Source organism: Rana temporaria, chromosome 8 (assembly GCF_905171775.1).
Source record: "Rana temporaria chromosome 8, aRanTem1.1, whole genome shotgun sequence".
Taxonomy (NCBI): Eukaryota; Metazoa; Chordata; class Amphibia; order Anura; family Ranidae; genus Rana; species Rana temporaria.
In genome coordinates, this window is record NC_053496.1 from 118,560,215 (window position 1) to 118,703,911 (window position 143,697).

Sequence of the window (143,697 nt, forward strand, 5' to 3'; positions counted from 1 at the left end):
ACTTCTTCATATTTAGCTTCCTTATGTATTTCCGGATTCCAATATAAGTGTCAAATTTGTTAAAATTTTTGACTGGTGCATGTTTTAATCCCCTATCGAGCACTGCTAGTTCTTCATGGGTAAGTGGAATAGAGCTCAAATTTACCACGTTCTCTCCTCGTCTGTCCTTTTTCTTTTGTTTTCCCTTTCCAGCTCTGTTTCCCCTTTTGGTTCTGGACTTGGTCTTGACCCTGTTTCTTGTGTCCGTTTCCTGGGGGAGCGTGGGGGTTCTTGTGGGTATCTTCGAGGGGAGAGGTCCCTCCTCTCCCTGTCTAAAAAAGGACGTGGTGGTGCATACTGTGGGTAATCATAATAATGACGTGTATCTTCCTGGTATTGTTCCTGATATTGTCTTAGTGGTTCATATCTATTATGGATAACTAATGGGGCCCGATTCGGTGCTCCATAGTATTCAACTGCTTGTGGAGGTCCTCTAGGGTAGTTGACATATTGGTCATAATTTTGTATGGGTTCTCTACTGTATCCTCCATATTGTTCATAACTTGGAGGCGGAGGTCCTCTGTTGTCCCTCGGGTTTCTTTCATTATTATATGTGTTATTTTGTTGACCATTATTATATGGTTTCTTGTATTGCTTTTTATTGGGTTCCTTCCATTGTTTTTTGGGGGTATGGGACCCATATTGTCCATGATTGTGTTCTTCATATTGTAATCTAGTATTTTCCCGATTGGGTTCCTGTTCTTCCCATCTGGGAGGGGCCCGTGTTTGGGACATCGTGGGATCTTGTATTGTAACCTCCCATGCTGGTGAAGATTGAGTAGAGCTGGGTTGTATTGGCTCTGTTTTTTGTTGCCATTTAAAGACATGTCCGGCTTTATAGTCCGCCACGTCCCTTTGAAACTTTTTTATTTTCCGTTGTTGGACCTCCAGGTCTTTTGATACCAAGTCTTTATTTAGTGTCGTGGCTAATTTCTGAAAGTCACTGGATTCCTTATACCGATCAAGTTTCAATTTTATTTCTTCAATTTGTTGTTGGACTATGCAGATTTTTTTCTGTTTCCTTTTCAATAAAAATTTGACCCCTTCTACACTTCTGTTGTTGAAGAATTCATACCATTCATCTAACGATTCTTTATCATCCAGTCCATCGTTCAGTGGTATATCCCATCTAATTCTCCTAGGGGCCATATTGTCCTTAATGTATTGATCGAAGGTATGTAAATCCCACCAAAGGGATACCTTCTCCATTTAGTGTCCCAGTTTCCTAGTTAAGCTCTCTAGGTCAGTGTTATGTGATTTATTATGTGATTTAAACACCTCTTCTAAGTTAACATTCCTGTTCTCTACAAACGAAAAAAACGTCCATAGTGGCTGCAATAGTAGTGAGTGGGAGTGTGAAACCAAAAGTAGAGAATCTATTGCGCTACTGCGAGTAATAAAATGTGAACCAAGTGTGAATTAATACATACAAAATTATATATATTAGTACTAAAGCTGCTATATCTATAGGAGCACAAAACCGCTGATAAGTAAATAGTAAAAAATGATAAGCGCTAAAGTTAAGGTGAAATAAATATGTATAATGGCTAAAAAGCCAACACAATGTGCACTAACAAGTGATGGGTGGGCTCAACAGTCCAAACCGTGGAGATGGGCTCCCCACAGGTGATAGAAAGTGACACTGAGCAAAAAATAAATTCCATCTGCTCCATTTGACCATTCACCCATAGACTCTCTATTGCATCATTATATTATTATTTATATTATTTATTAATATATTTATTTTTTGCTCAGTGTCACTTTTTATCACCTGTGGGGAGGCCACCTCCACGGGTTTGGACTGTTGAGCCCACCCCATCACTTGTTAGTGCACATTGTGTTGGCTTTTTAGCCATTATACATATTTATTTCACCTTAACTTTAGCGCTTATCATTTTTTACTATTTACTTATCAGCGGTTTTGTGCACCTATAGATATAGCAGCTTTAGTACTAATATATATAATTTTGTATGTATTAATTCACACTTGGTTCACATTTTAGTACTCGCAGTAGCGCAATAGATTCTCAACTTTTGGTATCAATCTGTGCATTTTGAACTGTTTCTAAATAATCTCAGAATACAGATTACAGAACCAATTCTCATATACATTTTTCAAGAGTCATTTGTGTATAGGATTTGTGCATATTTTGAAGCTGGGACTGTGAATATAGGACCCCAAGTAGCAACCTCCATTATTAATTTAAACAAATATAACTAATTTCGCCTTATGGACTGACAACATAGTATACACACGGGTATAGATAGAAGTGCTCCTCTTTTTCTCTCTGGTAAAACCATTATATATATATATATATATATATATATATATATATATATATATATATATACACACATACACATATACATATACACATACACACACACACAGCCTTGCGAAAGTATTCGGCCTCCTTGAACTTTGCGACCGTTTGCCACATTTCAGGCTTCAAACAAAGATATAAAACTGTAATTTTTTTTTGAAGAATCAACAACAAGTGGGACACAATCATGAAATGGAACAAAATTTCTTGGATATTTCAAACTTAAAAAGAAAAAAAAAAAAAAATGAAAAATTGGGCGTGCAAAATTATTCAGCCCCTTTACTTTCAGTGCAGCAAACTCTCTCCAGAAGTTCAGTGAGGATCTATTGTTGACCTAAATGACTAATGATGATAGATAGAATCCACCTGTGTGTAATCAAGTCTCCATATAAACGCACCTGCACTGTGATAGTCTCAGAGGTCCGTTTAAAGCGCAGAGAGCATCATGAAGAACAAGGAACACACCAGGCAGGTCCGAGATACTGTTGTGGAGAAGTTTAAAGCCGGATTTGGATACAAAAAGAATTCCCAAGCTTTAAACATCCCAAGGAGCGCTGTGCAAGCGATAATATTGAAATGGAAGGAGTATCAGACCACTGCAAATCTACGAAGACCTGGCCGTCCCTCTAAACTTTCAGCTCATACAAGGAGAAGAATGATCAGAGATGCAGCCAAGAGGCCCATGATCACTCTGGATGAACTGCAGAGATCTACAGCTGAGGTGGGAGACTCTGTCCATAGGACAACAATCAGTCGTATACTGCACAAATCTGCCCTTTATGGAAGAGTGGCAAGAAGAAAGACATTTCTTAAAGATATCCATAAAAAGTGTTGTTTAAAGTTTGCCACAAGCCACCTGGGAGACACACCAAACATGTGGAAGAAGGTGCTCTGGTCAGATGAAACCAAAATCAAACTTTTTGGCAACAATGCAAAACGTTATGTTTGGCGTAAAAGCAACACAGCTCATCGCCCTAAACACACCATCCCCACTGTCAAACATGGTGATGGCAGCATCATGGTTTGGGCAAAATCTACAATGGAATGGTTCACAAATAAACATATCCAGGTGTTAGAATGGCCAAGTCAAAGTCCAGACCTGAATCCAATCGAGAATCTGTGGAAAGAACTGAAAACTGCTGTTCACAAACGCTCTCCATCCAACCTCACTGAGCTTGAGCTGTTTTGCAAGGAGGAATGGGCAAAAATTTCAGTCTCTCGATGTGCAAAACTGATAGAGACATACCCCAAGCGACTTACAGCTGTAATCGCAGCAAAAGGTGGCGCTACAAAGTATTAACTTAAGGGAGCTGAATAATTTTGCACGCCCAATTTTTCATTTTTTTTTTTTTTTTAAGTTTGAAATATCCAATACATTTTGTTCCACTTCATGATTGTGTACCACTTGTTGATTCTTCAAAAAAAATTACAGTTTTAAATATTTATGTTTGAAGCCTGAAATGTGGCAAAAGGTCGCAAAGTTCAAGGGGGCACTGTATATATATATAAAAAAACATACTGGTCTTTATATTCATATACCTAAAATTGAAACTTGTATATGAACTTGAATGTAAGTTTAAACAGAGGGTATTAGCGGAATGTCCACACGCCGTCGTGCAGCTAAGCAACCATCAGGTGGTGGGAAAGGTCAGGTAAACGGGCTTAGAGCCTATTTAACTGTACAGAACATGGACCAAGGTAGTACAATAAAAAGGATATCGGTGCAAGAGGGAATGAAGCAGGGTTCCCCTGACCCAAAAGGTGGAGTGAAAGTGGCAGGGCGGGACCCCCTAGTCCATGGACGCGGAGGGGGGGGACTAGGGAGAGGAAATACAACACCCGGCCGAGGGCAATCCCCTTTAAACTCAAAGCAAAATAGTAGGATACCTGGAGCAGATTCTGGAGGTACAGGAGGGGTCATTAGGCTTAGTGACCGGGGGGTGGTTACCCCAGAAAAGGAGCAAGTAGGGGAGAGTCTGACCTCCGGAGAAGATGAAAGTACCCTTGGAGGAAGGACAAATATAAAATTGAATAGGGATTTTGAATCAATTAATGGAGGTGCTACAGGGGTAACATCGATAAAGAAAATGCAGCCTACTAATCCCCAGGAAGAAGGCCACAATATGGATGTCACCACAGAAATAACTAGTGGGCAAACGGAGTTGAGAGTGGACTGGGAATTAAGAGAACATATAAAGGCATTACCAACAAAGAATGATATAAGGCCTCGTACGCACGATAGGTTAACCAGAGGACAACGGTCTGAAGGACCGTTGTCTTAGGTTAATTGATGAAGCTGACTGATGGTCCGTCACGCCTACACACCATAGGTTAAATAACCGATCGTGTCAGAACGCGGTGACGTAAAACACAACGACGTGCTTAAAAAAACGAAGTTCAATGCTTCCAAGCATGCGTCGACTTGATTCTGAGCATGCGCTGGTTTTTAACCGATGGTTTTGCATACCAACGATCGGTTTTGACCTATCGGTTAGCAATCCATCAGTTACATTTTAAAGCAAGTTTGCTTTTTTTTAACCGAAGGTTAAATAACCTATGGGCCCACACACGATCGGTTTTGACCGATGAAAACGGTCCGTCAGACCGTTGTCCTCTGGTTAACCTATCATGTGTACGAGGCCTAATGTTACTCATAAGCGCTGTAGAGTTATCCTGTAAACAGGCGGTGGAAGAGATTAGAGAAGAAGTGGGAGCTTTGGGACACAGAGTGGAAGAATGGGAGATGGACCAAGAGAACACTAGACAGGCTGTGGTTGATATTCAAGATATGACAAAAAAAACATGAAGAAGTGTTGAATTCTATGCTGGATCAAATGGACAATTGTGAAAATCGAGAGCATAGGCAAAATATACGTATCAGGGGTCTACCTGAGATAGAGCAACGGAATGAACTTCAATCATTAGTTAGTAGGCTATTTCGGTCAATTCTGGGATCATCTGCACCAGAAAAGATTGAAATAGATAGAGTACACCGCACGCTCTCTCGCCCCTTCCCAGGCCTCCCGTTCTCCCCCCCCCTGGTTGGGGGGGGGGGCGGGGATGGTTGGAGGGGGGAGTATAGTAGGCAGGGACTAGGAAGATGGCAGATAGAATGAAGATTATATCTTACAATGCAAGAGGTCTTTGTTCAGGTTGCAAGCGGCGCCGTCTCTGGCACGAACTGCGTCGTTTGGGGGTGGAAATTGTTCTTTTGCAGGAGACGCACTTTGTGGCAGGGTCGATCCCCTGTATGCCCCTTTCCATACACAATCAGTGGTTTCATGCTCCCTCACCCATTTCTGGGGCAAGAGTAGTAACAATGGCAATACACAAGCAATGCCCTTTAATACCTATAGAAATACAAAAGGACCTGGAAGGTCTTTGTTAAAGGGAAGATTCAGGGCCAGTGCTATACTATAGCAACGATTTATGCTCAAATAGTCAAACTGTTGCGTTTCTAATTAGAACCCTAGAGAGGTTGGAGAAATTTAGAGAAGGTCTGTTAATCTTGGGGGGAGATTTAAATATTACCATGGACCCAAGTTTAGATAGCTCCTCTGGGAAAACTTTTTTTGTCACAAACGGCGCATTCGTTCTTTACATTTGGTGGACAGTTGGAGGGTGTTACATGAGCAGGACAGAGATTATAGTTATTTCTCCAAAACGCATAATATGTATTCAAGGATCGATATGTTGATGATTGACCAATATTATTTGAGTCTGGTGGACTATGCGACTATTGAGTCAATCACCATATCGGATCATGCCCCAATAAGTTTGGGGGTGAGACCAGTTTTGGTCGGGAGTAGGGAAAGAACCTGGAGATTAAATGAAGCGATACTGTACGATAAGCAAAATGTAGAATCCCTGTCTGGCATATTGGCCTCATATTTTGAGATTAATATGTCAGAAGGGGTGTCGGACCAAGTGGTTTGGGAGGCCCACAAGGCGGTAATGAGAGGGAGTTAATCTCAATGGGATTGCGTATTAAAAAAGAGAAAGACAGAAGGAATTGGTTGCACTTTTAGAGGAGATACATAAAATAGAGGTTAAACATAAAGCCCATTTAAAGCCAGGAGATGCGCAAAACAGAGAAGCTACGGGCAGATCTTAAACAGCTCATGGATCGAAAAGTTCAAAATAATAACAGATATTTTGCCCATTGCTTTTATGAGCAGGGAAATAGGAGTGGGAGGTTAATGGCCAGCCAATTAAAAGAAACAGCAGGAGGCACGCCATGTACACATAATAAAGACAGGGAATAAACAGATAGTAGACTCCCAAGCAATAGCAGCTGATATCCATCAGTTTTATTCATCTTTATATAACATAGACCCAGTTTTGGGGGGGTAGACAGGGGGGGACAGGAGGATAGGATCCGGAAATATCTGGAAGCTTCGGGGCTGCAAGCGATACCAACAGCAGCCCTGGAGGAAATGGAAAAACCCATCTCCATAGAGGAGCTAGGGAGAGTGATATCAGTCGCAACGCAGGGTAAAAGCCCGGGACCGGACGGTTTTACTAATATGTACTACAAAAAGTTTGCTTCTATACTCCTGACCCCCCTCTGTAGATATCTCAGCTCTGTTTCGATTTTCAATCCATTGCCACCAGAGGCCTTAATGGCATATGTGACTGTCCTCCCGAAAGCGGGGAAGGACCCTCAGTGCTGTTCCAGTTACAGGCCCATCTCCCTCTTGAACTCCGACGTTAAGTTCCTATCTAAAATTCTAGCTTTGAGGCTACAAGATCACATTGTTAAATTGATTCATCCAGATCAAACGGGATTCACGAAAGGCCGAGAGGCCAGAGATAATACAAAGGGGCCCTTCATGTATTACATTGAATGCATAAAGGCCCAAATCGAACTCCGGCGTTGGTCATCTCAATGGATGCTGAGAAAGCTTTTGATAGGGTAGGATGGGGATTTATGGTCGGAGTTCTAGGGGAGATGGGCCTGAGGGAAAGAATGATGGGATGGGTGATGGCATTGTATGCAGATCCCAGAGCAAGGGTCAAATTTAATGGTAGATTATCAGACTATTTCGAAATAAGGAATGGGACTAGGCAGGGGTGCCCACTGTCCCCATTATTGTTTGCTATGGTATTGGAACCATTTTTGTGTATGATTAGAGGGAATAGGGGGATTAAAGGGATAGTTATAGGATCAATGGAACATAAGATATCCGCATATGCGGACGATCTATTTCTATATCTTTCCTCGCCTCAAGAGTCTCTGACGGAATTGATGAGAGAGATAGACAGGTTTGGTTGTATCTCTAATTTTAAAATAAATATAGAGAAATCGGTGTTGATGCCGAATCAGGTGCCCTTGGGGATGAGGGAAAAGCTGCAAAGATCCTTTCCCTTTGTGTGGCGTTTGGACTCTATATTTTATCTGGGAACACATATAGCCCCAGATGTCAAACGCCTATACGAGTTAAATTATGTACCCCTGCTCTCATCAATAATAAGGGACTTACAGAAATGGAGAAGCCATACATTGACGTGGTTTTGGAGAGTAAGTGCCCTTAAAATGAGTGTAATTCCAAGGCTTATCTATGTCCTGTACGCTATGCCTATAACTCTCCCACAAATATTTTTCAAACAAATAAGGAAAGTTTTCAGGACTTTTGTCTGGGGGGATAAACATCCCAGGCTGGCATATGATATCTTTAGAAGATCAAAGAGGGAAGGGGGGGGGGGTAGGTCTCCCAGATATGGCACTTTATTATAGAGCCATGGCCCTGGTCCGTATTATGAATTGGCGGCACGATTCGAAGGGTAAATTATGGGTATCCCTGGAGAAAACATTGGCAGGAAGGGACTTGGTGGGAGCACCTTGGGTCCCGACCGCTTATAGGGGGTTGTCGGAATATGTTTCACCATTAACTATAACAACATTATCCATTTGGGACAGAATGAATAAGACAGGAAAGTTTGCTCCTCCAATATCGCCTATAACTCCTTTGGAGGGGTTCCTTCCCCAGGGGAAGAGAAGGGAAGTTTAGAGGGTTGGGGGGGGGGGAATTGTGCAGGGGTGGCCCCACAAGGGAAATTGCTCTCCTTGGGGGATTTGGTTCAAAAGCTGGGGGAGGTATCAATGATGGATTGGAAATACCGGCAGCTGACAGACCTGTTTAATAAATGGAAACATCATATTAGATCAGTAAACTCTATTTTTGAGGAATGGTGTGTTAACCCTTTGGAACCAGGCCATATGTTATCCCGGATGCATAGATTGGTCTAGAGTGCTCAAAATAAGACAACTCAATACTATATCCGTGAATGGGAGAGGGAGTTTGGCCACAATTTTACAGCAGAGCAAATGAAGAGGTTGATGGAAACAACACACCATTCCTCAATAAGCTCTTATATACAAGAGATGTCCTATAAGTTTTTGACTAGATGGTACCATACACAGACTCGTTTGGCCCAGATTTACCCATCGATGGAGGCCAATTGTTGAAGGGGGTGTAACCAAAGAGGTTAATTTCTTCATATATGGTGGCAGTGTCCCAAGATTAAGATATTTTGGGATGAGATATCCCCTTAGATAAAAAAATTGACATTAAAACCTATCGAGCAATCTCCATTACACTTCCTGTTTCATGGGATGCCATCATCTATTAAGTTTTATAAAAGAAGTGTTACACCACACCTGTTAAATGCAGCAAAGGCACTGATACCTATATATTGGAAGAGTCCCTAACATAATGGAATGGAAAAGGGAGGTAGAGAGGATAATGGAAGCAGAGAGATGGGAGGTAGAGAGGATAATGGAAGCAGAGAGATGGGTACATACGATGTATGGGCGGGATGGGTATATTATTCTCCTGAAATAGGGATGGACTAGCCTGGGGCTGTGAGGCCCAGGGGGGTGGGTGGGGAGGGGAGGGAGAGACTGTCTGTATTGTTTTTTTTCTCCCCCCATGGGGGCACCAGAGAGAGAGGATTAAGTGTACAGAAAGAGAAAAGGGACTTCGGTCCCCCTTCCCCCCTTTTATTTTCTCTTCGTTTTGTCTTACATTTTTTCACAACACTAATTTTTCTGGATAACTTGCACAGTAGAGAGGGATAATTAATTAAACTAGTTAACACTTTATGAAGAACACTGAGGGTTGGAGGGAAGGGGAAAGAAAAGAGGGGGAAGAAGTTCTTCCCTTTTTTTTTTTTTTTTGCCCCTCTTTAAAGATTTTGGTTGGATGGGGCCATAAGAATGGGAAGTGGGGTTTTAAAGAGATGTCAAAGTCACGAAACAAAGAACTATTAAGTTCTTTCTTTTTTACAGGGTGTTTTTAAGCCCCTCCTTTTTGTGTGGTATGGGGTCATAAGGTGGTGGGATTTAAAGAGTTACTAAGGGTCACGAAATGGGTAGCTTTTAAGTCTCCCTTCTTCAAAAGGAGATTAAAGTCTGATAAATGTTTTCTTCTTTTTTTCTTTCCTCCCTCTCTTTTTCCTTTTCTTCCTCTTTTCTCCCTCTCCCTCCTGTAGATGGTGGGTTGATTTAGGGGGAGAGGAGAGGGGAGGGGAGAAAGGGGGAGGGAGGGGGAAGTGAGAGGAACACAACACATCGAGGGTGCTCCTGAGGAGGGGGGGGGGGTAGTTTACATGATATTGGCCTAATGTATTTTTATGTATTGTGTTTTTTTTTTTCTGTCATTACTGCATTTGTTTTTTCTGTATGTGTTGTAATTTGTTATAATAAAGAAAATAAGCAATTATAAAAAAAAATGTGTTGAAGGGCGGAATCAAGCTAATTTCTTTCCTGCAAGAAATTTGCTCCAACTAATGCTGGCCTTAGTTTTCATGCTATAGTCAGCTCTGTGTATAAGTAAACTTGAAACTCATTGATTACTAAAAGCAACACATCACATGGTTTCCAACTGCGTCTCATTTGTATGGATTGATCCTCTTTTGGAATACTCTCTCAGTTCTTATTTCTTTCCCAGTTGTTCCTTTTTTAGTTCTGATCTTTAGACCCTATAAAAAAAATATTGTTGATATGAAATGGAGAAAGGTTTTGTATACAGTGTGAACACAATATAGTTTGATGACCTCCCCAGTTCCTGGGACAAGGTGCTGGTCTGTGGGAGGGGGGGGGGGGATTTGCTGCTTAGCTGTATGCTGAGAAAAGATTAAAGGGGTTGTAAAGGTAAAAAAAAACAAAAAAAAACTAAATAGCTTCCTTTACCTTAGTGCAGTCCTCCTTCACTTACCTCATCCTTTGATTTTGCTTTTAAATGTCCTTATTTCTTCTGAGAAATCCTCACTTCCTGTTCTTCTGCCTGTAACTCCACACAGTAATGCGAGGCTTTCTCCCTGGTGTGGAGTGTCGTGCTCGCCCCCTCCCTTGAGGGGGCGAGCAGGAGAATCAGGACGCTCTCTACCTTGCAGATAGAGAAAGGAGCTGTGTGTTAGTGGGCATCCTCACTCTCCTGCTCGCCCTCCCCCTTCAAGGGAGGGGGCGAGCATGACACTCCACACCAGGGAGAAAGCCTTGCATTACTGTGTGGATTTACAGACAGAAGAACAGGAAGTGAGGATTTCTCAGAAGAAATAAGGACATTTAAAAGCAAAATCGAAGGACGAGGTAAGTGAAGGAGGACTGCACTAAGGTAAAGAAAGCTATTAAGGGATTTATTTTTTACCTTTACAACCCCTTTAAGGGATCTGATTTGAAGTAATACGAGTAAGGTTCCAGGGGGAAGGAGGATATTAAATATACCAATAGAGTATAGTATACAGTATTATGGAATAATATGTAGTAGATAGTGATGGATATAAGATGTATGATGTTCATCATGAAATGTATCTTGCTTTCTTGTTTCAAAATAAAATAAAGATTAAAGTGGAAAAAAAGAACAAAAACAAATATTGTTGATGTGTCAGGAAGTGAGGGGAAATCTTTTTAATGCAGGACTGCATAGCAGTAAAAATTAAATAGGAGCTCTTTTCCTACCACATTCAATCCAAACCCCCCCCAAAAAAAGGTTTGGCTGGACCTACATTTTAAGTGAATACTAAATAAAGAATCTACAAAAACGAATCAATGTACTGTATTTTGTGTCCTGGCTATCCAAACACAGACATGTGACAGTGTGAACACACATTAGGTTACTTAACATGACCCAGAGATAGATGTCACAATGAGAACCCAAGGTAAAGTCACAATTGCTTTCAGAGGTCAATGTGCTAAATATTTCCAGGTTCTATGAGGTAATACAAATCTTTTTGAAGGTACAAGTGCAGCATATTAACTAAAGTATTGAAATGTCACTCCAGGCAAACTGCTAAATTTAGAGTTGAAATACTGTACAACTCTTTGATGTGCTTTATCTTCTAGCTCTAATTCTGTTGAGTTTGTCTTGAGGCTCATATACTTCTGCCATTCTGTACAGTCACAAAGACCATTCTACATTCCCGATTTAGCTTTTCTGCTTTCTGTGTCACCTAGTCATTGGACAGTGGTGATGATATCATTATATTGTTCAAAGAGCAATCTGAGGGGGAAAAAAAAGTAAAAAAAAAAGCTGTACAGCGTCTCCCCACAGGAATGTAGTCCCAAGGGAGGGGGCGAGCACACTGACTAACCCCCAGCCAGAATGGTTCAGATGATGGTGGAAAGCTTAATGAGGAGGAACAGGAAGTGAGAAATTCAGACAAAGAAAAAAAAACATTTAGAAGGGAAATCGAAGGAAAAAGGTAAGTGAACCAACAATGCACTAGCTTAAAGGAATCCATTTAGAAAATAAAAAAAAAACCTTTACAACCCTTTTAAGTAATAAAATACTGTACTCAGAGTGATATGCCAAAAGAGAAAATTTAATTAACACAAAGGGCTCAATTCACTAAAGGTCACGTGACCACATAATGCATGCAATAATTAAAATGTAAATTCACTATTGTTTGTATGCAGTATTTAGCACAAACACCAAAAACACTTGTTAAATAGCACATAAAAAAGCATTAAAGTCAATTTACAGAAGGAAAGAAAAATAAATAAATAAATAAATAAATGCAGTTATTAGGTACTGGTCCAAGCTTGCGATAAATATGGCAATGGTCAGACCCCCCTCCAAGTGATTGGTTTAAAAAATAGGCTGGAAAGTGCAAGCTGTAGCAGATGTCAGCTGGAATTTACGCAGGAATGGTCTCTGAATGCTGGCAGATGGCATAGCAAAGAGGATGGAGCCCTGTGAATCAAGTCTTCTGGAATTCAAAGCAATGCAGAAGAGGAGGAGGAACAGGAGGAGGAGAAGATCTCAAGTGGTCCCTTTAAAGGAAAGAAGCTTTAAACAGCGCACACTGCTGGATCAGTTTACGACTGCTGATACCCTGCAAAAGTTCAGGTTATGCTAGAAACCTATCATGGAGCTTTATACCCCACTCATAGGGTACCTTGAACTCTCAATGCAGAGAAGCCATGCCATACTAGCCATGACTAAATTGTTGGCTGCCTTACACTTTCTTGGAAAAGCAACATACCAGATGCTTGCAATAACTTACCGCACTGTTTCATGCAGTATTTAAGGCTTACTTCGGAAAGATAACGCATGCAAGATTTTAAAGGAGTTGTAAAGGAAAAAATGTTTTGGGCTAAACTTAATGTCTGCTAGGTACACAGACAGAATAATGTATTTTCTCTTTAAAATCAAATGAATACCTGTGGAAATCCTGCATGTATATCAGCCTCCGGCGTTCCAGTCTCATTGCTGTGCTTTACTTCCTGCTTTACGGCGCTCGTTCATGTAAGCAACGTAGTAATAGAACTACATTTCCCAGTATGCATTGCGGTATTGAGCATTCGCAGTGCATTTTTTGGTTAACCACTTAACGCCGCATGCCTATTTACGTCCACAGAATGGCACGTACAGGCAGATGGGCGTATATATATACGTCCCTGCCTTCTAGCGGGTGGGGGGTCCAATTGGGACCCCCTCCGCTGCGTGCGGCAAGCGGCTTACCTCGGGGAGCGATCTGGGACGACGGCGCGGCTATTCGCTTATAGCCGCTCCGTCGCGATCGCTCCCCGGAGCTGAAGAACGGGGAGAGCCGTATGTAAACACGGCTTCCCCGTGCTTCACTGTGGCGGCGTATCGATCGAGTGATCCCTTTTATAGGGAGACTCGATCGATGACGTCAGTCCTACAGCCACACCCCCCTACAGTTGTAAACACACACTAGGTGAACCCTAGCTCCTACAGCGCCCCCTGTGGTTAACTCCCAAACTGCAACTGTCATTTTCACAATAAACAATGCAATTTAAATACATTTTTTGCTGTGAAAATGACAATGGTCCCAAAAATGTGTCAAAATTGTCCGAAGTGTCCGCCATAATGTCGCAGTCACGAAAAAAATCGCTGATCGCCGCCAATAGTAGTAAAAAAAATAATAATTAATAAAAATGCAATAAAACTATCCCCTATGTTGTAAACGCTATAAATTTTGCGCAAACCAAATCGATAAACACTTATTGCGATTTTTTTTACCAAAAATAGGTAGAAGAATACGTATCGGCCTAAACTGTGGAAAAAAACATTTTTTATATATTTTTTGGGGGGATATTTATTATAGCAAAAAGTAAAAAATATTGAATTTTTTTCAAAATTGTCGCTCTATTTTTGTTTATAGCGCAAAAAATAAAAACCGCAGAGGTGATCAAATACCACCAAAAGAAAGCTCTATTTGTGGGGAAAAAAGGACGACAATTTTGTTTGGGAGCCACGTCGCACGACCGCGCAATTGTCTGTTAAAGCGACGCAGTGCCGAATCGCAAAACCTGGCCTGGGCATTTAGCTGCCTAAAGGTCCGGGGCTTAAGTGGTTAAAAAACGGCATAAGAACCTACAAAGGTGATTTACATATACCGCCCACTAGATTTGTATTCATTGTTTACAAATACGCTCACCCAGCCATTCCAGCCTCCATAGCTTAGGAATTCTTCACACAGAAAGGGGGTGGAGTCCAGGTGGGGCAGTGAAGCTTAGTAAATGAAACTAAGCCAAGGGAGGCGGTGCTGGGGCATCATAGACACGCCCACTAATACACACCTCCTTGCAGTCTCTCAAACGTAGAGAGTGTCCTGCCGCTCTGCTGTAGTTCCAAGGAGGGGGCGAGCATGTCACTACGCACAAGCAGTAAAGCCTCCCTTCACTGTGTGTAGTTAGAATTAGACAACCAGGAAGTGAAGATAACAGAGAACAAATAGAGACATTTATAAGCAAAAACTAAGCATGAGGAAGTTAAAGGAGCAATGTCTTAATGTAAAAGAAGCCGATTATGCAAAGAAAAAAAATCCTTTACAACCTCTTTAAGGAGAGTTTCTTCCCGAATTGTACAGCTTTTCTTTTTTTTTCGGAACATTGTACATTATTTTACCACATACTCCAATTCAGTCAAATATTGCTTAGTGAATTGTGCCCAATGTTTGCAAAAGAGAAAAGTGAACTACATACACCCCCCATGTATAGTGGAAGGCCACAGAGATTAACATTTTCCTAAAAGACACCTTTGGCCAGAGGTGGCACTGCCAGAAAAAAAATATATAAAATAAAGTCATACTCTGTGCACTTTGTTTGGATCAAAATATGACATTCTGGAACTGGCATTGATAGGTGCTGTCTTTGGAGGGTTTTCTAGAAATATTGCACAACCTGCACAGGCTGCAACAAAAGCAATATTTGTGGCCTATTGTAAAAAAAAAAAAATTACTACCAAAAATACATTGAAAAGAGTTGAAAATTCCTGGTTGAAGAGGGTGCACAAAAGCCTAGAGGACGTTCTCCCTTTCACCCTATACTTACCCTGGTTTCTTTGTGAAATAATGTTTTAATTATTTCTGGCACCGTATACACAGATTCAGCAATCTTTAACTGGTGCATGTCAGTTCAGGGAAGTCTACTTGATTCAGCTGCATTAGCTGATCACTGGGTGTGTAATGGGAAATGCCAATTCATATCAAGATAAGGCATGTATTTAGGGAGTTGGCTTCCTTGGAACAGGTTAGCCATTTTGATGTTCAAACACCATTCATGGTAGAATGAACACCTCCCAGATAGTCTATAATACACTTGCATTGCCAGAACACAATCATAAAGAAGGCCATCTCCTAAGCTAAATTGCAGTAAATTGTGTTGTAAATAGCAGTAAAAAAAAAAACTTTATTAAACAAATTTCTGCATGAAAACATGGTTCAGGGTTCCAGGTTACCATTGAAGTAAAGGCATACTTACTAGCCTATCATACCCTTCAATAGTCAAATACATAAAAATGTTTTGCTAAATTCTCAGGCTAGTAAATTAATAGCTATGTTTTGGTTAATGTAACGACGCCAGAGTATGAAAGGGGTTAAAAGTAATTTAGGACATTCCATTCCCGAACACAAAGGCAGCTACCAAACACTCCAACGACCCGAACAAGAAACCCATACAAATAATTCTTCCCCCAAGTACGAGACGAGGCTCTGTGTTGAGGGTCAAACAGGAATGAGACTTTATTGAAAAGAATACAAGTCTTATATACAGTAAAAAGCTCATATTACTCTAAAGATACACCTGTGACCAGATACCTAATTAACATGAGCTCATTAACTAAGCAGCCTGGTCATTGTTATGATAAATCAGGCTTTCACTACAGGTCAGACTTGTCACCGAGCTTCACATAGTAGATGATACATTATCATAAGTTAAAACACAGGACTCCTTCATACAATTGCAGGGTTAATTAGCCCAGACAACAATGGCTGAAAGAGAAGCCATACTAGACTCATTTACATTATAACAGACAGACAGGTGGCTGGAGTTGACATCAGCACTTCCTAACAGTATGAATCAGTAAGTCTTTCTAATATGGCATATACAGGGTTCCCAGAGTCTGTGTGTTTTTGGGGGACATGAACTTTAATCCAAAGTAACATTACTTCACAGTCCCCAGGCATACTCCTCGAAAAGAGTATTGTTCCCTTAAAATCCATGGTCTATGATTGAAATGCAAGAGGCTAGCATTCAGTCCTCTCCAAAAGCCTCTGTCCCGGCTAGGTCGATCACAGTCAACTACTTCAATACTGGACACTTTTACCCCCTTCCTGCCCAGGCCAATGTTCAGCTTTCAGTGCTGTCACACTTTGAATGACAATTGCACAGTTATTTAACCATGTACCCATATGACATTTTTATAATTTTTTTTTTACACAAATAGAGCTTTTTTTTGGTAGTATTTAATCACCACTGGGTTTTTTACTAAGTAAACAAGAAAAAACGATCACATCAATCACATAGCACTGGAAGCGCTCATCTGTCATCGGCTGTGTCCAGTGGAGACAGCAGGTGACAGCTCGCGCCAGAGCCCATGGGGAGCACACGAGGCACAAAGACATTCCAAATATGGGAGGAGGAGGAGGAAAAGCAATTTCAGGGTGAAGTTCTGCTTTAAGTAGTCTCTCACAAAGAGTTGCGGATTGTAACTAATAACACATTCTCCCACTCTATAAGGCTTTTGTTCTGGCCGCATCTTAGTATGCCGTCCAGTTCTGGGCACCAGTCCTCAGGAAGGATGTACTGGATTATAAATGAACACAAATATTAACCAAATCACAGAAACCTATGTGAACAAGTTAACAGGAGAGTAGACACCTGACACTATATCTTATGTGTCAGATTTCTCCCTTCTGCCTCCTCAACTCACAGGCCAGTAAAACCTCTACAGTGTGAAAAAAAAAAACAGTATAAACAATAGTACATTCAATATGAAACTGGGTGGTACTCCTGCGCTGTGATGGATGGATATGGGGACAACGAAGTGGCTAGGGAAGGGGGTATAAAGTTAGGGGTGGGCACTGCAGCAAACAAAAAGGAGGCCTTTCCAATGAAGGACACAAAAAGGAATGCAAAAGTGGTGAGTGTCTGCGCTGTGATTAAACTAATGGAGGATGAACGGGCAACAGTGGAGGTGGGGGGAAGGGGGGGGTGTTGGAATGGGGAACGAAGCGTGTAAAATGCAACAAAGAATGACCTAACAAATGGATAACCTAAAAAATTGGATCACTCTGGTCCGTGCTGAGCTGAGTGATAAAACGCAAAATCAAGCAACAAATGTGTAAAATTGTGCAATATATCTGATATACTCCAAACAGCTTTGGAATAGACCGTGGAGAGTGGAAGCTCAATGCAGTGAAAAAAAGTGCAAACGCAATTAAGTGAAAAAGTGACTAAGAAGGACGATGGGTGGAATACCAAAGTCCAATAGTTGAAAGAGTGCAACCCAATACACAGGTCATGCAACCCACACCATTAGGTGAAATAAGGGCTTACCTCCTCGTTATCACTCACATATAGACTGGCTTGCTAGTACTTCAGCCTCTTGTTGGTTAAATATCCTCTTGTCAGATCACAGTATTTTCACCATACATGTAGAGGAAAGAAATATATATATATATATTGTAGCAAGGGCTTCCTGCCACTCAAGAAGGAGGGGGGAAGGCTTTCTTCAAAGATGTAATGGGTAAGTATAAACTTGCACAACTCACACTGTGTGTAAGGATAAGGTGCCTGTCTCCACGAGCGCCGAGCTCGTATCCTGATCTTCTCACTGTCAGCACTCAGCTCCTCGGATGTCCATGTAAGCGGCCGCTCATATCCGAGTAGGGAGCAGAGAGGGGAGAGGAGAAGGAAGAAAGGAGGGGCGTATCGCGTGGAGAGTGCAGTAAAAAAAACTTTTAATGAACCAGTAAAAGATAAATAAAAAACTCACATTGAGCGGTATCAAAACGGTCGCATCTCCTACGAGCACCGCGCTCGTCTGCCGTCCGTTAGGTGTTGCTCCCAAACAATGCTCTAGTGTCCCGACGCGTGTTCGTCACATCACGTGACTTCATCAGGGGATGATTACTAGAGTCTGTGTTGTCCTTAAATATGGTCTGGACAATTGAGGATAGCGGCGGCCATTTTGCTGAAGTCCACATATACTTCTAGCAAGTGCCGAATCTGCGCCATCTTACCTGTGTCTTCCAAGCCTGTCTCATACTGTAAGACGGGATGAATAGACATCAAAGCCCGTGCAGGCATGAGCGACACAGTTCCCCCATGTCCAGAACCATCAAAAAGGGAATATACAAAAGGACATAAAATACATGAGAAAATTTATATATAAAAAAAGGGGATTTATGGGCATACACAGAATAAATGGGTTGAGTGGGCATACAGCAACATGTCAGTGGGTTGAGTGGGCATAGAAGGGGAAAAAAACAGTATAAACAATAGTACATTCAATAGAATGGCTCCTTTTAGCAGTTCAATGCAATTAATTCAAATGACGGAGAAAGGATGATATAAAAGGGTAAAAGGGTATTTCTTGAAATCCAGATATCTTCAGCTAGCCTCATTATGTTGTAAATCCAAGATGGCAAAGTGTAGCAAATTTGGCAAAGCTTTGATTCTTCCTGGTAGTATTATAATTTCCTTCCTTTATGATCCTAAAGGTGTCATCTGATATGGCATCAATAATGTGGACTGAGCATAGGTATCTGCTTGATGTGTCCATTATAGCATAGGATTTAACTTCTATGGTACTATAAGTACCACCAGCAGAACTGTGTGAGTGATGGTTAACAGCAGTGTCCTTAACTACAACATGGGCTATGCCCGCTCACCACTCTGGATGGATTTGGCAACGATGCAGATGATGAGAAGATTCTAGCCGGAACTCTCTCTGTATCTTGGCTCTGGATAATGGGGTCCGCCGCGCCACACTGCAGCCCACGGGAATCTGAATTGCAGGCACCTCTGGATGACCTGGAACACCCTCCGATCCATTGCACTGAAGAAGTGATGCTGTCCGCAGAGATCCCTCTGGGTATAGCTGTCCGGCTGCCGGCTGTGTAGGCCATGAATCATCATCAACTCACTGTCACACAGATCTCCTGCTGGCAGAGTCAAAATGGCGTCCAGAGAGGCTGATCTAGGCCATGCCAGACATGTTTTATCCTTTCCCAGAAGTCTGTTCTGCTCACTCAGCATTCTGTTCTTTGTAGTTCAGAAAAGTCCTGCTGACACAGTCACTTCAGCATTCCAAACTACTCATCCCATGATGCTTTGCTCTACATCCTCACACCGTTAAAGGGAAATTAACACAGAGTGCAGCAAACACTAGAGGAAGCCAACCCTATGTTAAAAACACAGAAAATGTCTCTAGATTATAGGCATAATAGCCGGCTCTGGCTACATCAATTTCATTAAAATTATTATTATTATTTTTTTATAAAAAGAAATTATCTGAATTTTGTTAGGAATTATTTCAAATACCTCATTCAGCATAGTTGAATCTACGTAGGATTGGCTGGCCATGCATATCACTGGCTTGTCACTTCTACATTAATAGCTTACTTACACTTATGTGACATTCATTAAGAAGAGGCCTCAAGCTGGTTGTTAATTCTGCCTACTTTACATCCCCTGAAACTGTTAAGTAGAAACAGATGATGTTGTACAAATACAAGTACTATGTTTATCAAGGCAGACATGATTGTTGGCAGACTCCTGAAAGAAAATGTGGGATTACAAAAATATAGAAAATAAGGCTGATAGCGATTAGCTTAATAGAAGGAATATTTATATGGAAACATGTTTTGGAGTAAGTTAAATGTAGGAAATAGACCTCTCAGTAACTTTACAAATCTACGATAATAAATCCCTGACATATTAAAATGTGATGACAATTCCCAAAGCAGATCCTACCTTAAAAATAACCCCATTGAAGTCCATGGGGAGCTAATGTGCAGGCAAGGATAGCAGAGAGAACATCCAAGCTAGCAGGATGTAAATACTGCAGGAAGCCAAGGCTGCAAGAATTCGGTGCATATGCGGCAGGGGCGTGGAAGGGTGAGCTAGTTTAAGGGTAAGAATATGTTAAAAGAAATTATACTTATTCTCTTTGGCACACCTCAACCTTAACAAGCCCACCTTACCCCTCTACAGCTGTACTATATAGCTACCAAGTTCTTCCAGTTGAAAAAATATTGCTGTGGCTTGCAACGCAGGAGACAGCCCTATAGAAGTCAGTGTAGTTCTACTGTACAAAGGCCAACCATGGGAAAAGGATCCAGGCCAGCAGGATGTAAACAGTAGGTCAAGGCTTCAAGAACTCAGTAAGTATGAAGCTGTAGAATGGGTATTAGTTAAAGGGTCACTAAAGGAATTTTTTTTTTTAGCTAAATAGCTTCCTTTACCTTACTCCAGTCCTGGTTTCATGTCCTCATTGTTCGTTTTTGCTTTGATGTTGCTGTAATTCCTCTCTGTTCTGGACACTTCCTGGTTGTCTGTTTCCTGATCACCTCAGTACTGGGAGCTTTCTCACTGTGGTCACTAATAAAGGAGGTGTGATTACTGTGTGTCTAAAACCCCTCAGCACCAATCCAGTTTCGTTTTACAAACCATCACTGCCCTCTATTGGCTCCCTGGCTCTGTACATCAGAGAGACGGTAAACAGCAAAAACAAAACTAGAACTCTAGGTACATTATATGATTGATTTTTATCTATTTTTAACCTTTTTTAAAAGGAATCAGTTAACTATTATGTCTCTATACCCTGTAAACAGTCATTTCAGCAAAAAAAAAATGTTTTCCTTTACAACTCCCTTAAGGTCAGAGGGAAAAAGAGCAGAAGTATACTTTGAAAGTAAGTGTAGGGACCCTGCCCTAAGCAGGAGTTTCCCCATTCTAAATTTAGCACTGTTGGGCTGTAGCTATCCTAGGCCTGAACTGCTAATTCTGACATTTGAGGAGTTTCCCCTGTCTTTAGGTTATTGTTTGTTTCTGCCGGACATTGGGGAGTGTCAATAGCGTAAGAAGATCCAATAGCCAGAGCTATGAATATTTTTTTCTCCCTAGCCAACCACTAAGAAGTGTATTGCCAATTGTGCATGCTGGGAGATAGGTATACATATTTGGGGGAATTTTCCCAGTTATTTACTTGCCTCTAGGCTTTGCCTAGGAAAGAGGTGTTTTCAGATGTATTTTTAACCTCTCAGCCTTGCTGCCTGACAAGGACATGTGTTTCAAGAAGAAAGGCCTGAATGCAGGGCCTGTAAGCTTGCATTGCCTTCCTGGAGGGACTACCTGGAGTTATACATCTACTGGAGGGACTACCCCAGATGAGTGAAGCTGCAACTTGAAATAAAGCACCAAGCAAGAACTCTGCAGGAAATGTGTCCAGAGAAGTTGGTAGGACATGGCAGAAAGTCTAGTGGCTTATCCAAGGGGTACATGTGCTGCAACTTCTCTACAGTTAGAAGAATACAGAGCGCCTGTCTGGCTTAAAGGTTCTTTTCTGTTTTGACTGTAATGGTGTAGTTCTTTATGAATATCCTGCACCCTGATCCCTCACTTCCATGTTTTTTCAGATTAAACAAACTGTTAACCCATTGAAAAGTGACTGCCATCTAATGCTTCACACTCCACAAATAGTGAAGTGAAATATCAGATCGCTGGGGGTCTCCAACAGCCTCTAGGGTCAGAGGAGGTGCTATGACGTATTTGCCGGCGTATAAGACGACCCCCTAATTTTCCAGCTAAAATTTGGGTTTTGGGATATACTCGCTGTATAAGACGACCTGTGCTGTTCGGTGATAGGCGGAACACTCAGCGCCTATTACAGATGTCCTCTCGTCCGAAGCCGAGGATGAGAAGACATCCGTGATAGGTGGAACGCCGAACAGAGGCTCTGCTGGGAAACTGAGTGTTCTGCCTATCACGGAACAGCACAAGGAGGAGGCGCGGCTTTTGAATAACGGATGCCCGAATACCGGCGTATAAGAGTTTTGAGGCAAGTTTTTAAGTACAAAAGGTCATCTTATCAGTGGCGGTTCATCCATAGAGGGCGCCCGAGCGCCGCCCCCTCTGGCTCTTGCACCGCCACTGAAATACACAAGATTCATGCATTGCATGAATCTATGTATTTTCGCCGCTGCCGCCCACTATTCAGATGGCCGGATGGTGAGCGCCGGCCACCTAAAGAACGGCAGCTGGTTGAGTGCCTTTCAGAGCCAGCAGAGTGCGTTCCTTGGATAAAACTGACAGGTGTCTCAGCCAATCAGGTTCACCGGTTCTGGTTACTGGTAACCTGATTGGCTGAAGCGTCATCGAGGGCGGGAGAAGACATTGAGGGACGTGGAAGGAGAATGGCTGACCCTCAGAAAGGTAAGTGCCGGGCGGGGAGGGGCATTTTTCAGAGCACAGCAGCGACAATGGACACAGTGGCATCAATGGGCACAGTGGCGACAATTAAAGGGCACAGTGGCATCAATGGGCACAGTGGCGACTAGACATGTGCACAGCAAAAATTTTCGTTTATTTCTGTTTCGTTTCTGTTCGTTTATCGTGATTCGTAACGAGTCGTAATTTCGTAAGACGTTAGTTATCGTATTCGTACTCTTTAGTATTTTCGTAACACTCTTTTTTCCGTTTCCGTTTTTTTCTGTTAGTTTATTTTTCGTTGAATCGAGATTCGTATTTTCGTTATATTTTGTATTCTGCCGCGTTCGTATTTTTAAAATGATTTTATTCGTTCCTTCGTTTTTACGTTAGTTTAATTTTCGTTGTTTTGTTATTCGTATTTACATTATATTTTCCATCATGCCGCATTCGTATTTTCGTAAAGAAATATATTTTCGTTGCTTTATGATCATTCGTATTTTCATGTCTAATTTCCTTTGATTGTAAAAACGTACTTTTGTAGATTTTATTGCATTCGTAATTCTGTTAGAATACATTTTACGTTTATTCGACACACTACTCGTCGTAATTTTGTAATTCGGATTTTACTGTGATTGACTTGACTGTCTTAGTTAGCACACACACCCTGTCTAGAATAAAGTCTGACGTAGAAGAAAACTAAAATATGTCAGATATTACAAATACAAATCTAGAAATTAGATGCACTACAGTCTAACACAGAAAAAGACACAATGAGCCAGGAGGTAATGAGAAAGAAGCTCATTGGGGGAAGGAACAAACCTCTTCAGAGGAAAGGGACAGCGCTCAGTGGCTATTGGTCAATGTCCAGAAATATTTCAGTACCAACGAAAGCTAATTTACATTATTTTGTATTTTCGTTGTTTTCATTTCAGTTTTCCGAAGATTCGTAATTTATTTTTCGTTAGTTTTGATTTTCGTTTTATAGTCTTTGTTCGGCATTTCGTTTTCTTTTCGGTCTTCGAATATTAGTAAGTTTGCATTTTCGTTCATTTTGTTTTTCGTAATTTTTTTTTTTTTTTGGGTTCGGTATTTTCGTTGTTTCTATGTTTTCGTTTCTTTCATCTTTCGTATCTTCGTTGTTTTTCATATTCGTTATTTTGAAAATATCGTTATTCGTTATCAATTTGCGCTAAACCATTCGTTCATTCGTATGTTAACGAATCAACTAAAATAACGAAAATTGACGGAAAACGTATTCGTAACTTAAAAAATTGCACATGCCTAGTGGCGACAGTGGCAACAATTAAAGGGCACAGTGGCATCAATTGGCACATTAGCGACAATTAAAGGGCACAGTGGCGACAATTGGCACAGTGGCGACAATTAAAGGGCACAGTGGCGACAATTGATGGCACAGTGGCTGCGTTTGATGGCATGGCACAGTGGTGACAATTGATGGCACAGTGGCTGTGTTTGATGGCATGGCACAGTGACTGCGTTTGATGGTATAGTGGTGACAATTGATGGCACAGTGGCTGCGTTTGATGGCATGGCACAGTGGGGACAATTGATGGACACAGTGACTGCATTTGATGGGCACAGTGAGGCTGCAATGTTTTTTTTTTGTTTGTTTTTCTTTGCGCCCCCCCCCCCCAAAAAAAAAAAAAACTGAGCACCAGCCACCACTGCGTCTTATACGCCGGAAATTACGGTATATGTACTGTGTAAGGTTGGGAGAGTTGTAAGTAGTATATGTATGTTATGTGCAAAGATACACACACCCTTTAAGTTATTTACCATAGCTGTAAATGTACTATAAAAGCTATTTTGTGATCTCATTTGAAATTGTCATTCATAATTTCTTATTTGGCAATGGTGAAACAGGCATTTTTCAAGACACAAATTAATGACAAACTCAATAACCTTGTCGTTTGTAAGTTACATATTCCTGTTGTGATTTACAGCATATGTAAATGTTATGCCATAGAGAGATAGCAGTACATGTTTTCAATAGTTTACTTGTGTTTGTCTGTTGATGCCAATATGCCCTGGGATATTGTACAGAACACGAGTACAAATCACTATCAGATTTCCCTGCATTACAACAAGCATAGCATTTTACTTTTAAATTATTCTATTCTGTTTTAAAAGGCACGATTTGGACCTGCACTGGAGACCCAGTGGCAGATTGCTGGGGCTACTGCTGCTTCATGGAATTCATCATTGATATTGTCCATATGGAGGTGGGGAGAAGGGGGAAGGAGTGTTTCTGCTCTATTCAAACACTTACTACACAGTTCCTTCCAGAAGAAAGTGGCAAGGACTATGTAAAAGGTGCAATTACAGCATTCAGACCACATCCATGCAGGTCTCCTTATTGCTGGAATCTGCCTGTTCCAATATGTTTTATTTTTTGCATTTGCTTCTATGTGGATGTCGAAACACATTAGGAATTGAGGTTTTTTTTATTGTAAGTTATCTTTTACCTATTGTATATTATGCACATTAACATTGTGTTGCTATTGGCCCTAATGGTGTGATTTTTGTTTAGTTCTTATATCATACACAAATCAGCTATGTCGATCCTCAGACACTGAAGTCTTATTCATAGAACATCAAGGATATCAGATACTGTATATAGCTGGATTTGTGCTTTGTATATCAACAGTTAAAGGACCACTGGCATGTTTATGATTATGTGCATAGTCTTTGAATTTTATTAGATGATTTATTTTTTACATTCCAGTACTGTGTTTTCCATAACTCTTTTACTGTAAAGAACCCATTCTTAACTAATGGAAATAGATTTTTGATGCTGCTTGCTCTTTGAAAAGTCATCATTTGAATAAAAAAAAAAAAAAAAAAGTAAATTTGTAACATTATACAGGTTTAATTATATTAAAAAATGTAACCACTTCAAACACATATTTTTAAACTAAACTAACCTGGTGCTGCTAAGCCTGTTAATCATTTCCAAAGCCTTTTCTAACTTCCTTTTGCTCAAAACATTTTTAATTTAACTTCCTATGGTGCCCTTAAAGGGGTTGTAAAGGTTTGTTTTTTATTTTCTAAATATGTTCCTTTAAGCTAGTGCATTGTTGGTTCACTTACCTTTTCCTTCGATTTCCCTTCTAAATGTTTTTTAACCTGTACAACCCCTTTAATGGGTGCAACAGGAACTGGGCATGTTTGTCATCTTTTTCTAGATCAGTCTGCGATATGTTTCACACCCACAACATCATTAATGAATATATAGAAAAAATAGGTATATGTCCTGTTGCCCCCTTTTACCATACTGCCATCAGAGCCGAACTATTAGGCTAGGTTCACACCTTTGCTTTTCATTTTGCATGCATTTATTAATGCATGTTGGTGCATATTTTGCACACGTGTTAATGCAGATTTTTTTTATTGCTTTTTCATGCATCATGTTGGCAAATTATATACTATTTAGGCTTGTTACGAGAGGCTGAACACACATGAAAACTCATGTAAAACATGCATTACCATAGACTTCTCTGGGCCTTACCTACTCAGACTGCAGACATGCTACAAGTATTGTTGGAGACTGGAATCCTGCTGCAGGATAGGACTGCTGAAGATCACCACTATCACAGCCCATTTGCGAATCTGTTGTTCCACTTCTTTGATCTGCAATGGGCCACACAGCAAATACCAAATGGCCACAGGTTGGATGCCAAGGCTATATTCTTTGTTAGAGTCTGTAAATGAACAAACCAAAATATAGGACATACCTGTTGATTTAAATAGAGCAAACAATATTTAGTAGCCTTTTCCTAAATAGAGAATACCAGGAAAACCTCCATGTACTATGATTGCAGAGGTCTCTAGCCATTGTGTAAACCCCAGGGAGTTTTCACAAGAAAAAAACTTTAAGGAAAACTTTAAGGCATCACTATTACAGTAATGCTGGCCATACACAGTTCGAATTTCGAAAATTGTATGTAAAAATTTTTTGTACGAATTTCGCACCATTGGTGGGCTGAAGCAATAGCCTATTTTCGTGTGGCAATCAAATTTAAGGAATCGGACATGTTGGAAATTTTTGGAAAAACTAACGATTTTCTAATCAATGATGGGAGAATCATGCGAGAAATGCAATAGAAAAAAATGTGCATGTGCAAGAAATGAAAATTCCCGGAGAGAAAAGAAGATTCCCAGACACGAAAATTCTTTTCTTGGTCGGCCGAATTACGAAAGTCAATGGTAGCGTCATCGGATCACAAAAAACTCTGATTTTGAAAAGAAAATTTGTTCGAAATTCGATGTATGTCAGGGGTGTCAAACTGGCAGCCCTCCAGCTGTTGCAAAACTACCATGAGTCCCATGAGGCATTGCAAGGCTTATGCCCCGTACACACCATCACTTTATGTGATTAAAAAAAACGACATTTTCTGTGAAGTAAAAAATGACGTTTTTGAAACTTCAATTTTCAAAGACGAAGTTGCCTACACACCAGCAAAGCGAGGTTACATTCCACCACGTTTTTCCATTGAAGCTCGCTTCATAAGTAGCTTCTGGGCATGCGCGGGTGAAAAAACGGCGTTTTAAACGACGTTTTTTGCTACACACGGTCAATTTCTGTGAAGTAAAAGTTGACGTTTTGAAAAACGACACATAAAATTGAAGCATGCTTCAATTTTTTTTGGTCGTTTTTTAGAAGACATAAAACGTTTTCCCCCACACACGGTCAATTAAAGTGACGCTTTTAAAAACGTCATTTTTTTTCATCACATAAAGTGATGGTGTGTACGGGGCATAACAGTTACAAGCATGACTCCCACAGGCAGAGACATGATGCGACTTGTAGTTTCGGAACAGCTGGAGGGCCGCCAGTTTGACACCCCTGGTGTATGGCCTGCTTAAGTCTGAACTCAAAGTTCTTAAAGGGAACATCTAGAACCAATTATGGAGTTAAAAGGGGTTGTAAAGGAAAAAACTTTTTTTCATAATAAGCATCCTTTACCTGCAGACATTCCTCTTTGCACTTCCTCATTGTTCGTTTTTGCTCAGAAGTTGCTCTATTTCTTCTCTGTTCTGTTCACTTCCCGCTTGTTTGATTGTTACTCACCACCTTGATGGGAGGCTTTACTGCGGTGGTCAGTGACATGCTCGCCCCCTCCTGGGAACTCATCTGTGTGGCAGGACGCTCTCTACGTGTTAGAGACTTCAAGGAGGTGTGAATTACTGGGCGTGCTGCAATGCATACAGGGAAATGTAGTTCTTACATGAACGAGCGCCGCAAACCAGGAAATGAATGAGAGAACAGAAACTAGAACGCCGGAGGTGATATAGATGAAGGAACTTAATAGGTATTTACTCGTTTTTTAACAGAATCATTACACTATTCTGTCTACCTTGCAGACATTAATTTTAGGCAATTTTTTTCCCCTTTACAACTCCTTTAATTGTGCCTAAGCTTTAACGTGAACACAGTGGCTGCTTTTTAAAATTCCTCCTGAAAAATAGCAGTGCACTTCATATGCCTAGGCACCAGTGTTGTAACTAACGGCGTTTAAATAAACGCTGTTGGGTAACGATGGGCCTACTGAGGGTAACGAGTAATCTATCAGATTACTTTTTCCCTCTCTGCAACGCCGTTCCCATTACTGGGCGGCGTATTCGAAATTACTTAGAGCGCGCAGGGGGGGCAGTCCGAGCAGACTCTGCCTCCTCCCGTGACGCTGCTTGTGACTCCCGGACCACCTGACCAGCTGACGCGGCCGCATCGAAACGTCACTCCATACACTCCCAGCCACTCTTACCCGATAGTTGACGGTGAAAAGGGTGTGGGACCTGGCACAGCAGGAAGACGGGACCTCCGGTATGGTCTCAAGGCGGGACGGATGGAACCGGCGGAACAGTGGCGTTGGAGCCCGCCGAGGAGATCATGACAGTCGGCGATGGAGAGGCACAGGTACACCCGCACAGTACACGGGACACACAGACCCAGGAGGTGGGGATAGAGTCAGAGCAAGATATCATATCAGGCAGCTTAGCAGGCTTAACCAGGCTCTCCCCACAAAGGATGACATGCCTGGGCAGTTGGGCACTGTGGGCAGGTGGAGTTGATAATTAATTGTACACAGTGGCGTCTCCAGCTTTCATATTTAGGGGGGGCACATGGGGGGACAGGGAAAAAAGTAGGGGGGCCAACTATAAAATGCAATTATATATATATATATACATATAAAATCTCCTGGGGCCCTTTACTACGATCCCACAACGGGCCCTTTTACATGTTCTGTCGTGAGCTCCCTTCCTACTATACTGGGGTCCCCCAGGGTGGCAGAAAACAAGAGATATATGTCACCAGCACACCAAGAAAATATAAGGGTCCAAAGCAGTGGGATAACTTTCAGGGTTGCAAAGGTTGTCTTGCCACCGGGGCCTGGTGTTCTGCCACTGTGGGGTTCCCCAGCTGTCCTGTCCCTGCTATTGACAGCGCTGGTCTGGCGTCTGTCTCCTTGGCAGGGGCGGCAGTCTATTAGGACCTAGAGCTGGTGACATTATGGGTGCATGGAGGGGAAGGCTGGCACTATTGGTTATAGAGAGCTGAGCCCCCAGCTGGTCACCTAGCAGCAGTAATGCTGTATAACCTTCTCTGTTGACATGCTGATCGGGATGTGATCCAGGTAATACTCCCAGTCAGATCTAATAAACACAAGATTTATTAGCATCAAGAGTACAACAACATATATATATATATATATATATATAATCAATAGTAAGTTCCGCAGCCATGTGGGCTCTATGCCTGTAAAGGGTGGGCTTTGATCAATAAAATCTCTGATATTTAACACTAGGATTTGACTAAGAGCATCACCTGGATTGCATCACGATCAGCATGTCAGAGAAGCGCCACTGCTGCTAAGCAACCTGCAGGGAGCTCAACTGTCTACAACCAATAGAGATGGGCTCGGGTGTGTTTGAAATCCCACATGCCCGATCCCGCCAGGAAGCCAACACTCCACAGTGCTAATCACAGGCAGTGAGACATTTCCTGATCTGTGCAGCTGCGGACCGGGAAATATCTCACTGCCTGTGATTAGCGCTGTGCAGTGTGGGCTTCCTGGCATGTGGAATTTTGAACATGCCCAGCCCATCTCTAACAACAAATTGTGCTGGCCCTCCTGTACATCAGCCCCATAAAGTAACCAGCTCTGGGTTCCAATGTCCTGCCGCCGCTGCCATGGAGACAGAGACCAGCGCTGTGAATAGCCGGGACAGGACAGTAACTCTGGTTGGTCCAGCACTGGTCCACACTGGGACGATTCCCCCATCCACCTATAATGTGTAGATGGGGAAATTGGATCATTTTTTTTTTTTTTTTTTTATTCAACCTAATAGTTGAATGAAAAAAAGTGATCAATGTATGGGCTGCCTAAGAGCTAAGACCAGCCATAGACAGTTTAAATCTCAGCTGGTTCAGCAGGAACTGGCTGAGATTTGAACCATTAATGAGCAGATTCTCTTATGATTATCACCAGTGGTTGCTGTATAGAATACAATTGCTGGGCAGGAGGGATATTGAATGAATGAATGAAAAACTTATATAGCGCGGCACATGCGAACTGAATCGCCTCTGGGCGCTTGATGTTTCGTGTCTCATGACATCAAAAGAGCAGTTTTAATCTGTCTTTTGAAAGTCAGGTGGTTTTCCTCCAACCGAATGCTGGTTGGTAAAGCGTTCCATAGTCTAGGACCCTGAAAAGCAAACCTTCTTTCTCCTTTGGACTTGTATTTGGTTTTTGGTACCCTGACCAGATTTTGGTCGGTGGATCGCAGAACGCGATTAGAATTGTGAGGTTCTATCTTGTCGCAAAGATATTGCAGAGCCTTCCCATGGATGCACTTATGTGTCAGACAGAGTGCTTTAAATACAATTCTGTCTTTTACTGGCAACCAGTGAAGAGTTCTCAGTGAAGGTGAGATTGATTCCCATGGTTTTTTCCCAGTCACCAGTCTGGCGGCCGTATTCTGTACGACTTGCAGACAAGCGATTTGGTACTTTGGGAGCCCGAGGTACAGGGCATTTGCATAGTCCAGTCTGGAATTCACGATTGTTCCCACCACGACTGCTACGTCTTCTTTGGGGATAAATGGAATAAGTCTGCGTAGTAGGCGCAACAAATGGTGCGATCCGCTGACTACTGACCCTATTTGTGCGTCCATTGTCATGAAGGTGTCAAAAATGACTCCTAGACTTTTGACTTTGGAGCTAGGGGTGATGCTTTGGCCCAGAATGGGCGGCAGTGTCCAGGTTGTTACCAGTTGACTCTTTCAGCTGGCGTGAAACATAAGAAGTTCTGTTTTGGAACTGTTGAGTTTAAGATAACTCTTAGTCATCCAGTTTTTTATCGAAGAGAGACATTTCTCTAAACTGAGATGATGATCCTTTTTATTGCAGATGCGAAAATACAATTGCGTATCATCTGCATAAGAGTGATAAAGTAGTTCTTGGCTACTGATAATATCAAAGAGAGGGCGAAGATAGATGTTGAACAGTACCGGTGACAGGGGGGATCCTTGGGGGACTCCACATGGCACCGTGCATTTTTCCGACGTGCCAGCACAGCACTGTTTGTGTTGATGGGGGAATCATGCAAGTTTCTTTCCTGCAATCTGTGGATGTAGGAAAAAAATTTGCATTGTATATTACCTGCCTAACTGAAAGTGAAAGTGTAACAGAATGGCCCGTGACACCCAGAGACTTTTGAAGGATGGGGTTTACTCCTGTGCCAGCGTCACTATGCCCTTTTGGGCATAGGGTGACTGAGAAATGATAATTATAAATTACAGGAGATGGGACATTACTGATAATTCATGTATTGCAGGATATCTTGAAATATTATAAGTTGTTAAAGTCTGACTCCGACAGGTCAATAGAGTGTTTTCATTCAATGTGGGGACACATGCTTTTGAGGTGTTAATTGAGTCTGCTCCTAGACATTCCTTTGTGTGATGCTAATACTGTTTTGTGTCCATTGTGCTAATTAGGTCTGCTCCTAAGACCTGTTCATTGTGTATGCTAATGACACTGTTAAGATGTGGAATGTGACTTGTCAAGCTGTAGTAATTAACCCCTCTAAATGCGGAGCCAGACCATCTGGGTAATAAGTAGTAATTAACTCATCGGAATGTTATTATCTAAAAGAATGTGTATGAAGCCCCCCATTGTGTGATGTGTGGGTGGAGTGTGTCTTTGTCCCTGTGATTAACTGTAACATGCTTGTACTGTATATAACAAAGCTAAGTTACCATTAAAGGATTCATTCATTCATTTTGGAGCCAGTACCAGAGCTTGTTTTGTCTCGTTTATTCTGGGAAATGAAATGGGTCGTGTCTGATGTCTGTCGGACTGTCGGATAACCTGTCGTGGGGCGATGGATTGGAATATCGTAAACGGTGGTGACCGTTACAGAAAGTAAATTGTGAATGTCTTGAAAGAACAGGAGAGGGGGAGGGAGACAGATGGGGGAGAGAAGGGATAGAGATAATGCAGTTCAGTGATTACAGTGTACTGCAGTCTGCAGTGCACACACATACCCACGGTCCAGGCTAGAATCTCAAGCATCATTCACACACATGCTGCTGATTTTCATATTTCCTGAACACACATCCCCTCTCTTCAGATACAGCATACCAAGATAGTGTGGGTGGGACTGAAAGGAGAAGGAGGAGGAGCTTTATTCCTCCCTGCTCGTATGTGAGGAGAGTGGGGGGGGGGAGGTGGCTAGACTCGCTGGGCTGTAGCTTGCAGTCACCACTCTCGGAATTTACAGGCTGGTTCTCCTGTCCTAAGGACGGGAGAAATCAGTCTGTTTTTTCAGTAACTGAGATGAAGGCTTGGGCCCCCCTCCCCCACAGTGCTCATGGAGTCCTTTCTGCAACTCGCTCTTCTCCGTGCCAATGAGGATGCAGGGAAAGGAGCAGATCGGGCGGCTGTGGTTGTGTGAACGCTCGCATTATGCAGTGTCAGCGAGCAGAGGGAGGGGGGAGGAATGCCCTGCAGAGCTGACTGGGGACGCTCTCCCTCTCAGGAGAGACTGTTTGGGGGGGCACATGGTGGGGCACAGCATAATGTTGGGGGGGTCAGGCCCCCCCCCCTAGAGACGCCTCTGATTGTACACAGTATTGCATTTGCTGGGCCTGCCTGGGCATGTGGAGCGGTCCGTTGGAGTGTCTCCACCGGACCGCTCCACATGCCCAGCAAATGCAATACTGTGTACAATTATTAATATCATTATCACACTCCACCTGCCCAGGCAGCAATACTGTACAATATAGATTCAGTGTGCACTGCAGCAGTGTCACTCACACTGCACACTGAATCTATATTGTACAGTATTGCTGGGCACTGGAGTGTGATGATGATATTAATAATTGTACACAGTATTGCATTTGCTGGGCCTGCCTGGGCATGTGGAGCGGAGGTGGAGTCATGTGATTGCATTGTACAATATAAAAAAAAAAAGTCAGTTACTTTGCTGAGTAACTAGTTACTTTGCCAATGAAGTAACTAAGTCACTAACTTTTTCGGCCTAGTAATTTGTAACTGTAACTAATTACTTTTTTAAAGGAAGATGAACAACACTGCTAGGCACTCTTCCACCTTCAGCCTCTTCTCTGTAAAACTGCAGTGTGAGCATCTGTGCCTCTGACATCTCCTGAACCCATATAGAAACGAAAGCCTGGTACGCACGATGAGGTTATCAGACAAATGATCGTCCGTTTTTTTTTTTTTTTTGCATGGTAGTCTCCGTATTAAAAATTAAGAGGTTACTAAAGTTAAAGCGTTCACCCGAAAAAAAAATTTAACATTAGATTGAGGCTCATTTTGGGAAGCAGAATCGGGTGTTTTTTTTTAAATCGAAGCATTACTTACCGTTTTAGAGATAGATTTTCTCTGCCGCTTCCGGGTATGGTCTTCGGGACTGGGCGTTCCTATTTGATTGACAGGCTTCCGACGGCTCTATACTGCGCCTGCGCACCGACGTTCGGCTACTTTCGGAAAATCGTGACGCGATGGATGTGACAGTCGGAAGCCTGTCGGAAGCCTGTCAATCAAATAGGAACGCCCAGTCCCGCAGCCCATACCCGGAAGCGGCGGACAATATCGCTCTCTAAAACGGTAAGTACTGCTTAGATTTAAAAAAAAACCACCCGATTCTGCTGCCCAAAATGAGCCTCAATCTAATGTTAAAAATTGAGTTTTTGGGTGAACCTCCACTTTAAGAAAATTTGCGCTCAGTTCTAGGTCTTCCTGATCTAGACTGAGGCTGCTCCTACCTCTGATACATGGGTTCTGTGCGATGTGCCGCATTTGGGATTTTCTTATTTTCTTCCCTGACATTTACGGAGCTGAGATGAGCCCATTCCCTGCTTTCCCACCCCTAGAGACTGACAGCGGATTTGGACCTACAAGGGCCTTAAAGTGAATGTAAACCCAATTCATTTAATTTGAGCTGGGCACATATATCTGAAGGGTTTTGTTATCTCTCTTCAAAGAGCTAAGTCCCATAGTTCTCTCCTGAACGTTCCTACGTTATCAGCCAGATAACTCCTGATAGATTAGCAGGGAGCTGGTCCTGTTACAAAACACCTCTGAGAGTCTCTGCCTATGTGGAGAGGGGGCATGTACCTTTCCTCCAATCAGCAAATTTAGCCATCTTGACTGTATGCCCAGACATCACACTGTGTTAAACAGAAAGAGAACATTTCCTAACATGAGCTGAACTTTCTAAGCAGTATATAAATGTAAAGACTGCAGATATCGATGTAAAACTTATGTAGGGAGATTTGTTTCACCTCAGTGTATTATCTGAGGCTGTTCACTTCACTGGGTGTAGAGTGGGTTTACATTCACTTTAAGTGTCACCCTTATGCCTTTTCTAGTCTCACAAGACTTAGAGTAAAATTTGGTGATAATAATATTGTGTTATTCACTGTTCTCCTTGCTGGAGAGAAAACCGTATCCAAAGATCTGCAGTGGAAGCATCTCCATGCTTCTGCTTCAATCATTCTGTGGGCCTGTTTTTCTTCCCCCTCACCTGCTGCTTCTTAACCACTTGAGAAAGTAAACCCTGATGGGTTCTACTTCCTCTTTGTTTCCCTGAAAAGGTAAAGCATAATGGGCTACTATGCATCCCATAGTAGCCCATTATGTGTTACTTACCTGAAAACGAAGCCTGCGATGTTACTTCCAAGAAGCCTCTTACACGAAGCGTCCATCTTCCTTTTGGGTATCGCGGCTCCTGGGCTGTGATTGGCATGCGTATGGGAGAGGCCAGTCATGGCACAATCTCCTTTAGAAAGGGCGCACTTGCCGTTTCTAAAGGTTTCTAAAGTGCGCCATAGACATCGGCGTCTGTCTCATTCGTAAATATATCCTAAACCGGGGAGGTTTGGGAGATATTTCGAGAACCTACAGGTAAGCCTTAATCTAGGCTTACCTGTAGGTAAAAATGGTTGTAACGGGTTTAGAAACCACTTTAAGGACCATGCCTATTCTGACACTTTGTTTACATGTAAAAATCTGTATTTTTTTGCTAGAAAAGAACCCCCAAACATTATTTTAACAGAGGCACTAGAAAATAAAATGGCGGTTCTCACAATTTGTTTTGTCACACAGTATTTGCATAGCAGTTTTTCAGAAATTTTACACTTTAATGAATAATAAAAAATAAATAAACTCAATATATAACCCACTTTTTTTTTGTAAAACATGAAAGATGATGTAAACAGTAACCCAACATGTCATGCTTCTAAAATTGCACACGCTTGTAGAATGGAGCCCAACTACAGTACTTAAAACTCTCCATAGGCATCGCTTTAATTTTTTTACAGGTTACCAGTTTATGTTGAGTGATGTGAACACTGTGGGCGTGACTTCACCACTGCACGTGAGCCAGGGGGGGTGGGGGCGCTTTACATTTTTCTATTATAAGTTCAATTTTTGCTCTCATCTGTCCAGAGCACCTATTTCCACACGTTTGCTGTGTCTCCCACATGGCTTCTCATAAACTGCAAATAGGACTTCTTATTGCTTTCTTACAACAATGGCTTTCTTCTTTGCCCGATTTGTGGACTGCACGACTGTTGCAAAGATTCTCTCTCTCGGTTCTTCTTAAACTTAGATCAATTCTAGTGCTGACCAGGAGGCAATACACATTAAATCTGTATCTAAGGTCTATATTTACTTTATAAATGGGTAGGCAAGGAGGCTATTGGTGGCATACAATGGTTTGGCCTTGTGCTTTGGGGAAGAAAAAAAACAGCAGACAAGTAAGTATGTACTGATCACACTGGTGTCTGTATTGAAAATACAGTATATCAGAGCCAAAGACAAATTCTGTACCATGCTGGTAGCAACATGTAAAAATAAGTAGCAAAGCACTTGGTGAGAGCAGTGGGCAAAACACTGGAGCCATTATACTTTCTGTTAGTCATCTATGCTTGGTAGAAGCCTATCAGAACCCATTGGAATCATTATTTCATTATGAAGGTGCAATGCTGCCATCTAATGGGGTAAAAAAGGAAGCGATTTCTCTCATGAGAGAGGCTTGTGTGTTGGAACTAAGCTATAAAAATGTAGAGCAGGAGTAATGAATTAAAATTCAAGGAGGTCGGATCACTAAAATGTTCTTCCAGCCGAAGGTCTGAATCACAAGTCTGTGCCATGAAAGATTGTACGCATCTACTTTCCTTTTTTTGGCGTTTTTACTACCATTTCCTTTACACACTCTGGTAATCCTCTGTAACTGTGCAAGTCCCCAATAGTGTTCCCCCCTACATCAGGTACCCCGACCAGAGTAATTCATTACATTGGTTGCCCACACAAATCAGTTGCCACTGTCAGGGTATTCCCTTATATACTCGCGCATACGCAGTAGGGAACCAAGTTGTGAAGCCGCGCCGTCACATGGGCGGCACGACCAATCAGAACCTGCATAGCCCGTCCTGTCACCGTGAGTGAAGAGGAGAGAAAGCCACTGGGATTTCAAATCCTGATTGGTAAAGCAACGATACAATCTATCAGAACGGGAGATTGCCGGCTTCAGATACTAAGGGACCGGGTGCATTGGGAAGGGGCTCTAGTGTCACCTTACAGATTTTCTGTAAAGGTGAACTTACATTTTAAGATAGAGATAAGAGATAAACAGCACTATAGCAAACTGACAATCAGCATTCTGATCCTTTTCAATGTCTTCTGCAGCCTTCAATCCCACAAAGCAGACATAGAAGGCACCAGATGTAGGCTTTAGACCAGGGATGCCAAACCTTTTGAAGAGCAAGGGCCACTTAAGCGATTTGGTAACTGGTCATGGGCCACAATGAGCGAAATCGGCAGATGGCAGGCATTGGCGGCTAGTGCTGAATTTTTTTGGGGGGACACAAAACAAAAATAGCAGCCTCACTGTGCCCATCAAACGCAGCTACTGTGCCCATCAATTGTCGCCACTGTGCCATGCCATCAAACACAGCCACTGTGCCATCAATTGTCACACTGTGCCATGCCACCAAACGCAGCCACTGTGCCATCAATTGTCGCCACTGTGCCATGCCATCAAACGCAGCCACTGTGCCCATTAATTGCTGCCCCTCTCGACACCTACCTTTCTCGAGTCAGCCATCCTCACTCCACTGTCCCTTGATGTCTTCTCCCGCCCTTGATGACGCTTCAGCCAATCAGGTTACCGGTAACCAGACCCGGTGAACCTGATTGGCTGAGATGCGTGTCAGTGTTAACCAGGGAACGCACACCCCCTGTGTTCCCTGATTAACGTTTTGGATGCTGATTACAGCCCTCAGGCTCTGATAGACACTTCCAAAGCCAATCAACTGCTGTTATTCAGATGGCCGGCGCTCACCAAGGGGCCAGCCATCTGAATAGTGGGCAGCAGCGGCGACAATGCATGAATCTATGTATTGTTTCAGTGGCAGTGCAGGAGAGAGGGCTGCCACTGATGGCAGGTCTATGTTCACTCTGCATATGCAGAGCTGACACGGACACAGCCCACTCTACTCTATAGAGCCCACTTTACTCTTTTTTAGTGGATCGGATTGGAGGCAGGCGGGTGTAAATGGACACAATTCCATTTACATCTGCCACTCCTTAGAGGTGATTGGAGGGTCCGATTAGGTCAGACTGATCATCTGCAAGGACCCAAAGACTGATTTCACACTGATGCGGTGTAGGACAGTGCACCTGTGGCTTTCCTGCAGGTTAGCTGCACTTTGCCATAGACTCCCATTATTTCCCGCAGGTGTGGTGCACTTTCAGAAAGCGCACCAAATCCCCAAGTACAAACAGAAATCTATGGCTCAGTGCAGGTAAGCCGCAGGTATAATCCGCTGCACCTGCAGATCAGTTTAAAGCAGCCCAGTAACCACTGCAGAACAGATATGCCCATATATACACTGATTTTAGTAATAAACAGACCTTTAACCACTTAAGCCCCGGACCAAAATGCTGCCTAAAGACCCAAGGGGTTTTTACAGTTCGGGACTGCATCGCTTTAACAGACAATTGCGCGGTCGTGCGACGTGGCTCCCAAACAAAATTGGCGTCTTTTTTCCCCCACAAATAGAGCTTTCTTTTGGTGGTATTTGATCACCTCTGCGGTTTTTATTTTTTGCGCTATAAACAAAAATAGAGCGACAATTTTGAAAAAAATGCTATATTTTTTACTTTTTGCTATAATAAATATCCCCCAAAAACATATATAACATTTTTTTTCCCTCAGTTTAGTCCGATACGTATTCTTCTACCTATTTTTGGTAAAAAAAAAATCGCAATAATCGTTTATCGGTTGGTTTGCGCAAAATTTATAGTGTTTACAAAATAGGGGATAGTTTTTTTATTTTTTTTTACTACTAATGGCGGCGATCAGCGATTTTTTTCGTGACTGCGACATTATGGCGGACACTTCGGACAATTTTTACACATTTTTGGGACAATTGTCATTTTCACAGCAAAAAATGCATTTAAATTGCATTCTTTATTGTGAAAATGACAGTTGCAGTTTGGGAGTTAACCACAGGGGGCGCTGTAGGAGTTAGGGTTTACTTTGTGTGTGTTTACTAGTGTAGGGGGGTGTGGCTGTAGGAATGACGTCATCGATCGTGTCTTCCCTATAAAGGGAATGACGCGATCGATGCGCCGACACAGTGAAGCACGGGGAAGCCGTGTTTACACACGGCTCTCCCCGTTCTTCAGCTCCGGGGAGCGATCGCGACGGAGCGGCTATAAACGAATAGCCGCGCCGTCGTCCCGGATCGCTCCTGAAGCCACGGGGACCGCCGCATGTACGGGGGGGGGGTCCCGATCGGACCCCCGACCCACGTCAAGCAGGGCACGTATATATACGTTGATGTGCCTGCCTGTGCCATTCTGCTGATGTATATGTACATGAGGCGGTCCTTAAGTGGTTAATAACAGTCTTCTATTCAGGTATCACCGGCTGTTGCTGTCCCAGGCAGAATGCATTTGTTATCACTCTGCCTGTGACAGGAGTCAGTGCTATACAGGAAGCATTGGCTTTTGCAGCTCTACTCTGCTTGCTTCCTCTACCACCGACTTAATTCACAACATTGATGCGCTGAGATGGCAGGTCAGGAACCCATGTTCTGGGCTTACCAACCCACCATCCCAAAGCAGGAGGTCGCGGGCCATTGGTTGGGCACCCCTGCTTTAGAAAGCGATCTCCTGTCAACCACCCACTCACGGTTTTCTTATGCTGTGAAGATAGTGACATATTTACATACTCCAGCTGGTTCTGCCACACTCCCTACTTCCTCCTACTCCGACCTCTCCTCTCCAGACACACCACAGACTGCTTGTTGATGTTTAGGAGAAGGACTAAGCACAGCGTTGACACTCCACTAGATCAAAGAAGAAGGCTCAACACAGCACTCCACTGTGACTTGTAGCGATATCAAAGTATAGTGTCCAGTCCGGTTAGATAATTGATATCTTAGATATTATATGAGAACACATTTTAATTAACTTCCAATAACAAAGTCCAAATTCCACAGATGATACAAAATCCAACAGAATAATTCAAAGTCTCATCTTAGAGAATATATATTCTGATCACTTCCAGACCAACATATATTCATGCAGAGAATACATAGGAAAAATATTCTCTGAGTGACAAGACTGAACTCCCAGATTATATTCCCTATTCACTGAATAACTGAGCAATTTCATTGGCCCCCTTTGATCTACATCCTGTCTTTCAGAGGGACAGGTAAATGACCCCAGCCGGAGTCACTAATTAGTATGCATCCTTGCATACTAATAAGCTCCCCCTAATAAGTAATTCGATTATATGTGGCCTGAGTAATGGTTTGATGTGTAAAATAGACTTCATCCTGTCTCTTTGCATATTGACAATCGACAAGCCTCTTTTGAAGTGTAACATGTAATTGCAGGTTTGAAATCTGGCCTGGTCAATTTTGGACATTGTATGTGTATATATTTATTTATATATATATATATATATATATATATATATATATATATATATATATATATATATATATATATATATATACACACACATATATATACACATATACATACACACACACACACACTTATTTTACAACATCCCACATAAATCGGCCAACATATTACAACATGACTGTCTCACTGTCACAGGCTGCAGGTTCAGGCTTGCCTTACTCACAACTTCGGCTCCTTGGCACTCTGACTCTTATAGCTCTCATAGCTTCTCACACTTATTGGATAAGCCACAGCAGCCGTTGTGTCTCTGTATGCCACCAAACAGGGAAGACTTTACACTGGCGGCCTCTCGGTCCAGACAGGAAAGTCGTTCAGTCCGTATTCGGACCGCGGGCCGCCATTTAATGATGGCGGATGTAGAGTATACTAAAGTCATAATCATTTGTATGTTGGGTTTTCAACAAGCTAATTAATAATAAAGATATCTATGTGGGAACTTGGCTTTCTTAATGCTGGTGGATTACCGCATGGTTACTGACTGACCTCCTAGTAGATTAAGGTTGCATCAACTTGTTAAATCTGACTAAGGTCCATTTCTGATAAACAAATCCACTAAGCAAAGTCCAACTGTTTGGAAAACAATTAGCCCAGAGAGACCGCACCATCCTATACATTTATTGGACCTATCCAATGCTTAGTAGATTTTGGGCCGCACTCTGCTAGATAACATGTTGAAATGTCTCAATTTCAAACTCCTCACCTTCATTAAAACCCAACACAAACTGTTTTCATTGATGGAAAAACAATCTACACAATTCACAAATATGAAAGATATGGACTTCTCCATCAACGAAAAATTTCAGCGGAATAGAAATTGCAAATGAGCATTAATAGATCACACTGTTAGCTGGTGATATCCTTATACACATCTCCTAACATTACATTTCTACCTTATTTAGCACCCCTTCAGCCTTTGCAAGCCTCTCAGAACTTAATGTTAATGAAGCTAAATCTAAGGCCCTAAACTTGGCTCAACAGCACCAGCTTCTCTACCAAGTTAATTTGAACTAAAGCTTTACTTGGCTTATGAGCATAACATACACCTCACCCCACCCCCTTTGATTCACTATACAAAGTACACTTTTCCTTTGAAACACTCAGACGCCTTTTTTTTTTTTTCTCTAGACTCCTCACCGCCTGACATATCCTTTCTATATCATGGTACCAGCAGTATCCATGCAATGAAAATTCAATTAAACACCTGAACACAGGACGAAATTGGGCTTAAATTTGGTGGTCATTTGGTAGGGGAAATGTCCTGTTTGTTTTTTTTTATCAAAGAAAAACTAAAATTTACAATTTAAAAACGCCAATTTTTTATGCAAAACAATTGTACCGCTTTGAGTCGCAAACATCTGACATAATCATACTGCCAGGGTGGTTAAAAGCTCCACCATCTTCCACAGGTCTTATTTTTTTTGCTATATTAAGCTGAGGCACCCAGCCAGCACTAGTACCTCCCTGCATACTGTAGTTGGCTCCACCTCTCTCACTTGCGGGGAGATCATCCAGTGGTGATGTTGGCATTTGCACTGCACCCCGTGTACCTTCACATGAGCTCCACCAAGTTCCAGATGAAAAAAAGCCTATAAAATATATATATATATATATATATATATATATATATATATATATATATATATATATATATATATATATATATATATATAAAAAAGAAAAATCTAATTTAACTGTATATTTACTGCTATTTCCATAACCTAGATCTTAAATTTGGAGGTAAACGTTTCTGTAAATGTCCTTCCAGAAGTATCTTTAAATCCAATAAAGTGCATCCGTTATAAGAGCCGTCTCTTTTGGCCATGGCTTTATACCCGTAGTAGGGTCCAGAAACAATAGTGCACATTTAGTTTTTTTAGGTAAAAACACTGAGATTAATACTAAATAAAAAATGTAACCCAGAATACCTCAATTCAACTGTGTGTGTTCCTAGAGAGCAGCCGTCCGTTCTCAAGTCGGCACAAGACTCACGCATGCGCAGTAGAAAACGGGCAGTGAAGCAGTAACCCATGCCGGTTCCCTTAGTGTGAATGTCGACACGGGACCTGCACCGATCGAGGGATCAGCATCGGGGGGAGGGGGGGGGGCGGGCGAGTAGGACAGGCAAGTGTCCTTATTAAAAGTCAGCAGCTACACTGTTAGTAGCTGCCGACTTAAAAAAATAAATAATCGGGAGGAAAGAAGTGAAAGAGGAGATATGATTGAAACCTTTAAATACATGAAGTGGGTGAATAAGGTTCAGGAAGGAGGTCTTTTCAATATGAAACCAAATTCAAGAACACAGGGACATGACCTCAAACTGGAGGAAAGTTCAAAACGAATCTTAGAAAGTATTTTACTGAACGGGTGGTTGATGATTGAAATAAACTACCAACAGAGGTAGTGAGACAGTCAACAGTAAACAGCTCCAGCCCAAGTTCACACAAGTTCAGACATTGCATGTGATTCGCACCCACACCACAGGTGCAGATCACTTGCGATGTCTGTGCAATGCGAGTTCAGCCATACATTTGTATGGCTGAACTCTAATTGGATTCGCACAAAAATAAAAATTCACAGACCCTTTATTTCACCCGCACTGGAATCGGATCTCATGGGCGTTCTCACCCATGCAATCAGATTCCTGTGCGAGTTCACAGTTTGCACTGCAGTCTGTGAACCGATTTGGGGGTGTCATCAACATTGTATTGACACCCGCAGCAGTTCGCAGAAGGCAGTGTGAACTGCCCGCGGGAGAGCTGCGATGTGGGAATCGGCGCTGTAATTGAGTGGATTCCGCATGGCACAAGTGTGAACCTAGGCTCAAACATGCTTGGGAAATTTTTTAATATTTAAATATAAATCTATAATCAAACACCGTTAATGAAAAAAAAAATGGAGCAGACTAGATGGACTATTCAGTCTTTTTCTGCCGTCACTTTTCTATGTTTCTGACGTTATACAAAAAAAGGTGAAGTTCTAAAATGAGCACCGTGTCACCCTAGGCATGCCCAGTAAGCCCAATCTGCTCAGAACCCCAGAGACCAGCGAGATCGCCAAGAGCAGACCACAGCGGTACCTGATCAATGGGGATAAATTTACATGTATCCATCGGAACCCCGTCATCAATACCTGGAGGGGGGGAACTAGAAGCTAGCCAGGGTGAAAGGAGGACCTACCAGGGGGCAGGAGGCACCAAGGTCAGTAATACTCATTATTCCTGCAGATGAGAGAGAACATTGCAGGGAGCAAAATCTTACATGCCCAGCTTTGCCAACTTCATAAGAGGATATCTCCCCACTAAGGTGGTCCTTCAGAGTCACACTGGTGCAGATGCCTCTGCCCTGTAGCGGTTCCGCACTCTGCAAATAACTAAACACACTACAAGGTGGGCATCTAACAAAGCATCCAGTGCCCTAAACAACTTTACAGGCCAGCCCTGCGCCTTCTCATGCGGGGTGGAGGTATGGCCCCCTGAAGCGTTTGCCGTGGGGACCAATCTGCAAACTGCACAAGATGCTGCTGTGGCCCACAATGCAGCAAGGAATATTGATAAGAAATTCAGTAAGTGACACTTATAATTAAAGTACCTTCAGCAGAGAGGAAATATCCAACACCAAAAGAATTGGGGATTGGTGTGAGTGGGAGGGGATATATGGGGGTCCTCAAAGCTTTATTTTTTTTTTACCAGTGTCCAATCACCTGCAAGTACCCAACTAGTACCCAACTATGACCCAGTCATCTCTGAATCTGCCTGTGTCCTGTACAAACAAGAAATTTCACTGTAAATGTATATGTGGGTTAACAGTTCTGAGAAAGGAAATCATGTATGTTAAAGGCCAACTCTACCTTTCCTACAATTTTGCACCCATATTTAGGTTTTAACATGCAACATGTGTCAAGCCACTTGTAGTGATCAATGGAACACAAGCACAGTGCTCATCACACTTGTAGCCAATTGACACTTCCTGCAGCCCTTAACAGCAAAAATACATATACTGTATAAAAAGCAGCCAATGTTTTAAAAGACTGCAAAGTGTTGCTTGGTGGTCAATGTACACTACACTAACATTTTACACGTGAGCCTCTAAACTACAACAGCCTCATATGATGATTCAGAGGCCCCAGGTGGTCCTCACTGCTACCAGCTTATTTTGGGAAACTGAAAATCAGTCTCAGATTTCACTTGCAGTGCTGCCTGCTCTGGAATGTAATTCATCTGAAAACATAAAAGGCAATCTATGAGCTCCTGTGCTGCGCTTTAACCATTTGAAGACCAAGCCTTTTATAACACTTGTTTACAAGTTAAAATCTGTATTTTTTGTTAGGAAATTACTTATAACCCCCAAATATATATATATATATATATATATATATTTATTAGTTGAGACCCTATGGAATAAAATCTCAATCGTTGCAATTTTTTTATGTTGCACAGTATTTGCACGTTTTTTCAAAGAAAATTTTTCGGGAAAAAAATATTACAACTTAGTAAAAAAAAAAAAAAAAAAATTATGTATATACGTACATACATATATTATAAATATATCACACACAGAAATACTGGGCACTTCCCCCCTTCCTGCCCAGACCAATTTTCAGCTTTCAGTGCTGTTGCATTTTGAATGACAATTTCGCAGTCATGCAACACTGTACCCAAACAAATTTTTTTTATCTCCCCCCTACAAATAGAGCTTTCTTTTGGTGGTATTTGATCACCACTGTGGTTATGTTTTGCACTACAAATAACAAAAAAAGGCAGACAATTTTGAAAAGAACGTTTTTTCTTTGTTATAAAACTTTGTAAATAAGTACGTTTTCTCCTTCACTGATGAGGCAGTACTGATTGGCACTGGTGAGGTGGCACTGAGGCACTTATCGGCACCGAGTGCCATCCCTATTTGACATTGATTGGCATCACTGGTGGTCCTAGGTGAGCATCCTCGGGGGGGGGGAGGGGGGCTGCACGGATAATCAGCAGACACCCCCCCCCCCGTCAGGAGAGCAGCCGATCGGCTCTCCTCTACTCACATCTGTCAGTGCGAGGAGGAAAAGTCGATAAACGTCTCTTCCTATTCACAGTGATCAGCTGTGATTGGACACAGCTGATCACGTGGGGAAAAGCCTCCATCAGAGGCCCTTTACCAAGATCGGAGATGCAGTGTGTCAGAGTGACACCATCAATCGCTGCCTGCCCCCTTGTTATCCTGTTGGCGCCCAGTCAGGATAACCACCACTTTCCGACCATCATATGGCAGGAGGAAAGTGGTTAAATATGAGAATATGTTGCGCTCAAAAACCTCAGTCAATAAAAAATAAAAGGTTTGAGCGCAACATATTTTCTTATTTATCGTCTTGTTTTGTTTATATCTCACAATATTTGTTGCAGCCGTTTTACTTTCATGTAATAAAAAATATATACCCCAATTTATTTTTTTTAAATATGAAAGGATGTTACGCCGAGTAAATAGAAACCCATTATATCACACTTTAAAACTGCACACGCTCGTGGAATGGTGACAAACTACGGTACTTAAAAGCCTGTATAAAAAAAGACCATTTCATTTTTTAAAGGTTACCTATTTAGAGTTAAAAATTAGGTTTACCACTAGAAATTATTGCTCTTGCTCCAACGTTCGCGGCGATACCTCACGTGTGATGCGAACACCGTTTAATGTGTGTGCGACTTGTGCAAGTGTTCGTTTCTGCATGCATTACCTTTAAAAGCAAAATAGGATAAAAAAAAAAAAATGCTATCTTTTGCCAAAAAAAAATCAAATAAAATTGGTTACTTCCACCCTGGACCAGAAGTGATGTCATGACGTCACTCTGGTCCTCCAAGGCGATAGAGGCAATCTAGTTTATTGCCCGTGACCAGCTGGCCGCACCGTTGTATAGTTTCTTGGGTGCGCTGGTGTAAACGTTAAGCACGAGAAAAGCCGGCAAGCGACGGGGGGGGTTCACATTCCCTGCCGCAGCTTCTGAAAGCGATCCATCGGTTTATGAGCCACTCGGAGTGCTTTCATGAAAAATCAAGCTGCCGGCTGAAAAAAAAAAAAAAAGAAGAAAAGAAACAGGGGGTTATGGATGATAAATTCAGCCATAACCCAATAACCCTGATAAACCACTTGCAAACCGCAATGTATATACAAACATTGTCGGCCTTACCAATTAATGTAAATATAAATATTGGGACAAGGTTCTACTATTAAGCTTGCAGAGACTTGGGAGTGGCAGGTAAAATCCATCCAAAAGAAGACTGTCCTAGAGCACCAAGGGGTGGCGAACAAAAAAACAAGGGCAGTTTCAAACTTTATACCAGGTTAAACACAAGAAAATTCAAAACGTACACTAGATTACAATACGAGACTCTAGATTTGGTACCAAAATAATTATTTTATTGTTTTGCTTTTTTAAGTCCAAAAGTATCATTTGCATATAAATATCCTTCCCACTGTAGAGATGTCATTGAACAATATAAAATGGTGGTGCACATCAGAAACTGAAGAAAGTAGTGGTGTAGTTATATTAAGGCAGGTAATTCTCTTCACATACCCGCTAGGCAGAAACACTATTGGCACAGCACAAGCGTTATTTTCTGAACCTTCTTTTAACAAAAATGTAGTGAAAATAAAATAAAAACATGACATATCTGAATTCCTAAAGCTGAACTCCAGGCAAATATTAGGCTCTGTTCACACCTAGGCGTTTTGTTTTCAGGCAGAAAATTACACGATTTTGTACAAGTCAAAAAGGTCACCAATGTAAAAAAGCAGAAAACTCCTGTAATCTGCCAAAAAAGAAGCTCCTGTACTTTTGTGTTTCGGGCGTTTTTTTTTTCTTCAGATGACAAAACGCTCAGATGTGAACAGGGGCTGTTGAAATTAATGGGATTTGTCTTGTTGGGCATTTTTAGAGCTGAGGCTTACACCCAATGACGTTCTCAAACGGTGCTCTTTGAGAACGTCATTTGTGATGAAACTGGTCAGGGCGGTGCTACGTATCGACATCCCCACACGACCCCGGAAGCACGGGCGTTCGATTTTACTTCAGCGTTGCCGGCTGTCTTAAATGTTTTACTTTATTTGTCCCGTTTTACTGTATCGTTTTTTCGGTGTGATACGTAATAAATGATCCACCTTTTAAGAGGTAATGCACATTGTTGCCTTTATTTTTATTATCCCTCACATTGCCTACGGCTTTGCCCGATTTTGGAGTGATCAGTACTACCGGACCCCCAGTGGGTTTTCCAGGGATTAGGACGAGGAGTCTTTGAGGAGCTCAACTGTGATATCCCGGTCTACCACGCAAACTCTGCAGAAGTGATCTACAAAGCCATTACGACCTTGTCACCCGAGGTCCAACCCATCTGGTAAGGGTCCCCCCTTTTCATCTGTGTGTGGCACTTGAGGAAGCACCCTTAGTGGTGGTGGTGGAGAGATGCCCATTCCCTGCAGTGTGGGCCCTCACTTCCCTTCGGACACAGTGGCATCTGTATGTTCATCTGTGGACTTCTCACGTTTATTTGGACACTTGATGCTCAACTGACATGTGAACATGTGATATGATCATATATGTTTGTGAGATAATATTCAGATCTTCAGTGTTTTTTCTGTATTTTATTTTCACTATTTTGCACATTTATGTATGGTGAATTTTATTACTAGCACTTTTTTGTATTTCAATAATTTTTTTGGTCTATTCACTTAGTTAATTTAATTAGCGCAACTATACCATTTTCTCTAATTCCACATGGTTATCACATGTTTTTTGTGTTGCAGCTTTTCTATCAATTCACGTTTATCAATTTTTAACTATTAGTGCAGAATTTACCCCTTTTCCTAACCTAGCTTAAAGTGACCCATTTAGAAAATAAAAACAAACCTTTACAACCCCTTTAAGCAACTTGGTAACCAGTCGTGGGCCACAATGAGCGGAGCTGATGGATGACAGGTCACAGCTACTCTATAAACCCTCCAATCCACCCATATGGAAGGGGACAAATGTTTTTCGCATTGGAGGTAGGCGGGCATAAAACGGACATCTGTCGCTTTGTAGGGGTGAAGAAAGGGTCCCATTTGGTCAGGCTGATCGTGTGAAAAGGGCCCAAGACTACTTTCACACCGATGTGCTGCAGTTTGCCCACACCACGAGTGCAGCTGTGTCTATCCTGCGAGTTAGCTGAACTTTGCCATAGACTCCGCATGTGGCAGAAGCCGGCGCTGTAGAAGAAGCATTGGCTTATGGGGCTCTGTTCCGCAGCCGCTTTCTTCCTCTACCACTAGCTTCATATCAACACTGATGCTGTGGTATGGTGGGTCGGCAAGCTGCGAGCATCAGAGGGCTCCGAGGGCCACCCCTGCTCTAAGAGCAGCACTCAGATTTGGAGAAATGTGGTGTACTGCATGCAAACGCACAGACAAGCAAAATGCTGACAGAAGGAGAAAGCAGACAGATTATCTCATTGGTCTGTGGCTTCTCTTTCACTGTCCAGTCATCAGACAGGTGTTGGAGTGAGGGAAACCACTGTATGCTTATTATAGCATTATATGAAAAAGTGATATTCATTGGCCTGTGATGCCTGGCAAGGCAGTGTAAATCACAGAACTGGATGGGCAGGAACAGATACTTCGGCTGGTAAAAAGCAGCTCCTTATATGTGTTTATATTGTGATTTTTCAGCCATTTGCCTGGAGTTCAGCTTTAAAGAGTAAGTTTGCCCTTTCCAAAAACTACACAGTGCTGTCCTACATCGCATATGCTGTCCCCATCAGTGGCTATGACTGAGAAAAAAAAAAAAACACAGGACAGTGCTCCCTCTCGTGGCACTAGGTGTAGCTGGTCCCAGCAGCTGCCCCATCCCTACAATAGTTCAGGTCAGAGCCATCAATGGCCGAAGATAATTTCAAGGAGGATTTAATTTTTGTAGCACGGTTTTGGCTTCTTTAAACAGGAAGGGAGCCCTGGCATGAAGTTAGATTTAGCACACTATACCTGCATGGGAAACCATAGTGTGCTTCATTGTAAAAATTAACTTGAACTTAAAAACTTTAGTGATTATAGGTCACAGCTATTCAAAAGGAGTTCCGTTTTTGGTAGATGGGAGTCTGTTGCATCACATCCGCAGCAAGATATTCCCAGCTCTTTCCATCCACACAGGAGTAATAGCTAGTCGAGGCAAAAACCAGCTAGTCAATCCACAAGGTTTTTGAGGGGTGGGGGGTACTATCAAACATATGAATAGAGATGAGAATAAGAGCTGAAAAGATCTGAGAATAAAAAATGACAGTGCAATTATAAACTGAAATTGTCCTAAAAACTAAAAAAAAAAAAAAAATGTATTATATATATATATATATAATATGAATTTTGGGCAGACTAAACCTTTAATACTACAGATAAATGCTACCTTTAAGCAGATGTACGGTATATTAAATTGTTTCAACATCTTAACCTTTTTATTTAATGAAATATTCAAATGAGTTTGTCCTTCAAATAAAACATTTCTGGGTAGAGAATATAAATTATGGTAAAAAGGTGTTACTTTTTGCAGAGAGAACATTTTCCTGCCAATAAAGAGTGGCTACTAGTGAGAGACGCAGCAGGGTGATCTTGCTCAGAAAGAGGAGGAAAGGTTTCATTTTAACCAGTCATTCCACTGGCTGATGACATCTATATTCTTGAACATGTGCTCTTTAGTGTCAAAAGCACACAATTTTGAAGGAAGGACCACCTCGCAACCTTCTGGGTCATAATATTATCCTACCTGCACCTGAATTATTCTGCTGGTCAAAAGTGATACTGTAGTCAATCCATGGCAATAAAATGGGGGTCCGATCGGTACTATAAGGCTTCATGTACACTTGAACTACTTTAACAGCCAGCTGCGATTTTGCACATTTTGCATCCGGCAGTTAAAATGTTCCTATCCTGAAAGCGATTATTCCACGTTAAGGAGTGGGAGGTTAGGGGAGGTTGAACCTCTAACCCTCAGCAGATCCTAAATCCTAAAAGTATATAAAAGCCTAGGTGCACATGGACATAAAAAAAAAAAACACACCAAAATCTCCTGAACTCAAGTTTTAAGAGCTGCTAGTGTACATGGAGCATTACATTGGCATGGACAGACTGAATATGTTGGACAAATTGTTCCCCTGAGAGAAGATTGGCATATGGGGTTTCTGCTGTGTACAAAGATTTGCACTCAAATGCAAGTATATTTATATACATGATCAAAAAAAAAAAAATTGCACTACAACCAACCCTCAAGCTGCTAGCAGAAAAGAGAGTGTATATAATGAAATTTAAAGATAAGATAGAGTGCTATGCTAACGTATAGGTCAATAAATAAATCTAAAAAGGACCAAAACACAGCTATACAATAAAAAAAATTGGTGTACCACAAAGTCCCATATAATCAGGTCGGTGTCCAAAACTGAGTGGTCCAAACTCCATCTGTGAACACGCAATAGTGATGCGACTTCCACCGTACCCCATATAATGTGCTCCAATCTTAGTTTGATCCCCAACTCTACAAAAGGTCAAACGAGTATGAGGAGAACCAACGCAGACTGATGGTCACGGCTTCAATGGATCATCAGCAGGAACAGTGAACCCAGCCAGCTACAACCATAACTTCAAAAATCCCTCTGCTTCTTTAGCTGTATACAGCTAGTCACTGTAAGAATTACATTTTATCCAGCCGTTATATTAGTGCTTTACAACACAAAAAGGCTTCAATGTTTTCATACATCTGTTCTGAGAAGTGTTTGGTTTTTATTGGTTCATATAACACCTTTTAACACTTTTTCCTGTTCCCAACTTTGCATTATATTTATGCAGTGTAAATGATCTGTTATGTATATTTTTATAATGCTTTAAAACAAAATATCACAATTACTAGCTGTATACAGCTAAAGAAGCTGAGCAAAATGAGGTTATTGATGCAGCTGGCTGGGTTCACTGTTCCTGCTGATGATCCATTGAAGCCGTGACCACGGAGAACATCCATATGAGACCATAAATCCACCTTGGTTGTTCTCCTCCTACTTATTTGACCTCTGTAGTGGGGTTCAAACTAAAAAGGTGGAAGGTTTCTTCACAGTAAGAGCTGTGAAAATGTGGAATAGACTCCCTGCAGAGGTGGTTCTGGCCTGCTCAGTGTAAATGTACATAATATAACTGGGTACTAATATTTATAGGTAAAGTTGATCCGGGGAAAATCCGATTGCCTCTTGGGAGATCAGGAAGGAATTGGATCATTCTCTGCTGGGGTTTTTTGCCTTCCTCTGGATCAACTGTGGGTATAGAATTGGGTATATTTCTTTCAACTGATTATTCACATATACATTAGCGCAGATCTAGATCTGATCTTTGAAGTACATTTATATACCAGCCATACATAAAACGAAAAAAAAAAAAAAAAAAAAAAAAAAGAAATGAAAAAACTGACAACTCAGTCTGCAGTGTTATGCCATCATATAGATTTATATACCATCTAACACTGGTGGGACAGGTTTAAATAAACCTGTACAGAGAGAAAACTGGGGGTGGCCATTGTCAACCTTCTAAAAATGGTAGTCACCTTGATGCTACTGTCCTTAGGAGAAGTCCAGCCTGAGCTTTTCCTCTGTCACAGGAGTACAATTCATTTTGCACTCATGTGACCCATTTTTAGCAGAGAGCGGTCTGAAATCTGCTCTTCGCTGACGTCACTGCCATCAGTTAAGGCAGCGCGTCATCAAGACTTCCAAGTCGGGATCCGCCAGCTGCCCCGATTGATGGCAGTCTCAGCGAGCCGCTAAAACAGCCTCTACCCACCCCTCCACAGCTCAGCATGGAGAAGCAGAAAGGAAAGACGCTGACCGATAACAGCTTTCCACTCGGGGATCTGTGAGAACCGAGCCATCTGCAATGTTCAGTGGCTCGGTTCTCAGTGCAGAGATGGCGGGGGACAGCTGCAGCATCGGTCTGATGCTCCAGCCACCAAGGCAAGTATGAATCAAAGATGAAAATAAAACCCATACCTCTTAACACTGAGCCACTGACACGGAACAAGTACGCAGGAGTCAGAAATTTTGATCTGCATACTGATTTTGGCTCAAAAAGGTCAGAAGACAAATCAGCATGAGAGCCAAGGGAACTAGCATTTACAGGTGTAAAGGTCCTTTCACTTTTTTCTCTATGAGTTACTGGATTAATAAGGATATTTAAAGAAGATAACGGTTAGGTCATGTTATCTTCCAGTCAGCAATGAATCTGTTACCGTTCCAAAAAATTATAAAAAAAAAAAAAAAAAAAAAAAAAAAAAAAAAAAAGAAAGATAGTTAATAAAACATATTCAGTAGCTTTAGCATTTCCTTCCACCTGCTAAGCAATCTCAGGTATATCAGTTATAATAATCTCCATTACGTTTGTCCTCCCTAAATTACACATTTTTACTTGATAACAGCCTAATTAAGTTCTTCAAATAACGAGCAATAGCTGATATCGGTTCAACTTTTAATGTCCATTTTTGTTCAGACCTTGTACACAAGCACCGATGCGTTTCACAACATTCTGAGAATTACAAAGGCTGTAAAAACACCAACAAAAGTAGATGTTAACCACTTTGTCCTGGCGCCCCCCTGGAGCTTTAAGAGGTTTCAGATGCCAGGAGACAGGGGTTTTTAATCATGTGACCGCCGTGATTGGCTGTCATAACATGATCGGGAGCTTTCGGTTTGGCGCTGGTAACTGTTGGGAGCACACTTTCGGCACAGCTGTGTCTGCTAAATCGGTAAGCAAATAAGCGGCCACTCCGTGCCAAGGTCCTCCCACCAAAAGGCTGCATATTTGCGTACGGTCGGCACCTAGGGGTTAAATAAAATGTCTGTCCTGCATCAACACCAACTCAGGAGATGCTGGTGTATAGCAGTCCTTAAGGTGACTCTGTTGCTGAATTTAAAAATAAAAAAGCCCACTGTGCAAAAGACTATTTATACTTACCTGTCCACCCACAAGAAAAACCGGCTGCAGACGTTCAGCATCTGTCACACATTTCCAGGGGAGCTGGATGCCTGTGGTTCCATCTGACAGCTGCTACCAGTGTGGCTGGAGGCTAGAACAAAAACTTCCAGGTTTGTCAGATGCTGAAGATACTGACAGTGGGTTTGTTTGGCAAGAATGTAAAGATATGATGAACAGGAAAGTGTAGTTTTCTTTTGCAGAGTGTGCCAATTTTTATTTTTTTTTATCTCTATGGAGTCATTCTAAAAGGAATTTAAACACACGCACAAAATAAACTTTTTAACAAGTCCTCAGAAACTAATATAGGACTAGTCAGTATTATGGGAAACAAGCACCAAAAAGGATTTCTGAAAACTCAGAGCAGCTCACAGCCTGGATACGCTTTTTACAGCAAGACAACAGGAAATAAAAAATAGGATGTTCACGACAGTCCCAGATATCTGTCAAAGCCAATAAGAACCTGCTCCAAAATGCTTGTACAAAAGTGGTAAAAAGGACAGCTTTCTGCAACAATCCACTCAATGATAGAAGGCCAGCTTTATCGTATTCATGCAAGTTAGCTCATGGGGTCTTTCAGAGAGGAATCGCTGATGTAAGTCGACAGTTAAGACATGGGTTTGCATCTCCTGGATTTCTCAAGGAATCAACAGGTCACTATAGTGCAATGAAGAAAGTACAGATAGCGCAGTTGTTTAAGCCATCATAAGAGACCATAAAGATCCCCCAACTGAAATCTGCCTTCTTTTAATATTTAATTATAGGCACTGTATACAGAACACTTTTCTGCTTCTGCAAACAGTAATCCCAGCCTTTCAAAGTTATGCTCTAAGGGTTCGAGAGGCACATTTTAGATGTAGTGTGTAAAAGGGACAACAGCCCATGACTGCTTAAAACGCAGCTGTATGCGAAGCTCAGTATGAGCACCGGGTATCATTCTAATACAGCTTGATGTTCAACTGGAAGATCAAAGAAAAGATGGAGAAAGGCTAACTATTGTAAGAATGGAATTCAAAAAGAAGAAATCAGGAGCAGATGAAGTGGCAGTTGACGTTTTATGATCAGTCTTAAGAAAGCTGTTGTGCTTGATCGGGTTCCATCCTTATAGCTTCTTCATATCCAAGAGGCTGCAAAGAGTCTTCCCTCACCAGATCATTTTCACAATTTCCCAGCCTTCTTTTGAGACTTGCCCTCTCTGTCTGACAAACCTCCACCATATTGCTGCATTACTGGAGGTTTCAGAGAAGTCGAATCCATAAACATGCTGGGGATGTCACTTCCAAAATAGATCTTGTTGTTTGCAGCAATGGCTTGATACTTTATGAGCTCCAGATACTGGGGTGTCAGTTTCAACTAAAAAGGAGAACGTGAAAAATGTAGGAGGTACAGTTAAGTTAATGCACATAGAAAATATTTAGAAGCAATTTCTCTGCCATTATCCTCAATCACATCAAATACCAGGCACTTTCACGCCATTCCTTCCCAGACCAATTTTCAGCTTTTAGCGCTCTCGCACTTTCAATGACAATTGCGCGGCCATGCTACGCTGTACCCAAATGAAATTTTTATCCTTTTGTTCACACAAATAGTTTTTTCTTATGGTGGTATTTATTAACTACTGTTTTTTATTCTTTGTGAGACAAGCGAGAAAAAAAAGAAAGAAAAAAGACCGGAAATTTGGGGGGGGCCAATATTTGATTTTTTCAAATTTTAAAAGAAATCCAATAAAATCTAATTTTGTCATAAATTTAAGCCAAAATGTATTCTGCTACATGTCTTTGGTAATAAAAATCCCATTAAGTGTATACAAAGTTTAGGTGTCACGGACAGATGTGCGCAGGTGATCATTGGGACATGTGATTTTACTTTTACATATGTGGGGGATAGGTGTTTTTATTGTGTGGGGACAGTGTTTTGGGGACAGTGTGTGGGGACACTAGGCTGGTGATCAGTGTGTACAAAGCTGTAAAAAAAACGGCCCATACTCACTGACCACCAGCCGGCTGCAGAGATCCGCTCTCCTCACTGACAACTTCCGTGTGAGGAGAGGAGAGCCGATCGCCTAGCAACCGGCTCTCTATTTACATCACACACATGACGGCTGTGAGTGGACACAGCCATCATGCGATCAGGAGGGCCAATTACAGAGCCCTCCTGCGTACCGGAAATTGCGCCATGTCCCGGTGACACGGGCCGCGTCAGGGTGACAAGAGTGCATCGGGATCGCGCCGCTGCAGGGCACGATCCTCCTCCTTCTAAAGGAACTTTCCTGAACGTCCACTCAGGAGGAGGAAGCGCCCACCAGGCCGTATATATGCAGTGGCCAGGTGAAAATGTGGTTAAAGCAGAGGTAAACCCATCGATTTAACAGATTTAAAAAAAAAAAACTGTTACATTCCCAGTATACCGGGAAGGCTGTCACATTGGTTGTGCTCTCAACCAAACTGTCAAAACATTCAATAGCTGGTGTCATAACTGATCACATGTGCAGCATCAAGGCAGTTGAAGATCAAACAGAGGCCAAGATGGCAGCTTCCTTGGCTGAAAACGATAGGGGGGGGGGTTTACTTCCACTTTAGGTAAACCTGTCACACAGGGCAATTTAAACAGAACTACAGCATAGTTAATTTGAACTACAGCATTTTCCAAGCAATTGTACTCTTACCCTGTTAGCCTCTGTAAACTTCTCCGCAGTGTAAAATTCAGCATCTGCTCTGGCTTTTTCTCTGGCAAGGTAAGCTGAATCTGAGGTGAGAACACAAATGACAGGTGTTAAATGAGTAAGCTGAATCTCCATCTTGCACAGTTGTACATGCGCCTCTCTTATACTAGAATTAATCACATTGATTTCACTGAACTTCTCAATGTGCATTAGAAGCTGTATCAAGTCAGGCACCTAGTCTTTTCCTCCCCAGCCCTACTGTACCCGGTCTGCCCCTTTCATTCATTGGATTTCAGTCCCTTCAACCATAGAGGCTTAGCCTCACGTGTGGGCAACACCTAGGCTAGGACAGTCTGCATCCAAATGCAGTCTGCCTAGAAAAATACCCATTCCTTCAGAGAGACATCCGCCCATCAAGGCATTTCAACATACAGCAATTGCCTCAAAGAGCCAGCTGACTGCTTGCATCGGGGCTGATGCTCTTGATGAGTACTGAGGTTCTGAGAGGTTTTCAGGAAACTATGTACACCTCCCCACCAGCCATGATTAGCCTGCATTGCATAGTAAAGCAAACCCAGTCAGTGGGTCTAAAATAAGGTATTTAACAAAAACGAAAAGATTTTATTTAAAACATTTAAATTTGATGAGGAATACTGGTGCTGTCTAAAAGCAGAACCCCCAGACAAAATAACACAATTTAAATGGACACATTTTCAGTATTTACTAACCCAACTTAGCAACTTACTGTTCAGCCAGTCTTGTGTTTCACACAAATCTGCAGTGAATGAGCCCTAATGTAGGTGCACAATTTTCCTTCAGGTTAGAATTTCCTAACGCTTGATTTACATACTTGAACAAGTTAGTGCCTCACATTAGTATGTCACACAGGGAATTAGCATTTTTCGATGCTGCGGTCACTAATATCAGTCTCCATTTTCTCTTGGTGTACAGGGGGTTACAGTGGTTGTAAATGCCCTAAAGTACCCCCTTCTACTTGCCTAAGCCCGATTTCGATCCTGCAATGTGCACGAGAGCTGCTGCTGTCCCGGCCCTCTGCCTTCCTATTGGCTCAGAGACAGCAGCGGGAGCCACTGGCACCCGCTGCTGTCAATCACAGAGACTGAGGACGGAGCGGGGCAGGGCCAAGACACACAGTAGGGCTTGGGAGCAAGCATGCACAAGTACCAACATAGCAAGCAGCTTGTTATGGAAGCACGGTGGGATGGAGGCCGACGGGAACATTGTTATTGCTGCCGGTATACAATGGGGTCCTGGGGAGGGCTCCACCATTGTTTCCAGTTTTGTTTGGCACACATCAAGAGAAAGCTTTTCTGTATATTCTTGTTCTGACAACTGTTAAATAGACAGGAAATGGAGGAGGAATCTGCCCAAACAAGGACACAGACCAATAAATACATTTTTTTTAAAGCGGTACTCAACTTAATTAAAATGTTTTCCTCAAGCAAACAAGCCTTCAAATGGCCGGTGTCATATCTGTTCCCATAGGCAGTACCATGGCAACTGCAGATTGAACAGAGGCCAAGATGGCTGCTTCCTTGGTTGTAAAGAATAGCAAGCCTTAAATCAACTTTAACAGAGTTTCTAACCCTACCCCCACACTAACGAAAATCTTAAAGCAGAACCCCAACCATTGTTTCCCCTTTTCGTGAATTCTTCTGGCTGGTCTGGTGACCAGGTTTATCTTCCAATGGCAGCAGGGGGGCAGAAATTCTTCCAGAACTTAACAGCGATTACACAATGATGGGGTGTACTGCAAGCCCAGCCTGCATGATGACACACCCTAGGGATGGATGCGCCTATTCTACCAGCAAGAGACTAACTGGGTTTACCACACATTTTACAGCGATATGACATAGGATACAGACCTTCAATCTCAGAAATGCGTTTCTCGGTTTCTTTCTCCATTACTTTTTGTTGATCGTGAATTTTTGCCACTTGTGCAACTTTTTCTGCCTCTGGCAATGAAAACACAGCAAAACGCATGGTTAATGACTTCATACTGAAAGAACAAAAAAAGGTTAGGACTATTTTTTTAAAACCAAAAATATAGCTAGTTTTTCAACAAATTTCCTTTTTAAGTCCAAGAATGTTATGTATACACTGTAAAAAAGGTGTCACAAATTCCTGCAAATACCCTTGAGGAAGAAATGCGACAATGTGTCGGCACACATTGAAGAGGGGCATAGGACAGTGTACAAGTACTTATAGTATTTTTTTTTCTTTGCATATATTAACTGGATGGTATCGGCCTATACTGGGAGTTTTAAAAAAGGAGGAAATTGGCAGCGAGGAAGCTTGGATTGCCATTCATTCTCCATAGCCCGGGGTGAGGTTAAAAAGCTCATGTAGACCATACTTAAGGTGAGAATGTTACTGGAGGTGGGAGCACTTTTGTGGCAACACATTTGTCATACAAGCACAAGGAAGGAGCAGAAGAGATAAGTTATTTATGCCCTGGAATCGCATGCAACGGTGATTTTTATTGTATGCATTTGTTTTAAGAAAGCACCAAGTTTAGGTTAAATACATGTTTATGTACATAATCTTAATATTCACATTTTGAATTTGTTGATCTTTTTGTATACACTGGTATTTAGAGAGCTTTGTAGCACGGCACAATTTATGGATAAATATTTGCAAATGCCTGTCCAGGTATGGGTTTTTGACATTTCTGTGCTATGTGAAAAAAATAGGATTTTTGTACTCACCGTAAAATCCATTTCTCTTTCGTTCATAGACGGACACAGCCTTCTTTGACCTTAGGGTTATGCTTCTTCCTACCAGGAGATTTAGGCAGAATTCTACAGCACTTAAGGTGTTAAAACCTTTCCTTCATGCCGCTCCTCCGAGGGGGCGTGGCGCCCCCAGGCATAACCCACACCCTGCTCTAGCAGCCTCAGATCGTAACAAGCAGTACAAACAAAGGAGGGGTGGGTGCCGTGTCTGTCTATGAACTCAGAGAAATGGATTTTACGGTGAGTACAAAAATCCTATTTTCTCTTTCGTTCATAGATGGACACAGCCTTCTTTGACCTTAGGGACGTCCCCAAGCAGTGTCAAAAATTTTTGAGGGGTGGGAAAAACACAGCAAAAACAGGTTACACCCCAAACAAAACCGGAGTTACTCAACGGAGAAACTCCAACCTTAAACTGCCGCCTGTAACACCCTGCGGCCAAAGGAGGCATCAGAAGATGCACTCACATCCACCTTATAAAACTTTGAAAAAGTGTGGACCGATGACCAGGTCGCAGCCTTACACACCTGTAACACAGAGGCTTGATGTCGGAAAGCCCAAGAGGCCCTGGTCGAATGCGCCGTGACCCGAAAAGGAGGCGCCCGCCTCTTCAGGGCATAGGCCTGAAGCACAACCTGTCGGATCCACCTGGAAATGGTGGCCAACGAGACTGCTAGGCCCTTACTGGGACCGGACACTGACACGAACAGCGAGTCCGACTTCCAGAACGGAGCTGTCGCCGACAAGTAAACTCGAAGGGCCCGAACCACATCCAGAGAATGTAAATTGGCCTCCTTCGGGTTCTTCGGCTGAGGACATAAGGATGGAAGAACAATGTCCTCGTTAATGTGAAAGGCCGAAACGACCTTCGGAAGAAAAGAGGGCTGCGGGCGCAGCACCGCCTTATCCTGATGGATGACCAAGTAGGGGGCCTTGCAAGACAAGGCTGCCAGTTCAGATAGAGGCAATAGCTACCAGAAAGACCACCTTCTGCGACAGAGTCAGCAAAGGGATCTCCCGAATGTCCTCAAAGGGGGCACGCTGAAGCGCCGAGAGGACCAAATTCAAGTCCCATGAAGGCAGTGGAGGGCGAACCGGAGGGGCCACATGACGGATCCCCTGCACAAACGTGCGAATCAAGGAGTGCGCTGCCAAGGGACGCTGAAAATAAACAGCCAGAGCAGAAATCTGACTCTTGATCGTGCTCAAGGCAAGAGCCTGGTCCACTCCCCGCTGTAGGAAGAGCAGGATCCGGGACACCACGTATGAACGGGGGTGCCACTTCATCTCCTCACACAGAGATATATGCTTTCCATGTACAATGATAAATTTTCCGAGAAGTGGACTTCCGTGCACGCAGCATGGTAGAGATCAGTACCTGGCTCTCAACAGCCACACCGTTAAAGCCAGTGACCGTAAAGCAGGATGGAAGATCGGATCCTGAGACAGGAGATCTTCCCTCAGGGGTAGACGCCAGGGGTCGTCTGCCACCAGACGTACCAGGTCCGCGTACCAAGAGCGACGTGGCCAGTCTGGGGCGATCAGGATTGTTGGAATCCCTTCAGCATCCACCCTGCGCAGCAGGCGAGGGAGGAGCTTTAGAGGAGGGAAGGCGTAAATCAGGCGATAGTGACCCCAGGGAGCCACCAACGCGTCTGACGCATCCGCCCACTGGTCTTTTGACCTGGCCACGAACCGTGGCACCTTCAGATTGAGACGGGACGCCAGAAGGTCCAAGTCTGGAGTGCCCCATTTTTGGCACAGGTTCTGAAACACCTCCGGGTGGAGAGACCACTCCCCTGGATCCAGAGTCGTGCGACTTAGGAAGTCGGCTTCCCAATTCTGAACCCCCGGAATGTAAACCATTCCTTATATAACATATTGTCCAAATAAGGAACACAGGGGAACACTTTAGCGGTACGTGGCGGTTTGCGGAATCCAAAAGGGACAGACACTGCTGGTGTCTCCGCCACATCCTCCATTTTTAGTCTCACGCACCGCAGTAATAAGAGCTCCAACAAATTCCTTGTCAGCCGACTCTGCAGCAGAGTCATCCTCGCTGTCCATGTGGGTTAAGCCCGGATCCTCTGACATTACAGAACCAGAAGCAGCAACAGCATGATCTGATTCTGCGTCAGATATATCCCCAGAGAAGCAGACTCAGGGAGGGGGCGCTTTTTACCCCCCATCCGAGCACTGGCTGCTTCAAACCTGGTGAGAAAGGACTCCAGGACAGCCGACATTGCCTCAACAGATGTGGCAGGGGAAGGGGCGTTAAGGGTTAACTCAGGCATTGTTAGGAATGAGGGGCCTGATTCAGGCTCCATAGTGCAGCTGCCGTGTCACCCCCACTGCCAAAGCAAAAAAAAATCCCCCACAGGTCACCTCCTGGCCGCTAGAACAGTATGGGGCCCCTGGGACTCACAACCCTCCCGGTACAGCGCAGTCTGTGAAGGACAAGATGTGCTGATAGAAAGCCTGCAGCGCAGTGTCTGTCCCCTCAGACGGATTTGCGGTCTTTTTCCCCACTGCCGAAACGTCACAAGAGGCCAAGCAAAAAGGCAAAATGGCCGCCGAAAGCTGAAAAAACAGCACTGGACCACAAGAAAATAGCCGCCGAACAATATAAGGCGCGGCTCCGGCAAAATGGCCGCTGTGGTGCAGATTTAAAAAGACAGTGTACCTCAAACTGTCGCACAAAAAAATCACCATACAGTAAAAGTCCAGAAGTGAACACCACAGTCCCCTGCAGTGACACACACAGCCCCCGCTACACCACGGGTCCAGTGAACATGAGCCCCAGAAAAAAAAAACCCTGTACAGCCGTCACCCAAAAAGGGAAGGAGGGAGAGGAATAAGGGAGAGAGGAAAGCAGGGAAAAAACCCTCAGTCGACCTCCCAAGGGAAACATTCCAGCCAGACCACTTACCTGAGTAAGAGGCCACTACTTACTCGTCCTGCGACAACCCGGCTGAAATATCCCAGACAGAACCAACGTCCGCAAACGGCATGGCTGTCGGCCAGACACACTGTGACAAAGCCATAAAAGACCGGTCATATGTGTGCCCTAGAACCAAAGTTCCCCGGCCGCCCCTGGAGCAACGGGGCCTGTCGTGGACATCCCAAAGCTGAGCTAAGGGCCGGCACACGCTCGAAGGCCGAACCTGGGGGGACTACAAGGGTCGAGGACCCAGCCTGTCACCCAGTCAGCTGTTGATAGAAGAATCACAGGATTCAAAAAATGCAGGAACAAAATAATAAAAAGCGAGAAAAATCACAAGAAAAAAAAACTCCAGAGTCCAGGACTCCAGAGAGAGAGTCGCAGGGTGTGGGTTATGCCTGGGGGAGCCACGCCCCCTGGGAGGAGCGGCATGAAGGAAAGGTTTTAACACCTTAAGTACTGTAGAATTCTGCCTAAATCTCCTGGTAGGAAGAAGCATAACCCTAAGGTCAAAGAAGGCTGTGTCCGTCTATGAACGAAAGAGAAATAGTACATTTTGTAAATTGAATTGGAAACAAAGATAAGTTAAGGCGTCAAACGCTACACTGTGGGAGGCAGGAGAGAAAACCAAAAACACACAGCTGGGAAATAGGTAAAAGCTCTTTGCCATTCAGCAAACCTGTTGCTATGCCTGAATTCAGCTTCACTAAAGAAAATCTGTCAAGAGACAAGTATTTCAAGAATATTTTTAACCATTTTGATGCTTGTATAGCTTTTTTGGAGATTAGTCATTTATTGAATATACTTAAAGCGGTTCTCCACCCTAAAGTGGAGTCCCGCTGATCGGAACCCTCCCCCCCCTCCGGTGTCACATTTGACACCTTTCAGGGGGGAGGGGGGTGCAGATACCTGTCTAAAGACAGGTATTTGCACCCACTTCCGGCCCGGCATTCACGGGCAAAAGACGGGCATTCCGTCACATCCCGTCGCCCCCCCCGTTGTGTGCTGGGAACACTCGGCTCCCAGCACACAGCGGGAGCCAATCGGCGGGCGCGGCGCGACTCGCGCATGCGCCGTAGGGAACCGGGCAGTGAAGCCGCAGCGCTTCACTTCCTGGTTCCCTCAGCGTGGATGGCGGGGGGAGCAGCAGAGTGACGAGCGATCGCTCGTCATCTACTGCGATCGGCGCTGGACTCCAGGACAGGTAAGTGTCCTAATATTAAAAGTCAGCAGCTGCAGTATTTGTAGCTGCTGGCTTTTAATATATTTTTCCCATGGCACATCCGCTTTAAGATTAGATTTAAGGAGCTTGGAGTAATCTGCCATTTTGTAGGGAGCCTTGCAGTGTTTCTGCATTTATAAAAATGTTCTCACTTTCTACGATTTAACCCCATTTTTAATTTCTGCCGTTTATGTGACTCAGGACAGGTGAAGTTCAGGAGTTCAAACTGTGTGTGAATAGGTAAAAGGTGCTTGTCAAGGCAAGCTTTTAACTAGATCAGAAGAGGGAATTACCTCAGCGATATTAACCGTTTCAGGTCTGCCCTATGGCAGTTTTACAGCTACAGGGCAGCACCTGTGTGATCCGGCTCTTCCAGGGAGGACACACACACACACACACACTCACTCGTGTGCTGCTGGCGGCTCGCTCCCGATGAGATCACACACACACACTGTGGAAGCCCAGCAGCGGATACCACGGACTTGATGTCGGTCAGCACCCCGCCAATGATTCAAAAAGGCAAAACAGCAGTCTGCCCAAGGCAGAGCGCCGTTCTGTCAGTAGGGAAGGCATGGATCAGTGTTCCTGCAAACCAGGAACAAGGATCCATGCCTTCCCATTATAAAAGCACCACCATCAGTTTAGAGAAACACATGCTAGGCAGACATTTAACCCTTTGATCGCCCCTGATGCTAACCCTTTCCCAGCCAGTGTCATTAGTACAGTGACCGTGCATATTTTTTTTAGCACTGATCGCTGTATTAGTGTCACTGGTCCCCAAAAAGTGACGCTTAATGGGATTTTTTGTTTACCAAAAATATGAAACAATACAGTTTGGACTAAATCTATGAAAAAAATCATTTTTTTTTCAAAATGGTCAGTCTGTTTATAGCAAAAAAAATAAAACAGAGGCATTCAAAGACCACCAAAAGAAATCTCTATTTGTGGGGGGAGGTTCACAAATGTTATTTGGGTGCATCGAACAACTGCGCTATTGTCAGTTAAAGAAAAGCAGTGCCATATCACAAAAATGGCCTGGTCATGAAAGTGGTTAAAGCCGAATTTAAAGTGGAGGGTCCGCCAAATTTTTTTTATGTATATATTTATTTTTTTAATTAAAAGCCAGCAGCTACAAATACTGCAGCTGCTGACTTTAAAAATATGGACACTTACCTGTCCAGCGTGCCCGCGATGTCGTCAGCCGAAGGGCAAGCAAACGCTCGTCCCTCGGCTGCACCCACCACCATCCTTGGTGAGGGAATCGGGGGGAAAAAAAAAAAAAGCTTTGCGGCTTCAATGCCTGGTTCCCTACTGCGCATGTGCGAGTAGAGCGGTGCGCCGTCACTGGTCCCCGCTCTCTCCTGGAAACAGTGCGTTTCCCAGAAGACAGTGGGGTGTGCGGTAGGGGCGGGACTGCCGCAGAGTATTCCCAGAAGTGAGTGCAAATACCTGTCTTAGACATCTGCACCCCCCTGAAAGGTGCCAAATGTGACATAGGAGGGTTCTGAAAAGTGGAAGTTCCATTTTTGGGTGGAACTCTGCTTTAATTTTGCCTACTAAAGTATGTGAATAAAGTATTGATGCAACTTAACTACATTTCAAAAATCTCACTTTTGTCATTTCTAGACAAGACCCATGCAACTTTTCTATCAACTCACATGAGAAAAGCACAAGAGTTGTCATTGTCTGAAGTTCACTAAAAGTTGTCACACACAAATAACAGTAGAAATTCCTGGTAAATTAAAATTACCATAACTGCACTTGATAAATTGGGAAGTTTTGTTCACGCCTAAAGTTTTTTTTTTATTCTATTTAATATTGTTAGACATGTATACTGTATATAAATTTTATTCGATATATTGAAGTAAAGCATGCTGATTTTTAGTCATGTATACAGTACATTACATTTATCAGGAAAAGTTCCTAATACTTTTGGCCATGTACTTGAGATATTCAACAGTTTAAAAAGTAGCATTACATTTTAAAAAGTGGTTGCAAACCCCTTAGCGCAGCAATGTCAGTGCTGAGATGGCTGAAATCTTCCCCCGGTTTCCCTTCCTGGTTTGATGCCTCCAGCTAAAGGAGTGGCTGGGGGTACGATGACGTCACTCCTTCGCATCTGCACAAGAGCCGTCAATTCTGGCATGGGCTCTGAAGGTCCAGCACTGTAAGCACGACCTTCAGAGCGCATGCGCCGATATCATCAGCTACATGCAATCTGAATATCTCCTAAACTGTGCAAGTTTAGGAGATATTCACAATACCTACAGGCGGGCCTTATTACAGGCTTGCCTGTAGGTACAAGTGGTTTAACTGAGTTTACAACCACTTTAAACTAGATTCTGCCTTCTTGATAAATAGATACCGTATTTTTCGCTCTATAAGACGCACCTGACCATAAGATACACCTATATTTTAGAGGAGGAAAACAAGAAAAAAAAATATTTTGAACCAAATGGTGTACTAAAATATTTACCATGAAATCTGACCTGTGCCATCGCATGGGGTAACAGTAAAAAGAATTTAAGTAACCATCAACCAATCAGATTTTTTTTTTATTAATCCCACCCCCAGACCGGTAGGATGTCACAAATCCCGTCAAAACAGCTCAAATAATCCAAATTCATTAGCACAAATTCACAGAATTAAGAGAAAACATATCAAATGAAGGGAATAGTAAAATGACATGCTGTTTAGTGCCTTTATAGTACCTATTATCAAAATGGCATAGTCCCCAATCATCGTGGGGAAGGACCAGCTGTCAGGAAGCATCTGTTCTAGATCGGCGCCAGTGCAGGGATTGAAAGCTGTGGGTGGAGATCGTGGCAGCAATCGCAGACCGTGCTTACACCATGCAGCGGCGGTATCCAAGTTAACCAGGAACACTGTAGTGTCGGGGGGGCGCTGTGACGTGAACGACGTGTGACGGTAGACGTTGTTGCTAGGATGCTAGGCTTACAACATCCACCGCCGGCTGCACATGTGGGTTGTGCCGGCGGTAGCCGAGTCACGAGGGACGCTGCTGGGCAGTGGCTGGGGGATTGCCAGAGGCAGGGGGGGGGTGCCTCATATACATTTGGATCATAAGACGCAGGGACATTTTTCACCATATTTTTTGGGGGGGAAAGCGCGTCGTATGGTCCGAAAAATACAGTAATACTTGAATTCAATTTCTAACATACTCAATGCAGTATTGTAGTTGCAAACTTACCAATAACAGCTTTTTTCCTTTCTGTCTCTGCTTCCTTCTCAACCACTTTCTGCCTCTGTGCAGCAATCAGTAGCTTGGTTTTCTCCCCTTCCCTGAGGAAAAAGGTAAACACAGGTCAGGTAAATACACAAGTCAGGTTTTACATGCTACACATTTTGATAAACGATAGAGAACATTGACATCTTCAGCATTTTGGACGTGTCTGTTTTGTTAGGTTAAAATAAAATCAGTTGCAGTTCTGTGAAATAAATCCGCTCTTAGGCCTTCTTCACACGACCATTTAGCCACATACACAGTCAGCTCGCAAATCTGTCCCGCAGCGCAGGTAACCGTGTGGTGTGCGGCTACAGCTGCAACCAGCCTCATTAGTTTACACAGGCAGAGCGGCCACCGCAATTCACACAAACCTGTGACTCCAGTGGCACGAATCTGTGGGAAGGAGGCTCTAACAAACAAATTCTCCCTCTATTCCTGTTCTGGTGACAATTAAAATGTTCCCCTTGCGTTCAGTTCCAGTCACAGTGGTCACCAGGACAAAGAGTAGTAATCCCCCTAGCAGGGACACAGATGGCAATTAAAAACTGACACCCGTCCTCTTCACACCTCCATTTAAAACCTGTGGCATTAGGATACACTTTAACCCTTTTGCTGCCACCAACCCGCTTTCCCCCTCAGTGTTCCTTTCCGATCTCCCTCAGGCTCTTCATGAGCTCCGATCAAGTTAACACCTCTCACCCATCACTTTGCTTCCCAGTCCCTACCTTTACTTGGATCCCGTCAATGTCCTCTGTGTGCCCACATCTCTCCCCCACCTCAATGTATCTCAAGATACTCCTGAGCTCTCCATGTGCTCCGATGTGGCTGCCACTAAACCATCTACTGCTTACGCCTGTCTTACTTTTCTCCCCAGTCTGTCTACTCTTCCTGTCCTGCCATACTATGTGCAGCTCAGTGATGTCACCACATTTACAAAAGGTAATAACTGAGTTTGCAAAAGGGCATTTGGTGCTCACAAAATGGATTTATATTCTTTGTGGTTATTGAGCAAATTAAAGTTTGTGCCCAAAGTTCAGCTTTAATACATAGGGCTTGAACGGTTTTGTTTGGGGACTAAACCCTGATCCATTGGTCATCCCCCCATCCAAAGAGAGCACTTTAGTGATCAAATAGGATATTCTCACTGGACAGAAAGTAGCAAGTAGATTGGGTTCACTCCAGAACTAGGGGAAGTCAAGTATTTATTAGCTCAGCGAGTTTCTGAAGGGTACATAGAGAATGGTTTTCTGATAAATAAAAGCTACTATTTTATTATAGTCTTTCCTTTGTATTTTAGATTTCACTCAAGTCTTAAAACTTATTTTTTAACTATAATGCCTATCACTAGCAAAATATTAGGGGTATAATACGCCTGTCATGCTTGCACTATATTTGTTCGCTGAAGAACTTATGTTCTTTTCTTTGAGAAAATCTTTAAAATGTGTAACTGTTGCAAAAAAAAAAAAACTGGAATGCTAATTGCTGAAGTCATAAAGAAGAAGAAAAAAAACCCACAACAGTAAAACATTTTTTTCTATGGAATATGACTGACAAACATTTTTATATCTACGTTACACTTTGTAGGTCAGCCAAGTGACTTACATTAGTTCGAAGTTTCTGCGAATAGCTTCTGGAATCTTTGGCTTAGTTACACGTACACCCTAAACAGCAAAATTACAGACAATATCACAGAATATCTTGTACAATCATAATAATTATTCAATAAAGTTATTATTTGGAAGCCATTTAATACCTGTATTGTGAGTCCAGGGGCCATGGAATTAAGTTCTATCTGTAGTGACAGTTTAAGGTTCTCATCAATCTGATCTATAAGACACACAATGAAAATTGTTAAGTGACCTTCCTAAATAAAACAGATTCAGTTTACAAGAATAAAAACACTGAGTATTTGTGACTTTCTTAAATAGAAAGCAATCTGTAAACCATTTTTGATAAACAGCATACAGGGAGTACCTCTAATGTTTGTACTTGGTGCTCTCCATAATAATTTTCTTTAGCCTTTCAACAGAGGAATGCTATTATAGACAGAGTGGGTGACACTGAAATAAACAGAGGCCTCATACACAGGGGGAGAGGCAGATGATGTATAAAGCAGCTATTCTGGATAAGGAGATTTGCCAACTACAATAGACATTGTGGGCTTGGCTGCTTTCCGCAAGATTAGTTTACACCCTGTTCACACTGAATGCGGCTTTGAAATCGCGATACTTGAGCATGATTTCAAAGCCGCTGGTCAATGCTATTTTATGTGCAGTTTCATGCACAGATGTCTATGCAAGTCGCACATGAAATTGCCAAAAATAGTGCAGGAACCTTTTTGCGCCGAGCAGCACTGTGCGTCAATGGACAGAAAGCTGCTCAGGATTGAGCACGCACATGTGCCATCATAGGATGCAGCCTCCCATGGGGGCACACCGAGAATGGGGATCCAAGAAGAGGGGGCTGTTCTGTGCAAAACCAGAGCTACATTAATAGAATTATTATAAAAAATAAAAGGGTGAAATGTTTCTTCCACAAATTGTGAATTATTCCAAAAAGTACACTTACAATTGTGTTAAAAAGGAAGTAAAGTTCCACAAATTACTTTTAGGTAAACCTCATTATAGACATACCATAGGTAGTGTAAATATCTCCTAAACAGGGAGCCTGCTGCAGCTCTGAGATCTTGGCACGGGAGGGCTTAGTTTTAAGGCAAGTTTAATAAAATGTGATAGTATGTGATGCAAACTAGAACATTATGCCTTTACCTTACAGGGTGTAAAAACAAAAAAACATCCAAAGTCCAGCGGTTTACAACTGCTTTAAAGCTGAACTCTGGGTTTTGTGCATTTCTTTAAGATCTGTGCAGTAAACCCATCTAAAAAGGCTGCCCTGTGCAGGAGCTTCCTGTATACAGACAGTCACTGGTACTCTCTCCTTGTGAAGAGTGACTGGTCTGGTTCCTCTAGTATTTTCAAGTAATCCTGCAGTGAATGGTTGAGCCTGCCGAGTCCCTCTCACAGCTCTGATATCTTGCACAGTCATGTTTCTGCTACCTTTATATGGTTAGATTTGGGTTTGTAAAGGTGTTTGGTGCACACAAAGTGGATTTGAAATACTTTGGGGCTATAAAGAATAACTGAAGTTTTTGGGGCTGGAGTTCAGCTTTACGTGTACTACTTTGAAAGGTAAAGAAAGAGCAACATTGTGTATTTTCAGTATAAACAGAAAAATTGCTTTTTAAAATGTCAATTTAAGTATTAATTATTCTGAAAGAAGCTATCCTTGCCGATTACTCCTATGCAGTTCACTTACCAAACAGCTCTATATACACTTCTTGCAGTGTGTGAACACTGCAAAACTGATTCAGTTCATGATGGATTTTGTTAAAAATTAAAGCTTTGTCATAATCCGCTGTGTAGTTCCGCACAATATCATACACTATAAAAAGAAAGAAAACATATTTCAAAGTACATTAACATTGCAGTAAGCAGGTGATGCTGCAAGGCTCATTTTCATAAACAAAATTAGGTCTATAAAGCAGATGCTGTCTGCCATAATAGGAACCGTCACACCATATTTTCCATAAGCAATGATTTAGAAGTCCCTACAGGGGGGTTAATGCTTAGAATTACACTTTATTTCCATAAAAGCACCACATTTTCCTCTTTACAGGGCCGAGCAGGTTTCTGTCACTTTTCAATTTCTGAGTCTAATCAGGGTGTATCTTTATCACAATACTGAGACATGTTGTATTTAACCTTTAAAAAAAATTACGACATTTCCAAATTCATACCTCTATGCTAAGAAAAGGGGGCAACAAGCTTGGCTTAGGCCAGATAGAAGAATTACCACATCAACAATCCCTAGTAGTTAGTTATTGCACATTATCTCACTTGTGCACACAATAAAACATTCACAGACACCATGATACTGACCTGCTGAAGGAAGCAACATATTTACAACCTCAATCCGGTCGAAGTAAATCATAACACCCCCACTAAAATGAAGAAAGCACAAATGTACAGGAGTTAGGAAACAGGTCACATCGACATTTAATACATATATGAAAATACCGCATTTAAATTGGCGTATACCGCGCACTTTTTTGCCCTTAAAATCAGGGCAAAATTGTGTGTGCGCGATATACGCCGATACTCGCTTCCCGCGCTGTGTTTGAACGCGGCCGCCGACATATACCGAGCGCAGTACACTCGGCCATGCTCGGCTCCCCTCGCGGTTATGCGAGAGGAGCCGAGCGTGCCCGAGTGTACTGCGCTCGGTATATGTCGTCGTCGGCGTTCAAACCCAGCGCGGGGACCGGCTCAGAGACCAGCGCGGGAGAAGCGGGAAGGACACCACGAAGGCCGCAGATGGACGCCGGACAAGACACCAAAACTGTAAGTAAGTAATAATAAATAAAAAAATTCCAGGAATTTCACCGTCCAGATTAGGGGTGCGCGCAAAAGGCCGATAAATACGGCACTTATCAGGCACAGGTTATACATTAAGCCCAGGTTCACACTGAGCTGCAGGAATGAAGCCGTGCGAGTTCAGCTGAACTCACAGGATTTCTCTCCCGTATGTCAGTCCCGATTTCAGAAACATCTGGGTGGGTTTCTGAACAGACTACTTTTTGAATTCGGTGCAGGGACGCATTGATGGCAATTGCCGCCAATTTGACAAGTCAAAACACTCCAGTGTGAACCAGGGCTAAGCCCAAGTTCATGCTGAGCTGCAGGAATGAAGCCGGTCGAGTTCAGCTGAACTCACGCGATTTCACTCCCGCTTGTCAGTCCCAATTTCAGCCGCGATTACAGAGACATCTGTTCAGTTTCTGCACAGATGTCAATGTAAATTGCGGGGCGAAATCGCAAAAAAGTAGTACAGTAGTACTACTGCAGATGCGGCATTGCACCGTTTAAGACAGTACCATTGTCGGCAAATGCTGTAAATTTGTTAATTTTCCAGTTTTAATCAGCTAAATACATTCGAGGTGCTTCAAACTGCTTTAGACATTACTTCACAAAACCCTTCCCATCATGTGAGCCTATGTTTTGCAGTGACAGACCATGAGGCACAAAAAGGGGAGGGTCCTGTACTGTACTCCAAGAAAAGGATTTTACAGGTACTTTAAAAATACAGTCCTCTTTAATCATAACCAATGGGACATCCCAAAGCTGTAACTGGTGAGAGGGTAATAGGCAACAATAAGCTATAACCAACAGACCCTTAAGAAAAACCTCACACCTACTAAGGCCGACTGAAAGGCGTTGTAAAGGCAGAAGTTATTTTTTATCTTAACAACCGGACCTTTATGCAGCTAAAGGACCCAAGGTGTTTTTACAATTTGGCACTGCGCTGCTTTAACTGGTAATTGCGCGGTCATGCAATGTTGTAACAAAACAAAATGTGCGTCCTTTTCTTCGCACAAATCGTTCGCCTTTGCGCAAGAGCAGGGGGGGGGACAGGGGACTGCGTACACACAGTCGGACTTTTCCACGGGCAAGCCTCCGTTGGAATTTCGACCGTATGTACGCGGCATAAAAAAGTTATGGCACATACAAACGGTCAGACTTTTCCACGGGAAAGCCTCCGTAGGAATGTCAACCGTATGTACGCGGCATTAAAAGCAAAATCGCTCCTCCACCCCTAATGCTCCCATGCTGTTAGCGATCGCAGGGATCAGGCCTGTCTCTGCGAACGCTGCAGTTATATGTGTTGTGTTTTGTAAGTGACAGTGATCGATCGATCGATACTGCACTTGGGCGGAGGGGCAAAACGCAGGTGCTAGCTGGTATCTGGGCTGATTCCACTAACTATGCGTTTTTGGGTACCCTAAATTGCTGGGTACGCTAGTATAGATCTGATCAGGTATCGATCTGTTCAGATACTATACCACTAAGGGGGGTGTATGTTTTGCGCGTGGGTGTAAGCGTTACTGGCACTAACCCAACGCTGCCTGGGGCAACGCAGACCCTAACTGACGCTAAAATTTAATTGATATCACCCGCCGGGCGATCAGGGGGTTATATACGGCGGGTGCCCTAATGCTATAAACAGCAAACTAACTAACCAGCGTCAACCGTAACACTTATACGGTGATCACTGATGAAAGGGTTAACTAGGGGGCAATCAGGGGGTTAAAACCTTTGTTAGGTAATATATAGGGGTACCTGACGCTTTAAAAAAAACTGGCAGCGAACCTAAATAACCAACTGGCTAACCAGCGTCACCAGTGACACTTATACGGTGATCCCTGGTGAAAGGGTTAACTCTATGGGCAATCAGGGGTAAAAACCTTTATTTAGAAAATGTATGGGGGTACCTAACGCTATAAATACCTTACAGCGAACCTCAAAAAATAACTAGCTACCTAGCGGCACTAATACAGCAATCAGAAAAACTATTGCTTAGTGACGCTGGCAATAGGGGGTGAAAGGGTTAACTGGGGGGTGATCAAGGGGTTAAACCTTTATTAGGGGGGGGGTAGGGGGCTACCCTGAACCTAAAGGGGCCCAAGACTAACTGCCCTGCAACTTTTAACTGTCACAACTGACACTAAATGCAGTGATCAGTAAATAAATAAATGCAGTGACACGGGGGGGGGGTTAAGTGTGCCTATGTGTCACTGGTGTCAGTGGTCCGTTGGTGCAACTTACTTGTGATGTCTTCTCTCCTCTCGCCAGACGAAAAGCCCGACAGGAGGAGAGATGACATCACTTCCTCTGCCTGCGTTTACATTACACAGGCAGAGGAAGCCCATTGGTGGAAGGGGATTGGCTGGAAGCGATCGCAAGGGGGTGGCCAGAAACAAACAGCCGCCCCCTCATCCCGGATCGATCCTACAGCCACGGGAACCGCCGCAAGTACCGGGGGGGGGGGGGGGGATCCCCGAACCACGTCTAGGCAGGTACGTACAGGTACGTTGATGTGCCTGTCTGTGCCATTCTGCTGACGTATATGTAGATGCGGTGGTCGTTAAGTGGTTAACGCATTCCATGTACTCCAGTGCCATTCTGCCATAGGCAGAGCTGAAACCATGCAAAAGGTTGAGCAGCCCTGGCTTAAGTATTAGGGACCTTGCCAATGGGCTTTTGCTTGTGTCAGAACTGCTTTTCTACCATATAAAAAGCAAAATAAAAAGGCAAAAGCAGATTGGTGCTGCTTAGAAACAGGTCAAATATACCTGTAAATTAACCAATGATTTTAGAAGCTTCTCAAAATGCAAATCAAATGCAGGCTGAATGCACACTACATTTGCCCGATGACAAGTCCAAAGCCTGTTGACACATGCCCCAATACTGAACCCAACTCTGGTGTCGGGAACATTACCTACTTTCAGCAAGAACTTACAATTTGGACATATACTAAGGTGCATGGGCACCAGTTAACTATATTTTCAGAACATAAAAGGGCTGCTTAAAATGTCCAAATGGGATGTTCTCCCCATTTGGAAATGTGCCATCACATAGAAATACTTTTGGTTTCCAGTGTATCCTAATAATTTATGCATCACAAGGTGTAGGCATTGTCACATCACCAGTGTCCACTTCTCCAAACACCAGCCAAACAACATGATTACGAAATGGTCAATCTTCCTCTGCCATACGGTACATAATACATACCTGGTACCACAGGGTACATTTTTCACCTCATCAGTTTGTAACGTTGTCTGGAAAACAAAATCATGCAATTAGTTCTTGGGTAAACTCAGAAAAAAAATCTATATTTTTAGTATCAGACAAAAAGTACATAGGGAAGGCATGCATCCATTAATACAAAAAAGAGTGGTGACAAGCATGAAATCGCCATCTTCCTGATCAAATGCTGTCACACCTCACCCATTTAACAGCTTCTCTACCCATTGTATAAAGAGGCCAATACAAAGAAGAGTACACTTCATTTCCTGATTTACCAGCTAAGGGTTACAATGACCTTACTAGTATTGAACAGGATAAAGGTTAATTGTGGAGTCTAAGTAAACCTTAACATCAATCATTAGCCAGCACGGTTATGAATCTGGACTTTTTACAATCTACATATTGTTGGTGTGCTCTTTATGTGTGTGGGTTTTATGTATGTGCTTAAGTTTCCTTTGACAAATCTACAAATAAAAAAAAAAGTTGTATAACTTTGAATTTGCCTGTTTTTGGAGGCCAGGATTGATGCAAATTGTTACATGTACACTGTGAATCAGGCAAGTGACATATGCAAAAATGAATTCAACCACTATGCTTTACTCAGTTTAAAAATGGTAATCGGTATGCAGGCAAATTACTGAGAAAAACTGGTGTTTAGACATCAAACTGCCTTCTCTTGTGTCTGCGCAAATTGGCTGGATGGTAAAACGCAAACAATGTGAATACTAGAACAAGTCACAGGTTATACCATTGATCACAACCCACGGTGTCACCAAAAAATAAGGTCTTCCATCAAGTTAAAAAGCACAATACAAGATTCTGATGGTTGGGCTGTAAAAGCCACCCTAAACAACCTGGTGACAAATATATATATATATATACACACACACACACACACACACATTTATTAATTACACACACACACACACTGGCAGAATATATGAGTTCTTGGCCTTTATTAGTTGACTTGGCATTGTGTTTTGGATCATTGTCATGTTGGAATGTCTGAGTATGCGCAGCTTCCTGGCTGATGAATGCAAATGTTCCTCCAGTATTTGATAACATACTGCATTCATCCTGCCAATTTTTTTTTACCAAATTGCGTGTGCATGTGTAGCTCACACATCCCCAAAACATCAGCGATCCACCTTCCGTGTTTTTCACAGTAGGAATGGTGTACCTTTCATCGTAGGCCTTGTTGACTCCTCTCCAAATGTAGCGTTTATAGTTGTGGCCAAAAAGCTCAAATTTTGGTCTCATCACTCCAAATGACTTTGTACCAGAAGGTTTGAGGCTTGTCTCTGTGCTGTTTGGCGTATTATAAGTGGGATACTTTGTGGCATTTTCTTAGTAATGGCTTTCTTCTGGTGACTCGACCATGACCCCATCATTCTTCAAGTGCCTCCTTATTGTGCATCTTGAAACAGCCACACCACATGTTTTCAGAGAGTCCTTTATTTCACCTGAAGTTATTTGTGGGTTTTTCTTTGCATCAGAATAATTGTCCTGTTAGTTGTGGCTGAAATTTTAGTTTGTCTACCTGACTGTGGTTTGGTTTTAACAGAACCCCTAATTTTCCACTTCTTGATTAGAGTTTGAACACTGCTGATTGGCATTCTCAATTTCTTGAAAATCTTTTTATATCCCTTTCCTGTTTTATACAGTCCAACTACCTTTTCCCGCAGATCCTTTGACAATTCTTTTGCTTTCCCCATGACTCAGAACCCAGAAATGTTTTTGTGTTATTTATATTCTTTGAAAAATGGCCAAGAAATCGAATTCGGCCAAGGTATGTAAACTTATGAGCACAACTATAATAATACACACACACACACACACACACACACACCTCTCATTTTTGTAAATATGTTATTATATCTTTTCATGTGACAACATTGAAGAAATTACACTTTGCTACAATGTAAAGTAGTGAGTGTACAGCTTGTATAACAGTGCAAATTTGCTGTGCCCTCAAAATAACTCAACACTGCCAATAATGTAGAAACTGCTGGCAACAAAAGTGAAAGTGTCCAAATTGGGCCAAATTGTCAATATTTTGTGTGGCCACCATCATTTTCCAGAATTGCCTTAACCCTCTTGGGAATGGAGTTCACCAGAGCTTCACAGGCTGCCACTGGAATCCTCTTTCACTTCTCCATGACGACATTACGGAGCTGGTGGATGTTCGAGACCTTGCACTCCTCCACCTTTCATTTGAGGATGCCCCACAGATGCTCAATAGATTTAGGTCTAGGGACATGCTTGGCCAGTCCATCGCCTTCACCTTTATCAAGGCAGTGGTCATCTTGGAATAATGCCCTGACGCCGATTCTCCGAAAAGAGGGGGGGGGGGGGGAATCATGCTCAGCTTCAGTATGTCACAGTACATGTTGGCATTCATGGTTCCCTCAATGAACTGTAGCTCATGCAGCCCCAGATCATGACACTCCCATCATGCTTGACTGCAGGCAAGACACACTTGTCTTTGTACTCCTCATCTGGTTGCCGCCACACACGCTTGACACCATCATTACCAAATACATTTTATCTTGGTCGCATCAGACCACAGGACATGGTTCCAGTAATCCATGTCCTTGGGCTGCTTGTCTTCAGCAAACTGTTTGCGGGCTTTCTTCTACATCATCTTTAGTAGAGGCTTCCTTCTGTGAGGACAGCCATGCAAACCAATTTGATACAGTGGGCAATGTATGGTCTAAACACTGGCTGGCTGCCCCCCCCCCCCACCCCTTCAATCAGTGCAGCAATGCTGGCAGCACTCATACGTCTATTGTCCAAAGACAACCTCTGGATACGAGAGCATGTGCACTCAACTTCTTTGGTAGACGATGGCAAGGCCTGTTCTGAGTGGAATTTGTCCTGTTAAACCGCTGTATGGTCTTGGCAATCTTCTTATAGCCTAGGCCATCTTTATGTAGAGCAACAATTATTTATGATTTTTTTGCCATGCAGTGCCATGTTGAACTTCCAGTGACCAGTATAAGAGCGATAACACCAAATTTCACACACCTGCTCCCCATTCATACCTGAGACCTTGTAACACTAACACGTCACATGACACCGGGGAGGAAAAATGGCTAATTGGGCCCAATTTGGACATTTTCACTTAGGGGTGTACTCACTTTTGCTGCCAGCGGTTTAGACATTAATGGCTGTGTTATTTTGAAGGGACAGCACATTTACACCGTTATACAAGCTGTACACTCACTACTTTACATTGTAATAAAGTGTAATTTCTTCAGTGTTGTCACATGAAAAGGTAATAGTGGCCAAGTGAATAGCACTTCCGCCTAGCACAGTGGTCTCCAAACTGCGGCCCTTTGCTTGCCTTTATCCGGCCCTTGGGGCACTATCCCTCCCACTGATACGAGACACTATTCTGCCATCTGACGCAGACAATGGAGGACCATTTCTCCCACAACTAATAGAGCACTATTCCTCCCCCTAATACCAGATGTTTACTAACAATGATGGCAGGAAAATTACTCCCGCTGGCCAAAGTGCGGCCCTCCAAGAGTCTGAAGGAAAATAAACCGGCCCTTTGTTTAGAATGTTTGGAGAACCCTGCTAGCAGAACTAGGGTTGTCGCTTCGAATTACAACCACGGCACTTCGCATGGTCTCCCTGTGCCTGCAGGGGTTTCCTCCTCTGACCTTAGATTGTGAACTCCTTCAAGACAAGGACTGATGCAAAAGTATAAATATGTAAAGCTGTGCGTAAAACGGCGCTTTACAAGTAATATGTACGCGTGTCACTTATATATTCTCTATTTACACAAAAAAACAAAAAATTAAAAGTTGGTACAACAAGAATGACGTAGAAGTTTGTAGTAGGATTTACCTGAACTGAACGAAAACTTGTGATGAAAGGGAACATTATATGAAATCCTGGTCCGCTAGGACTACTTAATAAAGCACCCCCTCTGGAAAAAAAATAAAAAATAAATTAAATGTAAAGTACATTCATGTAATAAAGAGATAGCACAGCCAAAACAAATCAGAGTAGTGGCAAACGTTAAACTAACTTCATTTTTGGAGAAGAAAAAAAATAAAAAGCGAACAAGAAAAATACAATCCCCTTAGGGAGCTCAATGTAGATTGTGGGGATTTAAAAACAAAAAAAAAGTTAACGATTCCTACCTGGATCTGCTCTGAAACAATAGCTCCGAGTTGAATCTCAAACGGGAGTGACTTTTTCATTAATCAGCTGATGCGTTTGTAGTGTTCCAACAAAGAAAGTTGCGGCATCAGCATCCTTTTAGAAATGTATTAACCCTCTGGGATTTCACCAACAATTAAACTTTTGTTTCAGAGGTTGCCGAAAATCTGACTTGTATCTTATTTCTAGGAAAATCAGTGAGCCAATTACACAAAAAGGAAATGGCATTTCTGGGGAGGTTCACCAGCTACGTATAGAGCGCCTCCAAGTTGCCATATTGCATTGAATTTTACAGAAAATTAAAGTGCTGCAGAATATAAAGGAAATGGAGATCTTAAAGGAATACTGGTTTCGTGTCCTCATTGTTCGTTTTTGCTTTGAAGTAGCTGTAATTCTGCTGTGATCTCCACACTTCCTGCTTGTCTGGCGCCTTATGAAAAAACTCATGGGAGCTTCTCATTGTGGTCTAAGCTGTGTGTCTAAAACTCCTCAGAACCAATCAGATTCATTTTAAAAACAAAACACTGCCCTGGATTTGTTTGTTTTTGTTCTGTGGGTCTCTTTACTTCACATAAACATGAAACCAGTTTAAAACCGAAAGTGAAACTAGAGGCACATTATATGATAGAATTTAATCTATTTTTAATCATTTTTAAAAGGAATCAGTTAACTTTTATGTCTCTATATCCTGTAAACAGTTATTTCAGCAGAATTTTTTTTTCCTTTAGTGACCCTTTAACATTAAATTACAATATGGCTTGTGTAGCAATTGTAGATGCTATATTGTTTATTTGCTATATTTTTTTCTCCACAAAGGTGGGGTTACCCTTTAAGATTGTACAATGTATACATGATGTGGAATCTAATATCTTGATTGAAAAATGACTGTTAAACAGTAAAGTGAATTATCCTCCAACACAATAGCAATATGTATGGCATGTATACAGCGATGGCCAAAAGTTGAGAAAATGACAAATGACACATTTTTACAAAGTCTGTTGCTTCAGGGTTTTTTTTTATCTTTTTGTCAGATGTTACTATGGCATACTAAAGTATACAAGCATTACGCATTTCATAAGTGTCAAAGGCTTTTATTGACATTTACATTAGGTTTATGCAAAGAGTCAATATTTGCAGTGTTAACCCTTCTTTGTCAAGACCTCTGAATTCACCCTGGCATGCTGTCAATCAAATTCTGGGCCACATACTGGATGATGGCAGCCTATTCTTGCATAATCAATACTTGGAGTTTGTCAGAATTTATGGTGTTTTTTGTTTTGTTTACCCGCCTGTTGAGGATTGACCGCAAGTTTGCAATGGGATCAAGGTCTGGGGCGTTTCCTGGCTATGGACCCAAAATTTAAATCATGTTTTTGTTCTCCAATCACTTTTGCCATATGGCATCATGCTGGAAAAGGCATTGTTCGTTACCAAACTTAAAAGCGGAGCTCCACCCTAAAGTGGTCGGAACCCCCCCCCCCCCCTCCGGTGTCACATTTGACACCTTTCAGGGGGGAGGGGGGGGTGCAGATACCTGTCAAAAGACAGGTATTTGCACCCACTTCCGGCCACACAGCTTCGGGTTTTCTCCGGGCATGACGTCACCTCCCGTTGTGCTCTGGGAACACTCGGCTCCCAGAGCACAGCGGAAGCCAAGCAGCGGCGCAGCGCAACTCGCGCATGCGCCGTAGGGAACCGGGTAGTGAAGCCGGAGTGCTTCACTTCCTGGTTCCCTCACGGAGGATGGCGGGGGGGAGCAGCAGAGAGACGAGCGATCGCTCATCCTCTGCTGCGGACGGCGCTGGACTCCAGGACAGGTAAGTGTCCTAATATTAAAAGTCAGCAGCTGCAGTATTTGTAGCTGCTGGCTTTTAATATTTTTTTTAGTGGCACATCCGCTTTAAGCATTCTTCAAAAATGCAGCGGAAAGGTTTATGGGATAAAGTTCATTTTCATAGCAAAGAGGGACTTTTGCAATTAATTGCAATTCATCCGATCGCTCTCCGTAAAATTCTGGAGTACATGCAAATTGCTAACATGAAAACTGAGGCAGCAGACTTTGTGAAAATTAATATTGGTGTCATTCTCAAAACTTTTGTCCATGTCTGTACATCTACTACAGAAAACAATAGCTGAATGAAAACATTTTAGGAGCAGCCTTTCTCAAACTTTTTACCCTAGAACAGGGTTTTGCAACCTTTAAAATTATGAACAATCTCGAGGCACTCTCCAAAATAGACAGTCTTGGGTACCCCCATTCTAAAATGTAAAAAACTATTCTGATAGTTTTACATAATGCAGCAACATCAATACACCTAGGAACCAAATATTAAAAGGTTATTCTTGCAAAAGTGTATTTGCTTTGGAAAATGGTACCGACTAGTATTCAATGTTTCTCTTCTCCCCTCGGTTTTTCTCCATCACTCAGCTAATGAGAACCCAAAGCTGATGGAGAGAGGCAACGGACATCCTCCTTATCAACTGATGATGTCATTGGTCGTTAGGAGGTTGGCAGTTAGAAGGTTGTAATGGTGTAGAATGAAAACCTGTGGCTTTGTGTAACTAAAAAGCAGGTTTCATCCACCTACCGGCTTGTACACAATGTGCACAGGCTGCCCTAGGGATATACTTGAAATAATTTAAAGAGTCCAGGAAGCTCTGTCTAACAGCAATTTAATGGAGGTGAGTGGGAGGAGTGCCCCCGCCATTCGGTGGTCAGAGGTCGGCAGGAAGAATGCCACTTTTGCAGTGGCGATTAGAATGCCAAACTTACAGGTAGCCAAAAAGATCACTGGTGTCATGCTGCTGGCTTCAGTACGTGGCATTTGCCCTGGAGCGATACAGAAACCATTATAAGGTCTAATGGCAACAGCTCAAAGAACCTTTAGCAATCCTTGGATAACCCCTAGCTGAGAATATGTCTGTTCTGGAGTATACTTGACATTTTTTTAGGCCCCTTTCACACTGAGGCGGGAGGCGCGGTGGCGGTATAGCTAAAAATATCGGCGCTATACCATCGGAATTGCTGCGGGATTCGGCCGCTAGCGATGCAATATTAACCCCCGCTAGCAGCCAATAAAGGGTTAATACCGCGGTTTCCCATGGTTTTAAATGGGAAGGAGCGGTGAAGGAGCAGTATACATACTGCTCCTCTCCAAAGATGCTGCTGGCCAGAGATTTTTTTCTCTCCTGCCAGCGCATCGCCTCAGTGTGAAAGCCCTTGGGCTTTCACATTGAGATGGCTGGGCAGGAGTTTTTCAGGCGGTATAGCAGTGCTATTTTTAGCACTGTATCGCCTGAAAAACTCCTCAGTGTGAAAGGAGTCTAACAAATTCCCACTGTTGGCCTTAAGGGCCAGTTCACACTATAGAAAAACGAAGTCTGGATGCATTCCAGATGCTTTTCTGCATGCACGTTTGACGCCTTTTTTTGTATTCGTTCCAATGTGTTTTTGATGCAGCCCAGTGCATTTTTTTCCCCCATGTTTTATTTAACCTTTTGGACATGTGTGCTACAAAGTATTCTTGGTGCTTTCCAGTATGTTTTTAGAGTTTTACAGCGTTGCAGTAAAAGTGCAGCATGTTTTACTTTTTTTTTTCTGGAACGCACTGCAACTACAAGCACTGGTATGAACTAGGCCATTGAAAACCCTATAACCTACTTTACTATCTGGTCTGCAAAATGCACTTTTGTAATTACCTGTAATACACAGCCAGATGACCTTCTTCCACCTTATGAATAGATGAATGTAAAATCAAGGCAATTAGGACAGTCGCCACTCCTACTACCGCTCCCAGCTGCGCCATGGTCATTCTGATGGGGAAACAAAAAATATTCTGTATCAAGGAGTATTATAGTTTTATATTTTCTTGTTCAATATTCATGGTGAGAAAGTAAAAACATGATGCAGCTCCATCTTCAAAACCCCCTCATCACACCAGAGAACATTGTGCAGTTCCAGCAGCATGAAGGCTGGTCATACAATATACAATTTTCTTATGCAACTTTACTTTAGATTTACAAAAAACATAGAATACGAGGTCAAACCTAAACACTTTCATTTGTATGCAATCAGGCAGGCCCTTGCACTACATTATAGAAGATAAATCTAAAGAAAATTGTAAAATGTATGGCCAGCCTAAAAGCTGGTCATATACTGTTCAAAATGTGCTTAACCACTTAAAGCGGTTGTATAGCCTTTTTTAAAACTTTTACCTACAGGTAAGCCTATAATAAGGCTTACCTGTAGCTATAGAGAATATCTCCTAAACCTGTACGGTTTAGGAGATATTCCCCTCGCAATGCGCCGCTGATTGCAGCTGCGCATGCGCAGGGGGGATCCTCGGCTAAAGGACCGGCAGCCGCCGGACCTTACCGAATTGAAGTTGGCGCGGGAGTGACGACATCGCCGCTCCAGCCAATCACAGCGCTGGAGCGGCGATACCCGGAAGACACGCCGAGTCAAAATGACATCTTGCTCAGCGTGGACCAGGTAAGTTCTCTTCTCCTGTGTGACGGTATCGGTATGATATCCCCGTCAAGCATTTCCTCCTCTCCATACAAGAACATCACAGGATTCCCCACACATGAGTCAAGACTGGATGCTGGAACCAAGACACTTTATTGACACAAAAACTCAGCTTATATGTGGTTACAGCCTGTTAGGAACGGCCCCCTCACACAGTGGGGTTTCCCATACAGATTATAGGAGACAAGTCGGAGCCGACCCTGCAGACACGTTTCTTTAGATAAAGACATCACTGGAGTTAATTACTACACTGAAGCAATCAGAATAATTAACATACTACTTCTCTAATCATTTAGCCTGATGATACAATACACATCTTTTAAGGGTAAACACAGATCTTCTTTACACAACACAATAGATCAATTAACGTCTAGAATAGTGAGGGGACATTAGCACGTCAATAACCTGTCAGAGGAATGAATCACACATGAAATTCCTTTCTACCTCTACCCATGGCTAGCAGGGAGCAGTACACTGAGACATATAGGCAAATGTATCACAATGGCCCCCCTTTTGCTCCCTGCTCCGGCAAATCCGGTTGGACCTTCCCTGGTCCAGTAGGGTTGACGGGTTCAGAGCTTTTAGTCCGAGGTTAACTCCGTTTGGCATGACTGACCTCCCTTGACAACTGCTTCAGACTCAGGTATGTCACCGGGTCGTCAGATCACACGCCGGTCAGTCCCCAAGTCTTTGTGCGATCTGCAAAGTCACCAGAAGTCAGTGTGAAGACAGCGAATGGGTCTGTGCGCCGCCGTCTAGGTGTCCCGCTATGGGAGGGGGCAGGTTATGGCTCTGAAGTGACAATCACAGGAGATTCATAAAAAGGAAAAGTTATATTTGTTGTAGCACTGGTGCTCAGAGTCCGGGGGGGGGGGGGGGAGAGAGGGGACTCAGAGCCCCATAAGGTCAGCCACCCCCTGCTCCCTCCGCAGCCGCCGGTTCTCCTCTTGGAGCTTCTCCAGCTCCATCTCCAGTTCATGGAGCCTGGGGGGGGGTCAGCCCGCTGTGACCTCAGGTGGTTGTTCTCCTCCTCCATGCGGCTTATGCACTCCTCCAGCTCCATGTACTCACGGATCAGCTCCTGCTTGCTCATGTCCTGCAGGCTCTCCACGTGGTCCTTCATCATCAGGAACTGGGTGGTGGTGTAAGGGACCACCGGTGGGCCCTTGGCGAACATCTCGGCCCGCATCTGGGACGCCCGCTGCGACTCCCTCTCCTCCAGTCGCTTCTTCTCCTCCCAGGTCAGCTTGTTATACGGCTTCCAGGACCTCTTCTTCTTGAAGGGTGGCCGGCGGTGCCTCTTTCTGCCCAGCTCCCTCCAGGGCCCCTCCGGCTCAGGGCTGGAGCCCATGACCAGCTGACAATGGTGTTCCCTGTTGTCCGTAATAGCAGATTGTACCATGAGGGCTTCGTAAGGGGTGCCCAATGGTTCTTCCCGACCCCGCTCCTGGGGATCCCAAGCCGAGTCTACACAATGGGCTGCTGCTGGTGGGCGGTACCCAGGTTGAGACCAATTTGACCTGGTGTTGTCATTCATGGGGCAATTCTGCTTGAAGTGACCCAACTGTTTGCACCGGAAGCAGCGTTGTTCGTTGTCCTCCTGGCGTGGATAGCGAGGGCTAGATGTCACCGGTCTGTTAGGAGGTTGGTATCTAGCGGCTGGTGGGTGGGAGGGCACCGTTTGTGGTGGAGGTTGTTCCTGTGGTGTGATCTGGTTCGTCTTGCGAGTATCCGCATATTCATCCGCCAACTTAGCGGCCTCTGGTAGAGTCATGGGCCTGCGATCTCTCACCCAATCTTTGACATCCGTCTGGATGTGATTGTAAAATTGCTCCAGGAGCATTAGTTGCAAAATGTCCTCTGCGGTGGTGGCCTGGCTGCTGTTAACCCAGTTAGAGGCCGACAGGGACAGCTGGCATGCCCATTCTGCGTAAGAGTCTTTCGTGGTCTTGCGTGAGTCCCTGAACTTCTGTCGGTGGGACTCTGGGGTTACTGCATAACGAGCCAGGAGCACTTCTTTAACCCGGGCGTAGCTATGGATATCCTGATCTGGCACGGTCCGGAAAGCATCAGAAGCTTTGCCTGACAGTTTGCCTGACAATATTGCAACCCACTCTCTTCTAGCTATTCGGTGCAGGTTACATTGTCGCTCAAAATCCGCCAGGTAGTTATCAATTTCACAGTCCTTTTCATCAAAAGCTTTAAAAGCGCTAAACGGAATCTTCCTTGCGTCTGCTGTGCTGTACTCACTGTTCGGAGAAGGTGCGGCTGCTTGTTGGACTGCTGCCAGTTTTAATTGTAGTTCTGCGTCCCTTATTTCTTTATCCTTCTGTAGTTCTGCGTCCCTTATTTGTTTATCCTTCTGTAGTTCTGCGTCCCTTATTTGTTTAGCCTTCTGTAGTTCTGCGTCCCTTATTTGTTTAGCCTTCTGTAGCTCTGCGTCCCTTATTTCTTTAGCCTTCTGTAGCTCTGCGTCTCTTATTTCTTTAGCCTCCTCCGCTAACAGGTCCATCACTTTCAGCACCACATCCGGCGTTGGGTTCGGGCCGAACCACGCTAGCTTCTCTCTCATTAGCTTGTTGGCTGGCGATTCCTCCTCCTGAATCACTGGTGTATCCATCTCTTGTACTGCTGGCGTTGCTGCAATCCCGTCCTCCTGGTCTATCTCCATTGATTCCGCTATGATGACCCGCTTGGTTTTGTTGCTAGCAATCCTTCCAGTAGTTCTTCCAGTGTCTGCTTGGAATCCGGGTGTGAAGGAGAGTAGAAGGGAAGATCCCGCTGCTGCCAACCAATTTGTGACGGTATCGGTATGATATCCCCGTCAAGCATTCCCTCCTCTCCATACAAGAACATCACAGGATTCCCCACACATGAGTCAAGACTGGATGCTGGAACCAAGACACTTTATTGACACAAAAACTCAGCTTATATGTGGTTACAGCCTGTTAGGAACGCCCCCCTCACACAGTGGGGTTTCCCATACAGATTATAGGAGACAAGTCGGAGCCGACCCTGCAGACACGTTTCTTTAGATAAAGACATCACTGGAGTTAATTACTACACTGAAGCAATCAGAATAATTAACATACTACTTCTCTAATCATTTAGCCTGATGATACAATACACATCTTTTAAGGGTAAACACAGATCTTCTTTACACAACACAATAGATCAATTAACGTTTAGAATAGTGAGGGGACATTAGCACGTCAATAACCTGTCAGAGGAATGAATCACACATGAAATTCCTTTCTACCTCTACCCATGGCTAGCAGGGAGCAGTACACTGAGACATATAGGCAAATGTATCACATCCTGGTTCCGAGGTAAGTATTTCATAATGAGCTAGTATGCGGTGCATACTAGCTCATTATGTCTTTTGCCTTGCAGGTGTAAAAAGAAAAAAAAAAATTGCATATGCGGGTATACAACCGCTTTAAGGACCTTGCCTGTTTTTCAGAATTGGTGTTTACAAGATTAAAACTTTTTTTTTGCTAGAAAATTACTTAAAACCCCCAAACATATTTTTTTCTAACACCCTAGAGAATAAAATGGTGGTCATTGCAATACTTTGTCACACCGTATTTGCACAGCGTTCGTACAAGCACACTTTTTTAGGAAAAAATTCACATTTTTGAATTAAAATAAAGACATCAGTAAAGTTAGCCCATTTTTTTTTTATATTGTGAAAGAGAATGTTATGCCGAGTAAAATGATACCCAACATGTTACGCTTCAAAATTGCGCCCGCTCGTGGAATGGCGTCAAACTTTTACCCTTAAAAATCTCCATAGGCGACATTTAAAAAAATTCTATAGGTTGCATCTTTTTAGTTACAGAGGAGGTCTAGGGCTAGAATTATTGCTCTCACTCTAACGATTGCGGTGATACCTCACATGTGTGGTTTGAACACTGTTTTCATATGCGGGCGCTACTCGCGCATTCGTCCGCTTCTGCGAGCAAGCTCGACGGGGCGCTTTAAAAAAATTTTTTTTGGGGGTTTTCTTATTTTTTAAAAAAGGGTCACTTTTATTCCTATTACAAGGAATTTAAACATCCCATGTAATAGAAAAAAGCATGACAGGTCCTCTTAAATATGAGATCTGGGGTCAAAAAGACCTCACATTTAGACTAAAATGCAAAAAAAAAAAAAAAAGTCATTTGAAAAAATTACAAGAAAATATGCCTTTAAGAAGCATGGGTGGAAGTGATGTTTTGACGTCGCTTCTGCTATGCTATGGAGACGGGTGGGGGCCATCTTGCTCTAACTCGTATCCGAGCCGAGCAGGAGAGAGGACCCGATCGCCTCCGCCGACGGTAAGGGGCAGAGGGCGCGAGAGAGCAGCCCTCTCCCGCCGCCAATAACAGTGATCTTGCGGCGAATCCGCCGTGGAGACCACCATTATCATTTAAAGGACCGCTCACAGGAAAGATGGATATCTCAGTTGTGGCAGCGGCTGCTGCCGTTACCGAGATATCCATCTTTAAAAAAAAATATGACGTGTATACACACACACACACACACGTCAGCAGGTCCCCAAGTGGTTAATGGGAGACCCTGCTCTGTTTAAGAAAAGTCAATTCTCAAAAGGAGCCTACTGGAAAAACTTGGCCAAATAGCTGCATTCAATCAGATGCAGGTGCTGTCTGGGTATTCCGACAGCCACCGTCTGAGCGGTTTAGCATGGTTGGAAGAATCTAAGATTTCTTTAGCTGAGCCCACAAATTACACAAAGAAATCTACCAGTGTGTGGTCAGTGTAAAACTGGATCTACCCAGTCTATAACAGCAAGCACAATGCAGGAGTTTTCCACATAACAGCCTTTACAATTGGCCTATAAAAAAAGGCCAACACATAGACTATTGTCTTTTGCAGAACTAGTTAGAAAGCTTAAGGCATGTGTGTCTTATGAATAACATTAAGGCCAGTTCCAGAAAAACTGGTTAATAACCAACTTGGCAAGTATGGACATTCATCACGGGTCTCATGCACAGGATGATGCAACCCTAACTGCAGGAAACAAACTACTTGGGGTATTTATAGCAAGCAAAACAAATAAAAACCTACAGTGCCTTAAAAAAGTATTGATAATAGAGATCGACCGATAAAAAAAAAAAAAAAAAAAAAACCTGTCCGATAATACAGATATTGCTTTATTGTAATAACAACCGATACAGCTCAGCAGACGCTCGGGCGTGAGGGGACGTCAGCCCCCCCCCCCCCCCACCTGGGCTCTCCCGTTCCACTGGGAGGGCCAAGCAACCAGCCAGTACATCCACCGGCTGGCCGAAGACCCAAACAAAGCCGATGCATGGCACAACTGCAAACCTACCAAGACATGGCCGTCCCCCTAAACTGACAGGCCAGGCAAGGAGAGCATTAATCAGAGAAGCAGCCAAGAGGCCCATGGTGGGAGAATCGGTCCACAGGACAACTATTAGTCGTGCACTCCACAAATCTTGCCTTTTTCAGAGAGTGGCCATTGTTGAAAGCAAGCCATAAGTCGCACAGTTTGCGAGAAGCCATGTGGGGGACACAGCAAACATGTGGAAGAAGGTGCTCTGATCAGATGAGACCAAAATTGAACTTTTTGGCCTAAAAGCAAATCACTGAGTGGCAGAAAACTAACACTGCATATCACCCTGAACGCCCCATTCCCACCGTGAAACATGGTGGTGGCAGCATCATATTGTGGGGATGCTTTTCTTCAACAGGGGCAGGAAAGCTGGTCAGAGTTGATGAAAAGATAGATGGAGCCAAATACAGGGCAATCTTAAAAGAAAACATGTTCAAGTCTGCAAAAAAGACTTGGGGCAGAGGTTCACCTTCCAGCAGGACAGCGACCCTAAACATACAGCCAGAGCTACAATGGAATGGTTTCGTTTAAAGCATATTTGTGAGTTAGAATGTCCTAGTCAAAGTCCAGACCTAAATCCAATTAAGAATATGTGGCAAATTGCTGTTCAGACACTGTATCCAATCTGACAACGCTTGAGCACTTTTGCAAAGAAGAATGGGCAAAAATGTAATTCTCTAGATGTGAAAAGTTGGCAGAGACATCCGCAAAAAGACTTGCGGCTGTAATTGCAGCAAAAGGTGGTTCTGCAAAGTATTGACTAAGGGGGCTGAATACAAATGCACGCCACACTTTTCACATATTTGTAAAACATTTTTAAAACCATTTATAATTTTCCTTTTAATTCACAATTATTTGCCACTTTGTGGTGGTCGATCACATAAAATCCCAATACATTTAAGTTTTTTGGTTGTAACATGACAATGTGGAAAATTTCAAGGCACTGTATTTACTATTGCAGAAAATGTAGTTTTGCTTAATAAATCTGATTTGTTTTTTTATACACAAGGAGTAAAGTAAGCATAATCTTATTTCTAAAACATATTACTTCCTGTTCTGTGCAAATCAAATTGACTTGGTTTATTTTACCAGAAGATAAGTTTAGAATAACAAGATGATTCGTACAAAAATAAACCTCACATAGTAGCTTCATCAGCATATCATTTTTAAATAATAAATAAAAAAACAAATGGCAAATTTTTAGGTTTCAAACTACCTTTATTAAAGAAATAGGCAAGTAGTAGCCCAAGGCAGGGTTCACACTATTGCGAATTGCTCCGCATCCAATTCGCAAGTCAGGAGCCTGTGACCAGCTCTTAAGGGAGCCGATTCACACAGCTGCAGGGTTTTGTCCCTCACAGCCTGTGACTGGATGGGGAAGCAAACTGATGATCAGGTCACTTTTAGGGCTGCAACTAACGATTATTTTCATAATCGATCAGTTGGCCGATTATTGTTTTGATTAATCGATTAATCGGATAATAGCCTTAGAAAAAAAAAATTGCATTTTTTTTTTTTTGGGCCAATTTGTTGTTGGGCAGAATAAAAAACACAAATTGCCGCAAAAACACATTACATGCTTTTCTGCAGCTTCTCAATTGAAATATATTGAACAAAAAAAAAAAAAAAAATAGAACCGTTTTGCGTTAAAAAGTCCTTGCCCTTTCCAAATACGCAGCAGCTGAAAAAAAAAAATCATGGATGTGAACGTGTCCCATAGGAAACCATGTAAATGAACTGTAGTGTGTTTCTGCAAAAAGCACCAAAAAACACAGAGGTGTGAACCCAGGCCTGAGATGTTTAGTAAAAAAATAAGTACAAAGAGCAAATAATCGCTACTGTAAGGGGTTACATTTTTTACTGTGGGACAGTGAAAGTAATATTTACAGTAGCAATTTGCTTTTTTTGCACTATAAAGGGCTAATTTTAGTTTTTTTAAGCTCATTATGTTACTGGCCGATTAATTGATTATGAAAATTGTAATCGATTAATTTCATAATCGATTAGTTGTTTCGGCCCTAGTCACTTTGCTCTCTCCTTAAGACCCCTTTCACACTGAGTTTTTCAGGTGGTACAGCGCTAAAAATAGCGCTGCTATACTGCCTGAAAAACTCCTGCACTGCATACTCAATGTGAAAGCCCGAGGGCGATGCGATGCGCTGGTGGGAGAGAAAAAAATCTCCTGCCAGCAGCATCTTTGGAGCGGTGAGAGGAGTGGCGTGTATACCGCTCCTTCCCATTTAAAACAATGGGAAACCGCGGCAATACCGCCCGCAATGCGCCTCTGCAGAGGCGCATTCTGGGCGGTATTAACCCTTTATCAGCCGCTAGCAGGGGTTAATACCGCACCGCTAGTGGCCGAATCCCGCGGCAAATCCGACGGTATATTTTTAGCGGTGAAAATCAATGTTTCCCTCTTAACTGGTCCGACACAAGTCGGTCCGACTTTGAAAATGCTCCCTGTACTACTTTGGTCCGACTTTGATCCTACTTCAGCCCATTGAATATCATTGAAGTCGGACCAAATGGCATGAAATGGAGCTTATGTAGCATGAGGCTGTATATTCTGCAATATTTACATTTTTGGTAAACTCATTTAACCACTTACCCACCGGGCCTATTCTGGCATTTCTCTCCTTCATGTAAAAAAAAAAAAAAAAAAAAATTGCTAGAAAATTAATCAGAACCCCCAAACATTATATATTTTTTTTTTTAGCAGACACCCTAGGGAATAAAATGGCGGTCATTGCAACTTTTTTTCTCGCACGGTATTTGCACAATCATTTTTCAAACGCATTTTTTTGAGAAAAAAAAAAAAAAGAAGGTTTCATGAATTAAACAAACAACAACAAAACAGTAAAGTTAGCCCAATTTTTTTGTATAATGTGAAAGATGATGTTACGCCGCGTAAATACATACGCAACATGTCACGCTTTAAAATTGCGCACACTCATGGAATGGCGCCAAACTTCGGTACTTAAAAATTTCCATAGGCGACGCTTTAATTTTTTTACAGGTTACTATTTTCGAGTTAGAGGAGGTCTAGTGCTAGAATTGTTGCACACGCTCTAACGCACACGACGAAACCTCACATGTGGGGTTTGAACAGCGTTTACATATGTGGGCGGGACTTGCATGCATGTTCGCTTCTGAGCGCGAGCTGACAGGGGCGTTAGAATTTTTTTTTCTAGATCACTTTTATTCCTATTACAAGGAACGTAAACATCCCTTGTAAGAGGAATCACTGTGACAGGTCCTCTTTATGGAGAGATGTAGGGTCAATAAGACCCCACATCTCTCCTCCAGGCTTACAAGCATGAGATTGTGAAAAAAAAAAAAAAAAAAACACAGATCTCATGCCGACAGGCGCGTTTGTGGCTTTGTTTACTTCCGACGGTCATAGAGATGACTGGTGACCATCTGGGACGTCCCCTCCCGCTGCCTATAAGAACGATCAAGCGGTGGAACTGCCGCTTTCATAGTTCGTATCGTGCAGAGAATCGCCGGCTAAAGACGGTGATATCTGAATGATGCCTGTAGCGGCAGGCATCATTTAGAAATCACAGTCATATGACGTTGTCGGTTGTAAATTGGTTAATGAATCCAAGCTGAGATAACATGCACTGCATTGATGCATTCACTGAATTTTACAGTAACCATGAGAGAAAACAAAGTTCAGGAATATTCCTTTATCCCATTGTTTTGCAAATCTATGTAGACTACAAACTGTATAATTGAATCTGTTCAGATATCGGTGTTTTACTAACCTGACAGCTTGATATTCTAAATAGAATCTTTAATATTTGCAAACAAAATTTTCCTAACACCCAGCAAGAATAAGTCCTTACATTTAAAGAGCACCTGTCATTTCAGATCCATCATGGCAGCGCCTGTTAGCGAGCATCCATTCGCCAGCCGTCCCATTAAAGTGAATGGGACTCATCGAGTCAACAGTGGGTCAGAGGAGGCGGCGCTGCTGGACAGAGGACAATTGCTCTTTAAAAATTATGATTTAAATCAAGTTGATTAAAATCAAGCCTTTTTACTAGCAAATTAACTCAAATTCGCCCTGAAAGACGCACAGGACCCTTTTTAGAATTGCATTGCGTTCGCTCCCCTAAAACAAAAGTTATTTCAATTGTGAGATTCCATGCGTTGTGGAACACATCCAAAATCACATCAGTTTGAACCAGGGCTAAAGATCGAAAGTAAACAGCAGAAATTCCAAAAGCATTCATACCAAGAAGATGTCAGCAGACAGGCAGCAATCACAAAATTAAATTAGATTTTTATGGATTTTCTCTAACAATTGTCTGTATTGCTACTGCAATGCTGATGTTATAAGACGAAACTGTATGCCGTGATCACAGAACTCTAATATCAGGACAAATTCTGTTATTTCTGCTGCTTGCGTGCAAAAAAATTAATTTAATGATTAAAACTGAACTTCCAAGAAATGTCAAAACGCCTTTTACAGTTGTGCTCCCTCCACAATGCAAGGGTTAAATGCCTTGGGTACACATACACATATATATATATATATATAAATAAAAAAAATAAAAAAGGCAGTTTTACCAAACTATTATGTAGCAGAATACAAATTGGCCTAAATTAATGAGGAGGGTACTTGGGTACAGCATCACACGACCGCGCAATTGGTCAGCTAAAGTAACGCAGTGGCGTATCGCATCTGGTCATTAACCACTTAAGGACCGCCGCACAACGATATACGTCGGCAGAATGGCACGGCTGGGCACAGGGACGTATATATATATATATATATACACGTCCCCTTTAAGAGCCCAGCCATGGGACGCGAGCTCCGTGACCGCGCCGACGGGACCCGTGGACCCCATCGCCGCGGGTGTCCCGCGATCGGGTCACAGGAGCTGAAGAATGGTGAGAGGCGTGTGTAAACAAACCTTCCCCGTTATTCTCTGTGGCAATGTCAGTGATCGTTTGTTCCCTGATATAGGGAACGACGATCACCGACGTCACACGTCCAGCCACGCCTCCCCTAAAGTTAGACACACACACGAGGTCACACTTAACCCCTACAGCACCCCCTAGTGGTTAACCCCTTCACTACCATTGTCATTTTCACAGTAATCGGTGCATTTTTATAGCACTTTTCGCTGTGAAAATGGCAATGGTCCCAAAAATGTGTCAAAAGTGTCCGCCATAATGTCACAGTCACGATAAAAAAAATTAAAAAAAAATATATAAAAGCTGATCGCCGCCATTAGTAGTAAAAAAAAAAAATATATTAAAAAAAAAAAAATGCCATAAAACTATCCCCTATTTTGTAAACGCTATAAATTTTGCGCAAAAATGGGTAGAAGAATACGTATCGGCCAAAACTTATTTTTTTTATTTTTTTGGGGGGGATATTTATTATAGCAAAATGTAAAAAATATTTAATTTTTTCTAAATTGTCGCTCTATTTTTGTTTATAGCGTAAACAATAAAAACTGCAGAGGTGACCAAATACCACCAAAAGAAATCTCCATTTGTGGGAGAAAAAAAAAAAAAAAAAAAAAAAGACGCCAATTTTGTTTGGGAGCCACGTCGCACGACCGCGCAATTGTCAGTTAAAGCGTCGCAATGCCGAACCGCAAAAAGGGGCAAGGTCCTTAACCTGCCTATTGGTCCAAGTCTAAACCGGTTAAGGGGGCGAATCCTTCCAGGGCTGAAGTGGTTAAATACCATTCCAAAAATGTTCATGTTTACACTTCTAAAACATGTCACTGCCTACAGGTGAGAGAGTTGCTGCTAGTGATAAGATTGCTAGTGTGACATGAGCCTTACCCATTACCTTCCTATATTTCTATGGGACTCTAGTGATAAGATCTATCCAATCAGAGCTCTTGACTCATTTCCACTTGTTTTCAATTCTAGGAGTCTGTCTTCTGATGCTGCTTTTGCCATCTCAAAAAAATATTAATATCAGCCAGGGAGAGCAAGGCCCCTATAGCTATGGCAGGTATGCAGAGGTGCAAACTTAACGTGTAACTAAAGTCATGTTTAAAAAAAAAAACAATAAAAAAAAAAAAAACACACATGTTATACTTACCTGCTCTGTGCATTGGTATTGCACGGGAGTAGCCCCGACCCTCTTCTGGGATCCTCAGTTGAGATCTTGGCTCCTGTTTTTTTTTTTGGACAACAAAAGTTAGCCACAAGAGGGTAGTCTGCACGCTCCCAACCTGTGTGTCTATGGAGCTGCGGGACTTAGGCCCGCCCCCCACTTTCTCTTCGCTGCATTTGATTAACAGCAGCAAGAGCCAATAGCTCCTGGTCAAATGCTGTGTGAAGAGGAAAATGGATGCAGTCATGCACAGCGCTGACCATTTCTTCTTCACACAGGGAACAAGGGGCACAGGGAAATTTAATTTTTTTTTTTTACCTTAAAACAATGCATTAAGTTAAAAAAGGTTTTCAGGCTTAGTAACACTTTAATGTAAAGATGTATCCTACCCTGAAGTTCCTAAAATACACAAGTAAACATATGCAATCTAAATCTCAGGCTCTACTGAAACGGCTTAGCTTAATTTAGGACACTAAACATAGTTGGCAAGTCCAACACTGTTCTAAATAAGAAGTGCGATTCACTATGTAAAAGGTTATTTTTGCCTGCACAGGTCAGTCATATTCATGTCTATTGGGTTGTAGCAGGTCCACAGACACCATCGCTGATCCCAATTTGACATCTGTGTGAGTGTATGTCCCCAACAACGCACACCGTCTGGGTCCTGGGACATGCACCTGTCAAATTAGGACCAGTGGTTGTGTCCCAAGGTTAACAAAAAAAAAAAAAGCCATGTAGTTCAACCTTGGCAAGTGTTTAGTTAAACACAAATTTTAAATGCAATTTTGCAAGTAATGCTGTAGTGCAGGGATATGCAATTAGCAGACCTCCAGCTGTTGCAAAACTACAAGTCCCATCATGCCTCTGGGTGCCATGCTTGTGGCTGTCAGAGTCTTGCTATGCCTCATGGGAATTGTAGTTCTGCAACAGCTGGAGGTCCGCTAATTGCATATCCCTGCTGTAGTGGTTGTGAATATATAGTGTGTTCCACATTTACAGAAAATGAATATTTATTTTTCAAAAATCTAATCATATCCATTTTTCAACAGCTTTCACTGGCATAATAGATTGGCTTTATTCAATGCTAGCTTTCAGTCTTTCATCGAACATAACCCGCCAGAAAGCCATGGAGCTATATAAAAGGAACTGCGCTACATGATGAGTTTTTCAGCTGTGCTGCAGACAGCTGGATGAGGAAGCCCAGCCTCTCCTATGCAAAGTTTATGCCCAAGTAAACAACTCCTAAAAAGCTGCCAAAAACTGGCGCTAAGTACACACAACTAGAGCTGAAAGAAAAAACACTCTCCGTAGATATGAAACAATGGGACATCAAACTCACAACAAAGACTTTATGTAATATAAACAACCTTAAATAAGCAACCTTGTTAAATGCAATATAATGGACAAGATACTGTCAACTATTCTCTCTGCTGTACTTGCAGACGCACATAGCATTACATTTATATATAAAATGTAAACAAATACATGTTGTGAAATCATTACTTTATACTATAAAAGAGAAAATGTAGTTACTCAATGCGCAAAACAAAAACAAAAAAGGAAAAGTAATCTTAGTTGGGAGCCCTTTCCCAAGACAATATTAAAGAGGGGGTTCACCCTAATAAAAAAAAAAATTATAGCATTAAATTAGGCATAGTAGCGCGAGCTACAGTATGCCTGTATTGATTTTTTTAGCCCCGTACTCACTGTGCAATCCTATATAGAAGATTCCGACACCTCGTGGGGAATGGGCGTTCCTATCCAGAGGGAGGATGATTGACGGCCGGCTATGGCGCATCACGCTTCTCCGGAAATAGCCGAAATAGGACTTGGCGCTTCACGGCGCCTGCGCATAGTCTGTGCGCCGTATAGCGCCGTGAAGAGCCGAGACCTGTTCCGGCTATCTTCGGGGAGCGTGACGTGCCATAGCCAGCCGTCAATCATCCTCCCTCTTGATAGGAACGCCCATTCCCTGCGGGGAGTCGGAATCTTCTATATAGGATTGCACAGTGAGTACCGGGCTAAAAAAATCAATACAGGCATACTGTAGCTCGCGCTACTATGCCTAATTTAATGCTAAAATGTTGTTAGTGTGGGTGAACCACCGCTTTAAGGAAAGCCACAGAATATGTATACCTTGTACAGCTGCCCCCTCAGCCTCTGACAGCCCCGCAACCAGGGTCAGTGGAAGAAAGTCCCTGATTAATACTAGCTGCAATAGTGTCTCAGTTATTCCCATGTGGGACCACCTTTGTATATTGGTGAGCCCTGATCAGACTCCCAGGGCTTAGCCATTCCAGTATGATCCTGATCCAGCTTACCAGACTTTTCCCTTCTAATGTGGTTTATTACACTACATTAGGGCTCGACAACTACCGGTCGCCATGGCGACTAGAAATAGCGTCCTGGCGACTTGGCTTGGAAGGTGGTGAGCCGTTGGTATTACAAGTTATTACCACCAGATGTGTGAGCTGGCGCCATCTGGTGGTGGCCGTTGGTATTACAAGTTAAGCATTACAAGTTAAACAGCAATTCTAATGTCATTTTTCACTATTTTCACTGCCATCTTCTTCCCTCTAATTAGAACCCCCAAACATTATATATCTTTATTTATCCTAACACCCTAGAGCAGGGGTGTCAAACTGGCGGCCCTCCAGCTGTTGCAAAACTACAAGTCCCATGAGGCATTGCAAGGCTAACAGTTACAAGCATGCCTCTCACAGGCAGAGGCATGATGGGACTTGTAGTTTCGGAACATCTGGAGGGCCGCCAGTTTGACACCCCTGCCCTAGAGAATAAAATGGCGATCATTGCAATACTTTGTCACGCCGTATTTGCGCAGCGGTCTTACAAGTGCACTTTTTTGGGAAAAAATTACACTTTTTTAAATTAGAAAAATAAGACAACAGTAAAGTTATCCCCATTTTTTTTAATATTATGAAAGATAATGTTACGCCGAGTAAATTCATACCCAACATGTCACGATTCAAAATTGCGTCCGCTCGTGGAATGCCGACAAACTTTTACCCTTTAAAATCTTCATAGGCGACGTTTAAAAAATTATACAGGTTGCATGTTTTGAGTTACAGAGGAGGTCTAGGGCTAGAATTATTGCTCTCGCTCTACCAATCGCTGCGATACCTCACATGTGTGGTTTGAACACCGTTTACATATGCGGGCGCTGCTCACGTATGTGTTCGCTTCTGCGCGCAAGCTCATCGGGACAGGGTGCGTTTTCTGGCTCCGAACTTTTTTAGCTGGCTCCTAGATTCCAAGCAAATTTGTCAAACCCTGCACTACATATCAGGCTTTCAGGTCTAACCTGTTCTGTGGTGCTTTGCTGTAACATAAACCAGATTTCAGCACCCACTAAGCCTACCACTGGCTATCCTATACAGTGTAGCTGGAGGGTCAACAACGGCCCAGTTTTGGTTTTGTAAGCAAGAGTAAAGCAACTATTTAAACAGCAAATATAAAGACAAGATCTGGTATCTGCAAGTTCCTAAAGTTTAAGGCCCTTTCACACATGTGGACCGTTTAGGTCCGCCTGTCAGTTTTTTAGGTGGACCTGAACAGGACGGTCCATGAAGTGACGTATGTTCAGATAGATGGAAACCCTATTTTCCATCCATCTGGCAGATCGGATGAAAATGGACAGGTGGATCTGTTTTCATCCGATTCCCCCATAGAGGAGAGCGGGGCTCTGACCAGGGCTGTGGAGTCGGTAGATAAATGTTCGACTCCTCAGTTTTATGTACTTCCGACTCCGACTCCTCTGTATTAATATGCGAATGTATTTTATACATTCCTTGAGGGAAAGAAACGCAACCTACCACAGGACTGACTGGGAAGCCAACAGTCTACTGTATTGCACAGTTTAAGCAAAAGACAAACACAATGAAAACAAAGTTTTATTATTTTTTTTTTATTAAAGCGGGGGTTCACCCGTACATAACACTTTTTACCCTTAGATGGATGCTCGTTTTGTCTAGGGGAATCGGCTAGTTGTTTTAAAATATGAGCTGTACTTACCGTTTACGAGATGCATCTTCTCCGCCGCTTCCGAGAGGCTTCCGACGGTCGCATCCATCGCGTCACGATTTTCCGAAAGAAGCCGAATGTCGGTGCGCAGGCGCAGTATAGAGCCGCACCGACGTTCGGCTTCTTTCGGCTACTAGTGACGCGATGGATGCGACCGTCGGAAGCCTCTCGGAAGACTGTCAATCAAGAAGGAACGCCCGCTCCCGAAGACCCATACCCGGAAGCGACGGAGAAGATGCATCTCGAAAACGGTAAGTACGGCTCATATTTTAAAACAACTAGCCGATTCCCCTAGACAAAACGAGCATCCATCTAAGGGGAAAAATTGTTTTATGGGTGAACTCCCGCTTTAATCAATCAAGTGGCTGGATAGTAGCAGCAGGCATAAACATCAGGAACAGGATCTTTACCAGTTCAAAAATACAAACCACATTATTTGGTTGTTTTAGAACAAAAACAAAAAACATAGGGCAGTGGGAGGATCCAGGAAGGGGCATTTATTCTAAAACATGATTTTCCTAGGAGAATCCCATAGTCATGTTTAAAGTTTAAGCTAACAATCGGAGTTTACAAGTTTTTATAGCCTAAATGACAGCAGTTTTTCCAATGGTTTACAGCTTCAGTCTTGAACTATTGGCCCTCCATTCCCTTCACTTATACAAGTGTCTCACTCTCTAGTCCTGCAAAAAACATATTTATTTAATCCCTTGAGTGAGAGGCTAGGTTACACATGGACGCTGCGTTCCCTGTAAAAGCAGGACACAACACTATGGAAAGTATAAGTATTGCAGCTCCTAATTGTGCGTTGCGTGCCATATAGTGAAGCACATGAAAAGCATGCTTCTTCACGGTCACTTAACCTGTTCGTTTTGCGGTTACGTGAGGCACTGCATGCATTGGTCTTTATTCTTACAGTAGAGAAGTCATTAATTATAACTTTTTGTGAATTGGGACATTTAAACTTGCTTTTTATTTTTTTATTTTTTATTACAATCTAAATTTAGTAGGAGTCGGAGCATTGTTTGCCGACTCCAGGTACCCAAAATTTCCCCCGACTCCACAGCCCTGGCTCTGACAGGTCCTTCTCTGCACACTGGACCTGTTATTCGCGGGCTCAGCAGGGGGTCAACAGATTGATCCCTGCTGAGCAAGCGGAGTCCGTGAAAACGGACATTAATGTGTGAAAGGGGCCTTATAACCAACCAGTATACCATTTCTTATTTCAAAATATCCTGCTGATATTTATAAAATATCCACAACAGATCCCAACATTGTCCCTTCATTTACATCAGGGGTGTCCAATCTGTGGCCCAAGATGGCTATGAATACAGCGCAACACAATAAATCATAAACTTACTTAAAAATGTTGATTTTGTGGGGGGGGGGGGTGGATTTTGTAAAAATGCGTTTACACTAAGCGAACACATTCGGCTGAAAAAAATAAATAGACAGTGTCTATTTACTGGACTTTTTATAAGTTTTATCTTCCACTTAAGTCCACTCTTCACAATCACACCTTATTTCAGCAGCACCTAGATTTGTGAGCAACTGTTCTCAAGGGTGAAGAACACAAAGGGCAAAATTAGAACCAAAATATCTGATGAGCACTTTGAGAATTGCTACTACATCCATCCAGATATTGATAGGTTATTAAAACAAAATCAGTCAAATATCGCACTAGCTTTAAAGCGGTAGTTCACCCTCCTTTCCATCATTAGACCATTACATTCGGCATCGTAGCGCGAGCTACGGTATGCCGGTCTTAAATTTTTAATCCCCGTACTCACTGTGCTATCGATGATTGAAGAATCCGACTCCCGCGGGGAATGGGCGTGCCTATGGAGAGGGAGGATGATTGACGGCCGGCTCTGGCACGTCACGCTCCCCGAAGACAGCCGGAGTAGGTCTCGGCTATTCACGGCGCCTGCGCACAGGCTATGCGCAGGCGCCGTGAATAGCCAAGCCTATTTCGGCTATTTCCGGAGAAGCGTGACGTGCCAGGGCCGGCCGTCAATCACCTTCTCTCACCATAGGAACGCCCATTCCCCGGATTCTTCAATCATCGATAGCACAGTGAGTACGGGGATAAAAAATGTAAGACCGGCATACCGTAGCTCGCGCTACGATGCCGAATGTAATGGTCTAATAAAAAAAAAACTTTTTTTTTTTTTTTAACAGGGTGAACCCCCGCTTTAAGTTTCCCCTCTTTTACTTTTGAATTAAAAACATATGCAAAAAATACGTTTTATAAGTACATTTATAGCAGCGATTATTAATTTGTGATCTGCCTGACTTTTTCTGCTCACCAGCTATCCTTATTAATGTGTTTTATGTGTGGCCCAAAACAAATGCCCCTTCTTCCAATGTGGCCCAAAAATGTCAAAAGGCTGGACACCCCTGATTTACAGAAAATGACCCGTTGTTTAGACTTCAAAAAATAATCTCTACCAAAACGGTTATTCAAAACTAAATCCTTTAACCAACCTGTATCGTTTTTGGGATGTATAGTGGGAGAGAAGCCCAGACTGTGTGTGCTATATATCCACATCCTAGCAAATCATGTACAACTTTGAACAGAATATACAGTCATGGACTTTGGGCATATAGAAGAGAAACTGAGTACTGCACCATAAAAATGACAATTATGTACCATTAAAAATATATTACACAATAGGGGTGCAACGGATCGTACCCGATCCGCAAGTCGACCTGTTCGGATTGGCACAGTATGCGATCAGCGGAACGCACCGCCGCCGCAGCCTTAGGAAAGACCGCGGCTTCGGCCTAGCTCCAGAGCGGTCGGCCATCTTGGTACAATCGGCGGCGGTGCGTGCTGACGTCATCAACCCTCCCTCTGCTCGTGTTTTTTTCTATTTTGCAAGAGCGCGCTGCACCGCTGACTCTGCATGCAACCTGAGTACAGGGAGACGGACCGAGTACATCAGTACAGTGAGTTGGCTAATGGCTTAATAGCCAACTCACTGTACTGATGTACTCGGTCTAGTAAAACAGTAACACTGTAATTACCATTTTTGCCACTGTAATAATATTCATAGCCAACATTGCCCCCACACTAGTAAACAGTAACACTGCGTGTATAGCCATTTTTCCCACTGTAATCAGTGGGAAAATGGCTATACACACAGTGTTACTGTTTACTAGTGTGGGGGCAATGTTGGCTATGACTATTATTACAGTGGCAAAAATGGCAATTACAGTGTTACTGTTTTACTAGTGTGGGGGCAATGTTGGCTATGGCTATTAATAATAGCAATAGCCAACAATGCCCCCACACTAATAAAACAGTAACACTGTAATTGCCATTTTTCCCACTGTAATGGTCCCAAAATTGTCCGATGTGTCCACCATAATGTCGCGGTCACGAAAAAAAAAACAAAAAAAAACACTGATCGCCGCCATTAGTAGTAAAAAAAAAAAAAAATATTAATAAAAATGTAAAAAGACAAAACTTTTGTTTGTCTTGTGTTTTTTTTTTTTTTTACTGATCCGGAAATGATCTGATCCGTGACTCCTGATCCGAGGATCGATCCGATCCGTGAGTTATTTTATCCTTCGCACCCCTATTACACAGCATTAAAAGTTACTTCCCACATAGGAATTCACATCGTCCAAAGATTACAATTACAGTTTAAGTGGACTTAACATGTTTCAGGAACCCTTCTTCAGGCAGACATGTGACAGAATCCGTGCAATGGAACCCAGTCCCAATCTTTAATTGAACAATATTAGCCAGTAGGGTAGACTGGAACTCATAGCATGTGTATGTTGCCCATAGAGGTGTAAATGAGTTATCAAAGTGAAACCACTTCCTCTCGGGGGGGAAATAGAAAGGTACAATTGATAAACTGTCAATGGTCTTGTACACAATCTTAATATACTACTCTATAAAGAATATGAGAAGGTTCCAGTAAACAGATTCTGTCACATTTAATACCAAAGGATTCCTAAAAAGCATTGAGTCAACTTGTGAACTGTAATGGGAATCTTTGCATGCTGTGAACCCCCAATGTGGAGAGTAATTTTTAATGGTATATAATACAGCTGTTTTTTGGTACTCCGGTTTCTCTTTTATAGGTCCACCACTATATATTCTGTTCATAGTTGTACATTGTTTTGGGGATATTGTTTCACGATCTGTGTAACTGAGGCCCCTTTCACACTTGTATGACTTGTCCTGCCACTTGGGACTGCAAAGTCACATGGAAAGTCGTTCTCCATGGATTTCCAATGATAACCATTCATATATGTGCGACTTCATGTCGTGCCAACTTAAAAGTAGTCCCTATACTATTTTTGTCCGACTTTCATGCGAGTTGAGGTCCAAAGACTGTCAAAATCTCAGCTAAGTAGTAGCAGTGTGTAAGGGGTCTTAATTACCAGGAGTGTGTCCATGGATGCACACTGTTTGCTAAAAGAAGAAAAAAAATATATAAATAAAATGATAGATAGATAGATAGATAGATAGATAGATAGATAGATAGATAGATAGATAGATAGATAGATAGATAGATAGATAGATAGATAGATAGATAGATAGATAGATAGATAGATATATATATATAATCAGCCAGAAATTAAGAATATAATACAGTGACTAACTGCACATCTAAAACTTTTAGATTTTTTTTTTTTTTAGCCAATAACCATTTCATGTTTAAGTAGGCAATTAAAAAAAAATTAAAAAAAAGATCCAGTAGCATATAGAACTCCTAAATTTGCAGACTGGTATGTGGCTGTACAGGGCCCTCACAGCTAACCACGCTTGCCGTACACAGACAAGCGTTCGGAAAAAGGCAGGCCACCATTTGGCTGTACAGACCCACAAGGAGAGTGTATAGGGCTTTCACTTTTCTTCACTCCTGCGATAGAAAATAGATGAAGGATGTATACAGGATTCTCATAGCCAAACACTCTCACGGTACACAGGATGTATACAGTGCTGTCATAGCTGAGCATTCCTATATAGCACATAGAACAGATGAGAGCTCTGATAAAGGCAGGCTTGTCCATGGCTGTATTGCCCTAAAATTAGTGTGTAAGTTGTGTACAGGACTCCGATAGCTCTGCACCCTTGTAGTACACGGGGCAGATGAGAGTTCAGATAAAGGCAGTGTGCTGCTATATTGCTCCAGAAGTAGAGTATGTTGCGTACAAGACTGAAAGCTCAGCACTCTTACAGTACAAAGAACAGAGAAGAGCTCAGATAAAAGTATGTGTCTGTTTTGTGTCATTTCCCTATAAGGACAGATGCAGGATGAAAACAGGACTGTCAAAGCTGAGCACGCCTGTAGTATACAGGTCATTCTCAAAAAATTAGCATATTGTGATAAAGTTCATTATTTTCTGTTATGTACTGATAAACATTAGACTTTCATATATTTTAGATTCATTACACACAACTGAAGTAGTTCAAGCCTTTTTATTGTTTTAATATTGATGATTTTGGCATACAGCTCATGAAAACCCAAAATTCCTATCTCAAAAAATTAGCATATCATGAAAAGGTTCTCTAAACAAGCTCTTAACCTAATCATCTGAATCAACTAATTAACTCTAAACACCTGCAAAAGATTCATGAGGCTTTTAAAAAAAAACCCAGCCTGGTTCATTACTCCAAACCGCAATCATGGCTAAGGCTGGGTTCACACTACTACACTACTTTCATCCTACTTTGCTCTGCTACATTGGTCCTACATTTATCCTACATCCATCCTACTTTCATGAACAGGATACTACTTTGGTCCGACTTCAATGATATTCAATGGGCCTGAAGTAGGATCAATGTAGGACCAAAAGTAGTACAGGGAGCATTTTCAAAGTCGGACCGACTTGTGTAGGACGCTACAAGACGCTCTCATAGGGAAACATTGAACACAGAGCAAAGTAGGATGAAAGTAGTGTAGTAGTGTGAACCCAGCCTAAGACTGCCGACCTGACTGCTGTCCAGAAGGCCATCATTGACACCCTCAAGGAAGAGGGTAAGACACAGAAAGACATTTCTGAACGAATAGGCTGTTCCCAGAGTGCTGTATCAAGGCACCTCAGTGGGAAGTCTGTGGAAAGGAAAAAGTTTGTCAGAAAACGCTGCACAACGAGAAGAGGTGACCGGACCCTGAGGAAGATTGTGGAGAAGGACCGATTCCAGACCTTGGGGGACCTGCGGAAGCAGTGGACTGAGTCTGGAGTAGAAACATCCAGAGCCAACGTGTACAGGCGTGTGCAGGAAATGGGCTACAGGTGCCGCATTCCCCAGGTCAAGCCACTTTTGAACCAGAAACAGCGGCAGAAGCGCCTAACCTGGGCTACAGAGAAGCAACACTGGACTGTTGCTCAGTGGTCCAAAGTACTTTTTTCGGATGAAAGCAAATTTTGCATGTCATTCGGTAATCAAGGTGCCAGAGTCTGGAAGAAGACTGGGGAGAGGGAAATGCCAAAATGCCTGAAGTCCAGTGTCAAGTATCCACAGTCAGTGATGGTCTGGGGTGCCATGTCAGCTGCTGGTGTTGGTCCACTGTGTTTTATCAAGGGCAGGGTGAATGCAGCTAGCTATCAGGAGATTTTGGAGCACTTAATGCTTCCATCTGCTGAAAAGCTTTATGGAGATGAAGATTTCATTTTTCAGCACGACCTGGCACCTGCTCACAGTGCCAAAACCACTGGTAAATGATTTATTGACCATGGTATTACTGTGCTCAATTGGCCTGCCAACTCGCCTGACCTGAACCCCATAGAGAATCTGTGGGATTTTGGGAAGAGAAAGTTGAGAGACGCAAGACCCAACACTCTGGATGAGCTTAAGGCCGCTACAGAAGCACAGGCTGATTGCCTCCATGCCACGCCGCATTGAAGCGGTCATTTCTGCAAAAGGATTCCCGACCAAGTATTGAGTGCATAACTGAACATAATTATTTGAAGGTTGACTTTTTTTAATTAAAAACATTTTTCTTTTATTGGTCGGATGAAATATGCTAATTTTTTGAGATGGGAATTTTGGGTTTTCATGAGCTGTATGCCAAAATCATCAATATTAAAATAATAAAAGGCTTGAAATCTTGCCGCCTCAACCTCCGCAACATCTACAAAATACGCCCCTTTCTAACCAATGATGCCACAAAGCTCTTAATTCACTCCCTGGTCATCTCTCGCCTTGATTACTGCAATTCCCTTCTCATTGGCTTACCGCTGCATACTCTAACCCCCCTTCAATCCATCATGAATGCTGCGGCCAGACTTATCCACCTTACCAACCGCTCTGTCTCTGCTACTCCTCTCTGTCAATCCCTCCACTGGCTTCCGCTTGCCCAACGAATTAAATTCAAAATACTAACTACGACCTACAAAGCCATCCACAATTCTGCCCCCTGCTACATCTCTGACCTAGTCTCCAAATACCAACCTAATCGCTCTCTTCGTTCTTCTCAAGACCTCCTGCTCTCTAGCTCTCTCATCACCTCCTCCCATGCTCGTCTACAGGACTTTTCCAGAGCCTCTCCAAGCCTATGGAACTCCTTACCCCAAACTATCCGTCTATCTCTTTCTCTTTTAGCTTTTCGAGGATCCCTGAAAACCCTCCTCTTCAGAGAAGCCTATCCTACCCACATCTAACAAATGTATTTTAACTTTGCCCACCTGATCACCCCCCACATCTACTACCCTCTGTTCCACTTCACCCTCCCTTCTAGATTGTAAGCTCTAACGAGCAGGGCCCTCTGATCATTCCTGTATTAAATTGTATTGTAATTATAATGTCTTCCCTGATGTTGTAAAGCGCTGCGTAAACTGTTGGCGCTATATAAATCCTGAATAATAATAATAACTACTTCAGTTGTGTGTAATGAATCTAAAATATATGAAAGTCTAATGTTTATCAGTACATTACAGAAAATAATGAACTTTATCACAATATGCTAATTTTTTGAGAATGACCTGTACAGGACAGATGAGGGCTCCAATAAAAGCAGACAGCTCTGTGGCTGTACTTCAGCATGACCTATAAGGAGAGGGTATGATGTGATCAGAGCTCTCACAGCCAAGTACACAGATGAGATGTGGGTTGTGTACACAGGGCTCTCATAGCTCAGCACTCCTATAGTATACAGGGCAGATATGGGCTCTGATACAGACAGGCACAGTACATGGCGGTATTGTAGTAATGCCTACAAGGAGTGTATGCTGTGTAAAGGGCTTTCATAGCTCAGCACTCCTACAGCTTAGATAAGAGCTGTATAAATGCAGGCTGGTGTGTGGATGTATTACAGCATGGCCTACAAGGACTGGTGTTCTCTGTGTGCATGATTCACATAGCTGGGAACCCCTACAGTATACAGGGCAGATATGGGCTCAGATACAGGCAGGCTGGTATATGTCAGTATTGTAGTAATACCTATAAGGAGTGTATGTACTGTGTACAGGGCTCTCGTAAATGGGCACTCCTATAGTAGACAGGGCCAGTATACGTCTGTATTGTAGTAATGCTGTATATGGAGCATGCTGTATACATGGCTCTCCTATAGTGCACAGGGCCTGTGCATGTGTATTGTAGTAATAATGTATATGGAGGATGCATGCTGTATACAGGGCACTCCTATAGTGCACAGGGCCAGTATGTGTGTATTGCAGTAATAATGTATATGGAGGATGCATGCTGTATATGGAGGATGCATGCTGTATACAGGGCACTCCTATAGTGCACAGGGCCAGTATGTGTGTATTGTAGTAATGCTGTATATGGAGGATGCATGCTGTATACAGGGTACTCCTATAGTACACAGGGCCGGTATACATCTGTATTGTACTAATGCTGTATATGGAGGATGCATGCTGTATACAGGGTACTCCTATAGAACACAGGGCCGGTATACATCTGTAGTGTACTAATGCTGTATATGGAGGATGCATGTTGTATACAGGGCTCTCCTATAGTACACAGGGCCAGTATGTCTGTATTGTAGTAATGCTGTATATGGAGGATGCATGCTGTATACAGGGCTCTCCTATAGTACACATGGCCAGTATGTCTGTATTGTAGTAATGCTGTATATGGAGGATGCATGATGTATACATGGCACTCCTATAGTACACAGGGCCGGTATGTGTGTATTGTAGTAATGCTGTATATGGAGGATGCATGCTGTATACAGGGCACTCCTATAGTACACAGTGCCGGTATGTGTGTATTGCAGCAGTGCTGTATATGGGGTTGTATACAGAACTCTCTATAGTAGTGATAAGGGCTCAGACAGCGGCAGGCCGGTAAGTATGTGGGGTATATAGAGGACTGTCATAGCTGGGCTCTCCTATAGTAAACAGGACAGAGGAGCCCCACATACAGTCATGCGTCTGTATAGGCCTATAAGGGGAGTGTAGGCCGTGTACGGGGCTCTCATAGCTCAGCCCTCCTTCATTACACAAGGCAGAGATGGGCTTAGACAGAGGCAGCAGTGACGGCGGGCGCTCCTCTGAGACACAACCCCCCATACAGGTCAGGGCTCTGTCATTAGCCGTCCGCTCCCCATGTACGGAATATCCCGACCACCGCACACTTCGCACTTCTCACCTCACTAACGCGCCGTCCCTCACTCTCTCATATTCCGCGTTCCGGCGCACCTCCAACGACGGAAGCCCAAGAGGACCTTAGGCAGCTCCATAGCAACGGCTTCCGGTGTTCCGTCAGATTTCGTATCGGAAGTGACGTCTTGTCGCGGCCATCTTGTACACCCTGCATTCGCCCACACTAAGCTTACAGTCTGAAGTCGCCAAGCGGACATCTTTTTACACCCATTGAAGTCTTGCATTTCACATTAATTTTTCCCAGTAAACTGAGCTTATGTCGTGAAATATAGTTTTTAGAACTCCGTGACACTGTTTTGGTGTTGTATATTAAAAACAGCGGCAAGCCAACTGATCTCACAGGTTTGCTGATCTGACAAAACACTGTTGCTTTTAAAATTCAACATCAATACAGTGTCACGGAGTTCTAAAAACTATATTTCACGATATAAGCTTAGTTTACTGGTAAAAATAAGTGTGAAATGCAAGATTTCAATGGGTGTAAAAAGATGTCTGCTTGGCGACTTCAGACTGCAGGCTTAATGTGGCTGAGGGTGGGGTGTACCAAGATGGGCGTAACATAAACGTCACTTCCTTTACAAGTTTTGACAGGTCGCCTAATGTGAACGGACACCGGTGTCAGATTTGGCGACCCGTCAAAACAGAAGTGACATTCTGCAAAGGCCATCTTGGTACACCACACAGTAAGCCACAGTAAGGATACAGTGAGAAGGCGGCAAGCCAAATTCTTTTTACACCCACCTGAATCTTGCATTTCACACTTGACAGTTAATTAACTGAGCTTAGTGTAATACATTCTTTTCAAATCCGTCTGAGTGTTTTTATGTTGAATTTTAAAAGCAGCAGCAAGCGTGCTGATCTGAACAAAACACAGCTTCTTTTAAAATTCAACATCAAAACAGTCAGACAGATTTTAAAATACTGTATTTCACTATATAAGCTCAGTGTACTGGTAAAAATAAGTGTGAAATGCAAGACTCCGTTGGGTGTAAAAAGATGTCCACTTGCTGCCTTCTGACTGCAGGTGTTGTAAAAAAAAAGTCTGGACCTATGCAGGATCTGGACTCTCGTCACTTCCGGTGCTGCTTCGTCATAACTACAGCTGATCGCAGGTCCACTGCGCATGCGCCGCTTCACTGCACTATACCGCGCATGCGCAGACGCTGTTTCAGTCCATGAATGTCTTAGGCCCCATACACATGGGAGGATTTATCCGCGGATACGGTCCAGCAGACCGTTTCCGCGGATAAATCCTCTCGAGGATTTCAGCAGATTTTAATGCGATGGAGTGTACTCACCATCGCATTGAAATCCGCGCCGAAATCCTCTGGCGATGACGTGTCGCGCCGTCGCCGCGATTATGACGCGGCGACGTGCGCGACGCTGTCATATAAGGAATTCCACGCATGCGTTGAATCATTGCGACGCATGCGGGGGATCCCTTCAGACGGATGGATTCGGTGAGTCTGTACAGACCAGCGGATCCATCCGTTGGGATGGATTCCAGCAGATGGATATGTTGTGCATGTCAGCAAATATTCGATCTGCTGGAATCCATCCCAGGGGATAAATATCCGCGGAAAAAGATCCGCTGGCGTGTACACACCATAGGATCTATCCGCTGAAACCCATTTGCTGGGATTTATCTGCGGATGGATTCTATGGTGTGTATGGGGCCTTAGACTCGAGCGGGCGGAGGCGGAGAATGATGCTTAATTACATCATCGGCAGCATAATATAGAGCTGCACCGCCTCCAGCTTGGGGACATGTATGACATCTGCTGCTGCTCCTGATTTCTGCGATTTGGGGGACCAGATTGTGATCCCAATTAGAGGGACTTCTCATGTTATTTATTTTACATACACTTCATGTCTGCCTTTGGGGTCCTTTTAGTCTGCATACATTCAACTCATTTCTCGATTGTTGCTCTTCCTCTTTATTTGGTTACCCATAAATAAATGGATATTTGATTTAATTTTAATACTTGCCTATGTGTTTTTATTCTGAGTAAGCATTTACATTTCATAAATACAATGTGTAATTAACAAGGTACAACAACACCAACCTCCTTGAGGGAAAAAAATACAACATAATAATGTTGTTGTGATAACTTGACCAAAAAAAATATGGAGATCACAAGAAAATATTAAAACCCCCCCAAAAAAAGGGAGATTTTGATTAAAATCAAAATAAATAAATAAAATAAAAACATTATTATGGAGATCTGGCTTTAAAAACAAATACGAATTTTCATGAGATCACAAGAAACAATAAAGAAATAAGTTTGTCAGAACTCTGTATAAATATCAGCAGCAAAACAGCTTCTTTATTCTAGCATTAGAAAGAAGAAAACAATGCAATAATTTGCAGCATGACGAATGTGCTATCTCCATTACGAACGCTGGGCCAGATTCAGATACATTTACGTTGCTCCACGGCAGCGTATCGTATCCCATTTACGTTACACCGCCGCAGGTTTACAACGTAAGTGCCTGATTCACAAAGCTCTTACCTGTAAACTTGCGGCGGTGTAATGTAAATCCACTCGGTGCAAGCCCGCCTAATTCAAATGGGGCAGGCACCATTTAAATTAGGCGCGTTCCCGCGCTGAACGTACTGCGCATGCTCCGTCGGGAAAATTACCCGACGTGCATTGCGCTAAATGACGTCGCACGGACGTCATTTGTTTAGACGTTAATGTAAATGGCCTCCAGCGCCATTCACGGACGACTTACGCAAACGACGTGATTTTTTAAATTTCGACGCGGGAACGACGGCCATACTTAACATTGCTTAGAACACCTAGGGCTCAGCCCTAATTTTACGACGCGTATCTCGACGGAAATGACGTAAAGTTAGAGCGACTGGTAGCGCGGACGTTCGTGGATCGCCGTAACTAGTCATTTGCATATTCTACGCCGACCGCAATGGCCTCGCCACTTAGCGGCCGGCATAGAATTGCATCCTAAGATCCGACAGTGTAAGTCAATTACACCTGTCGGATCTTAGGGCTATCTATGCGGATAGTTAGGATGGGCGGATCACAGAGATACGACGGCGTATCAGGAGATACGCCGTCGTATCTCTTTTGTGAATCTGGCCCGCTAGTTTTACCAGAACGAGCGCTCCTGTCTCCTAATTCAGTCTGAGAATGCATGGATTTTTCTCTGATGAAGGTCCACACAGACGATCGGAATTTACTACCGTTCTTTTTTTCATTGGAAAAATTGTAAACATGTTCTGTTTTTTTACACCGATGGAAAAAAGTCAGATGGGGTCCACACACGATCGGTTTCTCCGATGAAAAAAGTCCATTGGACTTTTTTCATTGGAAAAAAACGATCGTGTGTACATGGCATAATTCTCTTTTTCCAAGGTTTTATTAAACAAGCTCAGACAGAGGGATGGAGGGTTAGGGGAGATTCAGGTACCTTGCTTTGCGGATCATGGGTACGTTCTTGGATCCATAGGACAAACTGTTTCCACACTGGATTCAGCAACCACCGAATAGGTCTCTCACTGACCTAGCAGCCGGTGCAAAGCTTGTTCAAAAGTCTCTGCCACAGATTTGATGAGTCCCGTCATGCCGTTGCACAGTCCTCTGCCACAGGACCGTGTAACCACACACACACTTTGCAAAAGTTCAAAAGACACAGCCACGCAGTACCAGAATCTTTCAGCCAGCCGGCAGCACTGTGAGGTAGATTGGCCAGGATGCATCCTCTAATTGAATCCTCAATTGTTTGGCTTCTTCCTGCAGAGAAGACAGCATAGGACCATCCCTGGTCATCGCGCCGTCGCGCTACCTGTTCCCTATTATACGGCGCTTTCAGCGCCGTAATGCATTCCATGCTGGAACGCATACGGCACTCGCGCGATGATGTCATCGCCCGGCGCTGTGTGCGTTCCAGCCTGGAACGCGGAAGTGCACCGTGGTGTATGGCTGTTCTCCATACACCTCTGTCGAATCAGTAATGCATTCCATGCTGGAACGCATACGGCACTCGCGCGATGATGTCATCGCCCGGCGCTGTGTGCGTTCCAGCCTGGAACGCGGAAGTGCACCGTGGTGTATGGCTGTTCTCCATACACCTCTGTCGAATCAGTGCTAATGCACTGCACCTCTCCTTGCCTTTAAAGGCATTGATTTTACAAGGAACTTGGTTCTATTATTGTGAGCCGTAGCTCGGCCACGCTACTCATAGCGCTGCCATCGCTTCCCATGCTGCAACACTACTACTTTAGTGCTATTGCACCTACTACAACACAGAGCATTGCTGGGAAAAACATTGAGGTCTTTGCTGAACACTCTACACCACGGAATCCCTATCTCCTACATTGAAGCCTGCAAACAGATAAGTAGCTATTGTATCACTTGTAGTCCTATAAGAAGATCTGCTGCTTGTGTTCCATCTAATACATTTGTTGTTACTTAGTATGCCTTATGGAGATCAACATACTATTTGGGATATAGTGCTGTGCTAAGGACTGTTTGCTAAGGAGTACCTTAACCACTTCCATACCAGGTACTTACGCAGCTTCCCGCCCAAGCCAATTTTCAGCTTTCACCACTGTCGCACTTTGAATGGCAATTGCGCGGTCATGCTACACTGTACCCAAACAAAATTGGCGTCCTTTTTTCCCCACAAATAGAGCTTTCTTTTGGTGGTATTCGATCACCTCTGCGATTTTTTTTTTTTGCGCAACAACTAAAAAAAGGCTGAAAATTTGGAAAAAAAATTACGTTTTTATTTTTTTCTGTTAATTTTTTTGTAAATAAGTTTTCTCTTTCAATTACGGGCACTGATATGGCGGCACTAATGGGCACCGATGAGATGGCACTGATGGACATCGATGAGGTAGTACTGACGGGCACAGATGAGGTGGCACTGATTGGCGGCGCTGGTATGCGACACTGATGGGCACACATAGGCGGCACTGATGGGCACACATAGGCGGCACTGATGGGCACACATAGGCGGCACTGATGGGCACACATAGGCGGCACTGATGGGCACTCATGGGCGGCACTGGGCACTCATAGGCGGCACAGATGGGCACTCATGGGCGGCACTGATGGATACTTATGGGTGGCACAGATGGGCACTGATAGGTGGGCACTGGGCATGGATGGGCACTGTGGGGTGGCACTGGGGTGGCACTGATGGACACTGGGGTGGCGCTGATGGACACTGGGGTGGCGCTGATGGACACTGGGGTGGCAGCACTGATTTTTGCCAGGTTGCCAGTCAGTGCCCATTTGTGGGCACTGACTGGCATCTTTTTTTTTTCTTTATGCTTTTTTTTTTTTTTTTTTTCTGTCTTTTTTTTTTTTTTTTTTTTTGTCATTTTTTTTTTTTGCCCACCCTGGTGCTCCAGGGTGGGCATCCCTGGTGGTCCAGTGTGGCGATCCGAGGGGGGGCTGCGCTGATAAACAATCAGCGCTAACCCCCCCTGTCAGGAGAGCCGCCGATCGGCTATCCTCTCCTCGCGTCTGTCAGACGCGAGTGAGGAAGAGCCATCGGCGGCTCTTCCTGTTTACATCGTGATCAGCCGTGGTTGGACACGGCTGATCACGTGGTAAAGAGTCTCCGCCGGAGGCTCTTTACCGAGATCGGAGATGCAGGGTGTCAGACTGACACCCCGCATCACCGATCGCCGCGATGCGCGCCCCCACGGGCGCGCGCGGCATGAAATCCTGCAGGACGTTCTGGAACGTCCTGTCAGGATTTCATAACCACTTCCCGGACGTAAATCGGCCATAGGCCGGGCGGGAAGTGGTTAAAGGGTCAGCTACCCTCAAATTACTTGTGCAATATTCACCTCATATTTGCAACTATAATTACCTGAGCTATATTGCCTCTCACATGCAACTACTATTAGGTGTGCAATATTCACCTCATATATGCAACTATAATAACCTGAGCTATATTGCCTTTTATATGCAACTACTATTACCTAAACTATATTGCCTCTCATACGCAACTACTAGTTGTCACTACAACTCCGATTTACTATGAGCTTGACATAAGTACAAATCCATTATAGGCCTTGTCCTAATTGTTTAAACATGTTCGCTCTAAGGCTGCGTACACACGATCGGTTAAACCGATGAGAACGGTCTGATGGACCGTTTTCATCGGTCCAAACCGATCGTGTGTGGGCCCCATCGGTTATTTATCCATAGGTTAAAAAAAAGCCATCTTGTTTTAAATTGAACCGATGGATACCTAACTGATAGAAAAAAAACAATTGTTTGTAGGCACGTCCATCGGTTAAAAATCCACGCATGCTCAGAATCAAGTCGACGCATGCTTGGAAGCATTGAACTTCGTTTTTTTCAGCACATCGTTGTGTTTTACGTCACCGCGTTCTGACACGATCGTTTTTTTAACCGATGGTGTGTAGGCACGACTGACCATCAGTCAGCTTCATCGGTTAACCGATGAAAATGGTCCATCAGACCGCTTTCATCGGATGGACCGATCGTGTGTACAGGGCTTAACTTTTCTATGCTAGGGGTTGATGGTATTTAATGCCATCTCCCTTAGTGGCCTAATACATCCCTATATGCTCAAGGTGATGTGATGTAGAGAACCCCCAAACTCCTGTTTGTGTGGAGTGATGCCTGGGGTCGCATACTAATAATCACTTGCATATAGAGGTGTATTGGAATCTTGACCTTTAAAGTATATTATAATTTTAAACGCTAAGCTCTGGTCGCATGTTGTAATGCGTCCATCCTTTTTTTTGGGGGGGGGGTGAAGAACCTTTTATTTACTTTTTCTTTAATTTAATTCTCTTTATTAAATTTCTTCATCATATAAAAAACAGGTTACATTCATATTAGTCCATATACAAATTTCTTATTCTACATATGTCATAACTTTTTCATTTTCCCAGATTATTTTTTAGCTTACCACCCTCCTCCCTCCCTTCCCTGTCCAGATCAATGAATTTTCATTTCACGTGGGGTATCCCATTTTTGCCAACCCAAGGTTTCCACATTTTATCAAATTCCTTAATATTTAGTATATACTACCTTCTCCTTCCATATTGTTTCTGTAACTGCATTGGTCCACTCTCTTACTGACGGGGGATTCTCGGCTTGCCATCTTTGAGCAATTAATTTTCTTGCCTGAAAGAGGCACCTTAACACTGCTTTTGTTGTACTGGCTGCTCCACTTGTTTCTTCCCAAAGGCCCACTATACATGTTCTAGGGTCCATCTCCAACTTTATTTTATATGTGAAATTTATAACATTAATGATCCCTAGCCAATACCTAAACAATTTTGGGCACCTCCATAGCATGTGTATTAAAGCGGATGTGCCATGGGAAAAAAATATTAAAAGCCAGCAGCTACAAATACTGCAGCTGCTGACTTTTAATATTAGGACACTTACCTGTCCTGGAGTCCAGCGCCGATCGCAGCAAAGGACGAGTGATCGCTCGTCTCTCTGCTGCTCCCCCCACCATCCACGCTGAGGGAACCAGGAAGTGAAGCGCTGCGGCTTCACTGCCCGGTTCCCTACGGCGCATGCGCGAGTCGCGCCGCGCCCGCCGATTGGCTCCCGCTGTGTGCTGGGAGCCGAGTGTTCCCAGCACACAACGGGGGGGGGCGACGGGATGTGACGGAATGCCCGTCTTTTGCCCGTGAATGCCGGGCCGGAAGTGGGTGCAAATACCTGTCTTTAGACAGGTATCTGCATCCCCCTCCCCCTGAAAGGTGTCAAATGTGACACCGGAGGGGGGGAGGGTTCCGATCAGCGGGACTCCACTTTAGGGTGGAGAACCGCTTTAAGTCCCCCGTGTCCTGGCACCTAGGGCATCTTGCGTCTTCTCTTCACCCAAAGTTAAATAATCTTTTTGGTATTTCCTATGTATCATCTTCAAAAATGAAACAGGGCGGGAGAGACTGTGGCCATATGCCCTCTCTCCAATACCTTCCTCCATTGACCATCAGTTGTGGTTCCCAGATCTTCCTCCCATTTCTCTCTGCTTTTAAGCTGTTCTGGACCCCCAATTCTCCCCTCACATATGTGTGGATACATTTCAGAGATAAACCCCTTTGTCTCTCTCCCCTCGCCCAGTTTTTGAGAGACTGGGGTCCTAACCCACCTTGGTCCCGCTCTGTCAAACTGGGCATTTAATGCATGTCTAATTTGAAGGTATCTTAGAGCAGTAAACGTCTTTAAGGTCCTTCCCTCGTATAACTGAGCCAATCTAGCTATCCCTTTTACTGCCCATTCTTTAATTTCCCCCACTGTCTTTAGCTCCTGGAAGTTCCTGTTATTCCATAGGAGCGCATATTCTGTCACTCCTACCTGTCCTCCAAGTGACCTTACTGCTTTCCATACCTTAATGGCCATCTTAACAGTGGGGGTTTTATTAATAAATGAATTGGCCTCCAATGCCTCTAAAACTGTTTTATGGGGTGCCCCTAGCATCATTAAGCCTCCGTTTACATCTCCTCCTGGCTCTGTTCTTACTCCAAAATGCTGTAATTGTGCTGCCAAAAAATAGCATTGTGGATGTGGTACTGCCATTCCCCCCTCCCTTGTTGGCAGCTGCAGGGTTTGCAACCCTATTCTAGCTTGTCCTCCTTTCCATATTAATTCTCTAAACAGAGTATCTATATTCCTGAATCATTTTTTAAGTATCCATATTGGCGCATTGTGAAATACATACAATAATTGTGGCATCCACAGCATTTTAATCAAGTTGCATCTCCCTGCAACTGACAAGGTAGACGGGAGGTGCCGCCAGATTCGAATTTTGTTTTTAAATTTGACCAAAAGGGGAGCTATATTATTCCCTATGTATTTATTAAGGTCACATACCTTATTTCTAGGTATTTCATTGTCCCCACTATCTCCAACTGTGGGATTTCAGCCAAGATCTGATTCCTCATTGGGTCCACCGGCATTAATGCAGATTTCTCCCAATTTATAACCAATCCTGAGATTCTTCCAAATTCTCTAAAGATGGTCATTGCCTGCTAAATGGAGTGATCCGTGTCACCGAGGAAGAGGAGAACGTTGTCCGCGTATAGAGCGATTCTCTCCTCCCCAGTCGGTCTCACTAACCCCTCCATTTTCTTATTGCAATGGCTACTGGTTCCATTGCCAGGGCAAAGAGCATGGGTGACAATGGGCACCCCTGCCTCGTGCCCCTCTCTAACTGTACCCTTGCTGAATATTCATTATTGACTCTAATTCTTGCACTCGGGCCAATTTACAGTATTTTAATCCACCTAATGAATTTGCCAAATATACCCCCATTCCAAGCTATCGAAAGCTTTAACCACATCTAGGGACATTACTGCTCTTGTACCACTATTTTCTGTTGGTATTTGCAAGTTAAGGAATACCCTCCTATTATTCATGCTTGTTGATCTACCGGGAATAAATCCAGTTTGATCCTGGTGTATAAGTCTTGCAACTATTTTATTTAACCTGCCAGCCATTATTTTAGCCAAAATTTTAGCATCTGCACAGAGAAGGGAGATAGGTCTATATGATGTAGTCTCTAATGGATTCTTCCCCTCCTTGTGCAATACTATTATTGTGGCTTCAGTCATTGAGGTGGGCAACTTCCCCTCTTTCATCGCCCAGTTCAATACTTTAATAAGTTCTGGGAGTAACACTTTCCCATAATACTTATAGGTCTATACCGGAAGCCCATCCAGATCCGGGGACTTCTGGTTGGCCATCTCATTGACTGCTAACTGTACCTCTTCTAAAGTTATCGGAGCCTCCATTTGCTCTTTCTCTATCCCCGTGAGAGTTGGTAATTCTACGTTCTCAAAAAAACATTCCAATTCCTCCGCTCCCGCTACACTTTGTGACCTGTACAAATTTTCATAATATTCTCTAAATGTGTCTGTTATCACTGACACCTGTGTGGATAAATCTCCATTACTTTCGCTGGTACAGCAGAGGTAGAGGAATTAGTTCTTACTAAGTGGGCCAACATTCTCCCGACACTTTCCCCCTCCCCGAATGCCACTTGCTTTTGAAACATTCTCTTATTTTCAGATTTTTTTATCATTTCAATTTTATATTCCTGTTGCTTATTCAGCCATGTTCTTTGTTTCTCCGATGTTGGGTTTTCAATATATTATTTTTCTGTATTCTCTAATTCCTTCCTAATCCTATTTTCCCATTCCCTTGATACCTTTTTGATTTTCGCCACTTGTTGAATACATAGACCCCTAAGGAATGCTTTCACTGCGTCCCACATCACTCCCCTTGTCACGGTTCCTTCATTAAACTCTATAAACTCTTTCATTTTTGACAATATCTCCTCGGGTTCCCCCATTAATTCAAACCACAGCAGACTTATTTTACATACCCCAACAGGCCTACTCCCCTCTAAGTTTACGGTTATTATCAACAATGAAAGATCCGATACCCCTCTGGGCTGATATACTATTTCCCTAATTATTTGAGAAGCTTCCACATTACCCAGGACTAAATCTATCCTGGATAATGTGGAATAAGAGCTGGAGCAGCAAGAATATTGCAGCTCCTCTGGATTTCTCACTCTCCATACATCAAATAGCCCTGCTTCCTGTAAAAACTGATACAACCGACTCTCTGAGGCATTCTGTACACTTTCCCTTGGAAATCTATCACATTTCTTATTTGATACCTCGTTGAAATCCCCCATTGCTATAACAGGAATCCCGGTTTTATCCATCATAAAATCCATTAGTTTATACATAACTTTCAATTTAAATGGCGGGGGGATATATATAGTTGCAAGGACATATTCCCTATTCTGCATTACACAGTAAAGAAAAACATACCACCCCTCTTCATCAATACTGACCTGCGTACAGGTGAACACCACTCCCCTTTTTACAAAAACCGCCGCACCCCTCGAATAAGAGGTGTGGACCGAGTGATATTGATATTGAAATTTCCTATTCTGAACTTGTTTCTTAATGTCCTTGGTATAGTGTGTCTCCTGTAAGCAGATCAATCCCACCTCATGCGCTTTCAGCATGTCATATACTACTGCTCTTTTGGCTGGAGTACCCATCCCGCAAACTTTCCAAGATCCTATTTTCAATATTCTATCCTGCATCAAATCACATCCTTATACTTCTTTTGGACCAGGATATATATGCCACCCAATAACATGAATAAGCAACACAAAAAAAAAAGAAAAAAGGCAATACTCCATTATATGCTAAAAGTACTAAAAGCTGGCCCATCCTATGTGAGTACAACTCTGTGCTTAGGATGATAATACTCAAATGTAAGAAACTTACTAAATGATATAATACCACATGAATACAAGCAGCTGCTAAAGTATAAAGTCCAAATGATATAAGCAGAAAATATGTACATAGACTCGCATAGAGTCTGACCACAGTCCTGCAGCAGCGCTGCAAACTATACGTTTGATGTATTCCTATCAGTGTGACCAGATAAGGTGTGCTTCAACTGTAAGTGCTCCAATCACCAATGCTGTTCACCACGTGGGGGGATATGGGGTCCCCTTCGGGGGATACACTCACCAGATGGTAGAAACAAAACAGCATTCAATCCACCTCCTTAATCTCCGTCTGAAGTTTACCACTTTCTCAGTATTCAATCCGCAAGCATAAGAGAAAAAAGATCCACATAGAGCAGTATCGTTTGATAAGTTTATTAATCCCCCAAACAGATACCCCCTTCAATATGAATGCGTACCACAAATGATAAACAACCAGGCATAAAAGTGTGCTTAATTTCTCACTGGTTCTGGACACCTGAAGACCGCTTTGGAGCGCTTCCTCTGACAATTTTCTGGTTCCTTCCCGTGGAACGCACACGTCACTTCCGGTTTTGGTGCTGTAGAGTCACGTCCTGGCGCATTTCGTCACTTCCGGACTTCGTCTGAGGGCGTGACTCTCGAATGCACCAACTGGATTTAAATACTGTATCGCCCGCCTCCCATTGACGGTAGACGCATACTCGCATCATCCGTGTCATCGCTCTCTTTTAGCTGTGATTGCTCACATTGCTCAAGTGAGGGCAGAAGTGCTTCCATCCAGGCTGTACTGCGCTACCGATGCCCTTCCCTGTTGCCACCATTTATCGCAACTGAAGGCAGCAGCCACCGCACAGCACGTCCGGATCTGGAAGCATTTAATACTGGGCTTGTAAAGTGACAAAAGACCATAAATGAACACGTTTAAGAATAAAATAAAATAAAATAAAATATGTATATGTACACATATATCCATGTGCATCTGTATATTGTGCCATATGCTACTTTAGGTAAAATCAAATATGAGATTCAGTGTACTGAAAAGTACCCTATTTGAATTCATTAATCAGTGTGTTGTGAAGTCTGCACAAATAGCAGCTGGATCCACTGACATCCATAATCTGTTGAATAACCAACAAGAATGGTAACTAAGACCCTGCACGCGATTGCATGGTATCGATCAATCTGTCCCAACCGCGTATTAATATACACTCCCCATAACCACTGCATGTGAATATACATATACATAATTCTGAATAAATATAAATATAAATCTGCATGAGATCGGTTAAAATCAAACGAGCATCAAATGCATAAACACAGATAAATAGTGGATAAAACAGTATATAAGCGTCTGTGAGAAAGCCCCTAGTGTGTGAATCTGGAGTTATTTCCACCATTAGGCATATAAGCAAATATAAGCAATACACTGATTCACTGTCTCTGTCTTTATACCTCTTCTGTATTTATAACCTCTGTGTGGTATAAAAATCTATATTGCTCCGTCTCATTAGTACTCACTAACTTTTGAACTCTGAGCATTAAATATATTTTTTATATATTTTGGAATCCAGATTCCTATTCAAACACCAGCTGGCTGGGCTGATGAGAGAATCCTATACTGGTATCACATTTAGAATCTAAAACTGGCAGGTTGGGTTAATGAGGAAATGATGGGCTGGCTGGTATATAAAAAATTCTATAAAGTGTTAAGAACATCTAAAAAAATTATTATTTAAAAAAAAAAATATTATTATTTTTAAAAAAATCAGCTAATTCAAATTCATAGTGGACCGGAAGATGAATCGTTGTCCCATGAACTTAGATCCAATCAAGAAGATCCCAGGTAATATAAATCTGGCGACTGCACTCCGAATGGGGAGTGTACTGAATACTGATTTGCAATATTGGGGTATAGACTTGAGCACTAGGTGTCACTAATGAAACAATTGATGTCTAATTCCACATTCAAGCCTTTCGGCATTAGTACATCTGTCAAATAGATCCATTTCGTCTCGCGTTTTGATAATTTGCGGACTCTATGTGAGCCCCTCCAATGTCCCTCTAGATGTTCGATCCCCCAAAATACTCCATTATCCCCATATTTTTTTGGGAAAGTGCTATATGAGGCAAGACTATAACTTTTCCCTGCTTGCTATTTAGTATACTTATGTGTTTTATCATTGCATTCTGTGACAACTGTGCTTGTTCCTTTTAAATATATTATCTGTGCTAATTTACCTTTTACCAAGGTTTGTACTATTTGTGTATGTGTATATTTTTCCCTCAGTGTAATCAAACCCTTCTGTTTCCCCTGAAATACCACCCTTTGGTGATTTGCCCCTCCACCCCCCTTTCTACTTTCCCTCCTTCCTCCCATCCCCTCCCTACACCTTCCTAGGTAGTCCCTAGGGGCTTGTTTTGTGATCGGTCCATCTATCCCCACTCTTCCATTCACTCCCCTTGTCCCTTCCCAATCCCCCCCACTCTTCCCTCAGACCATCTCTAAATGCAATACACTCTTCACCCATCCGTCCCCTTCTCTTGATATGGGTCCCTCACCCCCCCACCCCATCAACCAAATTTATTCGATCCCCTTAAACTTCCCCTTCTTTAATTTTGAATGTGAACTAAATGTCCCCTCCTTCCGCTGATAGCTGATCTTTTTTTTCCTCCAGCCATCACATCGCACCTTTCGGTGTATATAAAAATGTCAATAACATTGATCGTGGACGTCTGCCAAGGGGGGGGGGGGGTGGTTTAAAAGGAACTCTATGCGCTCTTTCTATCAAAAACGGCTGTGAAAAACTCTCTCTTCCAAATAACTTTATAAACTAATTTTCCAAAAACTCTATAGGATTAGTCCCACCAATCTCACATTGTCCCTCCGAAGTCTATTTTCTATTTCATCAATTTTTCCATCAAACTTGAACACTTGGTCCTTCATGTTCTTAACCTCTTGTTTTACTGGGTACAGTTCTATTATCATCTATTTGGGATATCCTCCCCTCTGCCTCTGATTTCCTTTTGTTTGTTTTCTGGAGCTCCTGTTGCACCGAGACCAGCTCCTCTTTAATGCCCTTCATCTGATCATACAATTCCCCCAGTGTCTGTTTGCATTTATTAACCACCAAGAATACATCCTTTATTGTAGGGATGTCTTCTAAAAAGGAAGCTAATACTGGATCTGTTTCAGCCCTTCTATCTGCGGCAGCTATATTTTTATTGATAGCATTTTTAGTTACCGCTGCAGCCATGTGTCCTTGACTCTTCCTATCTGTTGTTAATTTGGCCTGGGCCTGAGCCTGAGCCGACGATCCATGTCTGATGGTCTGATGTATGGGCATATTTTTCGAATTTAGCTGCTGCTGCGACAGCTGGGCCCCCCTTTTTCTTTTCCTTTGCTGATCTTAGTGATTGTGGCCCCGACATAGTTGCTTATGAAAACAAAAAACTTTATTTTTTAATCATGGGGAGAGAAATTAGGGGAGAACTTAAAGGGCTTGGATCCACCGGCCCATTAAAAAAAAAAGGGTTATACAGATATACAGCAAAAATGTGTGCAGCTATAATGGAGAAAAAACAAATCACAACCGCTTTTCCAACTTCCAGGCTTTTAGCTTTGGCCAGACAACTTTTTCCCAATCAGGGGAGAGGACAGTTCTTTTCTTTACCACCGCCTTATACGGATTTAAAACAAAAAAAAATGCAGCGTGCTGGATTTTAACTAATCATTTAAATCCGTATGCATCAGCCTTCCATTTGTTCCATTTATTCCCTTTTGCTAGGGAAAGCACAGTCACTCTTGGCTGCTTTTATTACTTGTACTGCAACCAAATAATGTGTACAGCTCCACCTGTTACACATTGTTTTATCCTTTATGACCAGCACTATACCATAGTACACAGTAATTAGGGAAATGCTGATGCACAGTACCATGCACAATGCACAAATGTTACTCACTCTGTCCTTTCGGCTCGGCGTTGTCTCTCCTCGACTTTTAACCTTTTCCACCTCTGCCTTCACCACTTGATGCAATAGCCACTTGATGTAATAGCCGTCCTCCTATCTTTTAATCTCCAGCCATTGTCAGTGCACTTCGCTGCCCTCTGTTCTACTAAATCCCGGGCGTCCTGGGCGTCCCGGGCGTCTCACAGTTCCCTGCCCTCTTTGCTTCACTCAGGGGTGAGGGGGGGCCTCAGGAGAGTCTCCGAAGCCTCTGAAGCCAACATCTCTGGCCACGGGCTTAGGCGCACTGGTATTCGCTGGGCTGGTCACGTGTCCCCTTCAGCTGACCGCGATCCTCCAATCACAGGCGCCGGGAGAGACAAGCCTACAGCTGATCCCCACGAAGCCCTGGAAGACCACCGGGCACCCAACACAGGATGAGGGGGACCTTCCACTGCCCGCTCCAACACGGTATCCGCGGAGCAAATGGGTGAGAAAAACAAAAAGGGCCGGATTTAGCGATGCCTTAGCCCTACTCCTCCACCTTCACCTTCAGCTGCATAGCTGCATCGCAGACTCAGGCCAGATCAGTACTTCTGTCACCACCAGAGCGGACTAGCGTTAGCCTTAGCCTGGGGTTTAAACTGGGGTTTAAACTGCATAGTCAGGCCAGGGACTGTGGGAGACACACACCTCACAGTGTCTCACATGTCTTCCTCACACCACACACCTCCACTCCTCCACACCTGAATACGGTCACGCCCCCCTCCGTAATGCGTCCATCCCTTTCTTTATGTTACAGAGAGATGATGCAGAGATCCCCCAAACTCCTGTTTGTGAGGAGTGACGCCTGGGGCCCAATACTGAGTTGTCACATAAAGAAGCGCATTGAATTCCTTGCTAACCGCAGTTGTGGTTCACTCCATTCACCAGTGCTGTTACAAATGTACATGACAAGATCTCTCTCTCTCTCTCTCTCTCTCAACCATCCATTCTCCAGTAGTGTTGAGCAGAATATGCCATATTCGATTTCGCGATATATCTCGAATATATATTCGAATATTCGAGATATATTCGCTAAATTCGAATATTCGTGATATTTTATCGAAAGTAAATGATTGCGATTTTTCGCTATTGCGAATGCGAAAATAATTGCGATTTTTTGATAACTGCGGTAGGAGCACTCTGATTGGCTCAGAATATTCGTGATATTTTATCGAAATATCGCAACATGCGAATGCGATATTTATTGCGCAATTTCGAGAAATGCTGGAGGAGCGCTCTGATTGGCTCAGAATATTCGTGATATTTTATCGAAATATCGCAACATGCGAATGCGATATTTATTGCGCAATTTCGAGAAATGCTGTAGGAGCACTCTGATTGGCTCAGAATATTCGTGATATTTTACAATACAAAATAATTGCGAATATTCGGCAAATGCGGAAGGAGCACTCTGATTGGCTCAGAATATTCTTGATATTTTACAATACAAAATAATTGCGAATATTCGGCAAATGCAGAAGGAGCACTCTGATTGGCTCAGAATATTCTTGATATTTTACAATACAAAATAATTGCGAATATTCGGCAAATGCAGAAGGAGCACTCTGATTGGCTCAGAATATTCTTGATATTTTACAATACAAAGTAATTGCGAATATTCGGCAAATGCGGAAGGAGCACTCTGATTGGCTCAGAATATTCTTGATATTTTACAATAGAAAATAAAAAGTGTTTTGCATTGGTGGTGATTCTTTACTCTATCCATCTGTCACAGCCGTTTGTCAATCAAACACCTTAAAGATTGAACACGTTCATGCTGCATGCTTTGGACTTTTTTTCACTTCACATATCAAAGACATTTTTATGAAAGATTATTTTTCTATTATTGGGACTATATTTCTTTATATATTTGTTTCACTGTGTATTTCACAAGTTATTTGCGCTTGCTTATTTTATAATTTGCCCACATGTCTTGTCACTAGACATATTTTTTATTCTTGTAGAGCGACTCCATTTTCTGTCTTGTATTAATTTATGTTGTATAACATTTTTGAGTTGCTGCTGTATTCTCCCCTTTTTTAAGGTATGCGCAATTTTTTCCTTCTTACAAAAAATAATAATATCAAACATACAAATATTCATAACATACACATACACATACACAAAGCCCCCCCCTTTTGCATCAGAGACAATCAGAGTTCTCCTACCACAGTTATCGAAAATTCGCAATCATTTTCGCATTCGCAATAGCGAAAAATCGCAATTTTTTTTTTTCAATTTGGCAACATAATAGGATCGCCTCAGCTTAGCTACTCGGCCCAGGGTCTCTAATCATACCAGCAATGCTTTTAGACGTCGATAGGATGTGATCTGTTTTAAAAATCAAATTGAAAAAATGCGAATATTCGGAATTGCGAATATTCACCGCGAAATTCGAAATATAGCGCGATTTCTCGAATATGCTATATTCGAGTCGAATATTCGCAATGCGAATATTCGTGAGCAACACTATTCTCCAGTAGTTTGACAGAAGATCCAATATACCTGAAAGACAAAAACAAAACAGACACAGGCAACAATATAAAACGTCTCACTATACAATGGGAAGCAAAGCCTCACTTCTGGAGAAATGAGCCTCTCTTTCTCCATATTTATTATCTGGTGTGGTTAGCTAAACCTTAAAGAGAAAATCCAGTTTTGCTGAGCAAACTCCCACCACTTAGTGGCAGAAGAGCGACACAACCAAAGTCCTTAAATACAGGTGCTGAACCAGGTAGAGGAATTTTGACTCCAAAGTTTCCTGGTAACCTAACACTACCTAGCTATGCACCCCACAGTCTTTCAGAAACAGAAAATCTTCCTCTTTCAATAAAGTGAAAACCCGGACAGTCACTGTAATTTGTCACCAGTAAAACCGGGGATCAGGCAAAGTCAGAGTTTTCCCCTGCTTATCCAGGGTAGTGATGAAGTAGACAACATTGTCCATCTCTGGCCAGCAAATTACCACTTTGTCCGCGTGAATGTGTCTACCATAGTTTCAATGCAGCAGGCACCCCTTGAAGAGATCATCCATGGCAGGAGTGTGTCCTGCTTTCCGAAGCGGCTTTGGCATGGATAGATACTCCCAAACAGCATTGCTGTACCATTGCTCTCTGCAAGACTCGATCTCCTACATGATCTCCCTGGGGACATAGGGAAATTCCAGTCCATATTCAATGGCTACCTGCTTGTTGAGTAATCTTTGTGACTGGCAAGCTTTGGCAGAGCTCTGGTACTTCCAAGTCCAGGAGGTACACAGGAATTTGGAGACTTGTGCACCATAGTATTAACAGACAGCTTTCCCGACCCAAACAAACTGGTACCTCTGGTCAGGATCTCATTAGTAGTAACTGGGGGTTCCACACTAGGTGATGTCTTCCCTGTGTCCATAGCTGTGTAATCAGAAAGAGTAAAGGCCGAAGCGACATCATCACTGTTTGCCCATAACAGCTCCTGTGACAAAGTCTCAAATAAACCATCATCTCGGAAGACATCTGACAGGGACTCTATCTCCGAATCCCCCAGGTCTCCCGCCGGTAAATTGTTACATACAGTCCCAGAATTTTTTTTCCCCGATCTCTCACCCGTTCCTGTCGTCGACTTCTCGGTAATCAGACTTTCCTTTGGGTCCGGTTTGGGTAGTCCTTGGGGTAGGCCTTCAACTACAGCCGCGGAAGGCTTTCACATATCCCACCTTCCTTTGGGCAGGTGCAGCGAGAGTAGATACGGTTGAGATAACACTAGCGGCGATATCCGCTGATGACTCTTTCATAGAGGTAACAGGGACACCCCCCTCAGGAACACTCACGATAGCAGATGTGGCGAGCGTAGGCCTAGCCACGGGATTGTAGGCAGCAACTTTCTCCATTACATTGCCCGAGGCCCAGTCCACTCTGTGAGCACGAGGCGGCATGGTGGGTTGCTCCACAGCGAAAAGGTACTCTCGCAACATAGACACTGAACAAATATACGGGGGTGAATAGCCAGTCCTTCGCACCTGTTGCACAGCATACCCAATGCTTCCACATCTCCAATTGTGTACAGTACGAACCGCCGATGCGGTTTCAGATGAATGCCACTGTCCGTCAGCACAGTTTCCGGCAGCATGGCACTTGTAGCGGTACCCACAGTAAACATCCTGGGCCCCATAGCAGACTGCGTTGACAGAACTGAAGACATGGTGATGTTCCGATTCTCTCTGAGTGTTGGAAATACACGCAGCGTCTCACGCAGCAAGCAGGCGGGAACTCCTAACACTTGTTCCTTCAGTAACGTAGATCGTGGGCTTTCTTGCTTTCTTGGCTCCGCCCACAGCCCACGCAGCTAAGAAGTGATCCGCAAATTTTAACCCCTCTTTTTCCCCCCAGAAAATAACACAGTCCAAAGCCCTCTGTAGTATAGGCGCCCGATGAACAGCTTACTTGAGTTGCAGTCGGTAACGACAAATACCAGACAAGCCCCCATGTGTAGCACTACCCCTGTAGGAGCTGCTGGTTTGAATTTGGGCCTGCCATTACCTCACCACGTTCGTCTTAGGGGTCCTCCTTGAAGAGTTTTTCATAAAGGTCTGCACCAATACTTAGTCTCTTTTTCCAAGGTTTTATTAAACAAGCTCAGACAGAGGGATGGAGGGTTAGGGGAGATTCAGGTACCTTGCTTTGTGGATCACGGGTATGTTCTTGGATCCAGAGTGAAGAGGTAAAGAGGTAATACGGCCACTTACTTCAGTTAGTACTTGAGACGCGATATCTCCACGGCCATCGGACCCTTGGACCCCAAACTTGGCTTGGTCGGTTCAGGACATATTGGGCTACAATATAGCGAAGGAAGTAAGTCGCTATCGGTTATGGTTCGGGAGAACTGGCCATCCAAAATTTTAGTGTTTTAGGACTTCAGCCTGAAAGTGGCGTAAATCGGTTTTTGGGCTATAACTTTTGAACGAAAGGTGCTAGTGACTTCAAACTTGGGGAGCATATTCCTGAATAGCAACCGAAGCCTATCAAAAATTTGGATTTTTTGGGACCATTTACCAAGAATTTACCGATTTACCGGTCACACCAGGTACCCTCTGGCCTTTGGTGCTAGGACCTCCAAACTACCCACATTTGTAGGGGAGACTCTTGGCTACATGTCTACCAAAGGTGGGGTCACTGGCACCTAAGGCTGGCCGGTACCTAACCTCCAAAAATGGACCGTTTAACATGGGAGTCTATGGGGAAACAGGGTCAGCTTGAGACGCGATATCTCCACGGCCATCAGACCCTTGGACCCCAAACTTGACCTGGTCAGTTCAGGACATATTGGGCTACAATGTGGCGAAGAAAGTAAGTCGCTATCGGTTATGGTCCGGGAGAACTGGGCATCCAAAATTTGGTGTTTTAGGACTTCAGCCTGAAAGTGGCGTAAATCGTTTTTTGGGCTATAACTTTTGAATGAAAGGTGCTAGCGACTTCAAACTTGGGGAGCATCTTCCTGAATAGCAACCGGAGCCTATCAAAAATTTGGATTTTTTGGGACCTTTTACCAAGAATTTACCGATTTACCGGTCACACTAGGTACCCTCTGGCCTTTGGTGCTAGGACCTCCAAACTACCCACATTTGTAGGGGAGACTCTTGGCTACATGTCTACCAAAGGTGGGGTCACTGGCACCTAAGGCTGGCCGGTACCTAGCCTCCAAAGATGGACCGTTTAACATAGGAGTCTATGGGGAAACAGGGTCAGCTTGAGACGCGATATCTCCACGGCCATCGGACCCTTGGACCCCAAACTTGGCTTGGTCGGTTCAGGACATATTGGGCTACAATATGGCGAAGAAAGTAAGTCGCTATGCGTTATGGTTTGGGAGAACTGGCCATCCAAAATATGGTGTTTTAGGACTTCAGCCTGAAAGTGGCGTAAATCGGTTTTTGGGCTATAACTTTTGAACAAAAGGTGCTAGCGACTTCAAACTTGGGGAGCATCATCCTGAATAGCAACCGAAGCCGATCAAAAATTTGGATTTTTTGGGACCTTTTACCAAGAATTTACCGATTTACCGGTCACACTAGGTACCCTCTGGCCTTTGGTGCTAGGACCTAAAAACTAACCACATTTGTAGGGGTGCCTCTCGGCTACATGTCTACCAAAGGTGGGGTCACTGGAACCTAAGGCTGGCCGGTACCTAGCCTCCAAAGATGGACCGTTTAACATGGGAGTCTATGTGGAAACAGGGTCAGCTTGAGACGCGATATCTCCACAGCCATCAGACCCTTGGACCCCAAACTTGGCTTGGTCGGTTCAGGACATATTGGGCTACAATATGGCGAATAAAGTAAGTCGCTATCGGTTATGGTTTGGGAGAACTGGCCATCCAAAATTTGGTGTTTTAGGACTTCAGCCTGAAAGTGGCGTAAATCGGTTTTTGGGCTTTAACTTTTGAACGAAAGGTGCTAGCGACTTCAAACTTGGGGAGCATCATCCTGAATAGCAACCGAAGCCTATCAAAAATTTGGATTTTTTGGGACCTTTTACCAAGAATTTACCGATTTACCGGTCACACTAGGTACCCTCTGGCCTTTGGTGCTAGGACCTAAAAACTAACCACATTTGTAGGGGTGCCTCTCGGCTACATGTCTACCAAAGGTGGGGTCACTGGAACCTAAGGCTGGCCGGTACCTAGCCTCCAAAGATGGACCGTTTAACATGGGAGTCTATGTGGAAACAGGGTCAGCTTGAGACGCGATATCTCCACAGCCATCAGACCCTTGGACCCCAAACTTGGCTTGGTCGGTTCAGGACATATTGGGCTACAATATGGCGAATAAAGTAAGTCGCTATCGGTTATGGTTTGGGAGAACTGGCCATCCAAAATTTGGTGTTTTAGGACTTTAGCCTGAAAGTGGCGTAAATCGGTTTGTGGGCTATAACTTTTGAACGAAAGGTGCTAGCGACTACAAACTTGGGGAGCATCTTCCAGAATAGCAACCGGAGGCTATCAAAAATTTGGATTTTTTGGGACCTTTTACCAAGAATTTTACCGATTTACTGGTCACACTAGGTACCCTCTGGCCTTTGGTGCTAGGACCTCCAAACTACCCACATTTGTAGGGGAGACTCTCAGCTACATGTCTACCAAAGGTGGGGTCACTGACACTTAAGGCTGGCCGATACCTAGCCTCCAAAGATGGACCGTTTAACATGGGAGTCTATGGGGAAACAGGGTCAGCTTGAGACGCAATATCTCCACGGCCATCAGACCCTTGGACCCCAAACTTGGCTTGGTCGGTTCAGGACATATTGGGCTACAATATGGCGAATAAAGTAAGTCGCTATTGGTTATGGTTCGGGAGAACTGGCCATCCAAAATGTGGTGTATTAGGACTTCAGCCTGAAAGTGGCGTAAATCGGTTTTTGGGCTATACCTTTTGAACGAAAGGTGCTAGCGACTTCAAACTTGGGGAGCATCTTCCTGAATAGCAACCGGAGGCTATCAAAAATTTGGATTTTTTGGGACCTTTTACCAAGAATTTACCGATTTACCGGTCACACTAGGTACCCTCTGGCCTTTGGTGCTAGGACCTCCAAACTTCCCACATTTGTAGGGGAGACTCTCGGCTACATGTCTACCAAAGGTGGGGTCACTGGCACCTAAGGCTGGCCGGTACCTAGCCTCCAAAGATGGACCGTTTAACATGGGAGTCTATGGGAAAACAGGGTCAGCTTGAGATGCGATATCTCCATGGCCATCGGACCCTTGGACCCCAAAGTTGGCTTGGTCGGTTCAGGACATATTGGGCTACAATATGGCGAAGAAAGTAAGTCGCTATCGGTTATGGTTCGGGAAAACTGGCCATCCAAAATTTGGTGTTTTAGGACTTCAGCCTGAAAGTGGCGTAAATCGTTTTTTGGGCTATAACTTTTGAACGAAAGGTGCTAGCTACTTCAAACTTGGGGAGCACCTTCCTGAATAGCAACCGGAGCATATCAAAAATTTGATGTTTTTGGGACCTTTTACCAGGAATTTACTGATTTACCGGTCACACTAGGTACCCTCTGGCCTTTGGTGCTAGGACCTCCAAACTACCCACATTTGTAGAGGAGAATCTCGGCTACATGTCTACCAAAGGTGGGGTCACTGGCACCTAAGGCTGGCCAGTACCTTGCCTCCAAAGATGGACCGTTTAACATGGGAGTCTATGGGGAAACAGGGTTAGCTTGAGACGCGATATCTCCACGGCTATTGGACCCTTGGACCCCAAATTTGGCTTGGTCTGTTCAGGTCATATGGGGCTACAATGTGACGAAGAAAGTAAGTCGCTATCGGTTATGGTTCGGGAGAACTGGCCATCCAAAATTTGGCGTTTTGGGACTTCTGCCTGAAATTGGTGTAAATTGGTTTTTGGGCTATAACTTTTGAACGGAAGGTGCTAGAGCCTTCAAACTTGGGGAGCATCTTCCTGAATAGCAACCGGAGCATATCAAAAATTTGATGTTTTTGGGACCTTTTACCAGGAATTTACTGATTTACTGGTCACACTAGGTGCCCTCTGGCCTTTGGTGCTAGGACCTCCAAACTACCCACATTTGTAGAGGAGACTCTCGGCTACATGTCTACCAAAGGTGGGGTCACTGGCACCTAAGGCTGGCCGGTACCTTGCCTCCAAAGATGGACCGTTTAACATGGGAGTCTATGGGGAAACAGGGTTAGCTTGAGACGCGATATCTCCACGGCTATTGGACCCTTGGACCCCAAACTTGGCTTGGTCTGTTCAGGACATATGGGGCTACAATGTGGCGAAGAAAGGAAGTCACTACCGGTTATGGTTCGGGAGAACTGGCCATCCAAAATTTGGTGTTTTGGGACTTCTGCCTGAAATTGGTGTAAATTGGTTTTTGGGCTATAACTTTTGAACGGAAGGTGCTAGAGCCTTCAAACTTGGGGAGCATCTTCCTGAATAGCAACCGCAACATATCAAAAATGTGATGTTTTTGGGACCTTTTACCAGAAATTTACCGATTTACCGGTCACACTAGGTACCCTCTGGCCTTTGGTGCTAGGACCTCCAAACTACCCACATTTGTAGGGGAGACTCTCGGCTACATGTCTACCAAAGTGGGGGCCCTGGCACCTAAGGCTGGCCGGTACCTAGCCTCCAAAGATGGACCGTTTAACATGGGAGTCTATGGGGAAACAGGGTCAGCTTGAGACGCGATATCTCCACGGCCATCGGACCCTTGGACCCCAAACTTGGCTTGGTCGGTTCAGGACATATTGAGCTACAATATGGTGAAGAAAGTAAGTCGCTATGCGTTATGGTTTGGGAGAACTGGCCATCCAAAATTTGGTGTTTTAGGACTTCAGCCTGAAAGTGGCGTAAATCGGTTTTTGGGCTATAACTTTTGAACGAAAGGTGCTAGCGACTTCAAACTTGGGGAGCATCATCCTGAATAGCAACCGAAGCCTATCAAAAATTTGGATTTTTTGGGACCATTTACCAAGAATTTACCGATTTACCGGTCACACCAGGTACCCTCTGGCCTTTGGTGCTAGGACCTCCAAACTACCCACATTTGTAGGGGAGACTCTTGGCTACATGTCTACCAAAGGTGGGGTCACTGGCACCTAAGGCTGGCCGGTACCTAACCTCCAAAAATGGACCGTTTAACATGGGAGTCTATGGGGAAACAGGGTCAGCTTGAGACGCGATATCTCCACGGCCATCAGACCCTTGGACCCCAAACTTGACCTGGTCAGTTCAGGACATATTGGGCTACAATGTGGCGAAGAAAGTAAGTCGCTATCGGTTATGGTTCGGGAGAACTGGACATCCAAAATTTGGTGTTTTGGGACTTCTGCCTGAAATTGGTGTAAATTGTTTTTTGGGCTATAACTTTTGAACGGAAGGTGCTAGAGCCTTCAAACTTGGGGAGCATCTTCCTGAATAGCAACCGGAGCATATCAAAAATTTGATGTTTTTGGGACCTTTTACCAGGAATTTACTGATTTACCGGTCACACTAGGTGCCCTCTGGCCTTTGGTGCTAGGACCTCCAAACTACCCACATTTGTAGAGGAGACTCTCGGCTACATGTCTACCAAAGGTGGGGTCACTGGCACCTAAGGCTGGCTGGTACCTAGCCTCCAAAGATGGACCATTTAACATGGGAGTCTATGGGAAAACAGGGTCAGCTTGAGATGCGATATCTCCATGGCCATCGGACCCTTGGACCCCAAAGTTGGCTTGGTCGGTTCAGGACATATTGGGCTACAATATGGCGAAGAAAGTAAGTCGCTATCGGTTATGGTTCTGGAAAACTGGCCATCCAAAATGTGGTGTTTTAGGACTTCAGCCTGAAAGTGGCGTAAATTGTTTTTTGGGCTATAACTTTTGAACAAAAGGTGCTAGCTACTTCAAACTTGGGGAGCACCTTCCTGAATAGCAACCGGAGCATATTAAAAATTTGATGTTTTTGGGACCTTTTACCAGGAATTTACCGATTTACCGGTCACACTAGGTACCCTCTGGCCTTTGGTGCTAGGACCTCCAAACTACCCACATTTGTAGAGGAGACTCTCGGCTACATGTCTACCAAAGGTGGGGTCACTGGCACCTAAGGCTGGCCGGTACCTTGCCTCCAAAGATGGACCGTTTAACATGGGAGTCTATGGGGAAAGAGGGTTAGCTTGAGACGCAATATCTCCACGGCTATTGGACCCTTGGACCCCAAACTTGGCTTGTTCTGTTCAGGTCATATGGGGCTACAATGTGACGAAGAAAGTAAGTCGCTATCGGTTATGGTTTGGGAGAACTGGCCATCCAAAATTTGGCGTTTTGGGACTTCTGCCTGAAATTGGTGTAAATTGGTTTTTGGGCTATAACTTTTGAACGGAAGGTGCTAGAGCCTTCAAACTTGGGGAGCATCTTCCTGAATAGCAACCGGAGCATATCAAAAATTTGATGTTTTTGGGATTTTTTACCAGGAATTTACCGATTTACCGGTCACACAAGGTGCCCTCTGGCCTTTGGTGCTAGGACCTCCAAACTACCCACATTTGTAGAGGAGACTCTCGGCTACATGTCTACCAAAGGTGGGGTCACTGGCACCTAAGGCTGGCCGGTACCTTGCCTCCAAAGATGGACCGTTTAACATGGGAGTCTATGGGGAAACAGGGTTCGCTTGAGACGCGATATCTCCACGGCTATTGGACCCTTGGACCCCAAACTTGGCTTGGTCTGTTCAGGACATATGGGGCTACAATGTGGCGAAGAAAGGAAGTCGCTATCGGTTATGGTTCGGGAGAACTGGCCATCCAAAATTTGGTGTTTTGGGACTTCTGCCTGAAATTGGTGTTAATTGGTTTTTGGGCTATAACTTTTGAACGGAAGGTGCTAGAGCCTTCAAACTTGGGGAGCATCTTCCTGAATAGCAAGCGGAACATATCAAAAATGTGATGTTTTTGGGACCTTTTACCAGGAATTTACCGATTTACCGGTCACACTAGGTGCCCTCTGGCCTTTGGTGCTAGGACCTCCAAACTACCCACATTTGTAGAGGAGACTCTCGGCTACATGTCTACCAAAGGTGGGGTCACTGGCACCTAAGGCTGGCCGGTACCTTGCCTCCAAAGATGGACCGTTTAACATGGGAGTCTATGGGGAAACAGGGTTAGCTTGAGACGCGATATCTCCACGGCTATTGGACCCTTGGACCCCAAACTTGGCTTGGTCTGTTCAGGACATATGGGGCTACAATGTGGCGAAGAAAGGAAGTCGCTATCGGTTATGGTTCGGGAGAACTGGCCATCCAAAATTTGGTGTTTTGGGACTTCTGCCTGAAATTGGTGTAAATTGGTTTTTGGGCTATAACTTTTGAACGGAAGGTGCTAGAGCCTTCAAACTTGGGGAGCATCTTCCTGAATAGCAACCGGAACATATCAAAAATGTGATGTTTTTGGGACCTTTTACCAGAAATTTACTGATTTACCGGTCACACTAGGTACCCTCTGGCCTTTGGTGCTAGGACCTCCAAACTACCCACATTTGTAGAGGAGACTCTCGGCTACATGTCTACCAAAGGTGGGGTCACTGGCACCTAAGGCTGGCCGGTACCTTGCCTCCAAAGATGGACCGTTTAACATTGGAGTCTATGGGGAAACAGGGTTAGCTTGAGATGTGATATCTTCACGGCTATTGGACCCTTGGACCCCAAACTTGGCTTGGTCTGTTCAGGACATATGGGGCTACAATGTGGCGAAGAAAGTAAGTCGCTATCGGTTATGGTTCGGGAGAACTGGCCATCCAAAATTTGGTGTTTTGGGACTTCTGCCTGAAATTGGTGTTAATTGGTTTTTGGGCTATAACTTTTGAACGGAAGGTGCTAGAGCCTTCAAACTTGGGGAGCATCTTCCTGAATAGCAACCGGAGCATATAAAAAATGTGATGTTTTTGGGACCTTTTACCAGGAATTTACTGATTTACTGGTCACACTAGGTGCCCTCTGGCCTTTGGTGCTAGGACCTCCAAACTACCCACATTTGTAGAGGAGACTCTCGGCTACATGTCTACCAAAGGTGGGGTCACTGGCACCTAAGGCTGGCCGGTACCTTGCCTCCAAAGATGGACCGTTTAACATGGGAGTCTATGGGGAAACAGGGTTAGCTTGAGACGCGATATCTCCACGGCTATTGGACCCTTGGACCCCAAACTTGGCTTGGTCTGTTCAGGACATATGGGGCTACAATGTGGCGAAGAAAGGAAGTCGCTACCGGTTATGGTTCGGGAGAACTGGCCATCCAAAATTTGGTGTTTTGGGACTTCTGCCTGAAATTGGTGTAAATTGGTTTTTGGGCTATAACTTTTGAACGGAAGGTGCTAGAGCCTTCAAACTTGGGGAGCATCTTCCTGAATAGCAACCGCAACATATCAAAAATGTGATGTTTTTGGGACCTTTTACCAGAAATTTACCGATTTACCGGTCACACTAGGTACCCTCTGGCCTTTGGTGCTAGGACCTCCAAACTACCCACATTTGTAGGGGAGACTCTCGGCTACATGTCTACCAAAGTGGGGGCCCTGGCACCTAAGGCTGGCCGGTACCTAGCCTCCAAAGATGGACCGTTTAACATGGGAGTCTATGGGGAAACAGGGTCAGCTTGAGACGCGATATCTCCACGGCCATCGGACCCTTGGACCCCAAACTTGGCTTGGTCGGTTCAGGACATATTGAGCTACAATATGGTGAAGAAAGTAAGTCGCTATGCGTTATGGTTTGGGAGAACTGGCCATCCAAAATTTGGTGTTTTAGGACTTCAGCCTGAAAGTGGCGTAAATCGGTTTTTGGGCTATAACTTTTGAACGAAAGGTGCTAGCGACTTCAAACTTGGGGAGCATCATCCTGAATAGCAACCGAAGCCTATCAAAAATTTGGATTTTTTGGGACCATTTACCAAGAATTTACCGATTTACCGGTCACACCAGGTACCCTCTGGCCTTTGGTGCTAGGACCTCCAAACTACCCACATTTGTAGAGGAGACTCTTGGCTACATGTCTACCAAAGGTGGGGTCACTGGCACCTAAGGCTGGCCGGTACCTAACCTCCAAAAATGGACCGTTTAACATGGGAGTCTATGGGGAAACAGGGTCAGCTTGAGACGCGATATCTCCACGGCCATCAGACCCTTGGACCCCAAACTTGACCTGGTCAGTTCAGGACATATTGGGCTACAATGTGGCGAAGAAAGTAAGTCGCTATCGGTTATGGTTCGGGAGAACTGGACATCCAAAATTTGGCGTTTTGGGACTTCTGCCTGAAATTGGTGTAAATTGTTTTTTGGGCTATAACTTTTGAACGGAAGGTGCTAGAGCCTTCAAACTTGGGGAGCATCTTCCTGAATAGCAACCGGAGCATATCAAAAATTTGATGTTTTTGGGACCTTTTACCAGGAATTTACTGATTTACCGGTCACACTAGGTGCCCTCTGGCCTTTGGTGCTAGGACCTCCAAACTACCCACATTTGTAGAAGAGACTCTCGGCTACATGTCTACCAAAGGTGGGGTCACTGGCACCTAAGGCTGGCTGGTACCTAGCCTCCAAAGATGGACCATTTAACATGGGAGTCTATGGGAAAACAGGGTCAGCTTGAGATGCGATATCTCCATGGCCATCGGACCCTTGGACCCCAAAGTTGGCTTGGTCGGTTCAGGACATATTGGGCTACAATATGGCGAAGAAAGTAAGTCGCTATCGGTTATGGTTCTGGAAAACTGGCCATCCAAAATGTGGTGTTTTAGGACTTCAGCCTGAAAGTGGCGTAAATTGTTTTTTGGGCTATAACTTTTGAACAAAAGGTGCTAGCTACTTCAAACTTGGGGAGCACCTTCCTGAATAGCAACCGGAGCATATTAAAAATTTGATGTTTTTGGGACCTTTTACCAGGAATTTACCGATTTACCGGTCACACTAGGTACCCTCTGGCCTTTGGTGCTAGGACCTCCAAACTACCCACATTTGTAGAGGAGACTCTCGGCTACATGTCTACCAAAGGTGGGGTCACTGGCACCTAAGGCTGGCCGGTACCTTGCCTCCAAAGATGGACCGTTTAACATGGGAGTCTATGGGGAAACAGGGTTAGCTTGAGACGCAATATCTCCACGGCTATTGGACCCTTGGACCCCAAACTTGGCTTGTTCTGTTCAGGTCATATGGGGCTACAATGTGGCGAAGAAAGGAAGTCGCTATCGGTTATGGTTCGGGAGAACTGGCCATCCAAAATTTGGTGTTTTGGGACTTCTGCCTGAAATTGGTGTAAATTGGTTTTTGGGCTATAACTTTTGAACGGAAGGTGCTAGAGCCTTCAAACTTGGGGAGCATCTTCCTGAATAGCAAGCGGAACATATCAAAAATGTGATGTTTTTGGGACCTTTTACCAGGAATTTACCGATTTACCGGTCACACTAGGTGCCCTCTGGCCTTTGGTGCTAGGACCTCCAAACTACCCACATTTGTAGAGGAGACTCTCGGCTACATGTCTACCAAAGGTGGGGTCACTGGCACCTAAGGCTGGCCGGTACCTTGCCTCCAAAGATGGACCGTTTAACATGGGAGTCTATGGGGAAACAGGGTTAGCTTGAGACGCGATATCTCCACGGCTATTGGACCCTTGGACCCCAAACTTGGCTTGGTCTGTTCAGGACATATGGGGCTACAATGTGGCGAAGAAAGGAAGTCGCTATCGGTTATGGTTCGGGAGAACTGGCCATCCAAAATTTGGTGTTTTGGGACTTCTGCCTGAAATTGGTGTAAATTGGTTTTTGGGCTATAACTTTTGAACGGAAGGTGCTAGAGCCTTCAAACTTGGGGAGCATCTTCCTGAATAGCAACCGGAACATATCAAAAATGTGATGTTTTTGGGACCTTTTACCAGAAATTTACCGATTTACCGGTCACACTAGGTACCCTCTGGCCTTTGGTGCTAGGACCTCCAAACTACCCACATTTGTAGAGGAGACTCTCGGCTACATGTCTACCAAAGGTGGGGTCACTGGCACCTAAGGCTGGCCGGTACCTTGCCTCCAAAGATGGACCGTTTAACATTGGAGTCTATGGGGAAACAGGGTTAGCTTGAGATGCGATATCTTCACGGCTATTGGACCCTTGGACCCCAAACTTGGCTTGGTCTGTTCAGGACATATGGGGCTACAATGTGGCGAAGAAAGTAAGTCGCTATCGGTTATGGTTCGGGAGAACTGGCCATCCAAAATTTGGTGTTTTGGGACTTCTGCCTGAAATTGGTGTTAATTGGTTTTTGGGCTATAACTTTTGAACGGAAGGTGCTAGAGCCTTCAAACTTGGGGAGCATCTTCCTGAATAGCAACCGGAGCATATAAAAAATGTGATGTTTTTGGGACCTTTTACCAGGAATTTACTGATTTACTGGTCACACTAGGTGCCCTCTGGCCTTTGGTGCTAGGACCTCCAAACTACCCACATTTGTAGAGGAGACTCTCGGCTACATGTCTACCAAAGGTGGGGTCACTGGCACCTAAGGCTGGCCGGTACCTTGCCTCCAAAGATGGACCGTTTAACATGGGAGTCTATGGGGAAACAGGGTTAGCTTGAGACGCGATATCTCCACGGCTATTGGACCCTTGGACCCCAAACTTGGCTTGGTCTGTTCAGGACATATGGGGCTACAATGTGGCGAAGAAAGGAAGTCGCTACCGGTTATGGTTCGGGAGAACTGGCCATCCAAAATTTGGTGTTTTGGGACTTCTGCCTGAAATTGGTGTAAATTGGTTTTTGGGCTATAACTTTTGAACGGAAGGTGCTAGAGCCTTCAAACTTGGGGAGCATCTTCCTGAATAGCAACCGCAACATATCAAAAATGTGATGTTTTTGGGACCTTTTACCAGAAATTTACCGATTTACCGGTCACACTAGGTACCCTCTGGCCTTTGGTGCTAGGACCTCCAAACTACCCACATTTGTAGGGGAGACTCTCGGCTACATGTCTACCAAAGTGGGGGCCCTGGCACCTAAGGCTGGCCGGTACCTAGCCTCCAAAGATGGACCGTTTAACATGGGAGTCTATGGGGAAACAGGGTCAGCTTGAGACGCGATATCTCCACGGCCATCGGACCCTTGGACCCCAAACTTGGCTTGGTCGGTTCAGGACATATTGAGCTACAATATGGTGAAGAAAGTAAGTCGCTATGCGTTATGGTTTGGGAGAACTGGCCATCCAAAATTTGGTGTTTTAGGACTTCAGCCTGAAAGTGGCGTAAATCGGTTTTTGGGCTATAACTTTTGAACGAAAGGTGCTAGCGACTTCAAACTTGGGGAGCATCATCCTGAATAGCAACCGAAGCCTATCAAAAATTTGGATTTTTTGGGACCATTTACCAAGAATTTACCGATTTACCGGTCACACCAGGTACCCTCTGGCCTTTGGTGCTAGGACCTCCAAACTACCCACATTTGTAGAGGGGACTCTTGGCTACATGTCTACCAAAGGTGGGGTCACTGGCACCTAAGGCTGGCCGGTACCTAACCTCCAAAAATGGACCGTTTAACATGGGAGTCTATGGGGAAACAGGGTCAGCTTGAGACGCGATATCTCCACGGCCATCAGACCCTTGGACCCCAAACTTGACCTGGTCAGTTCAGGACATATTGGGCTACAATGTGGCGAAGAAAGTAAGTCGCTATCGGTTATGGTTCGGGAGAACTGGACATCCAAAATTTGGCGTTTTGGGACTTCTGCCTGAAATTGGTGTAAATTGTTTTTTGGGCTATAACTTTTGAACGGAAGGTGCTAGAGCCTTCAAACTTGGGGAGCATCTTCCTGAATAGCAACCGGAGCATATCAAAAATTTGATGTTTTTGGGACCTTTTACCAGGAATTTACTGATTTACCGGTCACACTAGGTGCCCTCTGGCCTTTGGTGCTAGGACCTCCAAACTACCCACATTTGTAGAAGAGACTCTCGGCTACATGTCTACCAAAGGTGGGGTCACTGGCACCTAAGGCTGGCTGGTACCTAGCCTCCAAAGATGGACCATTTAACATGGGAGTCTATGGGGAAACAGGTTTAGCTTGAGACGCAATATCTCCACGGCTATTGGACCCTTGGACCCCAAACTTGGCTTGTTCTGTTCAGGTCATATGGGGCTACAATGTGACGAAGAAAGTAAGTCGCTATCGGTTATGGTTTGGGAGAACTGGCCATCCAAAATTTGGCGTTTTGGGACTTCTGCCTGAAATTGGTGTAAATTGGTTTTTGGGCTATAACTTTTGAACGGAAGGTGCTAGAGCCTTCAAACTTGGGGAGCATCTTCCTGAATAGCAACCGGAGCATATCAAAAATTTGATGTTTTTGGGACTTTTTACCAGGAATTTACCGATTTACCGGTCACACAAGGTGCCCTCTGGCCTTTGGTGCTAGGACCTCCAAACTACCCACATTTGTAGAGGAGACTCTCGGCTACATGTCTACCAAAGGTGGGGTCACTGGCACCTAAGGCTGGCCGGTACCTTGCCTCCAAAGATGGACCGTTTAACATGGGAGTCTATGGGGAAACAGGGTTCGCTTGAGACGCGATATCTCCACGGCTATTGGACCCTTGGACCCCAAACTTGGCTTGGTCTGTTCAGGACATATGGGGCTACAATGTGGCGAAGAAAGGAAGTCGCTATCGGTTATGGTTCGGGAGAACTGGCCATCCAAAATTTGGTGTTTTGGGACTTCTGCCTGAAATTGGTGTTAATTGGTTTTTGGGCTATAACTTTTGAACGGAAGGTGCTAGAGCCTTCAAACTTGGGGAGCATCTTCCTGAATAGCAAGCGGAACATATCAAAAATGTGATGTTTTTGGGACCTTTTACCAGGAATTTACCGATTTACCGGTCACACTAGGTGCCCTCTGGCCTTTGGTGCTAGGACCTCCAAACTACCCACATTTGTAGAGGAGACTCTCGGCTACATGTCTACCAAAGGTGGGGTCACTGGCACCTAAGGCTGGCCGGTACCTTGCCTCCAAAGATGGACCGTTTAACATGGGAGTCTATGGGGAAACAGGGTTAGCTTGAGACGCGATATCTCCACGGCTATTGGACCCTTGGACCCCAAACTTGGCTTGGTCTGTTCAGGACATATGGGGCTACAATGTGGCGAAGAAAGGAAGTCGCTATCGGTTATGGTTCGGGAGAACTGGCCATCCAAAATTTGGCGTTTTGGGACTTCTGCCTGAAATTGGTGTAAATTGGTTTTTGGGCTATAACTTTTGAACGGAAGGTGCTAGAGCCTTCAAACTTGGGGAGCATCTTCCTGAATAGCAACCGGAACATATCAAAAATGTGATGTTTTTGGGACCTTTTACCAGAAATTTACCGATTTACCGGTCACACTAGGTACCCTCTGGCCTTTGGTGCTAGGACCTCCAAACTACCCACATTTGTAGAGGAGACTCTCGGCTACATGTCTACCAAAGGTGGGGTCACTGGCACCTAAGGCTGGCCGGTACCTTGCCTCCAAAGATGGACCGTTTAACATTGGAGTCTATGGGGAAACAGGGTTAGCTTGAGATGCGATATCTTCACGGCTATTGGACCCTTGGACCCCAAACTTGGCTTGGTCTGTTCAGGACATATGGGGCTACAATGTGGCGAAGAAAGTAAGTCGCTATCGGTTATGGTTCGGGAGAACTGGCCATCCAAAATTTGGTGTTTTGGGACTTCTGCCTGAAATTGGTGTTAATTGGTTTTTGGGCTATAACTTTTGAACGGAAGGTGCTAGAGCCTTCAAACTTGGGGAGCATCTTCCTGAATAGCAACCGGAGCATATAAAAAATGTGATGTTTTTGGGACCTTTTACCAGGAATTTACCGATTTACCGGTCACACTAGGTACCCTCTGGCCTTTGGTGCTAGGACCTCCAAACTACCCACATTTGTAGAGGAGACTCTCGGCTACATGTGTACCAAAGGTGGGGTCACTGGCACCTAAGGCTGGCCGGTACCTTGCCTCCAAAGATGGACCGTTTAACATGGGAGTCTATGGGGAAACAGGGTTAGCTTGAGATGCGATATCTCCACGGCTATTGGACCCCAAACTTGGCTTGGTCTGTTCAGGACATATGGGGCTACACTGTGGCGAAGAAAGTAAGTCGCTATCGGTTATGGTTCGGGAGAACTGGACATCCAAAATTTGTTGTTTTGGGACTTCTGCCTGAAATTGGTGTAAATTGGTTTTTGGGCTATAACTTTTGAACGGAAGGTGCTAGAGCCTTCAAACTTGGGGAGCATCTTCCTGAACAGCAACCGGAGCATATCAAAAATGTTATGTTTTTGGGACCTTTTACCAGGAATTTACCGATTTAACGGTCACACTAGGTACCCTCTGGCCTTTGGTGCTAGGACCTCCAAACTACCCACATTTGTAGAAGAGACTCTCGGCTACATGTCTACCAAAGGTGGGGTCACTGGCACCTAAGGCTGGCTGGTACCTAGCCTCCAAAGATGGACCATTTAACATGGGAGTCTAAGGGAAAACAGGGTCAGCTTGAGATGCGATATCTCCATGGCCATCGGACCCTTGGACCCCAAAGTTGGCTTGGTCGGTTCAGGACATATTGGGCTACAATATGGCGAAGAAAGTAAGTCGCTATCGGTTATGGTTCTGGAAAACTGGCCATCCAAAATGTGGTGTTTTAGGACTTCAGCCTGAAAGTGGCGTAAATTGTTTTTTGGGCTATAACTTTTGAACAAAAGGTGCTAGCTACTTCAAACTTGGGGAGCACCTTCCTGAATAGCAACCGGAGCATATCAAAAATTTGATGTTTTTGGGACCTTTTACCAGGAATTTACCGATTTACCGGTCACACTAGGTACCCTCTGGCCTTTGGTGCTAGGACCTCCAAACTACCCACATTTGTAGAGGAGACTCTCGGCTACATGTCTACCAAAGGTGGGGTCACTGGCACCTAAGGCTGGCCGGTACCTTGCCTCCAAAGATGGACCGTTTAACATGGGAGTCTATGGGGAAACAGGGTTAGCTTGAGACGCGATATCTCCACGGCTATTGGACCCTTGGACCCCAAACTTGGCTTGGTCTGTTTAGGTCATATGGGGCTACAATGTGACAAAGAAAGTAAGTCGCTATCGGTTATGGTTCGGGAGAACTGGCCATCCAAAATTTGGCGTTTTGGGACTTCTGCCTGAAATTGGTGTAAATTGGTTTTTGGGCTATAACTTTTGAACGGAAGGTGCTAGAGCCTTCAAACTTGGGGAGCATCTTCCTGAATAGCAACCGGAGCATATAAAAAATTTGATGTTTTTGGGACTTTTTACCAGGAATTTACCGATTTACCGGTCACACTAGGTGCCCTCTGGCCTTTGGTGCTAGGACCTCCAAACTACCCACATTTGTAGAGGAGACTCTCGGCTACATGTCTACCAAAGGTGGGGTCACTGGCACCTAAGGCTGGCCGGTACCTTGCCTCCAAAGATGGACCGTTTAACATGGGAGTCTATTGGGAAACAGGGTTCGCTTGAGACGCGATATCTCCACGGCTATTAGACCCTTGGACCCCAAACTTGGC

At 43.5% G+C, this 143,697-nt stretch overlaps 1 protein-coding gene across 1 annotated transcript; it reads right to left on the bottom strand.

Moving 5' to 3' along the window:
- Window positions 1-52,289: 52,289 nt before the first annotated feature.
- On the bottom strand, window positions 52,290-107,457 carry LOC120909014 (erlin-1-like). The gene is made up of 12 exons (XM_040320588.1): window positions 107,347-107,457; window positions 81,453-81,566; window positions 77,436-77,517; window positions 73,563-73,609; window positions 69,873-69,934; window positions 69,250-69,375; window positions 67,688-67,761; window positions 67,537-67,595; window positions 65,899-65,990; window positions 57,655-57,744; window positions 55,772-55,851; window positions 52,290-54,459 (listed from the first exon to the last, which is right to left on the bottom strand). Exons 2-12 carry the CDS (start codon window positions 81,563-81,565, stop codon window positions 54,265-54,267), a joined length of 1,020 nt encoding a protein of 339 aa, XP_040176522.1. The 5' UTR covers window position 81,566; window positions 107,347-107,457; the 3' UTR covers window positions 52,290-54,264.
- Window positions 107,458-143,697: the final 36,240 nt, after the last annotated feature.

Excerpts from the sequence above, each read along its gene's own strand:
- LOC120909014 (XM_040320588.1), bottom strand. The coding sequence starts at position 81,565 with ATGACCATGGCGCAGCTGGGAGCGGTAGTAGGAGTGGCGACTGTCCTA. Across the intron at positions 77,518-81,452 it reads CATCTGGCTGTGTATTACAG|AGGGGGTGCTTTATTAAGTA; the intron begins GTAATTACAAAA and ends TTTTTTTTCCAG. Across the intron at positions 73,610-77,435 it reads CAAGTTTTCGTTCAGTTCAG|ACAACGTTACAAACTGATGA; the intron begins GTAAATCCTACT and ends TTTGTTTTCCAG.